Source organism: Quercus robur, chromosome 10, assembly GCF_932294415.1.
Source record: "Quercus robur chromosome 10, dhQueRobu3.1, whole genome shotgun sequence".
Lineage (NCBI taxonomy): Eukaryota > Viridiplantae > Streptophyta > Magnoliopsida > Fagales > Fagaceae > Quercus > Quercus robur.
The window spans coordinates 25,917,627-26,061,805 of NC_065543.1; the positions used below are offsets into that span (position 1 = coordinate 25,917,627).

The window sequence follows — 144,179 nt, forward strand, 5'->3', positions numbered from 1 at the left end:
GAAAGCCATATATATATATATATATATATATCTTATATGGTAGGCCTGAGCTGGTTTGTTTCCAGATGTTGGTTGTATGTGTTTGCATTGATTATCTCCCAGATTTTATCATAATTATCTGTATTCAAAACAAATAAAAATATGTCAAGATCATGACCATCATGTTTTAGAGGAGAAACTAAACAATTTCAGAAGAGGAGAAGAGTTATTGGCGGAGAGAGAGGGAAAGAGCTGCTACTGGGCACGCATGAGACCTATTGGGAATTTAGGGTTAGACAGAATTTGATTTGGGGAGGAGGAGATGCTAGCATGTGAAAGAGAGATTTTGTTGTTAATTGATTGGAAAGAGGGTGTTTTTTTCTTTAAACTATGTGTCACCTAAGTAAAAATCACATGCAAGTCATGTGCTATAAATTTCCATCAAACATAACAGTAAAACTAACGTTGGGTACAAAGTGTAACAAATGTCATAGTTTAGGGTACAAAACATACATTCGAATAGTTTAGGATGCAAAGTGTAATCTAAGGTATAGTTTAGCATGGTAAAGTGTAATTTCCCCTTGTTTTTTCTTCTTTAAAAGGAGTGTACAACTTGAACCAATCTTTGTCATAACAGAGATGCCTATTAAAACTAGAATCTGCCCACACCTTTCAACATATTGCACCATATTGATGTCCGTAATCACAGCCATTAAAGACTTTTCGGTTACGTTAGCCTGCAGAGCAAATTCACTTTCCAAAATTTGCAAAATCGAGCAATATGCCCACTCTTACCACAGACAAAACAAAATCTATTAAATTGATCTTGTGAAGGGGGTCCTTGGTTCTTATTGTAATTTTTATTCAGGTTTCTCCTTCCTTGAGGTCTATTATTATTTTTGAAAAATCTCTTTTTAGGCTTCAATTGACCATTTCTTGGAAAATAATTTTTGGGCATATTATTATTTGTAGAAATAAGGTTTTCCTTTGTGGTGGAATTACCATTGCTCTCTTGTGTCATGAGTGCATCTTATCCTCTAGCCTCCTCCTCCACACAAATGCATGTGATCAAAGTCTCCAAGGATGTCTCCTTTTGTTTATGCCGAAAAGTCTTTTGGAACTCCCTCCAAGATTGTGATAGTTTATCAACTATGCCAGCTACCACCAGATTATCTTCAATCTTTATGCTTTCGGATCTTAATTCTACCACAATCATCTAGAAGTCTTATGCTTAATCCACCACTAATTTTCCATCCACCATTTGATAATGGAAAAATCTACTAGCAGCATACTTCTTTGCACCAGCCTCCTCGATGTCGTACATGCTTTGTAAAGCTTTCCAAATTTTCTAGGCAGAATTATAAGTTGTATCATAATAATCATAGAAATGATTGGCAACACAATCCAAAAGATAAGAGCAACAATTGTATTCATCTTTTGTATACTTATCTATTTTTTCTTGATGGAGACAGAATTCTTCATCACTCATCTCATCAGTAGAAACCTTGAAAGGATTCTTGTCAATGAGGATGTAGGCAACTTTGAGAAGATTCAAACTGAAAAGGACTTTTCCTTTCCACCTCTTGAAGTGGGCTCCCTTAAAGCAAAATGGCTTGTTGAGATCTCCAACAGTCTCATTTGGTTTCTCTTTTGTAGACTCCATGTATTAATCTCCTTAAAATTGTTGGGAAAAACACAATAATAATGAAAATAACACAAAGGGAAACTGAATAATTCTTTTGAATATTATTTATTTGAGATTATAAAATATACAACACTATTTGGATTGAAGCTCTCTTTAAGGAAATTCAAGCCTTTGGTTGGCAAAACTATATAACTGATGCAGACTTTTTTGACTTGTCTCCCCTAGGATACAACATCCTAACAAATATCGTATGGATAAAACAACCTCTGCACAAAGTGTTCAAGCCCAAACCTCCACCAAAAAGAACACCCTTCCTTACCAAGAACCTCTCTATTTTTTTAGTGTATAAGAATGCTTGCAATTGCTGGATTTTTTGGTGTCTTAACGTTGTTATATTGCAGTGACTTGGATGGGTCCAAATGAGTCTATTTATAGGTTTAATGGGCCTCACGAAATTATTACCCAAATTAATCTGATTAATTAGGTCCATTATTCTGATGTAGTGGGTGTTACAAGATTAATTGCTAGACATAAATTTGATGGACTAGAGTTTCACAATTAATGGATAAGATAAGGAGTTTCTGGAGAATAAATAGGCCCAACAGCTAATCCATTAAATGGGTGAATGGCTCTTCATTTTCCATATTATAAAGGTCATTTACTCACCCATGAATATGGAAAATATTCTAAATGTATCTAGCTTAATATTTGCACAATACATATCAGCCCATTGATCACCACAATTAAAAAGAATAAAAGAGTCTCTCTCCTTTTCAATGCGAGATTCAAATATTTCACTAACTCGTTATCTTCAATATTAACTCCTACATCTTTATATTTATATTGTCATATAAATCCATTTTAATTAATTAATATTAAAATGCTCCAACACTTACTATAAAGGGTGAAAACATTTGAAACTTGGATGTCTCCGTTGAAAATGGCAAGAGATGCTGATTGAGTTACAAGGCCTTGACTAGAAATATTAGTGATAAAGTCAATAATAGGTCATATAGAGGTAAAGTTGCTTAAATCAAAATTTACCACCTTTATAAGTAGTGGGAAAAGTTTCAAAAAAATTTATTATCTTTCCATGTCATTTACAAGTAGAACTGAGTGCATGTAAAAAATAAATAGAAGAAGAAGAAATTATTACAATTTAACTCCATATGGTTTTATGGACACAATGGCAATGGGAGTCGCCACCTAGTTTCTACAACGGTCTAGAAACCATATCTATAGCATCCTCTCGAGGAAGGACCATTGATCTTACTACCAGCGATATGGGTTCGGAGTTATGGTATGGTCTTGGAAAGGTGTTAGGCATCCAAAATAGCCCAATCCTAAGGTTGGCTCCTCTCATTGTGTCTTATGTCTAAACCTTATTAAATGCGCACTCAATATTGTTATCTAACTCACACACACACTAACATGTATCTAAACACACAACATTGCATCAATCATCCCAAAAGATCTAATCATACATCTATCACGGCCATCAACCAAAGCCTAACATTCATCTAATCAAGCATCTCACCAAGTCATAGACCTAACATTCATCTAGCATGGCATCTCCTAACATACATCTAGTAGACATGTCAACCAACCTAGCATCCATTTAGCATGGCATGGCATAAACCCTAGCATGTTACTATCATCATATCCATTCAAGGCAGAAACATAGGCATGGCAAGCAAACATAGATCATCACATGTATTCCAAGCTTTTAGACATGAAATCAAACATCGAACAAACACATTACATCAGTAAAATGCATGTTCATACCAATGAATGGCTTACCTTGCAGCAACTTAGCACCTATGGCATTATGCATGAGCATTTGAATGCATGTTCATGACATCAAACAAGGAAAAAACAAGATAAACCCTAATTCTAACATGTGAAAAGGCAAACAAACAAACAAACATGTGAAACAGAGACTTAGAACCATAAATACAGGAAAAATGATCTAAAAATGAGGTATACATGTGAAAGTGTAAGGTTGAATTTATTCAACCATCTAATTGGCTTTATTCCGTGCCAAATTTGCTTGTAATTCAGCATTTAGTAACCCTGTATTTAGGTGGGTTTGTTGTAAGGGTAGTGAGTGAGTTAGAGTGAAGTTTGCTCAAGAGTGTGCAAGAAAAACAGAGACTCGCAGCTGGGACTCGCGGGTGGACTCGCGGCTGCAAGCCGCCAGAAGCTGCACACGTGCCAAGCATGCTGGAAGATGAACAGTCATGCTAGCTGGAGCACTACAGGACAAAACAGGACAACTGGCCATACGGTTAACTTGCGACTGGATCTCGCGACTTGGTCAAGCCGCGAGGTCAAGCCGCGAGCCACCCCTGTTTTGCCAAAACCTGACGTTTCACATTCCTCTCCCACTCCAGTATAAATACCCCTTTAACCCACGATTGAAAGAGAGCTTCTAGAGAGAATTTTGAGAGAGAAACCCTAAAGAAAAACCAGATTGCTTCACCCACAATCTATACCTTAGAGTCTCTTCAAATTCCCTTACTCTCTTCCTCTCCATTGTCAAATCCTTGAGAGGCATTATACCAAACCTGGTTCTCACCATTATCATCTCTGTGAAACAGTTGTTTGGAGTTCTGGGAAGCAGTTAGGAAGGATTCAATCTTCATTGGTTGATGCTACGGTCTAGTAGCGGAATCCGGGAAGCTAGAAAAGAAAAAGGTTCGGCGCAACCTCGTTGGAGCAAGAAGCTTGGAGGGCTTAGGTGCACTGGGTAGATTAGGCTTGGAGGGTCTATTGCTGTCCTTGTATCCCAACTGTATTTTCTAGTGGATTGATTACCGCTTGGAGGGCGGCGGAGAGGTTTTTCGCCGAGGACTTCGGTTTCCTCTTCGATAACACATCGCGTGTTGTCTTTGTGTTTGCATCTTCCTTCCTCTCTATCTTTGCCTTTATTTTATCTGCTGTGGTTTTATTTTGTTATGGCTTAGATAGTTGTTTAACCAATTTCATATTATAGCATGTGTTAAGTTTCCGCACACTAGTTGTTTGACATATTGCTTGAGTTGGTTAAGTTGTTTTTGGGGGTCTAAACGTTCAAAGGTGTTTTGTACACGTTTTTGAACTTTCAGAAAGAATAAGCAAAAACAGACAAAACAAAATTAGGATTTTATGGTCAGGTTCATGCGCACGCATGAACAACCTTGCGTGCACATAATCAAGCCTGCGTGTGCAGGCAAGATTATGCGCATGTGGGTTTCTGCCCAAAAACCCTAGAAACACAGCAAAGATTTAAACACTAAATCTAATATTCTAACATGCTTTTTAGACATAAAAATATGTAAACCTAGACTACATAAACATATTAAAACATATTATAACAAGAAACTAAAGCAAACAAAAAGATTAAAGTGCAAAAAGGAAAAGAAAAGAAAAAGAAAAGTTTAGACTACATACCTCAAACAAAAGCTCTTCAAGCTTGAATTTTGACCATTCCCCTCAGTCAAATCTATTCACGATTCAATAGAAGAGTGATTAGTAATCTTAAACTCAAAGATCAAAGCCAGAAAAGGCCCTAATCAAAATAAAATTGACTTGAAGATGTTTTGTGAAAAACTCCCTCTTTGATTCACTATTTCAAGTGAATCTTAGTGTTTTCCTGTGGGATTTTTGTGTGTTTTGAAAATATACCATATAAGGCTACTTATAGTGTGAAAATAAGGGTTTGGAATGACTCTTAGACGATGTGGGATTCATTCCAAACCTCACATTAATGCAAAAAATTTGCCTTGTTTAATTTCTAGAATTTGCTATGCGTGCGTAGGATCGTGCTTGCATGTGCATGCAGAAAGCAGCATGCACAGGCCGATTCTTGCGCGAGCATAGCGAGGATTTCCTTGGTCTCACTTTTCCCAAAATAGATTTATTTGCTCATTAAAAGTTATATTTTTTTATTTTAATATTTCTCAAGTCAATTTAACATTTGATTGGGCCCTATACCAACCTTGGATCTTAGAATTTAGCATCATTGAGGAATGGGGGCCCGAGTCATAAGGGGTACAAAATGCGGTGTCTACTAGTAGCCATGATAAAGAAGTCTTTTGCTTTTGTAAATAGAGTTTCTTCTTCTTAGATTTTAATGATGGTGTATTGTATTAGACTCCAATGGCAACACAATCCCACTCACAACTTGTTCATGAAAATTAAATTAAAAAAAGGAAGGGAAAAAACCCATAATTAGCAAAACAATGAAAAAAAACTGAGTTAATTTATCAATATAAATTTTAGTCTTATATTGTATAGCAGTTTTCCTCAACCTTATCAATAATAGAAAGATAGCTGCCTAATAGCTACCTCCTCCCTAATTAGAAATGATAGGGATAAAATCCCCAAATAGATGGATATAAATAATGAGAGCAAACATTAGTGACGAAGTCACGAAAAGAGATGGTCTTAGCATTCTAAAAACTAGCAGACGGGTTCACAACCTGGACGGATGAGAGACACGATGGTTGTATTCCTTGAAGCGGATGGACATGTGACATAGACAAAGAGGAGGTGCGACAGGTGGATCCTTCGAGGCAGATGGACCAAAGCTAGATGATATGCTAAAGCCACGTGTCACCTTCGTGGCATGAGTGGTCTCCAAGAATCCTAGAATGGAAATATCTTGCACTCCATGCCCAACTACAATCAAAGGAAGCCCTATAAGGAAAGGATCCCGTAAATTACTAGTATTAATAGGGATCTTCTCTACAAGGAAATACCCTCTCCACCAAGAAATTAAGATCAACTCTGCACTACTATAAAAACCCCAAAACCCTCACAAATTGAGGTACGCGTAATTCTCCCAACTTTGGCACTCTAGAGTTGTAGAAATTCTCTCTAACTTAACCTTCAGAGCGTATTTGGCCGGTATCACACTGGTACTCTCTGCAAGGTCTTCTTTGTTTCTGTTTTGTAGGATTTGTCTAGAGCACGTAAGGACTATGCAGCTCACTAACGATTTTTGGCATCATTAGTTGGCGTCGTTTGTGGGAAAGAAAACAATAGCAGCCATATTACCACTTACTAGACAAAGAGTTTTATGTTATTCACTTGCTCAATGGCAACCAACAACAATCACAGAGATGAACCACGCACTACTACCCTCGAAAGACAAGTACAAACTCTAGTCGTGGCTATGGAACACCTTACTAAGCAAAACCATGACTTGGAGGAACAGATGTGCCAAAGGGATGTTGGGCCCAACAGTCACGAAGAGGAGCAATAGGGTACCAGTGCCGAAAGAAGGGAACAAGAAGGACCAGAAGGCAGTAATGCCCCAAGCAAATAGGAGCGACAAGATACCAACCATCCATCTGTCGTAGATACGGCACCACTGCATATGGTTGCAGATGATGAAGGAAAGGATGGACTTCATGATGAACGCTCTTAGGGGATGGGTGTCAAACGACCTTGACGAATTGGTCCAGGAAACGAACTCGCCCTTTACTTCACCCGTCACTTCATTCCCCCTTCCACCAAAGTTCCATATGCCACAGATAGAAGCCTATAATGGGTCTAAGGATCCCTTGGATCACCTTGAGTCATTCAAAACCCTCATGCACTTACAAGGTGTTGCAAATGAGATCATGTGCCGAGCTTTCCCAACAACGCTGAAGGGTCCAGCAAGGGTATGGTTCAGCATGTTGATGCCTAACTCTATCAGTACCTTCAAGGAGCTAAGTGCGCAGTTTGCATCACACTTTATCGGGGGACACCGATATAAGAAGTCCACGGCATGCCTAATGAGTATCAAGCAACGAGAGGACGAGACACTGAGGTCTTACATAACATGTTTCAACAAAGAAGCACAGACGAAACTGATGACAAGATACTTGTCGTTGCGTTCACCAATAGATTACGGAAGGGGAAGTTTTTGTTCTCTTTATACAAAAACGACCCAAAGACCATGTCAAATGTGCTTTATCGAGTCACTAAGTACATAAACGCTGTTGATACTGTATTTTGTCCGCCCTCGATTTGCATGTTGGAACCCCGAAAATTTCAAAAATATCATTTTCTCTCTATGGGGCCATGAGAACATCTAGAACGACGTGGCGCAACCCGTTTGGGCATCGGAGTACCCAGAGTGCTTTTTTTCGCTAAAATAACCAAAATGCCCCTAGTCAACCCTAGGGTTAACCAAAGGTCAAACGTGGTCCGAACTCTCACGAAACAACATTTTTCACAGTTTTACATCAAACCTGAGCTTCTCGGAGATTTTTGACAACTTTGACCAAGTTTGAACCGAAGTCGCTCCTAAGTGGGCCCAAAAACCCTAATTTTGATCCGGTTGTCAAAACGAGTTGAAATCGACGCCATTGCATAGATTATCAAATCCTCATTCCAACGCGTAGATTACCCAGATCCATACTTTTTGAGGCCCTTTGAGGTTGGCAACCCTCCAAGGGCCGCCGCCTTGAAATTTGCGCCCAGGGCTATAAATAGCCCCATGCACCCCCAGACCAAGGAGAACACTTTTTTCTAAAATTTGCCTTCTACCCAGCCTCTCTACACATTTTTTCCTCTCTTCCAAACACCCAAAAAACTCCAAAAACACATCAAAGTCATTTGATTCTTCCCTCTTCACCAAGAACACAAGGTATTGCTTTTGTACCCAATCTTCCTTTTGTTGGTTCTACATTTAGGATTTAGGGTTTAAAGATGTGGATGTAGCTTTTTTGGTTATCATCCACACCCCTAACCTTTTTTTTTTTTTTTTGCATTTATCTTATTTGTTTTGCTTGAATAACATGATTTAGTGCTTTCTATAGCATGCTTCTTGCTTTATGTGTGTTCCTTACTTAGATCCATGTGTTTGTATGCTTTATGCCATGTTTTATGCTTAGATCTATGTTCTTACATGCTTATATGTTTAGATCTACATGCTTAGGGTTTTATGCCATGTTTCCTTTGTTTCATTTCTCTTTTTACTTTATGTTGAAGTTAGGGTTATGTGCTCACATGCTTGATATCATGTCTATGGTTATGCTTTGCTCAGATCTTTTGTTCGTATGCTTTTCGCCATGTTTTATGCTTAAATCCACATTCGTACATGCTTATATGCTTGAATCCTTGTTCTACCATGCCTATGAGCTAGCTTTCACATGTTCACACGCGTGTTGCCATGCCTATGCCTAGATCTATGTTTTCATATGTTTGTGTGCTTGGATCTATGCTCTACTTGCTTTATGCAATCTTCCATGTGCTTGTATGCCCCGTGTCATGCTTGAGTGTGCCTAGACCTAGGATATGTTTGTCATGCCCTGTGCTATTGTAGCCATTTTGTCGCTTTATCTTTCTTTCTTGTATTTTGTCATCGTCCATGCCCCTTGGCTCATATCAAAGAGTTTGGATCATCCTTATCTGCATGTCTATGCTTGCTTGTTTCTATGCGTTACGCTTGTGTTAGTCTCTCTTGTTCTAGGCTTTGCCATGTTTAACACCCACAGCTGGTTTGTAGTTGTGTGGTTAAATCCGACACCCACGAGGCCTTGTCTAGATGTAACCATTTGGGATGCATCGCCACGATGCCGATTGCTTCATGCATACCTTTCCCCTTTTTCGCTCTATGCAATGATGTGCTTACCATGCTTGTTTATGCCACCTGTTGGCTTTCTTTGCATCTTTACATGCTTGCTTACATGTCCATGCATGAGTCTTCCTTGCTAGTGTGTCTTCCATGCTTCAACACAATGAAGCTATGGACACTCGATCTAAACCAACATATGTCCCTTGCGGACATCCCCTTTTGTTTGCTTTCTTGCTTGTTTGCCCTTTTGCTCGTTTGCTTGCTTTCCTGCTATGCTTGCCATGCCTATCATGCTTTTTTGCTTTATGCCTCTTTCATATACTCTTTGCGTCTCTTTTCCCATCACTTGTCTGCTAGTTTCTTGTCTTTGCCTTTGCATGTACACACTCGGAGCTAGGGCACGATCTCCTAAGCAAAAGCAAAAAAGGCGAGGAAGTGAGCATGTAAATTTGGGCCAAGCGGCTAGCTTCAGTAAATGTAGGAGTTTAGTCTTTCCCTTTTGGTTATGTACCCTTTCAAACCCCTTCCTTCCTCCTCCCTTTCTCTCTTAGATGGTTTGTATTAGGTATATCTTGCCATGTAAAATTTGTCCTCATCTCTAGAGTATGGTGACCCCTGTTTATATTCCTGCACCTATATTTTAGGCCATGCTCTAGGAATGTGGGCATTTACTTTCCTGCTCTATGTGCTTACATTGTGCATGATGTATGTATATATATACCTGTTCATCCCTTCTGGTGTGATTTTCATAGTCCGTGCAAGCGATGCCTAATTTCCGCCACGAAAGTAAGGTTACTTGTCGCCAAATTTTCGTTATAGAAATCTAGCACTTTGCTCGAATGCCTTAGGAAAGCATAGATTAGGACCACATCCATTCAAAAGACAAACCTCAAAGCCCCCATGCATGCAAAGCCTCAAAAGCCAATGCTGAAGTCATGTTTTTACTACCAATTTCCGAAAATTAAGATTTTATCAAAACAAAGGACTATCCTTGGACAGGCGTTGTAGGGTGCCTAACACCTTCCCCACACATAACCAAACTTCTGCACCTAAGAATCAAGATTTTTTGCCATCCACATTAAATTAGGAAAAATTCCATTTTTCTTAGCCTAGGATTGGTAATAAAATCAACTAGAAACAAGTGACCAATCACACCTTAGAAAAACCCAATGACTGGTGGCAACTCCACTCACCTTTGGTAATCACCTATAATTTGGCCCAGGTTCTTGCCATAATGCCAAAGGTAGACCTACCTTCCTCCAGAGAGAGAGAGAGAGAGAGAGAGAGAGAGAGAGAGAGAGAGAGAGAGAGAGAGAGAGAGAGAGAGAGAGAGAGAGCACCTGAAACTCTACACAAAGCACACACGTGCACCATATCACACATCGAGAGGGGCCCTCTAACAAACCCCCGCGTGCGTGGGAGTTGTCGCCACGACGGGTGGTCAAACGAAAGCACGGTAGTGGCGGTCTTTCCACTTAGCCAATCGAGGCCAGGCGTCAACAAACGTAGAGGACGTGCTACTGGCCCAAGAGGAAAAACCTAAGAAGGAGAAAAGGCAAGAAGATACACAGCAGGATAGGGAATGGAAGACGACTAAAACCGGAGACTGAAGGGAGGATAGGCACTCAAAACCCCCCACTGGAAGGTTCGCAAGCTTCATCCCGCTGACTGCCCCGATTAATCAAGTCCTGATGTAGATCAAGAACGATACGACCTTGACGTGACCTAGCAAGTTGAAGGGAGATCCTAGTAAGAGATCTAGAGACAAGTATTGCCACTTTCATCGGGATCATGGTCATGTCACATCTGAATGCTATGACTTGAAGCAACAAATTGAGGCCCTTATCAGACAGGGTAAACTAAAATGATTCGTCAGCAAAGAAAGGATCGACCCACCACAAGAACAAGTGGTTTGAAAGGAGGGCGAGCACCCCAGGCCACCTTTAGGGGACATAAGGATGATTGTATGGGGCACCACAGCATCTGGTTCGTCCAGGAAGACGCGTAAGACTTACCTTAGGATAGTTCAAAACGTTTAGTTGATGGTTTTGTTCTAAAGATGGCACAGGTCGACAACTAAGTGGGTTCTCGGAGAAAGATGCTCGACGTCTACACCACCCCCAAGACGATGCACTAGTTGTTAGCATATTGGTAGGAGACTACAACACTCACCAGGTCCTAGTTGATAATGGAAGCTCTGCTGATATCCTCTATTACTCGACATTCCAACAGATGAAAATCGAGAGAGAACAGTTCGTGCCAACCAATGCACCACTCGTCAAGTTTGAAGGAACAAAAGTATACCTTCTTGGTGCAGTTATATTGCCCATGACGGTTGGTAATTACCCTTAACAAATTACTAAGGATGTTACATTCCTTATCCTCGATTGTTCATCTGCTTACAATGCCATACTAGGCTGGCCTACACTCAATTCATAGAAGGTCATGACTTCGACCTATCACCTGGTGATCAAGTTCCCTACTAAGTACGGAGTAGGAGAGGTACATAGAGACCAAGTGGCAGCACTTAAGTCCTACATAGCGATGTTAGAGATGGATGACCACTTACAGACCATAAGCATAGAAGAGTAACAGACAGTTGCAAAGCCCGTTGAGGGGTTGGAGGAGATACTTCTCGATAACTCCAGACCTGAGCGAACAACCAGGATCGATACCCTAGCCAATCCGCCAGTCTGTCAGGCATTCACGACGTTCCTAAGAGAGAACCAGGATGTCTTTGCTTGAAGCCATGAAGACATGCCTGGGATCGACCCCAACAGCTGCTTGCTCTCTCCTTCTTCGGCACTTCCCAGTCCACAACAGACCTGATCTTCTCTTAATCCATCTGAATCACACCCTTGCTGATCCAATGGCCAAGAAAGAGCATTTTCATCTGAGCATCGTCTCACGTACAGCTTCTTTTCCTACTACACTTGAAACACTATACTCAGGGTTCCAAACCTTTTCCTAACGGAAAGACCACTATTGAGGGAAATTCAAACTCACTCTTAGTATCGATTCTGAGAAGATTTTTGCCCCACTAGCAAAGGTTACTTTTATAGGGCAGTCATGGTTCACAGGTTGAACGTATCACTCTTGTTCTCCCCTATCCAATAGAAGAAGAAAGTATTTGCCTAGGAGCGAGACAAGGCTATAGTGGAAGAAGTTCGCAAATTACAGGAGGCAGAATGCATAAGAGAAGTATACTATCCCGACTGGCTGGCCAATGTAGTGATGGTCAAGAAAGCCAATGGAAAATGAAGGACGTGTGTAGACTTCACGGACTAAAATAAGGTGTGCCCTAAAGATAGCTATCCACTTTCGCGGATCAACATCCTGGTAGACTCAACAACAAGACATCAGTTGCTGAGCTTCATGGATGCTTTTTCGGGTTACAACCAAATCAATCAGGATGAGACTAATCAGGAGAAAACTTCGTTCGTCACCAGCCAAGGCCTTTTCTGCTACAAAGTGGTGTTGTTCGGTCTCAAGAACGCAGGCGTAACATATCAGAGGCTCATGAACAAAATATTTGCATATCAAATTGGGAGGAATGTCCAAGTCTACATGGACGACATGCTAATGAAAAGTTGAGGGGAAGACGGCCATTTGGATGACCTTAAGGAGACCTTCGATACCCTCCACTCATATAACATGAAGCTCAATCCAAGCAAATGTGCATTTGGGGTAATGGTTGGAAAATTCCTAGGGTTCATGGTGTCTCAGAGAGGCATTAAAGTCAACCCAGATAAGATCCGGGCCATAATGGAGATGGCACCACCTAGGAACATAAAAGAAGTGCAAAGTCTCAACGGCAAGGTAGCAGTGCTGAACAGGTTCGTGTTAAGGGCAACGGACAAATGCCTACCTTTCTTTTGCACATTGAAGAAGTCCTTCGAATGGACGGCCGAGTGTCCGACAAGTATTCGAGGACCTAAAAGCATACCTCTCTTCCCCACCATTGCTAAGCCCTTCCAAACTTAGGGAGGAGCTATTTCTTTACTTAGCCGTTTCCCCAGCTGCTGTCAATGCAGCCTTAATCAAAGAAGAAGACAGGGTGTAGAAACCCATTTAGTACACTAGCTGGGCACTCCAAGGCGCAAAGGAGAAGTACCCTCCAATGGAGAAGCTAGCCTTTGCCTTAGTGACTGCAACTCGCAAGCTCAAACCATATTTCCAAGCCTACACTATGGTCATTTTGACAAACAAACCTCTACGAAAAGTAATGAGTAATCTTCAAGCTGCTAGATAGATGGTGCTATGGGCAATTGAGTTGAGCAAATTCGATGTACAATATTACCCACGCACTGCCATGAAGGGACAGGTGGTCGCTGACTTCATTGCGGAATTCACCAATATGGAAGGCCAGGGGGTAGAAAAGCATCCTCAATGGATTATCCATACAGACGGATCATCCAACAGGTAGGCTGGTGGAGCAGGCATAGTGATACACTCTCCAAAAGGGGACAAGATCTAGTGTATGGTTCATCTCGACTTCCCTACAACTAACAATGAGGCAGAGTACGAAGTCTTAGTGAAGGGACTAGATCTCGCCAAAGCAGTAGGGGCCATAAGTATGATGGTGTATTGCGACTCATAGGTGATCACGAGCTAGGTAATCGGCGACTAAGAATGCAAGGGAGAAAGGATGAAGTACTTGGAGCAAGTAAGGAAGCAGGTAGGCAATGACCTTCAAGCCAAGTTTGTTTAAATCCTAAGGGAAGAGAACGAGCAAGCATACCGACTTGCCAAGACCGCATCAGCAAAACATGTGCCCGTCTCCAGTAAAGTACTTTCTTTTGTTCAGCTTTCACCCTTGATAGATGGCGTCAGTGCGCAGGAAATAAGCTCAAAAAGCAACTGGACCACACCGATAGTGTCATACTTAAAATACGGTATGCTACCCCAAGGTGAGGAGGCCGCAAAAAAACTAAAGGCCAGGCGACACGATTCGTCCAAATAAAAGATGTCTTGTACAAGAGAGGCTTCAACCGACCGTACCTAAGATGCCTAGGCCCTAAGGAAGCAGATTATGTTATGAGGGAAGTTTATGAAGGAATTTGTGGGAACCATTCAGGGTCACAATCGCTAGTGCACTAGTTGATCCGGGCAGGATACTATTGGCTTACCAAACAAAAGGATGCCTGCTTGTGACAAGTGTCAGAGGTTCAACAACATCATCGACAACCAACAGATGAGCTCACTCCAATGACGGCCCTGTGGCCTTTTGCTCAATGAGGGTTGGACATCATAGGCCCATTCCTAACAGCAATAAGGCAACTAAAGTTCCTAGTGGTCAACATAGATTACTTAAACAAATAGGTGGAAGCTGAAGCCATAGCCACCATCATGGAGAAAAACGTATGAAGCTTTGTCTGGGGAAACATCATCTGCAAGTACGTGATACCTAGAGTCTTGGTCTCGAACAATGGGAAGCAATTCGACAACGAGCCATTTAGGGATTTTTGCTCACAATTGGGGATCAAGAATCACTACTCCTCACCCACCCACCCTCAGGCTAATGGACAAGTTGAGGTCACAAATCGATCCTTACTCAAAATCATCAAGACTCGGCTTAAGGGGGCAAGGGATATATGACTAAACGAGCTACCAAGTGTATTGTAGGCGTACAAGACGACGGCCAGAACACCTACAGGAGAAACACCCTTTCGACTAGCATAGGGGAGCAAGGCTGTTATCCCCGCTGAGGTCGGACTCACCCTTTCGAAACCATGTGCCTACAGTTGGACCTAATGGACGAGGTCAAAGCAACAGCCGAACAAAGGTTAGCACGATACGAGGACCTCATGGCCAGGCACTATAATTCCAGAGTCAGACACAGGGACTTTCAAGTTGGAGATCTCGTCCTAAGGAAGGAAACAGGCACTACAAGAGATCCCTCCCACGAGAAGCTAGGACCTAAATGGGAAGGACCCTACAGAATCACTTCGTGGTAGAGGAAATGCACCTATCACCTGGAGACACTCAACAGACAAAAGTGTTAGGATATGTGCCCTTAAATCCAATTGTATGATGTTATGTATGACATTATGTTGTGATTAATAAAGTTGTTTTATTATTATTATTATTATTATTATCTAAAATAATGGTAACATGAATATTGGACATTATCATATGGCCCATGAGATGCATAAGTATGTGATTTATGTGATTTAGTCACAGAAGATATAAATCACAAGTTCTTTGTAAACGCAGAATTTTAGTTCGTAGTCAGTGATGAAATTGGACATTTCATCTACGAAAACTATAACATATCAACTAAAATGATTTGTCTTAATCATGAAAGTGGAGACTTCTAGTTGATATGTTGACATGTTTTAAGAATTAAGATATATTGAACTGGACTGCTGTGAGATTTATTATTCTCCTAATGACTGCCAAATAAATAATAAATCTCATGACTTCTATTTACATGAACTCTTAATCCTGAGAGAATAATGGACATGATCATGAAGTGTAGGTTACTTTGATATATTAGGAGTGAGATCTAAAGTCATTATCAAAACCTCTGTATGTTAGGCAGCCACATTTAGTGTTGATGGAACATATATTTTCAAGATGGAATTCATAATCTCTTAACGTAGATATAAAATATTCCCTTGAGATAAACTAATGGATTTGGTTATTCAGAATGTTAGGCCTAACTACTTTAGTAAGAAGTTACTAAAGTATATATTTATGAAATTGGATTTCATAAATATATGATGAACAACTTAAAGGATTATACCGGGTATTCAAGGATTAAGATGTAGTAATCTTCAAAGTGGTAGTCTACATTCATGACTTTGTATTACTACGAATATTTTATGAAGGGGTTACATGTATAATAAAGTCTTGGGATATAATTTATTAATAAGGCCTAAAGTACAATTATATTTATATAGTGGTATTAAATATAATTAATGGTAACTTTGGACTTGTCAAGAGTTGACAGAAAAGCCCAAGGCCCATTGGAGCTAGAGTCTTATTTGTTCCCTTTTGGTCACACTCCAAGCCACATACTAAAGCTCAATTGGAATGGCCCAAAAGGCTAGTCCAATTAGATAATTAATTTAATACAAGGAGAGAAACATATAGAATATAATAAGAGCTTTTCATAAGGAATGAAATGGTTTGTATATGAGTGTAAGCCACTCTCTTATTATCCCCTTGGAAACTGATTAAGAGACCACACTTCTTGGGCACAAGTAGAATTGGAGTGAAGATTAAAGGTGTTCCCAAGTACTTCTAATCTTTAGTTTTGCATTTCATCGCACCAAGGTACACTCTCTTGTTCTTATATTCTGAAATTTACATAGTACATGTTATCAATTGCTAATGAAGTTGATCCGTTAATTTTCCACTCCGTATGTCTTGTATGCAATACAAACATGTATTTTTCCACCAATTGGTATCAGAGCGGTCTTTATTTTCCAATTAGTATAACAAGTTTTGTGAGTTTTGGAATTAGAGATAGTAATTTCATAATGTTAGAAGATTCTACATTCAATTTTCTGCACGGTTGTTGAAATTACTGTTTTATAAAAACCGATATTGATGTTATAATGTTATTCGAGTTTGATATTAAGTATGTTAAATTGAACTTTAAGGCTATAGCATCAATGGTATTCAGTTTTGTTCTCAAACTCAATCTATTGTGTTCATATGATGGTACTTTGTTCATGAAAACCATTGAAAACTACTTAGTGAAAATTCTGGAAAATTCAGTTTCACGAGTTTCGACCGATCGAGAATTCCCTTTAATCAATCGAATGTTCCTTTTCAATCAATCGAATAGGAATCGAGAATTGATCGAGTCAACCCATGGGTTTGTGTTGAATTTATTAAAATTTCGACTGATCGAGAATTCCTTTTGATCGATCAAATTTGCCTTTTCAATCGATCAAACAGGAATCGAGAATCGATCGAGTCATCCATATTGTTTATTAAAATTTTCTTCATGATTTCAATCGATCGAGAGATACATTCGATTGATCAAAAGTTGTGAGTTTTGAATTTTCACTAAGTGTTTTCACATTTAAAAGTGCAAAGCTATGTGTAATGAGATTACGCATGTTTTCTAATTAAAAACCTTTTCTTTTAAAATATCTAGTGGGAGAGAGATACAAGGGTTAGATCTCACGGCCTCCATTGTCAGTTTATAGTAGTGTGATTAAGCACCTCGCCTTGGTGTATATGCCTTGCTCCCAATGGAGGGTATTTAATTCATGGTACTACAGATTAAACTTCTTAATGATGGATGATATGTGTTTTTACATTAAGAATGACCACGCTACCATGGAGTTACTTAATGACTCACATAGATTTTAGGCAATGGTGTACACTAGACTAAGTTAAATGCTAACCTCCCTATGGAGCTATGTCATTATTACTTAGAGGCTAAAGGAAATACGGCATATTATTAGTGTTTGATAAGAGTTATCATGATAGCACTAATAATGAGAATGGTTCTCAATCAGTCATTTTGTTTATAATTTACTTGCTACCAAGGAATTTTAAACATGGGATTGGGTTGTCATTGCATATTTTATATTATGGTTTTATTGGGATTTTATACTATATGTTTATATGCTAAATTGATAATGTCAAATTTTACTTATTAAATTCATGTTTATTATTTTCAGATTTAAATCATAGCATCTTTTAGCCCACTTGTTGCTATTCTTAATCAAAACAAACTGACTGGATCCAACTATGTTGACTGGAAAAGAAATTTGAACATTGTTCTTACTGTTGAAAAGCACAAGTATGCGCTTAGTCAACCTTGTCCTAAATTTCCATCATTAGATGCTCCTTTTGAGGAAAAATAATGATATGATCGTTGGCAAAAATCTAATAAGATGGCCAAGTGCTATATCCTAGCATCTATCTCAAATGTTCTACAGCATCAAATGCAGGATGTAGAACTAGCTTCGGACATAATGCTAAGTTTGAAGGAGATGTTTGGTGAGCAAGGCCGTTCTACAAGGCAAGAAACTATGAGGCAAATTTATATATACCAAAAGGGCTGAAGGTACTTCAGTGAGGAGGCATTGTCTTAGGATGATCTCTAATCTAAATACACTAGAAGTATTAGGTGTTGATATTGATGGAGAATCCCAAGTGGATATGATACTCCAATCACTACCAGAACCATTCAAGGAATTCAGACTTAATTACAATATGAACAAAAAGATTTATTCATTGTCTGAATTAATTAATGAATTGGTAGCAGTGGAAGGCATTCTTGGTACATCCAATGTTGATGCTAATATGGCTGAAGCTTCTACTTCTTAACCTAAGTTGAAAAGTAAGGGTAAAAAGAAGAAGAAGAAGGACTTCACCAAGCAAGATGATAAACAAATTGCCTTAGGAGTTACTAACAAGGGAAAGAAAAAGGAGTACGCCAAAGGAAAGTGTTTCCATTGTGGCGAGAAAGGTCATTGGAAGAGAAATTGTCCAATATTTAGAGTTGCCAAGAATAAGGGTATGAAAAGTTCATTCCTTCTTGAAATATATTTAGTACAAAATCCCATGGATTCCTAGTGTGTGGATTCAGGTTATACTAACCATATCTGCAATACTTTGCAGGGGTTCCAGGAGACCAAAAGCTGAATGAAGGGGAATTGTTTCTTACTTTGGCTGATGGGAGCAGGATTCTAGTTGTAGCTGTTGAAGTGTTTAATTTATGCTTTGATTTTAGAGTTTTAATATTGGAAGACTGTTTATATGCACCTAATGTTCGTAGAAATTTAATTTCTGCAACTTATTTAGGTAAACATGGATATTGTGCTATCTTGAAAGACAATGTTGTAATAAACAGGATTCTAGTTGTAGCTGTTGAAGTGTTTAATTTATGCTTTGATTTTAGAGTTTTAATATTGGAAGACTGTTTATATGCACCTAATGTTCGTAGAAATTTAATTTCTGCAACTTATTTAGGTAAACATGGATATTGTGTTATCTTGAAAGACAATGTTGTAATAAAGAAGGATAAAGTGTTTATCTGTTCTGGCAATATTGTTGATGGTGTTTATATTTTAACTCCTGATAAGCATGAATTATATAATTCTAAATTAGATAATGACTCTCATGTAAAATCTTAAAGAGAAAGTTTCCCTCTGCTAATGATGCATATCTTTGGCACTTGCGTTTGGGTCATATTAATCCAAACAGAATTCAAAGACTGATCAAAGATGGACTCTTAGAGCCATTGGACTTTAATGAATTTCCAGTTTATGAATCTTGTTTTGAGGGTAAAATGACCAAAAGACCTTTTATGCAAAAGGTAGAATAGCCCAAAAGTTGCTTGAATTAGTTCATACAGATGTATGTGGTCCTATGTCAACCCAAGCAAAAGGATGTAGTACCTCATCACTTTTACAGATGATTACTCAAGATATGGTTATGTGTACCTAATGAAATGGAAGTCCAAAGCTTTTGAAAAATTCAAAGAGTTTAGGGCTGAAGTTGAGAAACAATTGGGTAAACGCATAAAGGCCATTCGATCTGATCGAGGTGGTGAATACCTTCTTGGGGATTTCAAGGATTACTTAACTCAAAATGGGATTGTATCCCAATTGACTACACCAGGAACTCCCTAGCAAAATGGTGTAGCAAAAAGAAGGAATAGGACTCTTTTAGAAATGGTGAGGTCCATGATGAGTTACTTAACTTTACCAATTTCCTTTTGGGGGTGTGCCTTAAAAACAGTAATACATCTTTTAAATTTAGTTTCATCAAAATCTATTCCCAAAACACCAATGGAATTGTGGAGTGGACGTAAGCCTAGTATGAGATACCTTCACATTTGGAGTTATCCAGCACATGTGCTAAAAGGGAAGCCTGATAAATTGGAATCAAAATCAGAAGTATGTTTGCTTGTGGGTTATCCAAAAGAAACCAAGGGTTATTTATTCTATAGTCGTAATGATAACAAAGTTTTTGTTAGTACAAATGCTAAATTTTTGGAAAATGACTATATGAATAATTTTACTCCTAGAAGTAGAGTTGTTTTGGCTAAAATGAATGAACCTATAATTGAACAATCAATGGATGAAACTAGGAATGATGTGGTTGTATCGAATACACCACAAAATATTACTCATGAGATTACTAGTACACAGGAGCCTCGTCTTAGTGGGAGGATTTTTAGGCCACCTATAAGATTTATAGGTCTATGAGAAACTTATGAAACTATCTCAGAAGAGGCTGAAACTGATCCTTACACTTATGAAAAGGCAATGAATGATATAAATGCACATCATTGGCTCAAAGCTATGAAATCTGAATTGGATTCTATGTATTCCAATCAAGTATAGGATCTTGTAAAGGCGCCTAATGGCATTAAACTTGTTGATTGCAAATGGGTTTACAAGAGGAAGAGAGGGATAGATGGAAATGTTGAAACCTTTAAAGCAAGGCTAGTGGCGAAAGGGTATTCATAAAAGGAAGGAATTGATTATGAAGAAACCTTTTCACCAGTAGCAATGCTTAAATCTATCAAAATTCTCTTATACATTGCTGCTCATTATGATTATGAAATTTGGCAAATGGATGTCAAGACTGCATTTCTAAATGGCAATCTTGAAGAAGAAATCTATATGATGCAATCGGAAAGTTTCATAGCAAAGAACCAAGAGCATATGGTATGCAAGTTGAAAAGATCCATTTATGGACTTAAGCAAGCATCTAGGTCATGGAACATCAGATTTGATCAAGCAATCAAGTCATTTGGTTTTGAACAAAATATTGATGAACCATGTGTGTACAAAAGACATCAAGATAAAGTAGTAATGTTCCTAATGCTTTATAATGATGATATTCTACTCATTGGAAATGATGTAGGGGTAATGTCATCAATAAAGGTTTGGTTGTCAAGTCAATTTGATATGAAGGACTTGGGTGAAGCTAACTTTATTCTAGGGATCAAGCATTGGCGAGATCGCAAGAATAAGATGTTAGGCTTGTCACTAACTGGGTATATAGATAAGGTTCTAGAACGGTTTAGCATGCAAAACTCCAAGAAATGATTTCTTTCTTTCAAACATGGAGTTCCTTTGTTTGAAGACCAAAGGCCTAAGACTCTTGAGGAAGAAAATATGATGAGACAAATTCCATATGCTTCTACAGTGGGAAGTCTCATGTATGTCATGCTATGTACTAGACTAGATATCTGTTATTCAATTGGCATGGTCAGCCGATATCAATCAAATCCAGGACCAAAACATTGGCAAGTTGTAATGCATATTCTCAAGTATCTACGGAGAATGAGAAATTATATACTTGTTTACTGGTGTGAGGATTTGATACCTATTGGCTATACAAATTCAAATTTTCAATCAGATCTTGATTTCAAAAAGTCTACTTCAGGTTGTGTATTCACTTTGGGAGGTGGAGCCATAAGTTTGAGGAGTGTTAAGCAATCTTGTATTGCTGACTCCACCATGAAAGCTGAATATGTTGCTACTTGTGAAGCGGAAAAGGAAGCTATTTGGCTCAAGAAATTCCTTTCTAATCTTGGTATTGTGAGAATGGAGCAAGTTCCTATCACATTATTTTACGACAATAGTGGAGCATTTTCACAATCCAAAGATCCAAGGAATCACAAGAAAGGAAAGCACATTGAAAGAAAGCACCACATCATTCGAGACATTGTTGCTCGAGGAGATGTAGTAGTAGCAAAGATTGACAGTGCAAATAATCTAGCAGATCCCTTTACTAAAACCTTGTCCCAAAGGACTTTTGAATCACATTTGGAGGGAATGGGAGTTAGATTAGTGCACAATAGTCTTTAGGGCAAGTGAGAGATTGTTAGGATATGTGCCCTTAAATCCTATTGTATGATGCTATGTATGACATTATGTTGTGATTAATAAAGTTGTTTTATTATTATCTAAAATAATGGTAACATGAATATTTGGACATTATCATATAACCCATGAGATGCATAGTATGTGATTTAGTCACAGAAGATATAAATCACAAGTTCATTATAAACTCAGAATTTTAGCTCATAGTCGGTGATGAAATTGGGTATTTCATCTGCAAAACTATAACATATCAACTAAGATGATTTGTCTTAATCATGGAAGTGGAGACTTCTAGTTGAAATGTTGACATGTTTTAAGAGTTAAGACATATTGAATTAGACCACTGTGGGTTTTATTATTCTCCTAACAACTGTCAAATGAATAATAAATCTCACGACTTCTGTTTACATGAACTCTTAATTCTGAGAGAATAATAGACCTGATCATAAAGTGTAGGTTGTTTTGATATATCAAGAGTGAGATCTGAAGTCATGATCAAAATCTCGGTATGTTGGGTAGCCATATTTAGTATTATTGGAACATATATTTTCAATATGAAATTCATAATCTCTTAACAAAAATATAAAATATTCTCATGAGATAAGTTTAATGGGTTCGGTTATTCAGAATGTTAGGCCTAACTTAGTAAGGAGTTACTAAAGTATATATTTATGAAATTGGATTTCATAAATATATGATGAATAACTTAAAGGATTAAGCCAAGTACTCTAGGATTAAGATATAATAATCTTCAAAGTGGCAGTCTACATTCATGACTTTGTATTGCTTTGAATATTTTATGAAGGGATTGCATGTATAATATAGTCTTGGGATATAATTTATTAATAAGGCCTATAATGCAATTATATTTATATAGTGGTTTTAAATATAATTAATGGTAACTTTGGACTTGTTAAGAGTTGATAAAAAAGCCCAAGGCCCATTGGAGCTAGAATCTTATTTGTTCCCTTTTGTTCCCACTCCAAGCCACATACTAAATCCCAATTGGAATGACCCAAAAGGCTAGTCCAATTAGATAATTAGTTTAATACAGGAGTGACATACAGAATATAATAAGAGTTTTTCATAAGGAATGAAATGGTGTGTATGTGAGTGTAAGCCACTCTCTTATTCTCCCCTTGGAAACAGATTGAGAAACCACACTTCTTGGACACAAATGAAATTGGAAAGATTAAAGGTGTTCCCAAGTACTTCTAATCTTTAGTTTTGAATTTCACCGCACCAAGGTACACTCTCTTGTTCTTATATTCTGAAATTTACATAGTACATGTTATCAATTGTGAATGAAGTAGATTTGTTAATTTCCGTTGCGTATGTCTTGTATGCGATACAAACATGTATTTTTCCAACAAAAAGTTGGACCATCATGGAACACCGAGCACTTAAAGAAATACTACCAGTAAACGACGACATGCAGACCACTCCTCATTTCCAATTTATTTCATTCTAGTTGTTTTTATTATCTACAGTACTTTTTAGCCCAAATGATAGCTTTTTATTTTTTCAGAACAATTTTGCTTATGCACATGTTTATCATAATAAGAGGAGTTATTTAGATATATCATGCGCATATATACATCTCTACAAAACCACATCTATGACCAAGTCCTTAGGTCGACAGATGCACCCTAAGGACGCCTTAAAATTTATTAAAGTCCATTAGTGGACAGGTGCATCCAAGGGATGCCTTAAAATTTATTAAAGTCCATTAGTGGATGGATACATCCCAAGGGATGCCTTAAAATTTATACAAGTCCATTAGTGGACGAATGCATCCAAGGGATGCCTTAAAATTTATTAAAGTCCATTATTGGACGGAAACATCCCAAGGGATGCCTTAAAATTTATACAAGTCCATGAGTGGATGAGTGCATCCAAGGGATGCCTTGCAATTTATTAAAGTCCATTAGTAGATGGATACATCCCAAGGGATGCCTTAAAATTTATACAAATCCGTGAGTGGGTGCATCTAAGGGACGCCTTGCAATTTATTAGAGTCCATTAGTGGATGGATACATCCCAAGGGATGCCTTAAAATTTATACAAGTCTGGACGGGTGTATCCAAGGGATGCCTTGCAATTTATTAAAGTCCATTAGTGGATGGACACATCCAAAGGGATGCCTTAAATTTTATACAAGTCCATGAGTGGACGGGTGCATCCAAGGGATGCCTTGAAAATTAATTAAGTCCATAAGTACACCCCAAAGAATACATTGAAAATCTATATGGACGGACATATCTCACTTATAAAAAAGACGAATCATTCCTAGATAAATCTAAGCGAAAGATCTAAAACCTACCAAGCCAATGGGCATAAAATTGAAATCTTTTAGATGGAACAAAAGCAAATAAACTTAGAATTAAAAACCCAAAAAAGTTAAGGGTAATGTTAAAGTTATACAACCATTGTTTTTCAACATGATTTCAATAAATAAAAATTTACAAAGGCTAAGGTTGGTCCACTGGAGGTGCTTCATCCACAACCGTCCCTGGCTTTTCCTCATCAACAAGATGACTCTCGTCTTCAATGGACTTAGCATGCTCATCCTTAGGAGCCCCTTCTCCGTCATCTTGAATGATGGGTGTAGGGTCCTCCTCAAAGAGCTCGTCCATGCCCTCTTGGTAAACGGTCCTAGCCAGAGTCTGGGTGACATTATCAAGGGATACCTGAGACACGTTAAGGTCAAGGTAAAAAGCTTTCACCTAGCGGAGGCATTCATCAAACCCGTCAAAGTACCAATCACTAAGCTCCTTAAGGTAGCAATCGGAGTTTCGGAACTCCACCTTCCCATCAACTTTAGCACGACGAACTTGCTCCTTTAGGTCGGTAATCTCCCCCTCTTTATCTAGGAGTACCTTCCTCAACTCGTCCGCATGGTTCTCCGACTCCTCCAGAGCCTTCTTAGTCAAGGTTAGCTTTTGGACTTGGACTTCCTTCCAAGCGATAAGCTCATTCAGCTCTGCCTCTACAACCTTAACCTTCTCCCTCAGACGATCAATCGCTTTCTCCTTGGTGAGGCAACGGTCCATTAAACCCTTCATCATCAGCACCCCCTACAAAACGTTAAGAGACGTTCAGAACCAAAATATTCTAGATTAAGAGTAAAAGGGAAAAGTGACGGTCGTATACCTGAGCCAAGCCAAAGAGGCCCATCTCCCCCATAGCCTTAGTGGCATGATTACCTAAGTCCTCATAATCATCGTCCTTAATAATGGACGACAAGAGCCCCACCGTGCGATAAGAGTCCTCACAGAGGATAGGGTACGCTTCTCAGGAGTGGGACCTGGGGCCGTCATCAGGCCTTTGCCAACACTATGACAAGGAGGAGGCACTTGAACGGACCTTGACTTCTCCCCGACGGTGGCCGTGACCACCTCCTTGGGTTTCTTGGCCAGACAGTCACCCTTTTCTGTGGGCTTCCACTTTAAGAACGGCTTAATTGGTGTTGTCCCCTCGGTAAGGGTTACCTCCCCGTCCTGCTGCTTCTTGGTGCATTCAATGGCATTTTTGCAGATAAGGCCTTTCCTTTTGCCTTTGTCCATTTCTGCATCAAAGGGGGATGGAAAGAAAGAATTAGACAAAATTCAAAAAATAAAAGATTGAAGAATAAACCAAAGGAAAGCAACGGACTCACACTTGCGTGCAATTCGATCATAGTGACGAGCGATGTCTGTGGGCTCAAGTCCTTCACAATACCAGTGAATGGTAGCAAAGGTAACGAGCTTTTTCTAGGTCCTCTCTTGGAGTGGGATACAAAAGATTCTCTCCAAAAAATTCCATTCTTCAAGAGACACTTATGGACGGTCCTGAGCTGCAACCAAAATAAGCATTACGTTAGAAAACAGTAAATATGTTTAAAGTGACAAATAAGCTCCAACAAACACATACCAGATAGAGGCAGTATGCCCTAGGTTCTGTCAACGACGGGCATATCATGATGTTCGTCAGGGTGACATACCCAGTTCTCTCACTAGATGAAGAAATACCAGTTCTTCCAATTCCAGTTTGAGTCTAAAGTCTTGTACACCAGCCTTAGGGACAGTTTCCTTGGAAGGAAACTGTAGATACCCTTGGACTTGACTATTTCCAATGGGTGATAATAGTGGAAGAACTCCTCTACTGTTAGGCGACGACTCCCCTTGCTCAATATCCCATACAGCACCTCGGCACTGATGAAGATTCTCCAAGCATTCGGAGCAATCTGGGTGATGGCTAGACTTAGGTATTGAAGTAGGCGACGGTGGAGCGCGCTCAAGGGAAGCCTAAGCCCAGCCTTGAACATCTGCTTGTACATCCCAATGTCAGGAGAGTCACGGCAGTAACATTTCTCAAATTTACGTGGTAGATGGATGGAGATGTCAGCAGGGATTTGGTACCTATCTCGAAGGGTGTTGAAGTGTTTATTTTTTACGGACGAGCTAAAATTGTTAACCGTCCACATCAAGGGATGGACGAAGTTCCTAAGACCATCAGGACCGACGATGGATCGGAGTAGGGACTCGATCTCCTCATCGCCTGAGACTTTATCCGTGTAACTCCCTAACCCATACTTGTCCAAGTCCTCATCTTCCTCCTCAGAAGGTGAGTTGGCAGACAAATCCCTTTCAATGTATGTAGCACCGGGGTTGGTTTGACCTGACAGGTACACTTCATCGTAGCCCGCTCCTTTGCGGACACACGATTGTTCACTCAATGCTTCACTAGACATCTATTACACCTACAAGTGACGGACAAATTCCTAAGACTTTACAGGTCTATATACACGATCATCATAATAGTTTCAAATTTAAGAAAAAGTAGAAGTATATAGGAAGAAGATACTTACAGGTATACAGAATGAATAAGAGGACGGAAGCGTGGTGGACAAATGCACTAAGATCACGGATCACAAGAATCTCACAGGCAACGGACAAGCTCTGACAATGGAAATTAGGAGCAAAAGATGGAAATGGGAGAAGAAAGCAGCATATATATAGAGGTAGTTGCGCGAAAGACAAAGCGATGCTTTGATCCAAGTAACCCACCACTCAAATGATGTCATGTGTCCCATCAGCATTTATGACTCTTAATTACCCTGTCAATCAAGGTACAACTCCCTAGAACTAGGAGTAACCGTCACCCCTCGTGTCTGTCTAGAATATTGGGCAACAAACCTGTGGAGTGAAAGGGCAGTTGATAGGGATAAAACCCCTAAATAGACGGATATAAATAACGAGAGTAGACATTAGTGATGGAGTCACGAAAAGAGACGGTCTTGGCATTCTAAAAACTAGTGAACGAGTTCACAACCTGGACGGATGAGAAACACGACAATTGTATTCCTTGAAATAGACGAACGTGTGACATGGACAGAGAGGAGGTACGACAGGTGGATCCCTTGAGGCAAACGGACCAAAGCTAGATGATCTGCTAAAGCCACGTGTCACCTTCGTGGCACCCACATGTCACCTTCGTGACATGAGTGGTCTCCAAGAATCTTAGAATGGAAATATCTTGCACTCCATGCCCAACTATAGTCAAAGGAAGCCCTATAAGGAAAGGATTTCGTATATTACGAGTATTAATGGGGATCTTCTCTACAAGGAAATACCCTCTCCACCAAGAAATTAAGGTAAGCTCTACTCTACTATAAAAACCCCAAAACCCTCACAAATCAAGGTACACGTAATTCTCCTACCTCTAGCACTCTAGAGTTGTAGAAATTCTCTCTAACTTAACCTTTGGAGGGTATTTGGCCGATACCATACTGGTACTCTCTGCAAAGTCTTCTTTGTTTCTGTTTCGCAAGTTCTATCTAGAGCACGTGAGGAATGTTTAGTTCACTGATGATTTTTGGCATCATCAAGAAACAAAGAAGAATATCATTAATCATGTAAAGTAACATTGATAGAGGTCAAGCCCTTCTAGGGTGAAAATATGGCATGGATAATTTTAGGAGGAAGTATTTATCTGATTTCAAAAGGTGGTCAATAATATATTGAAAATAGTCTATGGTTTTTGTTTGTTAATCATCGTGATTGATACCTGTCAGGTGTCCGCTGGAAATTCTAATTTGACTCGTTATACATACAAATATCAACCAACAATCAAGATTCAAGACACATTAGCGAGTTTGATACCAAATGCTTGTGTATTAGATAGCAGTGGTCGCTACTTGGGCAGTTCAGGTGAGAGAGAGCCTACTAACAAAATCATGTGTTCTTTTTGTATCATACATATAACAAAAGTAACATATTCAATACTTCATAGCATATGTGAATTGTTAACTTATGCTATGAATCTTTGTTTTGCTATTTATGTATGATGTCAATGTATTATTGATGGAGGAAAAAATTTTACAATTAAATGATGCATTCCCTAACATAAATCCATCCAATAAATTGTTTATGTATGTATGTATGAGTAAACTATCAAAATTCATATTTACCACTACAATTCAACTACAACCTAAAAACATAAAAGTAAAAGAGAAAAAAAAGTTACCCAAATAGACCAATAGCAAGAGAGGGTACTTACACACATTTTATCAAATACTTGGTGCAGACGAACTGATAAGGATGAAAAAAGACAAAAACAAAAACTTAAATTTAGAGGAAAGATAGAGGAAAAGCAAGAGTACCTCAAAAAACAGAACCAAGACCATTGATAAACATGGAAGACCGAATGGTGGGAGCTATGGCTTGTAAGTAAGGTCCAATTTGCAAGGGGCTAAGTATAAGAGGATTCCCTTTTTTGAACTGGATTTTTATGTGGCTCAAAAATACCCTCGTTAATGAAGGATAACTTTATTTAGAAATAGGGTCATAAATGTCAAATAACAAATTACAGTTACTGCTTATCTCTAAAATTTATCATTTTTATTTGTTTGAAAAATAAAAAAATATATATTTCCAAATTATAATATATGCAAATTATCAACCTTTACCTAGAAAAATAGGAGAGCCTTCTGAGTAAGCGCAACGCGTGTGCTTAGAGGCTAGTATATATATAAAACTGTGGTTTAATATTAGATACTTACCATAGAAAAGTCATCCTTACAGCCTAACCTTGAAAAATAAAAAACTTGAGAGGTAATTGGGATTTAAAAACAAAATAAAATAAAGAGATTGGTTAGAGAACCCACAGGTTTAGAGAACCCATTAGTTTCAGGATTGTGATTTAATATTTGATACTTGGTGTTTCTAAAAATCTGATCTTGAAGAACTGTGAGATATCAACAGTATCTAATAAAAGAGCTGAATAGAAAACGAACTGAACAAACAAATTGAAGAGTATCAAACATACAACTATATAACTAATTAAATTATTCCATGGACCTTCCAATTCTCAAAATAAAATATAGAAAACAATTCAAAATCATACCTTGCTGCGATTATTCACAGAGCAAGACTTTATTTATAATATAAGATTTTTAATCTAAGCAAATTTAGATTCCTAAGAAAATTTGGAGTTGGAATACAAATCTTGATCGGCTAGTATGCGCATTGCCAATGTGAGCAAAAGAGGGAGGCTGCGTTAATACTTAATATTAAAGATATTAGCTATTCTAATTATTCCACTTTTGATGTTGATTTAAACTCTAAAGCTTGCACACAAAAAATCAGAGGACAAAGATATTAGCTATTCTAATTATTTCTGTTTTGCTGTTGATTTTTCAATATCACGTCGGAAAATAAACTGATTAAGAAAAGAATTAGAAAAACCCAAATGGAAAAAAGAAAAACAAAAGAGACATGCTGAGCTTTAGAGGCACGAGTTGAGGTAAAGCATAGATGATGTTATGGTTGAAACTTGAAAGTCAAAATAGCAAAAACTACACAATTGTGTCCTTTGAAGGGAAGGGAAGGGAGGGAAGAACACGCATGTTCTACCGTTCTAGGGTTTAAGCTTAGAAGATGTTTCAAACTTTCAACGAATGGTTAGGTTTTAAAAATAAGGGCATTAAAAATTTATAAAGAAAAGAAGAATGACGCGTTGGGTATTAATTCTTCAATGAGTCGCTTATAAAATCGAAAAAATTAAATCAAATTAATTCAAATTAAAAAATATAAATAAAAAATGCTGATATGAAAAATTGTAAAAAGGTCAACCAAAAATCAAAAGTTTTAGTATTATATATAATGTCGAAATTGATTATGATTTCAATAACAAAAGGTCTAAAACTGTATTTATAACACTACTCTAAACCACAAAGACTCAACGAGTAATCTGTAATTCAAAAAATACAAAATCTCTTAATTTAGATGGAAACCTCAATTTCATTTTGGGGTTAAGTAGAAAAATTAAGAATTTATGTCTAAATTGTGGTGATGAAGCACATCAAAGGTATAAATTGTAATTTCAACACCCCAAAAAAACAAAAATAAATAAACAAACAAAAAAAGTGAGGTGAAAGAATTTGGACAAAACGTGGAGCAAGTGGAGGTGATACGGACAGGTAGTGAAAATAGGAGGACACGTATCGGCATGGTGTTGGACGAGCCAAATCCAAAGGGTTTAAAGAAAAGGCAAAGCTGAAATTGCGAGAAGAGCTGAGTATCGGAGAGTTGGCATAAAAAGAACAAAACAAACAAACCCAGTGAGACAGAGACAGACAGTCACAGAGAGGTTGACTTCAAGAGAAAAAGAGAGAGAGAGCAGCAAATCTCATGAATGATATGGACATGGTTTTGCTTTCTATTCACTCTCTATCTATTTATTTTTTGCCAAGAAAATGAAAATCTGATTGATTGATTGATTTTATATATGTTTATGTTTAAAAGTAAGAAAGACTATATATAAATGTATAAACTAACTTGTTTTTTATTTGTAGGGTGCACAAAGAATTTCCCTCAAATACCAAACTCTAAATTAGGTATAGAGCTTTTCATTCCGTACAATGCAAAATGCATTTTCCCTAAAAAAGTGAATTTATCTGTTTTCCGAACTTGACGCCTATATTTGATGTGATGATAAATATGTTTTTGAGATTTTTATTTTTATTTTTATTCTAATAATTAAAATTAATAATGATTGTAGTAGTACTAGGCTAGAAGACGAAGAAGAAGCTGGATGGGTTGAATCTCTCTCGACTCAGATTCATTTCATTTCAATTCAATTCCCAAGGCCTCTCTTTTTCTCTTCTTCTTTCCTTTCTTTCATTCAAAACATAATAACTATTGATTGTCTTCTTTCCATTTTTCTTAGTCAAATTTTTTTTTTTTAAATTTTTATATGAGGAATCCATGACTGTTGCTTTCTTTTAGTTAATATCATATTGGCTTCTTTGTGTCAATTTTCTGTTTCTTGCATTGAATTTTAGTTATTTCTTCTTATGCTCAAATCCATAGCAAAAAATTGCTCATTATTCTATTGTTAATAATATGCATTCCCATTTAAAGTTTTTTTTTTTTTTTTTTTTTTTTCCCCTCAGCCATCATGAATTCTCTTATTTATTTATTGGAGGTTCGTTTAATGTTCACTTTGCATATAAGACCACACCATGCTGCTCTGCTCGTCAGATATTAATTTCTGTGTGATATGATTTATGAATACCGCAATAAGATGATGATGCTTGTATTGTATTGTATTCATTTTCCCTGGCTTGGGGAGATGGGATCTTCTATTGGTGTTATTTCAACTGATAGTGAGAGTGAGAGTGAGAGTACGCACATTTATTAGCTTGTGTAAGCTGCTGCATTGTTAAGGTTTGTGTCGCTCTTATTAGGCCTTGTGTCTTGCACCCACCCCTGTTGAATTTGATATTTATTATTGTAGTATATACTTTTGCCTAGACTTCGCCAATCAGCTTGTTGCAGCTTATTCTAGTTAAAATTAGGCGTTCTTCTTTATAATAATAAAAAACACTATAGTTTGTTATTTGTGAGTGATTTAAATTGTGCGGACATTAAAATTTTGAATACAATTCTTGAATAAAGTATCTCTATCTAATTCTGCTTTAAAATATTGGTTCATGTTCTTAACTTTGTGCTGTTGACATGGACAGGCACAATCAAAGATGCATTGTGGCCTTCATATAACCAAGACTGATACTAAGAAAGTTTCAGAGGAAGGAAAAGACTCCTTATCAAGAAAATTTCAACAAGAACTTGGTTTTAGCACTTCTTTAGAGGTCTTAAATATTTGTGACATTAACTGATTTGGGTCTATACTTTGTTCTTTAATTTTTTCTGAATAAAATCTCTGACTTGTTTCCCTGGATTTTAATCTTCTCTTCAGGATCGTGGAGTGTTTTCTATCGCGAGGTAAAATGATCATGGTCATTATGTCCGATTGTAACTTATGTATATATGTATGTATGTAATCATTCCTTCCGATAATTGTGGTATCAGTTCATTCTTTGCTTTCTTCCACTGGTAATTCTTTAATAAAATTTCACTTATCAGATATTGCTATTTAAATTTGATCCATCTCTTTATTTCTTTATCTCTCTTTGAGGACTTTATCCTTCTTGTTGTTATAGAGCAATTGGGTTTTGCTGTAGTATAAATTCTTCAAGAGTTCATGCACTTGTTTAGCTAATAAAGCGTGTATGATACCATATTGATCCTGCCTCGGGGAGCCTGCACCTTGTTAGGTTTTTACCTGTGCAAGTAATCCCTCCTTACAGAAATTTATGACTAAATGAACTGTTTATGACTTGGGTGTTCCTTTTTTTTTTTTTCAATATATCTTATTACTTATCAAAAAAATAATCTGATATATTCTCCTTTATTTTATTTTTTTTCCTCTTAATTAAATCTTGACTTTATTTCTCTTTTCCATTTATTATTCATTTATCACTTTCTTGTGGTTAGAGAGCTAATATTGTTGTATGAGTGGTACTATTGGATTATACTCTTCTAGAAGAATCTAGAATAGTCTAGTGGTGAGGTGTCCCCACCAGTTGTCATTCTCAGAATACTCTTTAATCATTTGTAACTAACTCTCCGATGTATATGGATTTTAGAAGATGATGACTTGAGTAGATCTTAGGATTCAAGTTTTTTATTTTTTTAATGGTAGGTAAGTTACACATGCCAGGGCATGTGGTGCCAGTTGAGCTAAAGCTCATTGGAAGGATTGAGATTTTTCAGCTTAAAGATATTTGATCCATGAGCCTATGTTGTGGACTTAGGCTTACTGTAAATTAATTCCAAACAGGAGAACTGTGGAAATAATCTTTCTAATTAAATACTGCAGTTCCTGATTGCTGCATCGCTGTGGGCATTTTTTAATACAGATTTTCACTTTGTTCTGCAGCTATATTGTAGCCAATGTGTGATCTTCTCTCTCTCCTCTTATTTTATCAGGTGTCCTATTCTTACATTTCTTACCCTTGAATCTGATGGACACTGGAGGATTTTTGCAGTACCGCTGCAAAGTCCAGATCATACTAATCACATGGGATCTGGAGTTCAGGTAAATATGGACAGTCTGCACATGGTTTCTCCGCCATCTAGTTCATACAGGGATCGACAAAATGTGTGGAAAGGACCTCCAGCTGATGGTACTTACTCTGTCGAGTCATATACAACCAGAAGCTTTCCTGGGTCGAATGTGCAACGACAATCTCGAAACAAGGCCTTGACAAATAAAGCAACTAAATTGAATGAGCTTTCCAACAATTCTTCTCATCAGAATTCGTTTATCTGCAGCAACTCCCCAGGCTTGAACCAAAATGGCTCAAAGGCTAATAGTTCATCTGATCTGCCTATTAACAGTTCTCAACTAGACAAGGCTGTAAAGAGAAATTCAAAAAAAAAGGCTAGAAAGAAGAAGAAACAGAGTATGAAGCTTTTGAGTGACTCTGGCTCTACTGAATTGGAAGTCCTCTCTGAGGAATATGCCCATGGAAGTCCAACTTCTGAAACCTGTGGTAATACTGATTTGGGTCATAGGGATGGACCATTATCATCAGACAATCTGTTTCAAACCAAAGATTCCATCTTTGATGGAGTGGAGCATACACATTGTGTACAGATTAGCTGTTATGATGATATGTATTCCAAAGGTTTGTCTGATATGCATGACTCCTTAGTGTTGGATTCAGTTTCCGTTGGTTCAAACAGTGATGATAACATTCACGCCGTTCATGATGTACAGCAATCTGAAAATGAAAGTTTCGGAATTAGTGTTTCTGAACCACCAGGTTTTAATTCCAGTAAGGAATGTCTCTCTCATCAAAGCTCATTAAATTGTGCTGTGGATACCAAAGATCACACCGAGAGAAAAAAATGTGGTAGTCAAGTTGGTAGCTGTAGTGATATGCAAGTGGTTTTACCTGGCAAGAGAGGCAGGCAAAACAAAACATCCCCCACCAGTTCAAGTGTCCACAGATTTGGAAGTGTAAGATATATGCATGGCCGTACGGGGAAAGAAAACAATCATTCTATATGGCAAAAGGTTCAGAGGAATGAGGCCAGTGGATGCAATGGGGAAATGAAGAAAGTTAGTCCAGTTTGCTCGCAATTTGATGTCACATTGAAAGAGGCTCCTTTGCTTAAAGGAATATCTAATGATGATGTGACTTTGTTATCAAAAAGTGTAGATAAGAAACATTTAAAAGGTAAAGTTTCTAGGAAGTTGAAAAGAAAAGGTATTCCAGCTACAAAACAAGACTATGGTTATTCCAGGAAGGGTTCTCAAATTGATAAGGCCGGCTCAAACTGTTGTGCAAAAATTATTATGCAACAGAATGAAATAAAAGATTTCTCATCTCGGCTGAATGATCAAACAGGATTGAGCTGTGTTTCAAGATCTTGTTCTCAGTGTAATTCTCATGGGGCTACATTCCAGAGCAACAGAGCTGAAAATATCACATCCGAATCTGTTTACGGCACACAAGTACATCCAGATGAGTTGGAGCCACCTGAATGTAACACTGTTTCTAGTACCAACAATTGTAATACAGGAAATCAGGAAAGCTCATTATCAAAATCATGTGACTCAGATCAGTCAAATCTGCTTGAGGTGAAGTTTCCCGTGTACCTTCCTCATCTTTTAGTTAATGAAGTTGGCCCAGTTCAGAAAGAAATTTCTCTTGCGGAATACAATAAGCCAAGCCACAGTATTGGATCTATTTCACAGAGATGGATACCAATTGGGATGAAGGATCCTGGCTTTACCAGCTCTGCTAGATCTGACTGCTCATCAATGGATTATTCTGATGTGCCAGCTGCTGAATTGAAAAACACTGTTGAACGTAAAACGGCTTCCAGTTCTCAAAATCTTGTTTCTTCATTAAATGGAGTAACGTGCAGGGGTAAGAACTCAGGAGATCTAAGTTCCCATGAAGATGAGGGTCATACTCAGAAATTGGGCAATCAAGATGCATGCACACTTAAAGAGCATAATAACAAGCATGTTGCAGGTAACTGCTTCACTGTTGAATCAAAAGATCAACGTGCATTTGAAACCAACTCATATAAGATTGCACAGGCAGTGAATAATGCCTGTAGGGCACAACTAGCATCTGAAGCTGTTCAAATGGCCACTGGTTGTCCAATTGCTGAAATTGAAAGACTTCTTCATTTTTCTTCTCCAGTTGTTTGTCAATCTTCCAGTTTGATAGGCTGCCAGACATGCTTGAGGGACCAGGTTGGGGGTGTGTCGCTCTGCAGACATGAGATACCTAATGTTCCTTTGAGATGCCTGTGGCAGTGGTATGAGAGACACGGGAGCTACGGATTAGAAATAAGGGCAGAGGATCATGAAAATATGAAGAGATTGGGTGTTGACTGTTTTGCTTTTTGTGCTTATTTTGTGCCTTATTTGTCGGCAGTTCAGCTGTTCAGAAACCATAAAAATCATCCTATTGATACTAGCAAAAAAAATCCTCGTTTTGATGTTCAGGAGGCATGTGAGACTAGTGAAACATTGGAAAAACCGTCAATTTTTTCAGTACTTTTTCCACGGCCTCGCACAAAAGACACAGGTGGTTTGCGGCTTGTAAATCAGGTGCATGATTCAGAACAATCTCCAGCTTCTGATGAAGATGATGACACTGTTCAATCAGTTGACATGACATGTTCCAGAGATCTTGAGCCACTTTTTGAATATTTTGAATCTGAACAGCCCCAGCAAAGACCGCCCTTATATGAGAAGTAAGTATTTTTTATTGTTGTGTGTGTTTTTTGTTTTCTGTATTTTTTTTTTTTCTAAGAATGACAATAAACTCTATTGCAAGTGGAACCTTCTCTTGAGTTTAAGTGTTTATGAGGTTGTGTTCAAGAACCACTAAATAATTCATTTACAAAATAACCAATGACAAATGTTGGATTTTTAATATCTATACATTTCGTATTTAATTATGATACACATTTGCACCTTAGGTAGACTTCACACATACATGAAGTTAAATTGTTCCATTCTTTTTATTTTTAGAAAGTAATTATGCACTATGTTTCTCATGCTAGTCAACATGACCCCATGCATACTTGATAATGAATCAATAATTTGTTTACTATTTTTCTCCAATAATTTATAAACTATGTTAAAAGGAACTTCCAATGTAGAACATGAATTTTTCCCTCCCCCCATCCTTCCCTCTCTGTCTGTTTCTATGTATTTGTATTCTGGTTTCTATGTTATAAGATCCTCACTTTATCTATCCTTTGAAAATTTTAGTCACCATGAAAATTTTTATCTGGTTTAATCCTTTGTCATATAGGGCAGTGGCAGGAGCATATTAAGTTTAGATCAAATCATCTGATAAATTTTAGTTGAAATTGTTTAGTCATCAAATTTAACCAATCAAATAAACTTATAATATGTTTTTTACTAACTTTACTTAGGGAAGGTTGTTTAAAGAATGGGTACATAAGAATTATCTCATTCAATTTATCCAAAGAGAGGAAGAAGGAAGCGAAAGAAATATGTCATTCAATCTGTTATTTGACATCTTTTTAGTAAAGTTTCTTTATTTGAGTTAGCCAATTAAGAATATTTGGTTCTTGTTTTCAGATTGATCTTTATTCTGTTTCTGTTATTTCAGGATTAGAGAGCTGGTTAGAGGTGATGGACCTTCACATTGCAAAGTGAATGGGGATTCGACTAAACTAGACTCCATAAATCTACAAGATCTGCACCCCAGTTCGTGGTTAGTGAATATATTCAGAGAATTTAAAGTAACTTGTTCCGACTCAATGAAACAGAACTTCAAATTTTAAATTTGTTTCAGAGAATTCATTCAGAGAAAAGTACAATAAATTACTGATTCTGATTTAAAATTTGAATATTAATTTTGCATGCACTCTGATCTTCAGGTACTCTGTCGCATGGTATCCAATTTATAGGATTCCGGATGGCAATTTTCATGCAGCATTTTTGACTTACCACTCACTCGGCCATTTAGTTCGTAGAAGTGCCAAATTTGATAAGCCAAGTGCGGATGCTTGTATAGTATCTCCAGTTGTGGGTCTTCAGAGTTACAGTGCTCAGGTACTCATAATGATGCTGCCAACTACAATAATTAACTTCATTACATTGTTTCTGTGAGTGATTTTAAAATATTTTAAGAAAGCCCTTATGTCAATAACAAGATCAATGCCTTTGGTTCCCTAATTAAATTCAACCATGTGGCTTATTAGCCAGTGCAATACAACTACGTGACTTATTGGCCAATCCGCTTCCTTGTGTATAGTTACAACTTTCATCGCTACATGGATGAATTTAATCAAGTAACCTAAGGTACATCACTTATGGGACTGTACCTAAGTTTTACCCTTATAAAAATGTCAAGTGAAATTCCATTTATTTGAATTCAATGCATTTTGTCTCCTTAAGTTGTTGCCTCTGTTGTCTCTGAAAGTGTGTTTACGGTATTCTAAGTTAATTACCCTAACACACATAACGTAATATATATATATGTGGGTGATTACAATGATATTTCCATTTTGTTCCTAACTCAAGCTTGGATGTATGTATATCATACAATCCCAGCTTGTTACATAATAAATCCAAACAACTCTTACACAAAACTTTGGTAAACATATTAGCTATCTGGGCTCCTATCAAAATATGGCAGTGCAATATGCAACACAAATATATAATGTACAAACATGTTATTCTATTATTGCTTTTAAATTAGTTTTAGATATGTTTTCAAACATTTTATTGTTACTTATTTTTAAAACCTAAAATAAACAAATTATGTCCAAAAATAGATAAAATATACCTAAAAAAATTTAATTGTCATATCCTTGATGCGTAGTATTTCAAGAAATGTTGTGTAGTTGTGTCATGTCATACCTTGTATCCATGCTTCATAGCCCAATGAACACACAACACCAATACTTTCTCAAATCCAAATGCCATCAAGAGATTTGTACATCTACCAACAATAAAAGATATCGAAGGAGCAAAGGGAACACAAACCGGCTCTCTGGTGTCACAAAACAGGAACTCAGCACTTACAGAAGACAGAGGGATTGATAAAGTAGTCATAGGTACAATCGGCACCTGAGAACGACTTAGCAACCGGTCGTATGAGGTTGACAGCACTAGGAGATGACGTTTACTGCGGTGAGGGCTGGGCTTTGAGATTCCAACAGGTTCTAGTGTCTCCTGACTCATGCAACTCAATTTACTCGGTTTCTGGAGTCAGGTGACTCTATAGTCTCCATTTGGGTGGTTGCGGTGTTTGGCAACTTTATTAGGGCAGTCATTGGTGAAGGGCTCTGGGGGTGTTGGTGGTGGTTCTTTAATGCTTTGACACCATATTATCTTTGAAAGTATGTTTAGGGTATTCAAAGTTTAATACAAACTCATAAGTTTTTACTTATCCAAAAAAAAAGTTATTGCCATTGCAAGTTTCTTTTTGCCATCAATATCTATTGCGTTCATGGTTCATGTAGATACGCATACTTGCTTTGCATTATTTAGTGTTGTATGTAAATCTGTTAATCTAAGCAGTGCACTTTTTGGCTTATGAACAGGGTGAATGCTGGTTCCGGCTTAGGCAGTCTGTGCTGAGCCAGACAGCAGAAACTGCTGGCTTAAACCCCTTTGGAATCCTGAAGGAGAGGTTGAGGACACTTGAGGAGACAGCATCTCTCATGGCAAGAGCTGTTGTTAACAAAGGAAATATGACCTCCATAAACAGGCATCCTGATTATGAGTTCTTCCTCTCTAGGCGACGATAGAGACTTTTTTCCAATTTTCATGAAGTAATTTCTTCTATTTATCAATAAGGTTGGCTACATTTAGATAGGATCTAGCCCCAAATAGGGTGTGAGAGAGGCTTGTTCTGTTTATATTCTTCATGTTTTTCTCCTTTAGTGGTGGAAATTGTTCCAGTTGTATATAACTCGTGGGTATCTTTTTAACTTTACTGCCCTTCCTCTAAAGGAAATGTAAATCTCAGGACTTATGTGTAGACAGGTAGACAGTATAATGCTGACTTTGATTTAGCAGCTTCTTCATGCTGTAAATGCGTTCTCAATTCAGAGTTTGGCTCTCCATTGATTAGCATTCAATCTGCGCATATGCCAGCCTGATTAAATGGTTTGATTACTTGTTTTCCTTCCTCCTCTAGCGCCACCCCCCCCCCCCCCCCCCCCCCTTCTTAAACTGCGCAGAGAAGTCTCACTCTTTGTTGCATTGCACTAGTTCTCATCTTCTCTGGTGCTAGTTGTCTAATGTTCAAATGTGGAAACAAGTTTGCACACAAAACCAGCTAGAAAAGGAATGAAAACTACTATGCTTATTGTTTTCATTTGGAGAATTTTTCATGATGCTTTACATACATGTACAAGACTGACCAAAAGAAAGAACTCAATACTAACATATATATTTGCAGCAGATGTGGATGTAGGCTATTTGTTCTTGAATTGCAGCTTAGCTAGAGTTGTCTAGTTTGCGTTTGTAGTCTCGCTATTCTATGATTCTCCATGAATTTTAATTTCTAAGCCCTTCGGATGGATATTTTGAAGAAAGTTTGGCGACACTTTACAAGTTCATGATACCGACTAGCCACAATTTGAGCAACAATGTGAGCGTTTTGTACGTTGCCAATTACAAGTTTACAACAGAAAACACAAGTTTTTAGAGCTTAAATGTGTGCAACCAAATGATTTCGACATTTAAAAAAGTAATGATAATGAAAAAGTAATAATAACAAAACATTTGAACTTAACAAAATTTGCATTAAATGTATACGTACTTATAGACACAAATATCTTCCCAACACAACTCCAAAAAAAAAAAATTCTAATGATATAAAACATTTAAAAACTCCAACAAAATTTGCTATCTCCTATATTCATTTTCTCATCTTCTTCGAAGACTTCCCATTTCTGAGCTTTAAGTATCTGTCCATAGCCTCCTCACCATCGTCTCCTCCTTGCTTCTCCTTCCTGCCTCCTAAATCTTTCATACGCTATCAAAAAAATAAAAAGAGTTAATTAATTAATTAATATTATTAAATAAGCTCACGAAAAAGACAAAGTTCTTTCAAAATATGGCAACTCTAAATACATTTTAGAGTACCGAAAAACTTTGGTAATGGCAGAAGAGGTGTCCATTTAAACCAACAACCGATGCACTCAACCAACCTAAATCACACCAAAGAGCTAGTTTGGCCCTATAGCTGAAAACTTCCTCAAAACTTGAAACTCCAAAGGAATTAGTTCAGAGAAAGTTTCCACAAATTGACAAAACTGAACCAACCCAAGTACCCGACATTTTTTTAATATATACTAAAATATTGTATATTTAAAAATAAGCACAATGGACTCTTATCATAAAAATTAAAATAGTAGTCAATAAAACTAATGCCAAGTACAATTTTTATTTATAGCCTAAATGCTAAAAATACAAATTAATTGTCTGGCATGATACACTTGGAGGCAAAACAATTTTTTTTTTCCTTGGTGAAAAAAGGGCACAAACTGAATATATTATACTGGCCCAAAGGCCCCAAACTGACAAGCCAAACTGATCCAAACCAGCCACCTACGAATTGGCTTGTTTGGTTATTTCAGTGTGGTCGACCTGGTTTGGTTTGGCTAAAAGAAGCCTTCAAAACAGATCAACCCAATCTGCGTAGAATGTAAAGATAGAAAAGAAGTTTATAATATATCACAAACATAAACACCATGGAGTGCTAAACAGTTTGAACAAAGAAGTTTGCAAATGGAAAGGCCTGAAGACCAAATTAATACTTGGGGTGGATGCCAAAATGATTAAATATTTGTACATTATTTGTTATTAAAGTATTCTTTGAAAAGAGAGTGTACACATCCTTTTATGTATCCCCTCCTTCGTTTTCTAATAAAATTATTTAATTACCAAAAAAAAAAACATCATTAGTAGGTCAGGAAATCAATTCCAAATAACTAAACCAGGAAGATAAATAAAGATTTGGGAATTGAAAGGGAAAATCAAGCTTCAAGAACATAATGTGATGGAAAACACATCCCAAAAATAATAAAACCTACAAAATCTCTGAAAACCGTTAAACAGTTATTAGAGATTTATTAGCAATGATCACGACAAAAGACTATCTCAAGAATCATTTACATGCAGAAAATTGTAATCATATAACAATCAGACCACATATAAACTACACTTATTTGAATTTTACAAAACTCAGTCACAGTGGAAAGAGCTAACCTGATGCAACTAAGATAATGGATTTGAGAGACAATCTTTGGAATTCTACCCAACAGAGTCATAATAAGGGAACCTTGAAGAAGGGATTTGATCCCTCCATGTGCTTACATCAAAACTGGGACCTTGAAACTGCAAGGTTTCAACTTTCAAGGAGGCAGTCTAGGTGTAGGTTTCGCTAAGCTGTAGAAGTGGTGGAAGGAAATGAACAAATAATAAGGCATTGTATCGTCTGAAATCCTAATCAGGAAACTTTGCTTGTACCTAATGGAGACTAGTTCATGTGTGGGGATTGCCCAAAGTCTTTCAAGGCGTCTTTTTAGTCTGTTTGAACGCACTAAATGAAATTTTAGAAAATTAGAGGTCATAGCTTGACTTCAAATAAGCGTTAGCTTCTAGTTTTGCTCAACTGCTCATATAGGCATGGTACTTTCTGAATTCCTAATCAGGAATGTTTGCATGTACCTAGCTGACAGGGTATTGCCAAAATCTTTCAATGCATCTTTAATCTGTTTGAACACGCTCTAAACATTTTTTTTTTCCTGTTGATAGGTAATACGGAAATATTATTAATAAGGAAAAGATGAAAAGATATATAGAGTTCACAATAATGAACAAAGAACAAACAGAAACAAAGAAGGACAAATAAACGTTAAAGAAAGCCACCCTTTTAGTAACCTTTACTTTACAAATGCCCTTCCAAGGGAAAATAGGAGTAACATCTCGAATCTCAGTGTCAAACTTCCCACTTCCATTGAAGCTCCAACAAAGAATGTCACAACCACCACCCCTAGGAATCCGAGATTGGATCAAGTGAAAAAAGGAGAAAGAAGATGCTAACTCCCAATCATTGAATTCCCTATAAAACCTTAAATTCCAAACTTTGTTATTTCCACCCACTGAAGGACTCAAAACATCAAAAATACAACCTTCCTTAATGGCTAAACACACAAATAACTAAGGATAAAGAGTCATAAGATAATTGTCCCCAATCCACTGATCATGCCAAAAAAGAATATGAGAGCCATCACCCACCACAAAAGACAAGTGCTTAGAAAAGTTCTCCCAACCTTCATTGATACTTCGCCATAAACCACACCCATGAGCCCCTCTACAAACTCTAGTACTCCACCCCCATTTCCCCTCCCCATATTTCATGGCAATGACCCTCTACCACAAATGGGTAGTTTCATGGCCATACCTCCAAAGCCATTTTCCTAGTAAAGCCTAATTAAAAGACACCAACTTCTGACTTCCCAAACCACCTAGCTCAAGCGGTAAACAAACATTTTCCCAAGCCACCAAGGGGTATTTGAAACACTCCTTTGAGGAACCCCACAAGAAACTCCTCTGAATGCGTTCTAACCTAATAGCCACGGGGCCTTAGGAATAGTAAAAAGAGAAAGATAATAAGTTGGGAGACTTAAAAGTGTACTTTTCAACAAAGTGAGCCTACCGCCCTTTGACAAATAAAGATGCTTTCAGCCCAAAAGCTTCTTCTCCATTCTCTCCAAAATAGGCTTCTAGATAGCGGCTGTCTTATACAAAGTACCAAATGGCATTCCCAAATAATTCATAGGCAAACTGCTCACCCTGCATTGAAGAATGTTAGCCAAAGTCTAAATGTTACCTCCCCAATAGGGACAATCTCACTTTTGCCCACATTCACCTTCAAACCAGTAAAGGCTTGAAAACAAGTCAAAGCCAACCTAATAGAGAGCAATTGCTCCCTAGAAGCATCACAAAAAAGAATGGTATCATCAGCAAAAAGAAGATGGGAAATACGAATGCCAGTAGTATTAACAGGTCCCACATGAAAACCCTGAAGAAGACCACCTTCCTTAGTTTTCTTCAAAATCCAACTTAAAACCTCCATGATCAAAATAAAGAGAAGACAACAAATCACCTTGTCTTAGACCTCGTGAGCTACCAAAGAAACCAGCATTGAGATCCATTAACCGAAACTGAGAAACGGACAGTAGTGACACATGCCTTTAACCATCCCTTCCATTGAACCCCAAAACCCATCCTCTCCAACAAATAGAACAAAGTGTCCCAATTCACATGATCATAGGTTTTTTCCATGTCTAACTTACAAACCACTCCCGGAGTACGATACTTCAGTCTACTATTAAGACATTCGTTAGCAATAAGCATTGAATCCAAAATTTGTCTACCACTAACAAAAGAATTTTGCGACTCAGAAATTAGTTTGTCCAACACCGTCCTTAATCTGTTAGCCAACACCTTAGATAACAACTTATACACAGCCCACTAAACTGATAGGCCGGAAATCTTTAGTATTCAAAGCATTATTTTTTTGGGTATTAAAGATAGGAAAGAAGCATACAAAGATAGTTCAAACTCTAAGCTCCTAAGAAAATGGTCAAAAAGAGGCCATAACATCATTTTCCACTACACTCCAGCATTTACCAAAAAAACCCATAGTGAAGCCGTCAAGACTACGGGTTTCATCAACCTCCATCTCTTGGAGTACCTTTGCCGCCACCTCCTTAGAAAAATCCATCTCAAGAGAAAGCCGCCCATCCTCCTCAATATTAGCAAACTCCAAACCATCAATAGTAGGACCATACACTGCTGTACATGCCCATACAAATTTTCTAAAATTTTACAAATTTGCTACAGTAGCATCTAAAAAAAATTCTTATTTTATTCTCTCTTTCCTCTGACTCAACACTCTCTCTTTCTTTTCTCTCATCTCTAGCATCTCTCTCTCTCATTCTCTCTCCCAAATCCTCTGATTTCTTTTCACCAAGGCTCCATGGCTGAAGCTAGCTTCTCCTCCACCACTCACCACCACATCTGTGGTCCCTCCCTCTGAATCCAAACCCAACTCTCCCCTCTCTTTCTCTCACCCAACTCATTGAGCCGCATCATGGCCTGAGAGCTTCGAGCTCCACAAACTATTGATGAGATTTTATTGCTGTGGTGGCTGAATTTTCCTGGCATTGGTCGTGGGTCCAGCGTGTGGGTGGTGGCTGGGTTGCTGGCCGGTGGGTATGGGTTTGATTTTGGGTCACTGCTCTTTCTTTCTTTCTACATATGGCTAAATGCACAGGTCTGTGGTGTTAAATCATCATTGTTTTAAGATAAAACCAGGTTTTTTGAAGTGGGTTTCCTTTATTTCCTCAACCCATTTAAGGAAAATTAAGGCTTTTGCATTAGTGCTTCAAATCTTTTTTTTGTTTACTGCTGATATGGTTCCAGTGTGTGTCTTTCTTGTTCCAATCGGAAAGAACAAATGGGTCTCTGCAAGGAACCTTCTTGCTTTTTGTTAATGAATGGGTCTGTGGATCTATAGATTTGAAAATACCTCATTTTTTAAAGCTTAAGTCTTGTTTTGGTGAAGTGGGTTTTTATTTATTTTTGTGAATATTAATTGGCATTGGAGAGGGAAAAGAAAGAAAAAATCCAAGGCTTTTTCCAAAGTTGCAGCAACGCATGTATTGCTTTGTTGAAAGAGAGAAATGATTCAGTTGTTGTTTATGGTTTTGTTTGCTGTGGTGGTGGGTAGTTGTTCTGGGTTTGGGTTGGTGGTGGGTGGTTGTGAGAGAGAGAGAGAAACGGAGAGACAGAAATTAAAGAGAGAACAGAGATGAAGAGAGAGAGATTTTTTATATTATTTTATTGAGTAATTTATATTATTTTAATGTGTTGCTTGTAAAAATAAAACTTAGGATGTTGGGTGTGTTGTAAAATGGTATGGTATAATAGATAAAGTAGCTTTTGAGATGATAAAATAGGATATTTTTTAGAAACCGGATGCTAATGCTCTTATATAAGGATTCACTCTCTTTGTCATAGGGTCTAAGCGAGTAGACCATAGTCATAACATTCTCAACACTAACAGACAGTATGACAATCAGCAACACGGACACAGACACAGACACAGACACAGACATAGCAATGTGTCAAATCTTGAAAACTAGGACATGACATGGTGGGGTTACCACAGCTAATTAATTAAATATACATATCAAAATCTTTAAGAACATATCTAAAATTTAAGGAATCCTTTTTCAATAATATATATATATATATATATTTTCTCCTAACATAATGTGTACATGCATGCATGAGTGACCTTGGCATGTCAATGGACACGCTGGGGGGTTTTGAATAGTCCATGCTTCTTAGCATAAACCAGACCACAAGGCATGGACTGGGGCACGTTTATCCCAACCCAATTATTGGCACAAGCACTCTTAATCTTCATAAGTTGTTGAAAATGAAAACAATTAAAAAATAAAATAAATAAAAAAATCATTACCACCCTAGCTATTCTTTGGGCCTCTGTGACGCGCTCCATGAATAGCAGGACTTCCTCTTTTTGACAAGGAAACTGTGATATCTTCTTGCCTGAAACACACCCAAAAAATATCTTTAGTTTTTGAGACACCCCCTTTACAATGCTTCACCACACAAATGGCATGTGTTGCCTACCAATATCATTCTCTATCTGTACAAACCATTCCCACTCATACTGATTCACTAAAGAGACTGCAACACCCGATCTTCCTGCACGAGCAGTTCTCCCCACTCGATGGTTATAAAGCTGTGGACCACTTCAATCAGCAAACCAGAGCATATAGAACAAGCAGGAAAATATCTACTAGCATAATTCTTTCAATAATAAAATCAAACACAATTACAAGAGAGGATATCTGCATACACTATTTCCACAAATATTTTATAAGTAACAAAATTTTATTGAATTCGAGGAGATACTTCATGTACATAGAATGTGTGCACAAAATACTACAAAAAAATTACATAGTCAAATTACATGCGAAAAAAGGGGAATAAAAAAAGTCTCATAGCAAATGAATGCTTGGATAGTAGATTGAAGAGTGGTATTCTAGGTGTGATTGTCAAGTTGGATATTGAAAAGGCTTATGATCATGTAAATTGGAGTGCTGTGTTTTACCTTATGGAGAGGATGGGTTTGGGGGATAAATGGGGGGGAGATGGATGAAGGCGTGCATCTCTACAGTACATTTCTCAGTGCTTATTAATGGGTCCCCAGCTGGTCTCTTTGGTAGCACTCGTGGTCTTTGTCAAGGGGATCTTTTATCTCATATTGTTCTTGTTGGTGATGGAGGTGCTAAGTAGGTTATTGAAGAAGACAGAGGAGGGAGACTTAGGGGTTTCCAAGCAAGTCCCAATGCGCGAGAAGGTTTGCATATTTCTTATTTTTCTTTTTGCTGATGATACTATTCTTTTTTGTTATGCATCCAGGGAACAATTATTATACATTCGGATGGTGTTGATTTTCTTTGAAGCTATTACAGGCTTGAAAGTAAATGTTAGTAAGAGTGAGAGTGTGCCAATTGGTGAGGTTGGGAATTTGGATGCTCTGGCTCGTAATTTAATGTTATAAGTTTGGTTGTTTGCCCATATCTTATTTGGGAATGCCTCTTGGGGCTCATTTCAAGGATGCTTCGATTTGGAACCCTATTATAGAAAGGATGGAGAAAAAGCTCTTAGGTTGGAAGCGGTTATATTTGTCAAAAGGGGGTAGACTTACTTTATTGAAGAGCACTTTGTTGAGCCTTCCAACTTATTATTTATCTTTGTTTACTATTCCACAACATGTAGCAAACAAATTAGAGAGGATTCAGAGGAATTTCCTTTGGGGGAGATTTGACGAAGTTTTTAAATATCCGCTTATTGCTTGGGATAAGGTTGTTTGGCCGGTGGAGGCAGGTGGCTTGGGGATTCGGAGGATTGGGCTTTTTAACCAAGCCCTGCTTGGGAAGTGGCTATGGTGCTTTGGGAAGGAAGTTACCCATTATGGCATCAGGTTATTGCCGCCAAATATGAGGAGGTTAGTGGAGGTTGGTGCACTAGAGTTGTTTGAGGAACACATGGTTGTGGGTTGTGGAAGAACATTAGTTTCTTTGGTCGTGTGGTGTATGCAACTAGAGAGGGTATTCGTACTCAGTATTGGTACAACCCTTGGAGCGGTCCTATTTCTTTGAAAGAGTTATATTCGGAATTGTTTGCTTGTGCTATGGTACAAGAAGCTCTGATTTCTGATCTGATTTTATATGCACCAAATGGGGGAGGTAGGAGTTGGAACTTACTTTTCTGTCGCGACTTCAATGACTGGGAGTTGGGGAGATTTTACTCTTTCTTTGAGCATGTTTCCGCTAGAATACCAAGGGGGGAGGGAGATGATATCTTGATTTGGTAATTGAATCGTAGTGATATTTTTTATGTGCACCCTTTTATAATTCTTTATTGAAAACCCTTCTGTTTCTTTCCCTTGGCAACGCATTTAGTGTTTCTTTCCCTTGGCAGAGCATTTGGTGTGTTAAGGTACCTAAAAGGGTGTCTTTCTTTTTATGGACAGTTGTTAAGGGTGGAATTCTTACAATAAATAACCTTGTTAAGAAGAACTTGCCTCTTATTAATTGGTGTTGCCTATGTTGGTGTAATGAGAAAACTGTGGATGCAACTAGAGAGGGTATTCGTACTCAGTATTGGTACGACCCTTGGAGCGGTCCTATTTCTTTGAAAGAGTTATATTCGGAATTGTTTGCTTGTGCTATGGTACAAGAAGCTCTGATTTCTGATCTGATTTTATATGCACCAAATGGGGGAGGTAGGAGTTGGAACTTACTTTTCTGTCGCGACTTCAATGACTGGGAGTTGGGGAGATTTTACTCTTTCTTTGAGCATGTTTCCGCTAGAATACCAAGGGGGGAGGGAGATGATATCTTGATTTGGTAATTGAATCGTAGTGATATTTTTTATGTGCACCCTTTTATAATTCTTTATTGAAAACCCTTCTGTTTCTTTCCCTTGGCAACGCATTTAGTGTTTCTTTCCCTTGGCAGAGCATTTGGTGTGTTAAGGTACCTAAAAGGGTGTCTTTCTTTTTATGGACAGTTGTTAAGGGTGGAATTCTTACAATAAATAACCTTGTTAAGAAGAACTTGCCTCTTATTAATTGGTGTTGCCTATGTTGGTGTAATGAGAAAACTGTGGATCACCTTATGCACCATTTTAAGTTTGCTCATGCTTGTGGAGTGAGGTCTTTCTTATGTTTGGGGTTTAGTGGGTGATGCCGAATACAGTTGTCTCTCTTCTTTTTGCTTGGAGGAATTGGTTGGGGCCTTATCTTCAAACGTTTGGAATATGATACCAACATGTCTTATGTGGATAGTATAGAAGGAATGCAATACCCAAACTTTTGAGGACATTGAGAGACCTATTGATCTATTGAAGACTTTGCTAGCTAGGACTTTGTTTGAGTGGTCTCGTATTTGGAGTCTTATGCATTGTATTTCCTTGTCTAATTTCCTTATTTCTGTTAGTACTTCTATTTGATTTGTTTGTATTCTTTTCAAATGCAGTGAGTTTACAATCGTAAACACATTGCACTTTTGCTATCAATAAAACTCTATTACCTATCAAAAAAAAACTACATAAGCTTTACTAAAAGTAAACCTTTTCCATTTCTCACAAACTCCAACAACCCCATCACCAAACATTTCCCCCATTTTCTTAGTACCACACAACCCCACAAGAACCAAGACAAAAATGAATCAAATCCCCTTCACCAAACATTTCCCCCATCAAAATCCAGCTCACCTGATTGCATTGCAGAGCTAACTGGTTTTAGCTTTTTTTAAAATAAATAAATAAATAAATTCCATGAGGCATCCAGTCAGCATAAGTATTTGATTCCCTCCATTTGCTACCTTAGATTTTCGTATCCACCACTTAACAACAATAACTTTTTTAACACAAGAACAAAAGGTTTAAGGACTAAAATGAAATATTTGAAAGGTTAGGACTATTTTGAAACATGGGGTAAATGTTGAGGACTAAAGTGGTAATTAAACCCAAAAAGAATATATAGAAAACAGCAAAAGGAATCTAGAGAGGAATTTAGAGGTGCTGATCTAAGAATTTCAATGAATTATACAGCATTTTGGTGACAAAGGTGGAGAAGCATATTTTAAAATTGCTAAAATTGGTAAATGAAACTAGAGACTTGAACTGTGCCAAGTGTATCAAATATAAGGATCAAAGAATTTTTAGTCAAGGAAGAAGAGTTTAAGGAAAGATGGAGTAGCTATTTAATGGAAGTCACACAGAATTGAGGAGAACTCAATAACTCTATTGAGATAGAAATCATAGCTATATATGAAGAGTTAGGGTGGCTGAGATGAAAAGAACAATGAAAATGTGAAAAGTGGATCACGATGGAAATCCTATTTTAGTTCGGAGGTGGAGGTGTGTTAGTAACCCAGTGGTTTTTTTTTTTTTTTTTTTTGATAGGTTAATAATGAAATATTATTGAGTGGTTCTTAACGGGGATGGATGGAAAGCGTAAAGGACTTGCATGGGTTTTGACTAAATTGGAGGCAGTCACCTTCCAAAGAATTATTAACAGAGAAAGACAGACAGAGAATAAGAGAAGGGAAATGCACTAAGCACAATTGGGTCATTCTTTACTCAATGCCTAATTGTGAATTACTACCATCTATTTATAGGAGGTAGCTCTAATCTCATTGGTTCACATGGCTCAAGATAATTGGCACGTACTCTAAGAATTAAGCCATGTGTAAAATGTTTTACATGTGCTTAATCCCTGACTCCTAACTAACTAACCAATCAAAAAGATGGAATTACAACACTTATTAGAAGATTACAAAAATTACACTTATTGAGTTGAGTTGAATAAAAGCTAAGAAACAATCAAAATGGAAAGCATGTATGTAAGTATGTTACACCATAAAACAGGTATACCCCTGCTCTTGGTCAGCACATAGGTAGCAAGCCTAACCTTGTAGCTTGTGGGAATATCATAATTGATAACCATATCAACAAGCTCAATGTCAAGTCCTCTACTTGCCACATCAGTGCAGATAAGAATATTGCACTCTCCTGCCTTGAACTGATTTAAGGCTCCAGATCTCTTCGACTGTTAAAAAAAGTCCCAAAATATTACGGCAACGTAGAAAGGGAGAATAAATTAAAGAAAGAAAAAAGATAAAAGGAAAGAGCTAACCAACATACTTAAATAGCTACAGATGGAAATCATTTTTACTTCAGTTAAATAATATATATTACCTGGGTCATTTTACCATTAATTGGAATGGCCCTGAGACCAAGATGTCGAAGCATCATAGCAAGAAAAAGAGTTGCATCACAGGTACGAGTGAAAACCATTGATGTACATCCAGACATCTCAGTCAAAATATATACAAGGTAACACTCCTGCAAAACAGTAAATATGAATATATGACAAAGACCAACATCGTACAACATAAGAAACTCTACAAAAGAAACTAAAATGCATGCAATTAGATGAATACACATTCAAAATGCATGCCATAAACACACTTTCTAAATTGTTAGTGCAATACACTTCACTCTTAAATGATTGTCACTTGCACTAAGAGTTGCACCAGAAACATTCTTCACATCTAATCACTTAGCCACTTCTTTACTCGCAAAGAAAAATGTGTATGTATATATAAGGTCATACCCAATGCACAAATACCCCACTTCTATACAAATTTAAGGAGAGGATATAAAAAGAAACAAACAAACACAACTTGTTACAATAGCCATTGCAATCATATTGTTTTTCGATCCACATAGGGTTTCACTATCTGCTAAAAGCCATTGACAAAATTAATTAGTAGCTAAACACAACTTGTTTATGTCAAGCCTCGAATTTCTGTATATCCAGAAACAACAAATTGCCCGAAATGAAGTTGTCCACAATATTCAAAGAATCAACTTGTCAAAAGTATTCATTAACAAAAACTATTTAAAGAACTTCTGATTGTACAAAAGAAAGCTATCTATATGATCTCTTTAGTTGGCTAAGACCTCAAAACTTCAGTCCTGCCTTGTAGGAGAGCATAAACTTCAGGTCTACCTCTCATAAAAAAGCATTTGGTGAAAAAAAAATGTCATTTTTCCTATGATCTGGTACATGGCTTCAGAGGCAACCTTCAGCACAAAAGACCAAACTAATTCTTGTACATTTTTCATGAACATTTCCACTGTCTTTCTTCAACATACTCAAGAACATAAGCATGCTCAGTTCAATGTAAACAAAATAATTCCCTGATAATGAATTCAAACATTTAACTCATTGGCACTAATCACCAGCCATAATACCTGGCATAAGTATTAGGACTTTAATAAAACATCTTCAAAAGAAGCTTAACACTGAGAAAAGGAGAAACCTTATGTATGTGTAGATATATTTTGGATAAGCGAAATAAGGAGAAACCTTGTATTTAGCTGGCAAAAGGCAAAACTGCTGCTTTAGCGTGTCAACAGTAGAATATTTTGATGCTGCTTCAATCTGAAATCATTCAAAACTGATAGCTATTAGAAGTCACGACAAAAACTATGAACAATTGATATAAGTGTAAGAAAGATTATCATTACCTTCACAGGATTTCTTAAACAAGCCCTTTGGAGCTTCTTAACCTGAAACATCATGAATAAATAGAACATTATGCGGAAGACTAAAGAAATTATACCTTTTTCATATAGGATTCACCTGTGCAGTGTGAATCTCCAGTATAACTTGTCTAGGAACCACAAAGACAATACTTGTAACAGTGTTGATGTAATACTAATGAGTGGCAGGTGTCAGAAGAACCTTTTAACAACCATATGGTGTCTATAGCATTAACAATTGTTAGAATATGTGTGCTGCCCACATAATAATTTTTATAACATGCGTGCTGTAAGGCACCAAATATCTTCTCTGCTGGTGTAAAGTGTGTTCTACAGGTCATCTAAAACCCTACCAAACTATCATGCCCTGATGAGCATGAAATGTCAAAATGTTTTTCCTCAAAATTTCACTTCATTTTCATGGAAACATTAGTTCCATAATGAGTTTCTCTAGAAATTTCAGAAAGGGATCTCATATTTAAGGAAGCAGAATATCCAGGATTCACTATAAATTTACAACACATATGTAGCTACCACCCACAGCAAGAAAAAATTTAAAAAGTACATCCTTGATGACAGATATATCTTTTAGGTACAGCAGGATATTTAAATACATACCTTACTGGTCATAGTGGCAGAAAATAGATACGTTCTCCGTTCACGAGGAATAACATTCAAAATTTCATTAATTGGTTTCTCGAAGTCCTCATTCAACAACCTGTCAGCCTCATCTAGAACCTGCTCAAAGTGTAACCCAATCATGCAGCTTATAACAAATGATTTCATAGACTAGGCAACATCATTTGAAGTCCTAGCTAACCAGGACCCTGTTTGATTGGTCTTGGGCTTGGGATTTTACACATTATACTTCCATTTTTTATTTTCAGCACTCTATTAGTTTCTCATTTTGATTTGATTGTAATTGTTTTAGATACTTCATGTTCATTATTGTGAACATAGGGTTGTTGTTTCTTTATCAATAAATTCTTATTACTTATAAAATGAATATATACTAAGCAACACCAAGGTTGCCCTAACAGTTTTTTTACCAGTTCTAGCTAGATCAAAGATATAGAGATCTATGAGTTTAGCATACTATATAAGCCACCATCACTACCACGGCAGTTGTCTGGCAGAGTAGCAAACTTTACCATGACTTGAGGCAGAGATGGACATTAAATAAGAAATAAGATGCAGTAAAGGAGATGCCATAGTAAGAAAATATAAAAGGATGAAATAAACAAAAGCAATGAATGGACCACTAGTAACTAGGGTATCCGTTTGGCATTGACTTATAAGCCAACTTTTTTTCTTTTAGCTTTTATGTACAACCATTTAGAACCTCACTTTTTCTCACTTTTTTAAAGTACAAGTATACTTTAGCATACTTTCAGCAAAAAACTAAATAAGTTGTTCTCAAACGGACACTAGATCTAAATAGATTTGATTTTGTGAATTGCAAAGTGGATAGGAATATTACAGTGTACTTTGCACCACAATGTCTAGTCTATGTATACCATTACCCAAAAACTCTAAAGTGCATATCTCACAATAGAGCAACAAGTGCTCCACCGTTTCCCCACTACAACGACACATACAACACTAGCCAACTAAATAAAGACCTCCTCATGGTAAGATTAACATAGGTAAGAGTCTTACCCCAGACAAAGGACAGCATATTTGGGAAATTAACCCCCAAATACTCTTCCAAGGGAATGAAGATACATTGGTACCATGAATAGCCTTATAGAATTCAAATCAAACTTGCCACTCCCATTAAAACATCAGCACAATCTATCACTGGCTGTAACTTGCCACCCCCTAGGAACCTCTGAAAAAATAAGGCCTAAAAAGGAATTCACTGACTCTAACTTTGAATCATGAAAATCTTTGTGAAAACACACGGATCAACCCCTATACCCCCTTATCCAATAGGCTAACCAAACAATCAAAGATTGGGGATTCTCTGACAGCTGAGCAAGCAAAAAAAATCAAGGAACAAATTCTTCAGAGACAGCTGTCCTTACCATTTTTTGTGCCAAAATCTTACATGTGTGCCATCACTCAAAGGATACATACAGGAAGAAATTATACCAACCTGCTCTTATACTCTGGCAAAGACTATACCCACACATCCCTTTACTTGGTTTAGTACTCCAGCCACCCCTTACTTCGAAGTTATCACTTGATACCACAAAAGCGTTAGTTCATGCCCAAAGCACCATAACTATTTCACCAATTAGGCTTGATTAAAACTTCCTATCTTCCTAATCCTTAATCCTCCTATCTCAATAGGTGAACAAACCTTATCCCATGCCACCACAAGTATTTGAACTACTCTTCTAAGGAACACCACAAAAAATTCCTTTTTATTCACTGTAACCTATTTGCCACAAACATGGGAATAGTAAAGAAGGAGAGATAATATGTAGATAAGCGTGAAAGCATAGTAAGCCTCCCACCCTTTGACAAGTATAATATTTTCCAACCAGATAATCTCCAATTCTTCCTCATAAAAAGTACCATCCACCGCTAGACCTCTCATGTGATTGGTACCTGTGTGAGTTGGCCAATATGTGGAAGAACCATGTGTTCTTGTCGCTCTCCTTCAACCATAAATCTCTTGACTTTTGACACCAAGAGATCTCAAGAGTGGCTAAACGTTCAATGTTAGCCTTACCCTCATCTCTATGGCAGCCTTCTTTCACATCCAGACCCAATAATTCAATTAACAAATGCTTTTTCTTGTAAGTAACATCCCCAAATTCCTGCTTGTTCCACTACTTCAAATCTTCTTTACTTGCTTTTAATTTAAGAGCTAATACAAAACTAGGAGATCCAGTGAAAAAAATACCCATTCCACCAATTCTAAACCTTCTCCACAAACCCCTCCACTATCACCCACATATCTTCAAACTTAATTGCACATTTCCCACTTGACATGCCTCCTACTACAACAGAAAGAGGACAATGATCTGACACCACTCAAGGTAGAAGTCGTCGTTTTACGTCCATGAAGTGTTCCTCTCAATCCACAAAAACCCATCAAAGCTCTTACACTATGTATATGAAACCCATTCAAGTAATAAATCCATCAAAATAATATTCTCAATAAAATTCGAGAAGTTGAACATGGCTGAGATAAAATTATTGCATCCAAGCCTCTAGATTGGATATCTAATTACACTAAATTCACCAGCAACACACCAAGCCATGTCCCATCTTTGCCTCTCTCCTTAACTCCTCCCATAAGCTATTTATGAGGTTATCATCATTCGAACCAAATAGCATGGGGCACTCCCACTTAAACCTATCCTCCACACCCTTCAACAAAGTAGACACTGAAAATAATTCTCACACGTGTCAATTTTCTCCAACACCCTTTTTTTTCCAATAGTAGTAACACCCCCCAACTGTGTCAACTGCATCCAGAACTGTCCAATCTACAAAAGGACTACCGCACCTCCATTCTTTCAACAGATTCTTCACAAAATCCCTTTTTTGGGGATTGTTCAATCCACTAACCAGCCAAGTTAATATAAGCAATTTCATAATGTAAACTTAAAATGCCCCGTAGCAATCACAACCTCTCTCCTTCCACTACTTCACCCATGAGGCCCGTCATAATTTGCTGAGGAAATCATACTTTTGATTCTGTGAAAGCTCTTTGATTTAAATTATAGACCGCCGAGAGCCACTAGAAGTGCCCATTGAGTACAACCTTCTTAAGTTGCCGTAACAAAGCCATATACTGTTGTTCAAACCGACCAACAAGGAACCCCACAAATTTACTAAATCAGGCTTGCCACCCATTTAGAGGGCTCCTCCAACCCTCAATGTCAAACCCAACATCTTCCTCGCCTCCTACGGAAACCAATTCCAAATTCTCCCCTAGGTCTATGTAACATAAAGGTACCCAGCTTGAGATGTTGCTATCCTCATCAATACACTGAGTTTCAGTGGCTTATGCTATCCTCCCAAGTAAGGCACTAGACATCAGAAGCCCAAGATAATCCCACCTAAGTCATATCACTACCCAGCCCCAATAAAGCAAGAAAAGGATTTTGACCCAATATATTATGTCAGAAAAACTATGCTGGGATATCCCCCGCCACCCCACTCATCGCCAAAGCTATGATACCTACTAACTCTAGTCCTCGCAACGTGTCACCCACAACATTGGAACCCAAAACCGCATCGGCTTCAATCACGGCCTCACCACATTGATCGCATCCTATATCATTGCAGGTACAAAAAGATTCCCCCACTTCCCACTGGTTCACAATGACACCACCATTCAATCACAATTAATATTGTCGCGGGATTTTTCTGAAGCCAAAGTCAACCCCAAGCCCTTCATGGGATCATGCTTTCAGGAAGGCTAATCACTCCCTTGGGACTTACTATCGAGTATGGGTATTGGGCATGCACTCATTTGGGCTTCAACCACCCATTAAGATGCGCAACAAACATAGGCCTTTTTAGCAACCCAACGTGTTCTAATTTGTTGTTTGCGCCAAACTATATCAAATTTCTCTTCTCATCCGGTGCTCTAATGATCCTTAGTGCTTTATGAAGTTGAGTTTCTATAAATTTAAAAATTATAGTGGGTCTACCAAAAGCCAAAGAAATAACGAAGTTTGACCTGAATGATGAATGATAATCCCTATAATAAAGAAAGATTCTTTTTATTATAATCAATGATCCTTGGTGCTTTATGATTATGCATTTAAATTATGAGAAATTCCACTGTGCATATTTTGCTTTTTTCATATTCAAGTCAAAGATTTCATATTCCACAATTTCAAATAAGGATATTGATTCATTAACCTCATGTCAAATTGATTCCATACTCTTAAAGCTCCCTACAATGTATCAAGACTACCTATAATAAGTAACATAACGCATAGACCCATATGTACCCAACATGTATGTATCTAAAAAAGAAAACTACATCATTGACAAGATATAAGTACCGTACCAAATACTTTAGTGTGCGAAGCGAAAAACCTTTCGTGTTGGAAAGATGATCAACAAGACGTCCAGGTGTTCCAACCTACAAAGGCATTTAAGAAAAAAAATCAAAATGAGAAGTGGATTGAACAACAGAACAGAAACAAAATAGCTGTAAAATTGATTTACCAAATTCATTGCACGATATACTGATTTAAAACTTAAAGAATTAAGTTCTTTCAAAGAATCCAAACAAATTCAATGGAGCTTCCTTGGCAAGCATGTCTTAGGGACATGAATATTTATAGCCTAGGAGTTAGTTATCACATCATCCATACCTAGCACACATCTATCACATGCTAGAATACAATTGTAACACATTAATGAATAATCACACACTAGTCTATTGAGGATCCATAACCACTCCCAAAAAATTGGGATTAAGGCTTCTTGTTCTTGTTGTAAATTTAATAAAGTGTGTGACTATTATTTATCAAAAAATAAAATAAAGGGTGTGACTATTATTTTTAACTTTTTCCTAAAATCTCTAGCATAAGCATGTGCCATGAACTAATTTTCCCTTCAATTTTCAAATATTCCAACAACCTTAGCACGTGGATTTAGCAACAATAACCATATGGCACATGTGAAATACAACTCTTAGGCTAGGCTGGCAGCCTACTTCATCGGTTGCAAAGTGTATTGTAAAATGTTGTCTTTGTGAAGGGTATAAAGGATTCTACTTCTCATTGTGGACAGTGAATGGTCAAAGGAAGTCCATCCAGAAGAATATGTGAACCATGCATTCAAATGTAAACTGATACAGGATGTTGTTGCGCTGTTGTGGAACCAAAACATTGTTGCTGTCCATAAGCCAATGACGCTTATATGGACTGTAAACATCTTCAATCATGAGGTCCATATTAGGTATAACAACTCCCTTAGAAACTACATTATTATTAGACTTATGCAATTTTTTTAATTGATTGTTTTCACCCCAATATATTTCCTGTATACTTGGAAACTTGGGTGAATCCTTTTTTCTGATATATATATATATATATATATATATATTACTTATCAAAAAAAAATCATAGGATTGCCATGGATGGTGGCAATAGAATTGAAAACATCAGTGCTTGAACAATCTTTCTTGGTTTCATTTCTTTGCTCTGATAACAAAATGATGCAAGAAGATTAATACTTGCTGTTTGTAGAGAGAGAGGAAGTAGAGAAAGAGAGGGAAATCAGATACCAAAATGATGCAAGAAGATTAATATTTGCATTTTCTAGAGAGAGAGAGAGAGGGAAGTACAGAAAGAAAGAGAAATCACACCTTAATCAAAACTCAAATCTAAAATTCTGAAATTCTACTATCTATCTCTTTACAATGCATGTACATGGATATTTATAGACTAGGAGTTGGTTATTGGTGATGATATCATATCATCATCCATAACTAACTCACCTGATATCATCATCCATAACCAACTCACCTTTATCAATTGCTTTATCAAATGTCATGTCACCATGCCACATCATCATCGTCTATTTTATGCATTATACTCATGCATCAATACCAAAGATTATTTTAATTTTATTATAATTGTTAGAATAATGGTTAAATGATTAAATTCACCATTTCCTAACAATGTAAGCTTTTGGGACAATCAGTAATTTATCATGGTATCATAATAGAAAATCCTGAGTTTGATCTCTATCTTCACTCTACCTCCCATTTAAAATATTAAAAATCCCACATGTTAGGCCCCACTTATTAAGGCAGAGTTTAGACCCACACATAAGGAGGAATGTTAGAATTATAGTTAAATGATTAAATTCATAATTTCCTAACATATTAAACTTTTGGGAAAATCAGTAGTTTATCAATAATCAATAAAAATTCAAAAATAAAAAGTACCAAATACTTGTTGGTTGAACAAACAAGTTCATATCATCAAGTAAAAGGGCCATGTAATGCATCTTAAATGCAAAACCAAAGGTAGAAATGACTTTATTTTTAGTTAATTTTTTTTTTTTTTAAAGCCTATAAATAGAACAACCCGCATATAGGAGGACATATATCCAATAACAAATTAATTACAGTAAAAAATAAATATATAATTGAGCAGCTCAAAATCCAAAACCTAATATGAGATAGAGTCACTAGAACTGAATATGTCAATATACCTCATCAATGCTTTGTAGACTCCACTCATTCAAGTAAAAAGTTATTAGGGATTATTAAGACAGCCCATCAACATCTACCACTAGTGATGCACAAATAAAAATAAAACCCCACAATACTAAGACACATAGCAATCCAATCCAAAGTCACAACCTTGGCTGCAAAAAGTTGAGAAAAGCATAACAATAACCAAATCAAGCTGTGGAAAAACAAGCTACACCATAGCTCTAAGACAATAGTCTACAATCAGCCTGAACATGTTCAAGTTTATGTATTATAATGCACATCAAAGTAGAGACCAAGTTGAAGCCTTAAGAAGGATATTGCTAAGACAAATGCCCCAATCATGGTGGCATTAGGGAGAATCAAATTGAAAGCCAAACACACAGCCTAATAAAATAATAATGTTCATGTCTTATGTTAATTTCTCCAATCTTCTTGGCTGTTAAATCACTATATGAGAGTAATTAATGGGATCATGGATGAAGTCATTCAACATGTATCAAGTTTATCATAATCATCAAATTTACTTCCAAATCAAAAGCATTTTTGAAGTCATACAAATCAAAAACATAATCTTCAAAATTACTTCAACATTATTCATGTAAATTAGGTTGGATTCCAGCAATACTCAATGCAAAAACTACAATAGTATAAAATTGAGAAATTGTTATCAAAAACAAAAAATAATTGTAAACTCCCATGTAATTTGACAATCCAACATAAACAAAATGGAAAAATGAAAAAAATAAAAAATCACATTCTCAGTTATCCACCTTTTATACCCTCATACAAGATTTAAAGAAACCAAAGATATCAAACTATTCAGCCAATAAAACAAACACTTACAATAATATGTGGCCGGTTTGCAAGGTTGTTAGTCTGTTGTACCCTGTCTATCCCTCCAACAAGCTACAAAGAATTTGGTAAAGATGCTTATTAAAGAGATTGATTGATGTTAACAAAAATGCAAATTAAACTTCTAAAAAAATTACAAACTTAACAAGAAAATCTATTTAACAACAGTATTATACAAATTGAACCTGATAATCATAGCATCAAAAACTTTAGAAACCAAATAGAGACACCTCTCTTGGATATCCCCCATAAATGTTGTTCACTTATTTATTTCTAACATGCATTTTTTGCTAAACATCATTTAACCAAAGAAGAAATGAACCACAAAATATAGTCTTGCACCTCCATGAAAACAAAATTTATTACATTCCAAACTCTAGTTATGATTCATCTAACAACAGGTTATGGCATATTTTACAGATTAAAAGCCCTAAAATTAGACTAGAGCAATCAATACCTTTCAGCATTAAAAATTAAAAAGAATGAACTTGCCTGTCAATATCTCACATATGATGAGGAAACCGTAATAAAAGAATCAGTGACAGTGAGTGCAGTAGCTTACAGAACATCATTTTCCAAATCTATCTGTTTGATGGATTTTTTTTTTAATTGGCAAGTTACACACACCCGGTAGATCTTGTCACCCTCCATCCCATTATTATGGAAGGATTCATTTGAGATAGGTTATTGGAATTCAATTGATGGAAGTTAAAGCATTCAACTTTTACAATTTTATGCTTTATCCTTTCAATTTATAAAACTAATAGCCCCAAAACCAGTGCTAACGTAGAAGTACAGCACTACAGCTACAATAATTAACCATTACAAGGGATAAGTTAAGACTAACTAGAATTGATAATTTCATACTTATTAGCATAAATATGCTGCACACAATGATTAACTGTAATAAAGGAAAAAGAATCTCAAGAACAAGTTTTTTCCAAATGGAAGGGTCTGATGCGCAATAGAATATGCATTTTAATGTTTGTTTATTCATTTTAACAATTTTCCTGTAATTTTTGAAATTTTAGATATAGGATTTTTTTTTTTCTTTGATTTTATTTGTAGGTGTTTTAATACTTTTCTAGTTAAAATGTGGTCCTTTAATTAGGATCTCTTTTTAGAATATTTCTACTTGTTAATAAAGTTTTATGAAACCTTTAAGTTGGTCTCCAAGTCTATACATGAATTTTTTAATTCAGTTTGCTAAATAAAATTTCAGAGGTTTCTTCTTTTCCTATTCTGGTGAATTCCAGTTATTCTCCTTCTGGATTCAAGGGTCATTTTCTTGAAGCAGACACGTTTTGTTCACTTTCCATCTGCATCATAAATTCTGTTGTAAAATTCATTGATTCTCTTTCTTTTCATTTTTGCAAGTCTCTTTCTTTGAAATTTTCTGGTATACTTATGTATGCTTCCTACATACTTCAGGTAGATCCTTTTCGGTAACAAAACCTATTACTTATAAAAAAAGATTGTGCCATCATGTAACGCAAATAGAAAATGAATAAGACAAATATAATCAGAAAGCTCATATAATGTGTAACATGTCTATTTAGAAACAATTTTGGCCAAAAGCTCACCACAGCACACTTTACACCAATGCAAGCTCCTAAAGCTTCAAAATGCTCAGCAATTTGAATTGCAAGCTCCCTGAAAAAAAAAATAGAATAAGAATACGCAAAAGAAAGAAATCAAATTATTATCAAGTAGCCTCCAAGCACGCGCTCACACACATGTTTAGAGGCTCTTCTATTTTTTGTGTAAAGGTTAATAGTGTTTATTCATCATAATTCAAAGTTGCTATATTTTCCAATCACAAAAATATCTAGGGGTGTGATGATATTTATACCAAAAAATTATTTCACTCACAAATGCATAAATCTCATCACACCCCTAGATATTTTTGTGATTGGAAAATATAGCAACTTTGAATTATGATAAATAAACGCTATTAACCTTTACACAAAAAAATAGAAGACCTCTAAGCACGCACGTGAACACGTGCTTAGAGGCTAGTTTTTTTTTTTTTTTTATTATGGAGACGTATATTTATTTATTTTTTTACATTGGTATTTTATGAAATATCAATGGATATAACACAATCATTAATTTTTTTTTTTTTTTTTTGATAAGTAATAAAGATTCATTGATATCAAAAAGAGAGAGACACCCAAGTACATAGGGAGTATACAAGGGTGAACATATCAAAAACGAACATTACAAAAATCAAGTAAATCCAAAATAAAAGAAAAAGGTTGGTTTCTCCACACAGAGAACCAATCCAATAAAGTTCTGAAAAATAGAAGCTTGAGATCAAACATGGAACACTCATTGTCTTCAAAACAACTACTATTTCTCTCCTTCCAAATACACCACATCAAACAATGAGGAACAACCATCCATGTATCTCCATTACAATGGCGACCAAATCGACCTTGCCAGCAAGCAAATAGCCCAACAACAGACATTGGCATAACCCAATAAACTCACTCCAAATAAACCAAAAACCATATCCCACAACTCCAAAGCAACCGGGCAATGAAGGAGTTGATGGTCAACACTATTACACTTGCACATATAACACCAATCCAAAATGCAAAACTTTCTTTTCCTTAAATTGTCAATTGTCAGACATTTCCCCAAGGCAACGGTCCATACAAAGAAAGCCACTCTAGAGGGAATCTTCTGCTTCCAAATGCTTTTCCAAGGGAAAAACTGCTCACTATGGCCAACTAGAAGATGGTAGTATGCACTAGCCGTGAACCCCTTACTCTTACAAGGTAGCTAACATCTCTTATCCTCCCTGATCCCCCTTACAGGAGTGCTATAAATGGTCTTGATGAAGCTCCTGAAAGCTTCCAATTCTGAATTATGCACATCCCTACAATAGAAAATGAATACATCCACCCTTACGCATGAAGTGATGACTTAAATTCTCTTTTATGGAGCTGTCTCTTGTATTGATCAATGTTTTGTAAAAATTTCATTTTCACATTCTTTGAGGGTTCTCTTACACGTTTACTATAAGACCCATTATATTAGTGCTAATGTGTCATATGTATATGAGACTAAGGAAATATGCTTTCTCAGTATTGTTTTTTACTATTGTGACTGTCCAGCAGTTGCTAGTATTTTTCCCGTGCACGTACAAAAATAGTAAAGAGAAGTAAACAAAATGTGCGAATTGCATAGCTGCTATTGTGATTGCATTTTTGTGTAGCCTTCTCTGTACGCTCTATGCACATTTTTAAAGGCTTTTTAGTTCCTATTTTTATTTATTTATTTATCTTTTCTTTTAAGGATTCCCTAATGGTTTCTATAGGCATATAACTTCAAACTAAAAGAAAGGAACTCAAAAAAATCTGACATACATGAATAACATGAAACTAATAGAAAACATTCCATGTTGTAGGCATATTTTATAAAAACTTTTTAAAGATTCAAGTGCAGATGAAGAATTTAAACAGAAATTTTGTGTTAATCTTGTGAGACACTTTGAAACAACATCATTCGGAAGTAAAATAAATAAATAAATAAATAAATAAATAAAAATAAAAATAAAAAAAAGGGAGAGAGAATGAAAGAAATTTCTAGACAGCCATTAACAGATCCCATTTGTCATATTTTTCTCAAAAAATTATATGTGAAATTGTTAAATTAAAAATAAAATAAAAAAAGAAGAAAGAAAGAAAAGTTTGACGTCAAAGAAGATAAATAAGTACAAACAAATAGAAATTGTCATGTAGTAATAGACAAACAAATAAATATTGTGAAGTCAGAATTTCACGAAATAGGTGTTAATTGGTTGTTGGTAAGATATCGATGAAGCATGATATGAAGAGCATGGCTGTGAAAGTAACATCTCATTATCACAAATACATGTTTGAGAGACATTTAATGTTATGTTATACTCTTGAGAATCTCTACCTTTGAAAAATTATCTTCAAGCTATCATGAAACTACCAAATGCGTCTTCGCCTAATTTATAGCCTTTTTAAAATAAAAAATAATAAAAATTAAAAAAAAAAAAAAAGAGAGGAAGAAGATGAAGGAGAAGGGGGAGGAGTATAACATGAAATTAAAAGCAAAACCCGGATAACTAAAAGAAGTTAATAACAGTTGTTCATAAGAAGAAGGTAAAGAGTAGTTTAAAATTTTAAATTTGAGGGTAAAGCAATTTGTTAGGAGTAAAACGTGGGGAAGTGGTATTCAAGCACTTTGTTAGGAGTAAAATGTGGGGAATGGAATTCAAACATGTTAGGGTTTTAAAAAAATTTTAAATATCTCTTAAATATATTTAGTTCAAATTACTTTTACAGACCCAATTATTTTTTGTTTAGAGTAGTGCTTAATAAATTTTAGTGGTATTTTAGTCATTGTAAGAAGAAGGTAACTAACTTTCTAAATTCTCTTAATATATAAAGATCTTAATATATAGAGATAACTTGTGATTGTGGGAGTGACTGTGGGAGAGTGGTAGTTTTATCTAAAATTTTAGCATATTTTACTTGAGTTTTTAAACATGAAGTTATCTAAAACTTGCACTGTTTTTAAACTTTGAATTTGAAAAAAAAAAAAAAAAAAAAAAAAAAAAAGTGCCTGGGGTAGTTTTTTTTGGATAAAACGTGGGAATTTTTTTTTTTTTTTTTTTCAAAATAGGAACGTGGTAGATAATTTTTTTATAGAACGTGGGCTTTTTTAATTAGGTTTTTTGTTTCTAATTTTTATCAATTTAAGATTTTAACCCATTTCTTATGATTTAGAGATAAAGATAAGTTTATTAAATTAAGGGTATTTTTAGAAGTAAAAAAGACAATAACTATCTTTTTGAATTTCTTAATATATAGAAACAACTTAACCTGCTCTTAATCTCTATTTAGTAGTGTTTTTTTTTTTTTTTTTTTTAGTAGTGTTTTTTTTTTTTTTTTTTATAACTGAACATGAGGTTTTTTTATTTTTTTTAGAATAAAATATTAGAAACGTGTGTTAGAATAAGTGGGTTAGGGGGAGTGTTCCTATTTTGTAGGCAATGTTTTTTCAAATTTATCTAAAATTTAGAATTTTTTAAATTAGTAATTTTACATGTCTAACCCTACTATTTAAGCTTTACAAATTAGTAAATTTGAGGATATTTTGGGCATCAAAATTGAGGAATCCTAACAGAGAAAGTCTCTTAAATAGTAGTATAGATTCAAACACCCTTCCTAGAACATAGAAAAAAAATTATTATAAAAATAAAAAACAAAAAACATCAATCAACCAAGGATCAAATATCAAACCTTGTTGGGGACAGCACACAAGCAAAGAATGCTTGTGGAGATTCTAAAAGTGATTGCAAAATGGGAAGAGCAAACGCTCCAGTTTTACCAGAACCCGTTTGTGCAAGTCCAATCAAGTCTTTTCCTAAAATAGAAAAACCAAAATAGAATCAAGTACATGAATACACTACAAGAATAAAAGGAGAACAATGTGATAATAAGAGAATACAAAAGAGACAATGAACCTTCAAGTGCGTGAGGAATTGCTTCGGCCTGTATCTTCGTTGGAATTTTCCATCCCAAATTATCACAAGCCTCAGCCAATTGTTCGCATATTCCCAAATCCTTAAAATTCTTGTCTTCTTCCATTCTCAATAAAAAAAATCAGTCTCTACATTTAAAAAAGCACAACCATAAGTGAGAGGCAGAGAAAAAGCCATTACAAAGGCCAAATATAAACACTTAATTAATAATTACCACAATACATAAGCCCTCAAATTGAAAACGTCTATTTCTTTTTAAGAGACAAAAAGAATAATTACTTTATTGTACAGTGATGATTGGCCTAAGAGGGTGGTTGGTGGTAGCTGTAAAATAACCCGGATGGGATTAGGGGTGGCAAAAGGGTTTGTATAATACAGGTCATGTATATACTTTCTCAAATTTTAACAATGAGAACCTACATTTTGTATTTTAGCAAACCAGTTTTCAAAACACTCCACATCCAACTCTCTATGGAATTTCAAAAGAGAATTCATGAAATCAAAATATGCAAACCGAATTTTCTTTGACAAACCAACAAAAAGAAAGAATAACGAAATACATTATTATAAACTTCATCTAGCAGCTATGCATAATAAGATTTCATATGTATTTGAGAACAGGTGATATTTAACTAAATATGAGCATTCATAGGGTGGATAGATATAAACTAAACTAATGGAGTATGTAAAAACTAAAAAATTGAAAAAGAAATAAGAAATAAGGATTCATGAATAATAGTAAACCAAATACGCACGTTTAGTTTACTTAGTTTCCTACAGTTACAGTTACTGGGTTTGTTTGAAACCAGCTCTGGTATGCCGCCGCTACATCAAGATGAAGGATGGAGTTTGGGAGAATAACAGAAGAATATGAGATTAGAGGCACAGGTACAAAGGAAGGTTAAACAAAATTAATTAAACTAGTCACTAACCCAATAGTTTTTTTTTTTTTTTTTTTTTTGATAAATAACGGAATTGTATTAAAATTTAAAAGAGAAAAACCAGGCAAACTGGGGGTGTACATGAAAAAAAGTACATCAAACACTTAAATTACAAAGATCAAGCATTTCTAAAAAATTAGAACAAGGAAAAAGATTAAAGGACAAACTCCATTCCAGCAAGGTATGAAAAAGGAGAGATTTAAGATCCAAAATAGACCATTCAGTTTACTTGAAGGTACTATGACTTGAAAATGATAACAAAATACTTAGGATACACGAATGCAATTCATATATAGTTAAATCCATTACTATAAAAGTGCTCTTACATTTGCTTTGATAATTACTAATAATTTTAGAAGACAAAAGAATTACAACACAGTATAAACATATAAGTGCTCTTAATATAGTGACCTCTTAAAATTAAGCCTATGACATCTACCTAACCAGTTGTGACTCCAAAAGTTCTTACATTTAGGCACTTTGAACAATCTTTTTTATATGAAATTAGTGAAAAAGGTTCAAATCATCATCATTATGTGCATGGATACAGTGGTAATGGTACGAAAGATGGACGAAAAACTTCTTCAAATTAGTTAATGAATATAGGCCCAGCAGAGTAAATCTAGAAGACATTATGCCCTCATATTGCAATAAGCAAACTAAGATTATGATAATTGGTGAATGGAAAATGAATGCGGTGGCACTCATGAAACTAATTTATAGGTTGAAAGTTTCAACTCTCATATCTTCAAATAAGAGGCCAAATTTAATTTGAAAATTGCGTAAAAAATTTTTGAGCAAACCTTATTCTGGGTTCTTGCATCTATTGGACTTGATTCTCAAAACTTTTATTTCCTACCCAACACTTTTTTTTTATAAGTGTATTTCCTACCCAACACTACGAGTTTGATTGCAGAAAAGAAAACTTGTACACCATTTAAGATAGAAAACTTGTACAAAGTAATCCACAATTGCAAACCAAAAAGATGGTTAAACCCAAAAAGCTTTGTCCTCTCATGTAATACCTAAGCAGCAAAACAGAGGTAACATACACTTTTGTCAAATGTTGATTGCAGATTTTCTAACCACCTAATTTTCTCGTTCGATTAATGTAACATCCATTATCAGCAGCTTGAGTTGACTACGAAAAGAGAGAAACAAAATCATATGAAACCTGAAACAAACATGTTCTCCAGAACCAAATAGGATTACAAAAACGTACCAAGCTTTAGAAGCCAATACTTGAGCCAGCAGAGGCTACGAACAGAGAGAGCAAGACTGAGAGAAGAGGTGAAGGATTTGGCCGAGATGCTCTACGTTTAAGCCAAAGAGAAAGAGACGAGGGGCAACGTGAAAAGAGAAGAGTAAACCTGGAGAAGCGGTGGAATGGTTAGCTTTTAAATAAATAAATAATAAAGGCTATATTTCAAAACTAACCTTAAGTTTCTTTTTTTCTTTTTTTTTTGATTTTTTTTCCTCTTTTTTTGATTTTACTAACCTTAAGTTTCAATGCCTTTTATTTTTGTCCTCTAAATTTTGTCATTTGTCGTTTAAGTCCCCTAAATTTCAAAACACCCAAACAGACTTCCATTATCTTGTACTCAACTCTTGCAGGTATCGTTTTGCCCTTAATTAAAAATTTAATTTTTATTTTATTATTTATTTCCTAAAAAACATTAATTTAAAAAAATCCAGAAATTAATGCTCATTTTGTTTTGACGTAAAATATTTGCAAAAGTAAAATATTTTACATGTAAAATATTTTACCGAAAATATTTTCATTTTACCATGTTATTTTCATTTTACAATGTTTGTTTTGCATTCTTGAAAATGCAAAAAAAATTATGTTTCAACAAAATGAAAAAAATTTAACAATCTCACAATCACCACCTAATCCGGCAAAAACCAACCCACCACCACACCACCAACCACCCAAACCACCACCATATCTATACAAACCCACCTACCACCACCCTAACACTCCACTGACTGACCGACAACTCAAATCCACAAATTGGAGAAGGAAAAAAACAGGCCAAAGCCGGCCAACCACCCACCATAACCCACAAACCTTGGCCCACAAACCATTTTAGCCACCAAAAAACTCAGCCATCACCGTGACCCACAAACCATCCCAGCCACCCACCGCAACTCAAAAACCCTGCCACCCACCACAACTCATAAACCAGGCAAAAAGCCCACAGTGGTTAAAGAAACCCAGATTTGAGAACTAATGGATGAGTTGACAACGATGGAGGTAGAATTGGTGTGATGGAGGATAAATGAATCGGTGGTGGAGTCAGAGTTGATGTATGGTCGGACTGAAAAAAGAACTGATGGATTTGAGTGGTCAAACCAAGAATCAGTAGGCAAAGGTGTAGAGCCGACGATGGCAGAAGCGAAGCTGACGATGAGAGAAATCGGAGATGGGTGGCGCCTCGAACCTGAGTGGTTTAGTGTCTCTGGTTTATGTGGGCAGAGGTGGAGCTGACGATGGCAAAGGTGGAGTTGACGATAAGAGTCGCCAGAGATTAGTGTTGCCGCGAACTTAAGAATGGTTTGGTGGCTCTAGTTTGTGGGAAGAGAGAGCTGAGAATGGGAAGGGAGAGAGTCATGGGAAATAGTGTGAGAGGTACTGAGGGAGAGATAGTGTAGAGACTTTGGATTGAAGGAGTGAAAGCATTCGAGTGAGAGCCAGAGAGCATATGTAAAATGTTTTACCAAAATTTTAAGTGTAAAATATTTTACATAAATTTGTCTGGTTGATTTGGTTGACTGAAAATATTTTGCTTTTGACTAAATATTTTACAGCAAAACAAACATAGTAAAATGAGAAAATATTTTCCTGAAAATATTTTACATCAAAACAAACAGAGCGTAAAAAGAAAAACTATTCGGTAAACATAAACCCACCCACACTCCCTGTAAAATCAAAATCCCCAAAACTATTCGGTAAACCCACCAACAAAAAGACATGATATAACAATGAAAGGAACAAATGATAATTTCAGGCATAATCTGTTATATTTTTGGTTCTGTTAAAGGCATAATCTGTAGCATAATTTCAGGTTCTGTCAAAAGCATAATTTGTTGCATTACATCAACCAAGAATTCAACATCAACTTATGTTATATTTTCGGTTCACAAAGGGTAATTGGTTTGCAAATACCCAAAACTAAGCTAATGCTCTGATTGTTTTGGCATTAATGTTTTCTGAAAAATTATTCATATTTCAAAGAGTATTTTTTGGAAAATTCTCATTTTCTGATGTTTGGTAACAACCTTGAAAATGGGCTTGACAATTTTTTCTGGTGTTTGGTATCCATAGTTTTTATAACATTTTTTATATAATTTAAAACGTATATAATACGTGTTTTGTGTAAACCCACCTAATGTAATCAATATAAATAAATAATAAAAAAACCAATAATGAATTTGGTTTTCAAACTAAAATTTTGACAACGGATACAATCAAAATTAGCTATCCAATTTTCATAATCTCAAATGCTCATCTTGCTCATGTTTACGAACAGTAATGTACATAATATATATATATATATATATATATATATATATAAACCATACTTCTCGTAATTCAAAATAACCATTATAACTTTAAGTTTCATTTTAAATAGTTCAAAATGCCACATAGACCAAATAGTTTTACTGGCAAACTAATCCAATACAAATAATTTGATAAAATATACCAAAAATTGTTATAAAACCGTTGACCGATCTGTGAGAAGGAAAAAAAATAAAAACCTTATTAAAGAATGGTGTTATAGAGGGAAGAAGAAATAGGGAGAAAAAAGAGAAGAGAGGCAAATAGAGAGAGAAATTTGTGGGAAGAGAAGAGGTTGGAAGGGGTGATAGTGAGGGTGTGGGAAGAAAGAAAAAATAAAGGGCGAAGAAAAAGTGAGAGTTTATTGTGAGAAAAGCTAAATGAGAGAAAAAAAAATATTTTTTTCATAGGTCAGAAGAAGATAATATTTGCAGGAGCTATGCACTGTGTGAGAGAGAGATTGTTTTCCAAAAAAAAAATTTGGAAAACAATCTATAGAAAAAAAGCCTTTTTTTTATAAGAGTTTTCTGTTGACTAAAGATAGTTTTCCATTGAATAATCTTTTTTTATACCGCCAAACACTGGAAAATGTGTAAAACTATCTTCATAGAAGGTTTTCCAACAAAACAAACAGAGCGTTTACACAAAAAAAAAAACTGAAAGTCCAAGGGTTTGTGAACTTACCCAACCGAAAATTAGATGGAACTGCCGAGTAGTGGCCGGAGCCTCCGAAAATACCACCTTGGAGCCGCCAATTATGAATTTTTTTTTTTTTTGGAGCAGCTGAGATAGCTCTCTCTCAGTATCTCTTTCTCTCTCTCTCGATCTTAATCTCCCTCTCCCTCTTCTTCTCTCAATTTTCGAGTTAGGCTGTGATTTTAGGGGTGGGTTCATCGAATAGTTTTGGGGATTTTGATTTCACGGGGAGTGTGATGTGGGTGGGTTTACGTTTATCAAATAGTTTTTCTTTTTAATTTTTGGAATTTTTTAATTAATTTTTTTAGGAAATAAAAATTAAATTTTCTTTTTTTTGAGAAAGAAATTAAATTTTTAATTGAGGACAAAATGATAATAACAGCAAGGGTGGAAGGTGTTTTGAAAAAACAGCTAGCAAACTTAGGGTCTGTTTGGATACAGCTTATTTTGCTGAAAACTGAAAACTGAAAACACTGTAACAAATAAATAAAAAACGGCAGCTGATTATTTTAGGTCCGAGTACTGTAACTCAGCTGAAAGTTGCGTTTTTTTTTTTTTTTTCTTCTATTCACTCCTCACCCACCCAAGCGCTTGTGTCTTCGAGAAGAGAGGTCCACGCCCACCAGACCTACATCGGTCCAACACCGGCAAAGAGCCGAGGACGACAACCCAGTCCGACGCCGGCAAAGATCAAGTTCCCTTGGTGCTGGTGGATGGGTTGATCGGCAGTGGGTTTGATGGGTTGATCGACAATGGGTAGATCTGTTTGATCAATTGCTTGGTTTAATCAGTTGCTGGGTTTGATCGGTTGCGTTTGCTGGGTTTGATCGATTAATCAGTTTGATAGGTTTGATGGGTTGATCGGCAGTGGGCAGATCCATTTGATCAGTTGCTCCGGTTGATGGCTTGATCTGTTTGATGGGTTTGATTTTTTTTCACATGGGTTTGATTCATATGGTTTTGGTTTCACTGTTTTAATCTTCTCAGTTGATGGGTTTGTTGGGTTTCAAGAAGATGAATCAAGTGATGTTCTTCCCAAAACATGAAGAACACAAAGGTAAAATAAGCTATGCATTTTTCATCGTAGTCTTTGCGTTTTTCTTCGCTACTGTTTGCGCGGGTCCCACTTATGACCAAACGCCAGACGCAAGACGCGCATAGTAAACGCCAATCCAAACGCACACTTAGAGAACTGAAATAAAAAGTAATGAAATTTAGAAGATGAGTTTTGAAATTTGGCCAATAATAAAATATTAATGATATCGAAATTTGTGGAGGCTCTAAATCTTTGGTGGCATAAGTTGGGAAATTTTTTTTTTTTTTTAACTACATATTTGGTCCATATCCTATATACTATATTGCAATTTGATTACTAACCTTTCAATTGTATCAATCAATTTAGTAAATATTGTTATCTTTTGGATGAAAATTGATGACATATCTAATGACCAAAATAAAAAATTAGCTTCTGTTGATGTGATAATACTTAAATTTTATTTTTGTTGTTTGTCATGTCAACAACTTTCATCTAAGATATAAAAGTATGTGCCATGGGTTTGCAATGTTTGATTCAGAAAGCTAAGGCGAGTGGAGAAATAAAAGGGGTAGCTATATGTCGTAACGAACCCAGAATTTCCCACTTATTTTTGCAGATAATAGTGTTCTGTTTTGTCGGGCCATTGAAGGGGAGTGCCAAAAGATTCTTGATATTTTAGCTATCTATGAGCATGGTTCGGGGCAAAAAATAAATAGGGAAAAAACGAATTTATTTTTTAGCTCAAATACCTCTCCCCAGATTCAGACTAGTATACAGTAGCTGTTAGGGGTTCCAGCTATCCGCCAGTATGAGAAATATCTAGGGTTGCCAGCATTAGTGGGTCGAGCTAAGAAACAATCCTTTATTTATATCAAAGAGAGAGTGTGGAGGAAGCTCCAAGGTTGGAAAGAGAAGTTACTTTCGCAAGCAGACAGAGAAGTGCTAATCAAGTCAGTAATCCAAGCCATTCCAACTTATACCATGAGCTGCTTTAAACTTCCTAAAGGGTTGATTAAGGAGTTGGAGATTCTTATATGGAAATTCTGGTGGGGATATAATGGAGACAATAGAAAGGTGCATTAGGTTAAATGGGACAAACTTTGCGAGGCCAAGGAGGTGGGAGGACTGGGGTTCAGAAAAAGGTAATCTAATAAGTAATTTTATATTTTCTTTTGATTTCTTATTCAATTCAATGTTTATGAGATGTCAAAATAATTAAGGGATTAACTTTAGACGTTCCTCTATATTAAATCTAATAAACTTGTTTGGGGCATATCATAAATCTATGGGTTTGTTCAAAATTAACCTCTTGCACTCTTGCTCTTTGGTTTTGCCTTCCCTTCCCTTCCCTTCCTGGTGCAACTGCTAAATAATGAGAATAAATGAAGGCACAAGTATGGAGATAATATAAAATAAAGAAAATTACATTTTATTTTAGTTAAGTTTTAGGGCTTGGCTTGCTTCTCGTTTCATTAGGTGTTATCTCAAAAACTGAGGATATCTCCTTCTCTTCTTCTATTTATTTTATTTTTGCTATAATATAATTTTGGTCACTAAACTTTGTTAAAATTTTGCTTTCGCCCTAAATTTTTTTTCAATAGTTTAGAGAAAAAATTAGGGATGATAAAAAAAAATTCAATAGTTTAGGGATAAAAAAAAATTTAAAAGTTTAAGGATAGAAGTGAAACATTTTCAATAGTTTAGAGACGGAAAATGACATTTTCAATAGTTTAGGATGAAAAAACAAACTTTTTTAAAGTTTAGGAATGAGAAACAAACCTTTGGTAACATTTAGGGACTAAAATAATATTTCGGCATTTTTTTTTAACAAATTTTGTATTTTATTATAATAGGAAGATGACATGTGTTCACTCACAAAACCATATATATATATATATATATATATATATATATCCCCTTTCCCTCTCCCTTATGTGTGTGTGTGTTTGTTTCTCCAAAAAAAAAAGAATGAGTAATTGTCCCACATTGCTTAAAAGAGTATTGTGTAGTATAAGTTGTCACACCCTCCCTTAAAAGTTACCATGGCTTTTGAGTGGAGTTGTGTTGTGCCTTTGTGTTATAACCTCTTTCCCTCTCCCTTGTGTGTGCGCGTGTGTTTGTTTCTCAAAAAAAAAAAAAAGGAGTAATTGTCCCACATTACTTAAAAGAGTGTGTTATATGTAGTATAACTTGCCCCACCCTCCCTTAAAAGTTACCATGGTTTTTGAGTGGAGTTGTGGTGTACATTTGTGTTAGAACTCATTTCCCCCTCCCTTGTGTGTGTGTGTGTGTTTGTTTCTCAATATATATATATATATATATAAACAAAGATTGATGTGACTTAAATAATGTTCCCAAGTGCAGGATTCTCGCGAAGTAATAGAAATTTTGATGGTTTGGTAAAGGAAATTTAGATTGAGAGAAAAAACAACAATATATTAAGGTGTTAAGGCTTGATAGGCCACAAACTGAATGACCCCTTATGATAGAAATTAATTAATTAATTAGCCAAATTATTAATTAATCAATTTATCATGCAAATGCATGGTAGCACAAACAAATCACCAACAAACTAAATATGCAGCGGAAAATAAATAATACGGTGATTTGTTTACGAATGGGGAAAACCTAACGGTAAAAATCCCACCAGGTGATTTTCAGGTCACCACTTCCGAAACTCCACTATTATCACAACAAGCGGTTACAAGTAAAGGAATCCAAGTACCTTACCAACCTACAGTTGAACTCTTACCCCAATACCCAATTGGACTTGTTCTGTAGTGATAGTTCCCCTTTCAGATGCACGACTCCCAGTACGTGACTAACCAATTGAGCGGATCCCAGAACGCGACTTCAATCACCAACTAAGACGTTGTTGGTTGCAAAGTTTTTCAGTTCATCCACACGATGAAGATCAAGAAGATACTTGGTCACAAAACCCTACGGTGCACATACACAGCAACTTCTTCAAGAGAAAGAGATGAACTAGGGCAAGAACTTCATCTCCGGTCACAATTTGCTTGAACAGAGTTTGCTCAAAACTTGTGAATACTTTGACGGCCCTTAAACTGATCCTTTTATATGTCTAGGGTTAGGAGAAAAGAAAGCCCAAAGACACATTCACGGATCCCAAGAAAATCATATTGAAATTCTGAAAATTTTAAACCTCGACAGATAGCAGGTGTCGAGCAGGTGTCGAGTAGCTGTCGAGCACACCAAATGTAGAACAGCTTCCTTAAGCTCGATAGATGCAACTGTCGAGTTTTAATGATTTTGCACTCTGAACTTGTTTTCTTGAACAGACTTGAAGGCTTCAATACTTGATCTTGAAACAAGGTTTCTTGAAGTATTTAAAGACATCCTAAATCTACCCAAATACAAGTAAAGTGTGTTTTGTCAAAAGATAAGTCAATTACATAAAATCATGACATATGTTCTTAACATGTGAAACACATATGTCCTAATAAGGTTTAAGAATCCACACGCAACACATCTATTGGTAGTCTTAACAATATTTATTCTATAACTCAACTAAAATTCATACAAAAGATGATCTTAGTCAGATGATTTAACAATAAGAACTCAAGAATTAACTTTCTAATATAGTTTCATGGAATTGATTGATTTTAGGCAAGACCAACTAGTGAATTGATCCGAAGGGAATGCTAAGTATTTAATGTGCCTAGAGTCTATGCTAAATCAAAGAATTATATAGAACTAAACTCTTTTCTAGATAATTAAATCAATAAAAAACACAAGAATATAAGAATTGAAACCATAAAACAATTGTTAAGAATATACTAATAAACGATTGGGTTTCACCCCTTATCTTAGCAAGGCTTCTAGCAAGCCATTACACCAAATGAGCTATAAAAATTGTAAAGAAATTTTGAGAAAACCTAAATTTCATTCTATAGAACCTCCCCTCTGAATTTTGCCCAAAAGAGCCTTTAAATAGGCTAAGTAATCTTATTACAAGTTGTATTTCCTGTTTGGAGAAAATCTCAGGTTTTTAGGCTTCACTTAACCGACGTTTTTGGCCTATTTAAAGTTCGAATTAAGACTTTCGAATTAAGACTTTTGGTAAACTACAAAGTTGTAGCCCTTTAAATTACCTTTCCATCCCAACTTAAATAATCTCAATTAGAAAAGTTATGCTCAAAATACTAATTGCTACACGGACTGAAATCCTAATCTAAATTGAACTTGGGTTGGTGCAAATTTTCTTTGATTCCTTACTCCAATTGGACTCAAATTTAATAGGGTTGACCTTTTTTAACTTCATTATGGCCATTGTAAAAATAAATTCCATTAACTTTCTTCTTTGCACAAATTCGCTCACTTAATTTCATTCTCCTACCAAAAAAAAAAAAAAAATTGACATGTTAAAATTTATTTGAGCACAAAATTAATTATTCAACATTATTTCAAAACCAAATATAAAATGCATGAATTAGCATAAAATATGTATGATAGTACTTTCTAATAATGATATAAATATGCAAAATTAAGGTATTATCAAAGACTAAAAATATATTTTGGTACTTTAATATAAAAACAACCTTATTACTCAATTAATTTACACAAAAAAGACCAGTTGATATTCTTGCAAATATATTTATTGTCAAAACAACTCCCTTTTGTTTATATTAAATTTCCTAATCCTCCCATGATGTAATACTCTACTTTATTTAGATAACTCTTATGTAATTTTTCCTTGGATAATCCTGAGTTCTTTTTTGAAGACTAACTCATTACACACAATTTGCATGTGCTCAGAGGCTTATTGTATATATATTTTTTAATGTTGACATTTCCCAATTCCCAAAGAATGAACACTGATATAACATTGGAGTAGTTATCTTGTGGGTGGGTGTGTCTATGTTCATTTTTTGGTGCTCTGGGCCATGCCCTTAGAACGTTGGCAATGTCTGCTTTACCTTTCCTGCTCTATGTGATAGCATTATACATGATGTATGTATATCTATATAGCATTACTCTTTTAAAAAAGAATCAAAAAATGGTTGGATTTAAGTTTTATAATAAGATATAATAAAATAAGTATATTAAATAGGAACATTGTGTTTTATTTCTTTTTTAGAAAATGATTTGACAGAATTTGTTTCTTTAGGTAGTTTTTTAATATTTTATATCTACTGTTCCAATGTTAGATGCCATCACATGAGTAGGTTTTATTTAATGTTTTATCTTAGTCTCTATTATTCCATCTTTTACCCATTTATGATTTTTAAAGCTAAGTATAGGCCTGTCCACGGGTCGGGTCGAATGGGGTCAATTTTGGACCCAACTTGGAACCGATCCACCGATGTCAGATGGAAGGTGGAGGGACTTGAGAAACCGATTATCGACATCAATTGGTCAAGTCGATTTCAAGTTCGAGTGAAGGTCGCTGGAACTTGCAAAAACCACCGAAATCTTTAAAAATTCATATAATTATGCAAAAATTCTCCGAAATTTGTTGGGATTTGGGCGGATCTAGCTAAATCTCACCAGATTAAGTCGAGATCTCTCTAGATCTCCCCAAAACATAGCTTGATCTTGCTAGATTTGACTGAATTTCTTATATAGCATTGGTCGGGTCAAGTGGCTCAAGTTTTGGAGAAGTAAACCTGCCACTCGACCCACCGGTGTCAGTTCTTGGAGGTGGATACTTGCGCCGCCAACCACCGGGAGCTTCAGTTTGGGCTGGAATTAGGTCACATTGGGCAGTTTGGTCGGGTTTTAGAGTGGTGGTCAAGTTTGGACACCCCTAGCTACGTATATAACAATTTGATTTTCATGACTCCCGTAACAAACGGCTATTGTACTTTTAGTTTAGGAAAAATGCATTTACTTCCGTACCAATGGAAACAAAACGTTGGACAAAAGTTTAATTCAATGTTATAGACGTAATATACATGTACAATACGCATATTTACTAACTAAATAATAGATCAAAAAATAAATAAAATATTAACTTTGTGAAGGACAATTTAGATCTAATTACTTGTCCCAAAAAAAAAAAAAAAATCTAGGCTCTGTTTATTTTGTTGTAAATGTTTTCTATATTTTATTATATTTGTTTTATTATAAAATTTGGTCAAACTTGAAAGTGTTTCTGCTGACTATAAAATCTTTTGTAAAAAATGTTGTAAAACATTTTACATTTAAAATTATAGTAAAACATTTTACAAAAACACATAGTAGCTTTCCCCTCCCATCAAGTGGCTAGGTGGCCAGTTCGGTAGCAATGATCCGGTTGCCAGAGCCTCCAATCCAATGCCAATAGTTTAGCCACTAGCAACTGAGCCACCGATTTTAGAAATTTGTGTTTAAAAAAAAAATTTAAATTTCACATCACACACCTAAAAATATTTACATATTTTTTTTTATAAGAGATTAAGTTATGTAAGGGTGTGGTGTTAAAACCTATGTTTTACCCTTCCAATCTCAACATGCCATATCATCTTATCACATATTTAAAAATAAACATAACTACACTAAATCAATTCTAATACCCATATATAAATCCAACTAAATTGAGAGTTTATTGAAATGTTATTAGGCATGGTAAGATGTATTGAATTAAAGTAAAACTAGTCGCAAACCTACACGATGCGTGGAAATATACAACTACTTTGTAACATGGTATAATGTATGATTTATTCTATAAACGTATTGGAGATATCATTTCTAAAATTATGGATGTTCCCCCTACACACACACTCTCTCTCTCTCTCTTCATGTTTATGTGTCACCTCTCCAATGGAGGAGGATCCTATTTATACAGGTAGTACCATCCCATCAATGAGGAGATTGAGTAGAGGAGATTGAAAGATACTTATCTCATCAAGGGTCTTTTTTACCTTTTAGGAAGGTGAGTGGACTGTTAGGTAAGGAGCAATGTTCAAGCCAATCATTTAATAATAAATGCAATCTTTGTTAAGAGGGATCATCAATTTATTTAATGCGAAAGTGACTATTGCTGGATCTAGGTGCTACTATCTCTAGTTCGTCGGTTGTACTTTCTGCAAGACTTTGGATATCCACTAGTTCTTCCACAGTTTGCTCATATCATTGGTCATAGGCTGAGGTCATGATATTCCTCGGCCATGTACCGATTTGGAATGGGGATTATTGTTGGGCTGGGCTCTGTGGCCCAATGAGAGCTTCGACCCCACATTCTTTATTCCATTCCCTGGGGCTTTCGGCCCATGGGTTTTTTTGCAAATAGTCCACCCTAAACAGAGATATTGCTCGAGTAAATGTTGATTGTTTCTTCAACTCCTTAGAGCATTAGCATCAGGAAATTCCAATTCTACTCTATTTTACCATTCCAAAAAGTCACTTTATCATTATACCATCCCATTTTACAATACCTCCAACATCCCAAACTTTTATTTTTCTATTCTACTCATTAAAATAATATATCTACACAATAAAATATATTTTTTCTTTTTTTCTACTCATTCATCTATCTACTGCCCCCCAAAAAAAACCCACTCCGTGACCCACGCCGACCAAAACGCAGAACCCAGGCCTCGCCGACCAATACGCAGAACCAAGACCTCGCCGACCAAGCAAGACCCAGACCTCGCTGACCAAGCACGACACAGCAACCCACGGTCAAACACAACAACCCACCCTCTCCGATTCAAACCTCTGTCAAACCCATCGGAGCCATCTCCAGCAACCCACCCTCTCCGATTCAAACCTTTGTCAAACCCGTCGGAGCCATCTCCAGCACACCCAGCCCGCCGATCCACGCCAATCCAAACCCACCATCAACCGATCCCAACCCACCACCATGCCCAGATCAAACCACGAACCCAACCCAGCTCCGGTGCAAGCCTTGAACGAGAAAGAGAGATGTGAGATGAGAGAAAGAGGGACTTTGCATGGAGTGGGAGACGGAGAGACAGAGTGGGAGTGAGAGGGAGAGAGGACTGAAGGAGAGAGAACCATGGAATAAAAAATTAATATTCAGTTTAGAATTGTGCTACAGTGCAATTCTAAAGATAGAATTGCACTGTAGCAGTATTGCAAAAAAATTTGCAATACTTGGGTTTGGCATTCTCTGATGCAGAGTGTTTTGAAGCTTAAAATGCTAAATTTCTCTTACATATGGCATTAGCATTCTCCAATGCTAATGCTCTTAGTAAGAACTGAATTCCAAATCCTTCCCCCATCTTTCACCATTGCACCAGGATAGCCATGGTCTTTCTTTCCCTTCACTGATACAGAAACTATGTTTTGGAACATGTACTGCACTATTGTAGCTTTCTTTCACTGCACCCTCCCTTCGCTTTGCCCTAAACTCTGCATTTGCTTTTAGATACTTGTACGTTTGTTTGCTCCATCACAGACTTGGCACTCTTGTGACCATGGACTCTTGAACTTTTAACATCACCAGTAGTATACTTATTTTTGTTTCTTGCTTGTACTCTTCTCTAGTAGCATTCTGATTATGCTATCATCACCATTCATTTTGTGTTTTCAGCAAGTTGTGGACAAGAACAATTCCTACAACCCTCCTATTGTAATGTGTGCATGGATGTGCTTATTTATTTTTCAAAATTTTTTACGTTTCAAGTGCCACACTGCAATTACAAAAAGGCATAGTTGCCAAGCAAACGATTTCCGGGGGAGAATCATTTTCTTGAAACAGCTTACAAATGTCTGCTGCCCTGACAATTGAATCCATGGAAAAAGAAAGGGCGCATACATAATTCTAGTGCATGGAGAAGTTGGGAGAGATAGTTCAGCATTCAAAATAGAACAGTTGTAATTCACGACCTGAGCATTTACCTATAAAGAGGAGTCAGACAGCAACTTTTCCTCCACACCAGACGCCAACTCATGAAGGAAATTTTTGTTTCTTTGTTATATTTCAGTAACAAAAATAAACTTTAACTCCCCCAAAACAAAGGGTTAAGGCTGTGGCAGTATGACCAGGTTTCAAAGATCACTTAGAAGCCTGTGAGCTCCTAGAGCACTATAATTTCACTGGGAATTAATATACATCATTTGGTTGAAAACTATATTGGTGTTTCCTGACAATGGCATTAGAATCTTAGGTGGTCCAATCTTCATCACTTCCCTCAGCATCCTAAACAAGATAATAATGAATGAAATTAGCAAGACCAGCAAACTATATAAATTCACACATTCTTCAAAAGACTAGTTGTAACACTGTTGCAGCGTCAATGGCTATCACAGTAACAGTTCAAGTTCAGTACCAAAAACCAGTTATCACAACCTGGCTTCAAACAACAATATATCAGCAACGACTGAAATTTGATATATAGTTTGTTTACCATTGACATTGAGACCAAATGTTTGCAAATGCAATAAGATATATATTTTTCATTTAAAAATCACCTGTGAAGAGCTTGAGAATTGTTCAATTTCATCATCTTTAATCTGCAAGGTTCATGAATTCAAAGGTTAGCAAAGAAGCAAATCACTTGATTGAACCCAAAAATAAATAAAAAAGGATCTAAGAAAACCCATATCTTAAGCTCTTATAATAGAAAAGTTTGACCCTCGAAAGCTCTCTATTGCACTCACCACAAATGCACATAACGCATAAAAGACACTGCTTCCAAGCAGCACTGGGTATCCACCATGGTTTTAAAAATCAGTATGGTCAAATAACTGGAATAGAGAGTGGTTCTCGGTTTTATGGTCGGACCGGAGTTGGACCGATAGTCGAACCGATGATGTCATAAATAATTAATTAATAATTATAAAATATAAATAAATAAATAATTTTATAACTAATCATTTTAAATTAAATAATAGTAAAACATTAAACCTTAACTTATATATATATATATGTGTGTGTGTGTATAGACAGCCAAGCTCAAGCCCACTACAAAAAGTATTTTAGTTATTCTTTTATTTTGCAAATAAGAAAAGTCACCGGTGAGTAGCAATATCATTAGCAATATCATTGCCCACTTGATATTTCTTTCCCACCACATATCCTACCTTTACACGTTGATACTCCACCCACCACATACTTTGAAATCTTACATCCACACCTTGGTTAATTAAAAGCTCTGTACTTCTAGTTTCTTCTTTCACTTTTTTCTAATTTTTAATCTCTTTGCCTTCAATACTCTCTCTCTCTCTCTCTCTCTCTCTCTCTCGTCAATATATGTGCATCAGTGCATGTGCAAGTCTGCAAGAGCAGCAAGCAAAGCTCTTAAACTGAAGCGGACATATTGTACCTGCATCTCTTTGGTTTGGGCTTCCTCAGTTCTTCCTCAACTGAATCAACTCATAAATAGTAAATCTGATGTTTTTGGTGTCAATGTGGGCATCTTAGGCTTCACAGCTCTAGACTAGACAACATCTTCAAAGTCAAAATCTCTCTTCTTCTTAAATCTGAAACAAAATCTCTATCTTTTTAATTTTTTGTCAAAAACACAGTGGCTGAAGTGTTAATGAACAAAGCAGCTTAAAACCAGTTTAACCGTACCGGTTTCCGGTTAAACTGCCAGTTTTCCGATTTTCCTTTTTTTTTTTTTTCTTCTTCTTAATTTCTGGTTTTTAACAATAACTGGACTGGATTAAGGTCCAGTTTCTGGCTGAATTGGTCGAACCGGCCGGTCTGATTTGGTTTTTAAAACCATGGTCTCCATTACTAAGTGCCCCACGTCAAGAATCCAAAAAGTACATTTTCGACTTGGGCATAATCAAGACAAGCCAGACAAAGCAAACATCAAGATCAAAGCTGGCAGGCAACCAAACCACACAAAAGGAGGATGATCAATTGACGCAAGGGCTATAAACAAACTAAGCCGAGTATTAAAATTTTAGAATTGTTCATTTAATCTTATTACATGAGCAGAGCTTAAGCTTATCAACAAACTAGATTACATGTTCAAACTTGATTCATTTTCTTATTGAGCAAGCTCGAGTATTCACGAGATACTTGATTAACTTATTATTTTTCCATATACGTAATCATCATGACTAAAAATTTTTACATCGTCACAAATTTAGACTAAAACTTAATAACTAATTTAATATTGAAATTATATTATTTGAGTTGATTAGATAGAATGATTTTGATTTATGAACTTATAAGATTAGATTTACCAACCTTGTATTCACAATAATTAAATATAATTTTTATTATGAAATGAACTATTTGATAAATCGCTAGTTCTCCCAAAAGTTTAAACTAATAGGAAATTGTGAATTTAATAATTAACTATAATTCTAACACTTTTCCTCACATGTGGATCCAGATTTCTCAATAAATGGGACCCAACACATGTGATTTTTAACATTTTATATGAGAGGTAGAGTGGGGAATCGAGTTCAAGATCTCTTGCTTTGTTACCATAATAAATTACCATTTCTCCCATAAGCTTAAACAATTAGGAAATTATGAATTTACTTATTTAACTATAATTCTAACACTATTTATATTATTAATAAATTACAAATAATATTTTAATATCTTATGAACTTATATATACACTTATACAATCAAATATCAAGTTTACATAAGTATTGTTGCCAGTGGTATTTACATGTTCGGGGTAAATTTGTAAAAATATATTAAATCTATTAGTATAAATACTAAGAGTTCGTTTGGGAACAGTTTATTTAGTTGAAACTAAAAACTTTTTGCTAAAAATACTAAAATTAAAAGGTAGTTGAAATTGTATAGTGGAACCCATTAATAGTACCAAAAAGTGTAATGAGACTCATAAATAATAGCAAAAATAAACTGAATAGTAAAAAAACTAGTTTTTTAAGCTAATACCAAACGCAACCTAAGTATGTGTTAGGTTAAATTAATTAACCCTAAACACAATTCTCGGGACTAACATGGTATGAGGGCACACAAACACCCATTGCCACTACCACTAACACTAGCGTCAACCGTCAATGCGGCGTTCCTCATTGCCAGCAGTATAGTAATAGCAATCCCTAACTCCAACAACCGCAGTCACTCCCAAAAGAAAAAGATCCCCTTCAAGACTTCAACGAGGCTTCTGTTGCCATTAAGAGAGTACCACCACTTGTTTGTACCCATCGTGACTCCAATGAGGTTCCTATAGCCATTCCGAGACCAACCAGTGCCGTCATGACCCAGTTAAGTTACTAAGTCAAAGACCAAACAGTGCTGTCACAACCCAGTTAAGTTACCAAGTCGACTGGCCCATATCTCAGTATTTTGCAACCCAAAGACCCAAATCTTTGTGTATAGGGCAGAAACTTAGCCCTTGCGAATTCTCTGCCAAAAGCTGGTGACCCACCATAGCCACCTGTTTTGTGTTAATTTGGTATTTTTGTGCATATCAAGCTTCAATATGTTCTTTGTTTCTGCGGTTATGCAATTGTAGGCTTGTAGCAGTGTGGTACAGGTTGCTGCATTTGCAATCCATTTCTTGGGTGGTTCATGTTTGCTATCTTGATGGCCAAATGGTATAATGCTTTGTGTTTGGAGTTTTGTGATTGGACAGTATTAGTGACTAGTTGGTGGATTGTGTGTGGGACAGTAATGCTGGTGGTTTATTCCATTGCTTGGTGCTATGAAGTCCAAAGACGGTAATCCAAACCTAAATTTTTGTTCTCCTAATATGCTTTCCATTAGAGTCCGCCTACGGACACGCTTAAACCCACACCCAATTTTACAACATACTCGGATGTGAACTTATGATTGGATTTCACTACTTACACATGGGACCACTATTGCTAAAACAAAAATTTAAGTGCCCCAATCAGAAGGTGACACTAAAGTGTATTGTGGGTTTGGGTGTGTACTTGAATGTGTCTCTAGACTTACCCTTTGAATCTCTGCCTCTTTTGTAATATGCAAGTAATATGTCCTTCCCTCCTCCCTAGAGATTTCAAACGATTTTGATTCGATTAACAAAAAAAAAAAAAAAAAAACAGATCCAACATTTCATTAGAAAAACTGAAAGTAGAATGCAAACTAAAAACTAAGAAAAACTGAAAAAGACTGAGAAAATCAATGGCTAATTCGAGGTAGCCAGGCCTCATTTATGACTAATTCAAGGTAGCCAGGCCTCATTTATGACTAATTCAAGGTAGCCAGGCCTCAAAAAGAGAATATTTTCATGGTCTCAATGTAACGACCCCGTCCCAACTGTGTAGATATTGTCCACTTTGGAGCCCATACTCCTCATGGTTTTGTTCTTTCCCAAGTTTCGCTGGGGAAAAGGCCTCTACACATTGAAGGGAGATCATTCCTTATAAACACATTCCCATGTGCTTCCCTAGGCGATGTGGGATTCCATAGAATGCAAGACCCCCCTTTTTGGGTCATTACAATCCACCCCCCTTATGGGCACATGCGTCCTCGCGTGTGGGGCCCACACTTCCAGCTAGGGCATGACTCTGATACCATCTGTAACGACCCAAGGAAAAGCGCTAGCCACATCTGCGCTATACCTCAAAAGGACTAGTCACAATTGAGACTCCTTGTAGTTGTTAATAAAGCCTAGTTCAACCCAGTAAATACCCGATGTGGGACTCATCACACACCCACACACATCACACAATCAATCAATCAAATTGGGGCATCACAATCGCCCCCACTTAAATCCCTAACGTCCTCGTTAGGGCCCACTTTGTGGGGTAGTGTCTCTGAGCCCACACGGGATTACCAACCTGGCTCTGATACCATTTGTAACGACCCCGTCTCAACTGTGTAGATATTGTCCACTTTGGGCCCCATACCATTCTGTAACGACCCCGTCCCAACTGTGTAGATATTGTCCACTTTGGAGCCCATACTCCTCATGGTTTTGTTCTTCCCCAAGTTTCGCTGGGGAAAAGGCCTCTACACATTGAAGGGAGATCATTCCTTATAAACACATTCCCATGTGCTTCCCTAGGCGATGTGGGCTTGTAATGACCCAAAAAGGGGGGTCTTGCATTCTATGGAATCCCACATCGCCTAGGGAAGCACATGGGAATGTGTTTATAAGGAATGATCTCCCTTCAATGTGTAGAGGCCTTTTCCCCAGCGCAACCTGGGAAAGAACAAAACCACAAGGGGTATGGGGCCCAAAGTGGACAATATCTACACAGTTGAGACGGGGTCGTTACACTCAAAGTTCACCTAATGGTCCAATAAAACAACAAACTGCAAATTATTAATGTATAAGCAGAAACAATAGCCCAAGGAAAAAATAATTTAATAGTATATGTAAAGAACTCAATCTTTACCTAGGAAGCACCTACACGGATACAGGAGCCAGTGCAGGTGTGGGTGCAATGCGGAAACACGACAGTTTTTGAAAAAGTAGGACGCGGGTGTAGCGGGGATATGTTTATTAATTAATTAATTAATTATATATGTGTGTGTGTCTATATATATATATAATTTCAAAGCTTACAAAATTTGTTTTATAACAAATATATTATTCGTTTTAAAGTAATTGTTAAAAATCATTTTAAACCCATATGTGTGTGTGTGTGTCTATTGTCTATCTAAGTAATGAAAAAAGAATTGTAAAAGAATATAATTACTTAGCTTGATAGGGTTTTAATTCATAAACGACCAATTTGAAAAGAAGCACATGTGGTTGGTGGAGAAGATAAATGCAAAATAAAGATAAACATACACACAGGACACACCCACGGACAAAACAGGTGAAAAGGGCAAGAGGAAAATCCTTAAGAGAAACAGATCTGGCCTAAGGAGGAAGAAGAAGAAGAAGAGGGAGGAGATCGCGTGAAAGGAAGAAGATGGAGGAGATCGCCTGAGAAGAAGAAGACAAGGGAGGAGATCGGTGTGAGAAGAAGAAGAAGAAGAAGAGGAGGAGGGAGGAGATCAATTGGCGTGAGAGCACTGAGAGGTTCAGGTTTTCATCTTTTTCTTCTTTTTTTCTCTGAGACCGTATCCCACCATGTCCCGAACGTATCTAGGCTATGTCCCGGCCGTATTGGATTTAAAAAAAAAAAACGTGTGGACGTGTGTGCAGCCGCATCCTGCATCGCATACGAGTCTGACACGGGTTCGAATACCATTTAGCTGCAACCTGTGCAACCCAGATCTTTACCAATCCATCTCCTTTGATGTTAAAACGATGAAGAAACAAAGAGATTGTATGCACGTCAATCACTCTCCCTAGCTTACCTACTGCCTTTGATCTTGTGAAATCACAAATTTGGGTTGTAAAGACATCCCTTTGAGTGAATCTTTTGGTAGACTTAAGCCCCGTTATCTGATTCTAGTACTATTGCATTACCCTCTAGTGATAAATATTCCTTTTTCACCTCTATGAGTGGTAGAGGTTGTTGTGGCATCTATGGAGATCAAGATAATGGAGGTTGTGAGAAAAGCGGAGGTCATGGTAAAGGACATGGTCCTCATAAATGTACATATTTTCATGGTGAGAATCATATGGTAGACATTTGTTGGGATCTTCATTGGAATCCTATTGCACATCAAATTAGTTTCCAGAAAGAGGAGAATGTTCACAACCCTTTTCAACCAAGGGAGTCAATTGTGCACCAAAGGCCATTTTGGTTTGGTCAAGGGAATGATTTGTTTTGGTACATGTCATTAGTAGTGTACCGTTTCAAGATTACCACTACATATGTGTGTGTTTATAAACATATAATTCAAAATCCAAATTTTATGAGCTCAAATATTAACCAAAGTACATTAACCCAATGTATTAGCTTAAATATCATGTTTTATAACATTTTCTTTATAATGAAATTTTTAATTGTTTTTTATTGTACTAGCCAAAACATCAATAGTAGCTAAAACACTTGAAAAATCTCTACTACAACCAATTCAACCCACAATTTTATTTGGTAATTTTTAGAGGAGTACTGGCACCGGTTTACTGGCCAGTACAATACTAATCGCCGGTACAACCAGTACCAATATGGTATTGACTACCTTGATTTCAACCAGCAAAGTGGTGTCCATTCCTAAGGAAGAGTATCGTCGCCTTGTGTCTCTACGATCTCAGTCTACTACATCCTCTTCTACTATTACTCACTCTCAAACACGTCCTCCCACCGTCACTCAAGATCCCTAGGTCATTAATTCCAAAGCAACTGATCATATGACTAGTAATCGAGGTTTGCTCTCTGATCTAAAGACACCTTCTAATCTTACCCCTACTCTTTCCTTGTCTTCAATGCTATATGATATGTTCCTTGGCTTCCACTTAGTCTAGTGTCTATTAGCAAACTTACCAAAGCTCTTAATTGTGTTGCAATATTCTTACCTCATATTGCACTTTTGAAGATCTCCAAAAGGGAGGGAAGATTGGTGGTAGACATGAGTCTAACAATCTTTACTATTGAGATTTTCATGATTCACCTCATTTAGTGTCCCTTCAATCATCAATCTCGCCTTTTCAGCATCATTGACATCTTGGCCATCCCACTCTTTAGAGCTTGAACTTGTTGGTCTCATCATGTCGTTAAATTAAGTCCATACAATGTGAAGCATGTCAATTAAGTAAGCACTATCAATGCCTTTTGTGTATAGACGTGAGAGTCAAGTCAGCAGTCCTTTTCACCTAGTTTATTCAGATATTTGGGATCCCATAAAAGTCCCTTCATATTTGGGTTTAGATATTTTTTCGTGTTTGTTGACGATTTCTCTCAAGTCACTTACCTTTACCTTATGAAGGAAAGGTTAGAATTGTATTAAATTTTTATATCATTTTATATGTAAATATAGACTCAATTTTGATGCTTTCATTTGTGTTTTTAGATTTAATAATGCTCATGAATATTTTCATATTGCTTTAACTCAATTCCTTGATGACCATTAGCCTTCTTGTGCCCATACCTGACAACAAAATGGTGCGGCGGAACATAAATTGAGACATTTGTTGGAAGTCAAAAGAGCGCTCTTATTTCATTAGTATTCTTAAAGCCTACAGAAGTGATGCTATTCTGACAGCCTGTTATCTTATCAAAACATCAAACTCTAAATTTCCAAAACAAAATCCTAGATCATGAATAACTCTGAATTCAACCAAGCTCTACTAAGTAAATGGCTGTGGAGGTCCGGTATGGAGACAAGTCATCTTTGGCAGTAGGTTATTGAGATCAAGTCTGGGAATATTTAGGGAGGGTGGTGTACAAAAGAAGTAACAGCTTCTTATGATGTTAGTCTTTGGAGAACCATAAGACAACGCTGGCCTGCTTTCTTTAAATCCATCATCCTCAAAGTTGGCAATGGTAATAGAATTAAATTTTGGCATCATTTGTGGTGTGGGGATTGTACTCTTTGGGAGGCATTTCCGGAACTCTACTACTTTAGTTGTAACAAGGATTCCTATCTTGCGGATGTCATGTCCTTTCCTAACCAGAGACTTCACTGGGATCTTCGATTCTATAGAGAGTCCCAAGATTGGGAGATGAAACAATTTGATATTTTTTGGAACCTTATTCATTCTATGACTTTTACTGGTGAGGGGCATGACAAACTTTGTTGGAAGTCAACAAAGAATAAGAGTTTTAAGGTTAGTGAATACTACTTATCCCTCTTTTCGACCCCTAACACTCTTTTTCCTTGAAAACCTGTGTGGCGCTCAAAGATCCCTCCTAGAGTTGCTTTCTTTTTCTTGGACTGTCGCCTTAGGCAAGATTTTGACTCTTGATAGATTATGGAATAAGGGTGTCCCTGTCATGGATTGGTGTCATATGTGTAAAAGACGTGGAGAATTGGTAAACCATCTTCTTCTTCATTGTCCCTTTGCTTTTGAGCTATGGTCTATGGTTTGGTTCCTTTTTGGTGTGATTTGGATTACGCCTCAGAGTGTGGCAAATTTATTCATCTTGGTAGGGCCCGTTTGGTAGACATCGCAACATAGACTTGTGGAGGGCCATCCCACATTGTGTATTATGGTGTCCTTGGCGGGAAAGGAACATTAGATGCTTTGAGGGAATGGAACGGTCAATTCTTGAGATTAAATCTCTCCTCCTCTACTCTTTGTTTGATTGGTGTTCTATTTTTTGTTCTTTTTCATGTTCTAATCTTTTTGTTATGCTTGATCATTGTAATTTATGATCTTGATGTACTCCTATCCATGTACACTCCCGGTGTACCTGGGTCTTTTTCATTAATGAATTTCGTTATATATCGCCCAAAAAAAAAAAAAAAAACCCAAAAAAGTGTAACAAACCCTTATTCAAAAAAGGGAAGAAAAAATAAACCATCAATTAAAATGCATTTGGATTCAGATGCACTTATATTCACTAAACCATTTGGGATAAGTGCATCTAAAAAGTATTGGATTGACACTATGTCTTGCACTTCTAGGGGAGATACATCTCAACCATGGGGGGAAGTTGTAGGAGGTGCTGAAGAAGGGGATGAGGGAAAGGAGGGGTTAGAGGAGTGAGAGAGACTTTTGTTATATATATATATTTTTTTTGGGTGGGGTGAAAAATGACATAACACAGTAAGATAGACAGTTCTGAACTTGGGACAAGTAATTAGGAAGCCAACGCCTTCACCACTAAACTACAACCCTCATTTGTATATGACTCAACTAAATATGTGAATGGAACCAACTTCCACCCTCCTAGTTTAACAAGATAGTAACAAGACAGAAATACGCAAAGCATAAATTTGAACCAAAACTAAAACAATAATACCTCAACTTCCTTTCTCTTTCCCGTGATACTTCCTCCTGCAAATTTAGAAACACCAATTCATTAGCTTGCCAAAGTTGACTTATATACACATCTGGTAATGACACAAATCATGCATAGGAAATTTCGAAATGAAGCATTGATAAACATATATAGAAATGTAATTTTCTGAAAGACCACAGAATCTGTAGGAGAGAGGCCTGATAATGTTTATTGTATAATCCTGGCTCTAACACCATCCACAACAATAACCAGAACTGCAAATAATGATCTGGTCATCCTGCTTTATTTTGAAAAAAATGACACCTTATATTCCTACATGCAAAAAACTAAGTACACCCAGAAATCCATGAAAACAGACGAGATCACAAATATAGGAAAGTGAAATAATGTCCACTTAGACTGAAAACTAAGCATTAATACAAAAAGATAACCATCCCCATCTTCATCACAACAGCAAAGAAGTCAATTGTACACACCATTAACCAACTTGAAGAGAGGCTAAGCAGCCAGCTCGGAAACAGTCTCAATTCCATCAAGACACAACCACTTAAAATTTCACAGATGATGCTAATAAAATCAAAGTTGCTTATGTTGGACCTGCTGAAACTTATCCATGCACATGACCAGTAGAAGTCAACCACAACTTTGTCAAGTCTAAAACTAAATTGTATATCCATGTCTGTGTGATGATTAATGAATGCATTCTCATAAAGTATACTCCTCATGTCCCATATTATTGGGCTTGGATCTAGTTAACTACACTCGAGGGCCTCTGAATCCCATTTTGCACCAAGGTCCATTGACTCAAATCCTAAAGGAAAGAAGCCCAAATCTGTTCACACCAAGAAATTGACCCAAACCTGTCGCAATCTCAGGGAAGAGCCACCCTAAGGTGGTAACAGCAAGCATCCAAAGGTCATCATGGGTGGGCACCTAAGGCAAAAGGATATTTCGGGAGCCTCATTGAAACAGCAAGGCAAGGAAGCTCTAGTTATATACGGTCATCGAAATTGTCATATATGGATAGTTGTTCTATTGTGAACCAAGATATTTTACTGAATATAAAAGATAGTCGATTTGAGATGACCAATCTCCTGAACTTGAGAGAGGAAATAGACATTTTTTGTTAATTTTTTGCTTAATTCTCATTAATACATTTAACGTACATAAATAGTGAAGATGAGATAACCTCATCAACAAATCCTAAAACAAAAGAACTAATTACCCTAAAACATAGAGATCAATTTGACTACAAATAAATATCAATACTAATCTATCTAGGAAGCCTTATTCTATCACTATACTAAATTCAAATAATTTATCTAGCACCCAGGTCATAACATGCTTCCCATTGTTTGATGTGGTGTCTTTGGAGGGAAAGAAAAAGTAAGTGCTTTGAAGATAATGAGAGAACTATGCCAGATCTCAAGTTATTCTTTTTTAGAACCTTAATGGACTGGTTGTCAGCATTGAGAAACCATTCTTTCTTTTCTATTCTTGATTTACTTGATTTATTGTACACCCCTATATACTCCATGTGTACTTGGGTGTCTCTTTCTTTGATATCAATAAATCTTTATTACTTATTAAAAAAAGAAAAGAAAAAAGAGGAAGCTCTAGAACAGCAATGTATGTTCCTATTGCATAAAATTAGAAAAAGGCTAAGCTGCCAGCTGGAAAACAGTCTTATAAGTTGGACCTCCTGGAGAGAGTCCTGTTCCTGGCTTCACGTCTTCTCCAACTGGTTTTGCTTTGCAGTTGCCAAGCAGAGCTCATTCAGGTTCTCAAAAGAAACTAAATGGGTAGAGGGGGCTTACAGTCCAGTATGTTGTGAACCTTTGTGCTGCCTTGATCCCAAGTGTGCTCAGAGAGGGGGGGCCATTCAGGGAGGGGGTATTGAGGATGATTCCAAATGGGTGGAGAAAACGTTGCATGGATTCAGTAAATTTGTGGGTTTTCCTATTAAAGGCCTTGAACAGCAATGTATGGCCCTATTGCATAAAATTGGAAATGGTAGGAAAAACCATGTACGGGAAGCTGGCTTGCATAAAGCGGCCAACACAGGTTCCAAGGGAAATTAGGAAGTTAAAAAATTTGGTCTCACTTGAGAGCTATGATTGGAAACAGACATGTAGTAGTTGAGGATTGGACATTGAAGTGGGGCTAGGCAACTAGAGTTTAACTTATGAAGCTGCAAATTTTATTGTAGAATGTTAGGGGTTTGAATAACCACCCCCCCCACACACCCCCCCCCCCCCAAAAAAAAAAAAAAAAAAAAAACAATTGTTCAGAACTTGTTAAGAGAATAGAGGTGTGATGTGGGTTGTTTACAGGAGACCAAATTAGATAAAATGGACTGACAAATAGTTAGCAGCTTGTGTTTTATAGAATGGGCAGCACTCAAATCTATTCGTCTGTGAAGCATGTACACGCCAAAATGGGCCACGAGTCGGTGTCAGACATGAGAACGGCACCCATATACTCTGTCCAATTGAATGAGCTCTGACCACATCCCCCGGCATGCCCAAAAAAAAATAAAAAATTTAAGCTTTGTAATAGATTTTAACTTGGAAACCCCTACTTGTACTAGTAAGCCAAGTCACCTTATCCTCTTCTCTTGGAGTAGCATGGACGGCGTATCCTATCTCTAGAAACTGGACCATGGACTCCCAACTCCCAATCATGCAAAGATCAAAGAAAACAACATTCCCCAAAAAAAAAAAAAAAAAAAAAAAAAAAAAAAAAAAACTCTAGCAATCACACTAGAATTGAATGCTGGAGTCATTCCCTGCCTTGAACTGAATAACACTCAAAAACTTGGTCCATGCATTACTGATATAATCCAAAGACTCACCCCATGCAATCATATAGCAACAACCACCATCACCCCATTACATTCCATATTTATAATCTAAAATCTCTTTGATGCAGGACAACCAAAACTTTGCAAAAATAAAATTGAAAGACTGAAAAATAAAGGGATAGGAACCTAAGAGTCAGCACCAAGGGAGGAAAACTACTAGCAGTCAACACCTAGTATCGGTTGGAGTTGGCACCTAACAAAGAAACTCAAAACAACTTTTTTCATTCGTCAAAATCATATCCAAAAGGATTACAATAGTTTGCTTATATAGGAAACTAAACCCTAAGCCATAGGCTTTTAATAAAAATACCCTAGATTCAAATTAACCTAATAAACTGCTAGGACCTACTAATAAAAATACAATTAATGTCCAAAAATATTAAAAAAAAATACTAAATTATAATAAAATCCTCCATGTGCATCCCACATAACTCTCTTCATAGGCTATCCTACTCCTCTAAATACCACTATAGCCACTTCCCCAATAATGCTTGGTCAAAGACCACCAAATTCTTAATCCCCAAACTACCTAATGAAATAGGATTACAAATCAGTCATTTTCACCATTTGAAGTTTCTGCTCCTCCCCCATACCTCCCCAAAGAAAACCTTGTTGAAGTTATCCACTATGTTTGCCATGCCATTTGGCAAAGGAAACAAAGATAGATAATAGGTAAGAAGGCTAGACAATGTTATCCACTATCTTGGATCAACAATCTCAGATTGTAATCAACTAGGATTGTAGTGACTGTAGTAACTTTGCGCATAATTAATCTTGAAAATTAGTAAAACGAAAGAAAGAAAAAAAAAATCCCTTTATGAGTATGAAGACCTCAACAAAGAAGACGAGCTAATGACTGTCATCACTTAGGTAGTTGCATCAGGTAATGCAATTAAGTAGGAAATATTGGCATTAAAAACTATATTTCAATCTTGCAAATTTCGTGGTTGGCTGTTTATTTTTTGCACCGCTCATCTAATGGCGAGACCCATTTCTTAGGGAAACAATGGATTATTATATTGTTGATGCAAGACAACCAGAACAAAACTAAACAACGGAAAAATAAATGGATATGACCTAAGAGTCAGCACCTAGGCCTTGCTTAAAGTCAGTACCAAGTGGGAAAACCACTAGGAGTCAGCACCTAGGGTAGACCTGGAGTCAGCACTAGACTAAAGAAAGACCAAACGGCAATTTTTTTCATTCATCAAAATATTAACTATCTCCTTAAGGAGTACAATAGGTTGCTTATAAAGGATTGCTAAACCCTAATTGCCTTATTACAAAAATAACCTTACTTCCAAATTAAAATACTAATAGCCTAATAAACTACTAGAACCTAAAACATAAAAATACAATTGACTTGCAAACATCAATAATATTAAGTGTGTGTTTGGCTCCAGCTTAAAAAGCTAGCTTATTTTACTATTCAGCTTATTTTTACTACTATTTATAGGTCCCACTGCACTTTTTGGTACTATTTATGGGTCCCACTGTACTATTTCAGTTAACTTTTTCATTTATTTACAATACTTTCAATAAAAAAATTTCAGTTTCAGCAAAATAAGCGGATTCCAAACAAACCCTAAATAATAATTTTCTTGCGTCTCTCGCATCATTCTCCTCTGGTTGGAAAAAACTCAACCTCGAGTTCTAAAGCATTGAAGGATTAAGATGCTGACAAGTAACACTTGCTTCCAATCTAGAATCACCTTAGGGAGCACAAAGAAAAGAAAAATCTTGAATTCCACCATGTCAAACTCTTTCGGAATAACAAAATCAATGTATAGAATCAACATAGTCTTATCTTGAACCATTGCAAGCACTCAATTATCCACTTTCTCCACTTTAGCAAACTGTTTGTCTTCATGCACCATGGAAGGTTGATCAAAAGCAGCTTCATTAGCTTCCAATATCACATTATGTGCACACTCTAACATAATACTCTCTTTAGAAACTATCTCTACACCTTGCCGCTCTTCAATAGATTCATTTCCTTGCACACATGTTAAAGCAACACTTGTCGAGGCACATACATCTTTGTCAACATTAGGCTTTGGTGTTACTTGAGGTTTCTCCACTACCAAGATATCATCATCAATGTTGTCTTCTATGGGAGCAACAATAATTTCATTGTGATCAATTATCCTTGGTTTCCCAATTGAATCGGTTTGAGTCTTCATTTGCTTCATCTAAGCAATCATGTCTTGAACACCTCTCATGAGCTTTTCAGATAATTCCTTGGTAGATTGTTCAAAAGTGCAATGAGAACATGAAATGGGATGAGGATTCATTGTATTTGCTTCAACTTGAAAAGTACCACACTGACATTGGGGTAGATACTTAACTTGAAAGTATGGTGACAAATACTCATTACAAAGCTTTTTTTTCATCTTCCCACACACTAATGGCAGGTTCATACTCTATATAGCGGAAATATTCAAGATCCTCGCAAAACATTTGTGCTCCACCTCTTAACTTTGACTTTGCCTACCTAACCTTTATGTTATCTGCAAAATTTGCTTGCTCAAAGAATTGCTCCATCCCATTCATCCAATTGACAAAATCCCATGGATTAGTTTTACAACCATCAAAATAAGGTGCTTCTGATATTACCGTAGCTCACTGGGCAAAAAGATTTTGCCTCCTTGACTTGCTAAGTATGGCCCATTAAAGAAGGGATTGTCATGGCATTAGCCAAATAAAGCTTCACTGTTTGAACACCAAAATAAAAACCTTTGTATCAACGTGGATTGGGCTGACTTTGTGGTTGTAATTTATTTTTTATTTTTTATTTTTAACTGGGTTGGGACAGTAAAGGCTGAGGCAAAAAGATGGGCTGTCTTTGGGTCGGGTCAGATGTGTTTAATAACGTTAATCAGATCAGGTAGGTCACGTAAATGGCTAAAGAAGAGGAATAGGGGAATTTAGACAGGCTAGTAGGTTACCTCATGAGATTGGATAGATGGAGGTTTAGCGGCGTGCGAGGTTGAGGCTTCCAACGGTGTGGTTGTGGTGGCTGGCTATTCTGGCAGCTGGTGGGTGGTGCTTCAACTGGGGGCAGATGGGGATTGTTGGTTATTGGGTCAAAGGGATTGGGTTGATGGGTAACCTTCTAGTGGCTTGAAATGTGTGGGTATTGACAAATGGTTTTCTAATGTTGGTTTGGCAGAGACGTGGCGAAGGGATTTTGAAGGTGGTGTGGTGGCTGGATTTCTGGTGGTGGAAAAATATATGGTGAATTTTTTTTTTTTTCCAGTTCTGGATTGACTGCGATGATGTTTCAATAGATCAATGTTTGCTCTGATACCAAAACTGACGTAGGACAACCAGAATAAAACTAAACAACGAAAAAATAAATGGATATGACCTAGGAAACCCTAATTGCTTTATTGCAAAAATAACCTTGCTTCCAAATTAAAATACTAATAGCCTAATAAACTACTAGAACTTAAAACATAAAAATACAATTGACATGCAAACATAAATAATATTAAATGATAATTTTCTTATGTCTCCCGCATCTGTTGTAGAGCTTCAGAAATTTTGAATCCTCATTTTCTAGAGTTACTAATTATTTCAGGGAATTTCTTACCACGCCATTTACTAGGTATAGGGTGTTGTTGCTATTTTTGTACTCCTAAAATATTGTTCCATTAGCAGTGCACAGCCACTTCTAAATCTTGATTCCCTCACCAAATATATGAAATATCTATAAATAGAACAATTAACAAGCAGCAGCAGTAGAATCTTAGGGCATCTTAGAGATGTTGGGCTATGTGGAGCCTAGTGTTTGATCAAGATTATGACTTGACCTGATATAAAAGTGCTACGATTTTTTAATGAAATTTTTTTTCAGAGGCTTAGTCGGAAAAAATTTTGGCCCATGTTTAGCCCATTGTGAATCCTATGTGTAGGAGTGAAATACCGTTGTTTTGAGATTAGGGTTTGGTGTGTCATTTTGAGAGAAAAAACTATACTACCGCATCTTATATTGTTTACTGAAAATTGTGAAATCACTACAACTCCATTGATGTAGGCAAATTGCCGAACCACATAAATATTGTCTTGTGTGATTTTTTTTTTCTTTGACACATAATTTTCTCTATTTTTGCACCTCATAGATCTGAAAATTTCATGTATATTCCCTACAATTGGTATTAGAGCCTAGGGTTAGGGTTTGAGTGGGAGCAATAGCAAAGGAAACAGGAAAAGCATTTGGAATAGAAAAATTCAATGGCACAGACTTTGGATTCTAGAAGATGCAGATCGAGGACTACCTCTATGGGAAGAAGTTACACCTGCCGTTTTTTGGGGGAAAAACCTACAACTATGAAAGATGAAGAATGGACTCTTCTGGATAGACAGGGAGTTATTTGATTAATTCTGTCAAGATCCATTGCACACAATTTTGTGAAGGAAAATACCACAGCAGATCTGATAAAGGCTTTGTCTGGTATGTATGAGAAGCCATTAGCAAACAACAAGGTGCATCTAATGAAGAAACTATTCAATTTGAAGATGGTAAAGAATGCATCAGTATCACAACATCTAAATGAATTCAACATCATCACAAATCAATTATCTTCTATCAAAATTGATTTTAATAATGAGATTCGTGCACTGATGGTTTTGGTCTCTTTACCAAACAATTGGAAGGCTATGAGAATGACAATAAGCAATTCTACTTTAAAAAAAAAAAAAAAAAAAAAAAAAAAAGGTACAATGACTTACAAGATTTAGTTCTAGTTGAGGAGATTCGCATAAGAGATGCAGGTGAAATCTCAAAATCTGGTTCTACCCTAAACCTTGAGACAAGGGGCACGGGAAACAACAGAAATTCAAATTGAGGCAGATCATAACTTATAAAATTAGGAGAGGCCCGGCTACCTCAAATTAGCCAAATATTTAGTTCTTTTCTTCTTTTTGATCTATCTATTATGGGTGGTTCTTGCAATTTTTTTATTGAATCCAAATTTTTTCAATTGGTGGTAGAGGAAGGGGGATGGTATTTCTCTTTTAAGGATTTTTGAGCAGGGAAAATACTTCATAAAGTCAGTTTTTATGGGGAAGAATGCAGCGCAATGACTGATGAAGAATATAGAACAAATTGTTGTTGGGATTAGTCCTAAGCAATTTTTTTACTTTCAAGTAGGGTGATATAGCTTATACTCTCCAACGGAGCTCCAACTCGTTTCACCAGTTCTTATTATTGACTGAATTCAAAGTTGGCAAGTTTAGAATGGGTGGAGGGTTTTTGGGTTAGAATTAAGGAAGATGTTGGAACTTGAACACTACGTGGATGGTGGCTCTGGTCAATCGAAATTTGTTGCTCACCCTCATAAGGATAACTCAAAGATTCAAACATCTAAAACTTTTGCTGAGATAGTGTGTGGCTATCAAGTGCAGATCAGAGGAAAAAATCATCCACATTTGTTAAGCGTCCACGATAAGGGGAAATCTCAATTAGGAGAGGATAGGGTGGTGAAGCAGAACCCAAAAGTTGAGTAGATGGTGTTGAGTGAAATTCCGCAGGCAAACCATGTCCGACAACTCTTGGAGGAGGAGAGGTGGGTTCTCGGTGCTTTAATGTGGACTTTAATATGAGAGAGATAAATCCAAGAGGAAATAAAAAGAGATTGCAGCTAAGATTCAGTTCAAATTCAAATGAATTTGTTTATGGAAAAAAATGTGATTTAAGGAATTCTTGCTAGACAGGGAAGGGCTTGACTGTGGTGGTGAATGGGGAAGGAAAGAGGCATGTTACATGGGACTGCAATAAAGGAGGATTAAAAGCTTTACGTGGGTCACATGAGGTGAGAAGCCCGTGGTGGGCTTAGGCTCTATTCATGACACATGAGGTCCAGAGAAGCCAATGTTGGGCTTAGACCCAAATTGTGACACATGCGTGGGCTCTCCAAATATCCCAAAGTTAATAGGCCCAATCAGATTTGAAGTGGGTGAAAGCTCTTCTTTGGCTGACCCGAGACCACCAACCCACAAAGCCCACGATTCGGTGATGGTGGCAAGCTCCAAAACATAGCAAATGCTACTCAGAATGAGATGTTGGGTCGACCTGCGAAGCCTACGACAGAGGTCAATAGCATAGTTTCCAATGAGTTTCATGCCGAGGAGTCACCAATGACACCGGGTAAGGCCAATACAATGATAAACCATTCTTCGATGATGGTGACGAGCTCTGATTGTGCTCATGAGAACTCTGTTCCTCAGATCAATGAGATGGATCGACCCGAGAAGGCTTTGATGGAGGTCGTGTGTCCTTTTTCCGATGGATTTCGCTCCAATAAGCCTCCGATGGCACTGGGTAATGCAGAAATTGAGAGTGACAAGGCATCAATTGGTCTTTTTTTGTCCAATTTTCTTCTGAGTCTATCGAGAGCTGGGATTGTGGACTTGGGTGCCCAAGATGGAGATGAAGGTGGTCGGGTTGGTTGTGCAAGTGTTGCTTAGGGGATAGACACTTCCCATCAGGTTAACCAATTAGTGGTGTCAGCAGACCGAAGTTATCATGAGGCGAGAGTATCAATGAAGGGAGAAGTGGTTATTATAGACTTGGGTTTGGGTGATATGGATAGTTTCTCCCCTTTGATGACCATCACTCCTCAACGGTTGGTTGTGTCAGCTGAGTTGAAAAGTGATACCGAGGTTTTGGGGCTTGAAAATATACTAGATATTTCTAATTGGATGAAATATAGAATTCCTGGTTTTAGTAAATTGGTGGGGCTTCCTGTGGGTCAACTTGAGAAGATGTGTATTATGCTTTTACAAAGGCTTGAGAGGATGATTGAGGCTGCCAATTTGTTGCACAAGAAAGATGCAGCTCATCGAAAAGCTGTCTCCAAGGATAAAGGGAAAGGGAGCTGAGGGATTTGATTTCTTCGGTTAATTATGATGGTAGGTAGTTTTCTTTGACTGCTATACAGAGATTGTAGTAGGGAGTTAACGGTTTTTATGAAATTAAAGATGCTTTCATGGAATGTTCGAGGATTGAATGATTTGCAAAAACGTTTGGTAGTTAAAAATTTACTACGAGAATGGAATTGTGATGGTCTGCCTTCAAAAAACTAAGTTTGCGGACATGGATAGATGAATAGTTTGTAGCCTATGGAGTTGTCCTTATGTAGACTGGGTGGCTTTGGATGCAGATCAGACAGCTGGTGGGGTTTTGATGGTATGGGATAGAAGGGTTTAAGAAAAGTTGGAAGTTATGGTGGGTTACTTTTCCATGTCGGTTCAGTGGCAGGATGTGAGGGATGGTTTTATTTGGGCATGTTTTGGAGTTTATGGCCCAAATGATAATAATTTGATGGGCAGATGTGGGATGAGCTGATTGGAATTCAACAATATTTGGGATGTTCCATGGTGTTACATAGGGGATTTCAATATTGTTCGCTTCCCGAGTGAACAGTTGGGTGGATCGCGTCTAACTCTGGCTATGGAGAATTTTTCTGAGTTTATTGAGGAGCTTAATTTGATAGACTTACCGTTGGAGGGAGGGAGTTATACTTGGTCTAGTGATTCAGATCAGCCTTTGATGTCTAGGATAGACAAAGCTCTGGTATCTCATGACTGGGAGGACCACTACCTGGATGTGATCCAGCTGGTTTTACCTCACCCTGTTTCAGACCACTTTCCTATTCTAGTGGAGGCAAGGGGGATAATGAAGGGGAAGAGTCCTTTTAGGTTTGAGAATATGTGGTTAAAGACGGATAGATTCACAGATAGGGTTCATTCTTGGTGGAATCGATATTCTTTCTTAGGTACTCCTAGTTATGTGCTTGCCAAGAAGCTGAAGGCTTTGAAAGAAGACATTATTCAATGGAACCGTAGTGAGTTTGGAAATTTAGGTCATCAAAAGAAAGAATTATTGGAGGCCTCGAAATTATTAGATGCTAAGGAAGAAAAGTTTGGCCTTTCTGAAGTGAAGATAAGTGAGAGGGTTGTAGTGAGATCTCAAATAGAGAACCTTCTTTCTTTGGAAGAAATCTCATGGAGACAGAAATCGAGGATGCTTTGCATTAAGGAAGGAGACAATACTAAATTCTTCCACAAGGTAGCTAATTCTCGGAGAAGGTATAATCATCTCAGTATGTTGGAGGTGTATGGGGTTATTTATGAAGAGCAGACCAAGTAGTACAGTTTTATAAAAAATTGTATAAGGAGACAGAGGAGTGGAAGCCTTTTGTGGAAGGTTTGGAGTTTGATCAGATTAAGGGGTTGGAGAGGGAATGGCTTGAATGGAGGTTTGAAAAGGAGGAGATTCTTCGAGTTGTCAAAGAGCTAGAAGGAGATAAAACTCCAGGTCCTGATGGTTTCTCTATGGCCTTCTAACACCATTGTTGAAGAGTTTTGGAAAGTGATATTTTAGCTATGTTTGAAGAGTTTTATCAACATAGTAAGTTTGAAAAATCTCTTAATGCAACTTTCATAGCTTTAATCCCTAAGAAGAATGGTGCCTCCAATATCCGACACTTCAGACCTATTAGCTTAGTAGGGAGTGTGTATAAGATCTTGGCTAAGGTTTTGGCAAATCGCTTGAAAGAGGTTTTGGATCAATTAATATCCAAGTCTCAGAATAGTTTTGTAGGTGGTAGACAAATACTTGATCGAGTTCTTATTGCTAATGAGTGTGATGATAGTCGGGTGAAGAGTAAGATTTCGAGGGTTATTTGTAAGCTGAATATTGAGAAAGCTTAGGATCATGTGAATCGGGAGACTCTTTTAGATTTGCTAAAGAGAATGGGATTTGGGGTGAAGTGGTGTAGGTGGATCCGTACTTGTATATTTACAGTTCAGTTCTTTGTCTTGGTTAATGGGTCTCTAGCTAACTTTTTTTGGAAGCTCGAGGGGACTGAGACAAGGGGACCCGTTATCTTTTATGTTGTTTTTGGTTATAATGGAGGTTTTCAGTAGGATGATGAAAAGAGTTGATGGTACTGGTATGCTTCATGGTTTTAGGGCTGATGGTAGGCAAGGTAGAGGGGAATGTGTATCGCATCTTTTGTTTGTGGATGATACAATTCTGTTTTGTGATGCAGATGTGGAGCAGATTTTACATGTTCGAATGCTACTACTTTGTTTCCAAGCTGTGACAGGATTAAAGGTTAATGTTTTGAAGAGTGAGATGGTTCCCATTGGGGAGGTTCATAATGTCCATGCTGTGGTAGAGATTTTGGGTTGTAGGATAGGGCCTTTGCCTATGACCTATCTTGGAATGTAATTGGGGGCTTCCCACAAGTCCCCTACTATTTGGAATCCTATCTTGGAGAAAATAGAGCGTAAGTTGGCTAGGTGGAAGAAGTTGTATTTGTCTAAAGGTGGACGATTGACGTTGCTTAAGAGTACGTTATCTAGCCTTCCCACTTACTTTTTATCTTTTTTTACTATCCCTATACATGCGGCCAATAAAATTGAGAAGTTGCAAAGGGATTTCCTATGGGGGGATTCCAAGACACATTTGGTGGGGAGGGATAAGGCGCATGCACCTACGGAAAATGGTGGGTTAGGAGTAAGGAAATTAACTACTTTTAATAAAGTTTTACTAGGCAAATGGTTATGGCGGTTTGGGGTTGAGGAGACAAGGCTTTGGAGAAGGGCTGTAGCTTTGAAGTTTGGGGAAGAGTGGGGGGGATGGACTTCCAAGCTAGGTAGAGGTGTACATGGGCGTGGTTTGTGGAGAAATATCCGAATGGGTTGAGAGGTTTTTAGCAAAAATATTCAGTTTGAGGTAGGGCTGGGGGATAGAGTGAAGTTTTGGACAGATCGATGGTATGGAGATTCACCATTCCAACTAACCTTTTCGGTTGTGTTTGGGATTGCTTCAAATAAAGCTGCCTCTGTGGCCTCTTGCCTTGAACAGTTGGAGATAGAGTAATGGGGAGATGGTGGATCATTTGCTACTTTATTGTGGAAAGGCTTATTGGTTGTGGAGTTTAGTTTTTAGATCTTTTGGTATTTCATGAGTCTTGCCAAGATCGGTTGCAGATACTCTTTTTGATTGGTGAAATTGGTTTGGAAAGCATTCATCTAGCATTTGGAATTTGGTTTCGTTGTGCTTAATGTGGTGTATTTGGAGGGAGCAAAATTGGCAGACGTTTGAGGACATGGAAAGCTCCGACAACCAGCTGCTTGCTTCTTTCAGTGGCTCCCTTTTTGACTGGTCTAGGGCTTGGGGAATAACCTTTAGTGATTCTCTCCCTATGTTTCTTAATTCTCTCTTTGTAATTAGTATTTTCTTTGTTTTTTCTTTCCTCTTTCTGTAATATTTGATCTGCCTTATGCCTTCATGCATGAGGTAGTTTTTTGAATATACATCTTTATTACTTATCAAAAAAACAAAATCTAGAAATTCCAACCGAAACAGAAGTAAATCTAGATCTGGCCAACAAGTACAATGTAGGAACTGTGGCAAGGCTAGCCACATTAGGAGGCATTGCAAAAATCTTGGGAAGAAGAATGAGGATGATTCTGCTAATGCAATAACAGAAGAGGTACAGGATGCACTACTTCTTACAGTAGATAGTCCACTTGATGATTGGGTTTTGGACTCAGGAGCTTCATTTCATACCACTCCACACCAAAAAATCATACAAAATTATGTTGGAGGTAATTTTGGTAAGGTGTATTTGGCTGATGAAGAAGCCTTGGATGTTGTGGGTATGGGAAACATCCAGATTCTACTGCCTAATAGGTCTGTCAGGTTACTATAGAAGGTTCAATATATTCCTAACCTGAAGAGGAATCTGAATTCTGTAAGACAACTTGATGATGAAGGACATGCAATATTATCTGTTGGTGGTACCTGGAAGGTTACAAAAGGAGCCAATACGTATTGGCTCCTAGAAAGAAAATTGGTACTTTGTATATGACCTCAAGTCCAAGAGACACAATTGCAGTTGCTAAAGCAGGTACTAATGCAGGCCTATAGCACCGCAAGCTTGGTCACATGAGTGAGAAAGGGATAAAATACTATTGTCAACAGGGAAACTACTAGAACTAAAGTCTATTAATTTTGACATGTATGAAAGTTGCATTTTAGAGAAGTAGAAACAGATTTGAAAGTAAAATGTTTAAAGTCAGACAATAGAGCAGAGTACATAGATGGAGAATTCAAAGAGTATTGTGCTATACATGGAATTAGGATGGAGAAGACCAATCCTAGGACACCACAACAGAATGGTATGGCTGAGCGCATGAAGTATGAATAGAGCTCTCAATGAGCGTGCCAAGAGTATGAGGTTGAATGTTGTATTACCAAAAACTTTCTAGGTTGATGCTGTTAATACTGCAGTTTACCTGATAAACCGAGGACCATAAATTCCCATGGAGTTTAGAATTCCTAAAGAGGTTTGGAGCAGTAAAAAGGTAAAGTTTTCCCATTTAAAAGTTTTTGATTGTCTCTTATGTTCATATTGGTTCTGATGCATGTAGTAAACTTGATGCAAAGTCTAAAATATGTTTTTTTATTGGCTATGGTGATAAGAACTTTGGCTACCGGTTTGGGATGAATAGAATCGAAAAATCATCCGAAGTAAAAATGTGATATTTAATCAACAGGTTATGTATAAGAACAAATTAACTATAGGGTCAGATGTTACAGCAATAAATGAAAAGAAATTTAAGTTTGTCAACTTAGATGAACTGGCTGAGAATACTATCCAAAAAAGGGGTGAAGAAATCAATAAGAATGTAATTCTCAGATAGATTAGAATACACCTATAGTTGAAGTCCGTAGATATTCTAGAATCACTAGGCCTCCACATCGTTATTCACCTACTCTAAATTATATCATGTTGACTGATAGTGGTGAGCCAGAGTGTTATGATAAATCCTTGCAAGATGAAAATTCAAGCATGAGAGAGTTAGCCATGAAGAATGAGATGGATTCCTTGTTGGGAAATCAAACATGGAAACTGACTGAAGTGACAGTAGGAAAGAAGTCTTTGCACAATAAGTGGTTATACAAATAAAGAATGAGTATGATGGAAGCAAGCGCTACAAGGCCAGATTAATTGCCAAAGGTTTTCAACAAAAGAAAGGTATTGACTACTCAAAAATATTTTCTTGAATTGTGAAGATGTCAACAATTAGACTGGTACTAGGAATGGTGGCTGCAGAGAATCTACATCTTGAGCAGTTAGATGTGAACTGAAGACAGCATTCCTTCACGATGATTTGGAGGAAGACATTTACATGTGTCAGCCACAAGGGTTCACTGTTCAGGGACAAGAGGGTCTAGTTTGCAAACCAAAAAAGAGTTCATATGGATCAAAACAAGCTCCAAGACAATGGTAAAAGAAATTTGACATTTTTATGTGTAGAACTGGGTTCAAGAGATGTAAAGCTAATCATTATTGCTATGTTAAGTTCTTTGACAATTCTTATATCATTTTACTTCAATATGTGGATGCTTAAGAGAATAATAATCTGAAAAAGCACTGAAGCAGTTGTCAAAACAGTTTGCAATGAAAGATTTAGGAGTTGCAAAACAAATCCTTGGTAAGAGAATCACTAGAGACAAGGCTAATGATACGCTGAAGCTTTCATAGACAGAGTATGTGAATAAGGTTTTTTAGCAAGTTTAACACAAATAAAGCTAAACTAGTGATCACACCCTTGAGTAGTCATTTTAGACTAAGTAAAGAATAGTTACTAAAGACAAAGGAGGAAAGGGACCATATGAGTGAGGTACCCTATGCCTCGGCTATTGGTAGCCTAATGTATGTTATGGTGTGTACAAGACCAGACATTGTACATGCAGTGGGAGTGGTGACTAGATACATGAGTAGGCTAGGAAAGCAGCATTGGGAGGCAGTCAAGTGGATTCTGAGGTATCTATGAGGTTCATTAGATACATGTCTTTGCTTCACATGTGCAAGTTTGAAACTACAAGGTTTGTAGATGCTAATTTAATAGGTGATATTGACAACAGAAAGAGTACTATTGGGTTTGTATTTACTTTGGGTGGTACAACTATATCTTGGGCTTCAAATCTACAAAAGATTGTTGTTATGTCTACTACAAAAGCTAAGTATGTTGCAGCGACTGAAGCTGCAAATGAGATGATTTAGCTACATAGCTTCTTGGATGAATTGGGTAAGACGTAGATGATGGGCATTCTATAGATGGGCATTCTACACCGTGATAGTTAGAGTGCAATTTTTCTTGCCAAAAATTTGGCTTTTCATTCGAAGTCGAAGCATATACAGATGAGATATCACTTTATCCGTTATCTTGTTGAAAATGAATTGCTGATACTTGAGAAAATTTGTGGATCTAAGAATCCAGTAAATATTTTGACTTAGGGTGTCACCATTGAGAAGCTGAAGCTGCACACAGCTTCAGTTGGTCTTCTAGCTCGAGGACAAGAGGATGAGTTGCAGTGATGAGGGATTGTGTTTGGAGGTATGCAACTAATGTTGGTGATTGAACTAGTCTCCAAGTTGGAGATTTGTTGGCCTATGTGGAGCTAGTTGTGTTTGATTCGAATTATAACCCAACCCGATATAAAAGTGCTACAGTTTTTTAATGAGATTTTTTCTTGGGAAGCACAAATACAACAAAATTGCCAACGTACTAGTTGGACACGTATCCGTCACGGACACAAACGTGTCAAGTACACACTCAGGAAGAAAAAAACATTTTTTAATTCAATTCTTCTATTTTGATGCTGAATGTTGTTTATTTGAGCTCTTTTTTATGGGTGTCTAGTTTATTTGAACTCTTATGTTCGTACTTTAAAAAATATTTTATTGTCTTTAAATGAATTTTATATATATTTCCAAGCATTTCATTGTTGTTACATAGTTTTTAAATCCTAAATAAACATAACTTATTCCAAATATAAAATATATATACCAAAAAATAAATATTAATTAATTAATTGTCTTTTCCTCGATGTATTGTATCCTAGTTTTTCAAGAAATGTTGTGTCACCATACTACATATCATGTCGTACTACATATCGTATTCGTATCCATGCTACATAAATTTTATTTTAGGCTTAGTCGGAAAAAATTTTGGCCCATGTTTAGTCGATTGTGAATCATGCGTGCAAGAGTGAAATACCGTTGTTTTAAAATTAAGGTTGGGTGAGTTGTTTTGAGAGAAAAAACTATATTGCAGCATCTTGTATTTTTCTCTAAAAATAGTGAAATCATTGCAACTCCGTGAACGTAAGCAAATTGCCAAACCACGTAAATATTGTCTTGTGTGATTGTTTTTCTTTGACGCATATATTTTCTCAATTTTTGCATCTCACAGATCCAAAAATTTCATGTATATTCCCTACAAGAGAGAGAAACTTACCAATATCTTTTTCCTTGATAACTTTTGCCTTTTTCCTAGGTCCTTCATCCTGCAAGAACAAGATTTTTATGCCATGTCAGCTTGCACACTATCATAAATCCCACAACAGTCCCACATAAAGTAGTCATTACAAGGAAGAGAGATTGCTGTACTTGAAATTCAAGAGAGAGGGGACGGGGGGAATTAAAGGCAAAACCTCTACCTCATTATTCTTCCTTTTTGAATTAGGATGCTGCAACTTCTGGCCGGAAACTGGAGACATCAATAGTTCTTGTTCTGAATTTTCTAATCCCAATAGTCCCATTATAAAAAAGAAATAGAGAAAATTAAAAACCTTTTGGAGATGGAGATTTCCTTGGATTTCTTGGTGCTTTCTGAAAATGGAAAAGTTTTATAAGAAAACTGTAATTCTGAATACCAGTTAGCTATAATTTACTTGGCAGTATAGTTTGAATCATATTTCTCCAATAAGACATTATGTATAAATCTGAGAAAGTAATAATAACATGCAGGATTGTAGTCAAAGTTGACATGCATTTAGCACTATTCCCTCCCTCCCTTCCTTACTAGATTAATAAGCTACACATGCATCTAGTAGGCCTTGACCAAGATGCATTCTTCTTTGCTTTAAAGTGGTGCCTAGATTGAAGATTAATTTGGCCGCCAAATTAATGTCTTACTAGAATTCTAGGATGCAAGGTGTGTCACCTTCCAATGAAACATATAGGGTTACCTCTAGGAGCTCACTTCAAATCAAAACCTATTTGGGACGACCTATTTAGGATGGCATCTTAGAAAGAATGTAAAACTCAAGGCCTTGCAGGGTAACACAGGTAATTCTTTTCCCTGGTTGTATTTGAGGTACAAAGGTGCCACGAAAAAAGTTTGCGTTCTTTGCTTCGACAGCAGCATTAAGGAAAATTCTAACGGTGTACAATATTCAAAAATGAAGTCTCCTGATTATTTATTGGTATTGCATGTGTAAGAGGAGTGGGGAATCAATTGAGCACTTGTTGCTTCATTGTCCAGTGGCTACTGATATTTGGTCTTCTATATTTGTTTTGTGTAGGATATCTTGGGAGATGCTTAGGATTGTGATTGAGACGCTAAAGTGTTTGCAAGAAAGATTTCACCAACAGAGTCTCAAAGATTTGGAGGGCTGACCCTCTTTGCATCATATGGACAATATGGCAAGAGAGATTTTAAAGGCAAGAATAAAATAATATAGAGAATTGGAAGTAGAAAAGAGAAAAGAATACAAGGGGTACGTGGTTTGTCCTAATGGCCTACGTCCACAGGGGAAAGCCCTTAGCGGATACATATTTTCTACATAAAGCTCATTGTTACACTGAACCCTAAGCAGGGTATATATAAGAGCTAGGGTCAGCCCTACACGGGCTTACAATATATTGGGCCTCTTGGGCCATTACATGAACATCAACCCAATATCTTTGACACTCCTCCTCAAGCTAGAGCATATAGTTATATAGGTCCAGCTTGAACATATACTCTCTAATGGAGCATATAGTCATGGGTACTGGCATAGCATTCAATGCATGCACATGATAGTCAAATTGATAGCGGACCCTTCAGAAATGCAAAGGTGCAGTGAGGAATTGGAAAAACCAGCATCTCAACAAAGTTTTTTTATTCTACCAGAATGAAAAGAATAAATAGGAAAAGGAAAAAAGCATGCACTCTCAATTACCAAATTAAAGTCGTAAGATCTTACCTCCTCTACTTTCTTAAACAGTGTGGATATAGTAGCCTGAACAAGTGAACCATGATTACTGCCAGACCCTTCCTTAGATGTAGTTGCTGTAGTGGCATTACGAGGCAGTCTCTTCGACTTAGACACTGACATAGCATTATTCTGTTCAGGAAATTGACCCCTTTCTACAGCACCCTTATTGTCAATGTCAAGGTTTACAGAGCAGAGATTTTCAGTCTGTACTTGCAAATTAAGGGAATCAACATATTGCCCGTGAAAGGAAAGTTTGGCTCAGCTTATATCCTAAAATGGAATGTAAAGCTTTTTAAAGTATCAACCTTTTTGACGTAGAGGTGTACTTTAACAGAATAAATAAAATAAGTTCATGAAAATGCTAAGAAGAATAAAGTTCTAAGGTTCCAGACTTCCAGTTTCGCTAGCATGCAGAGATGTTTAAAAAAGAAGTGCCTTTACAAACATTTACTAATGAAGATGATATAGTCAGGATATTTCCACTAGTATATTTTGTGATTGAAGAATCAACTTCCTCAACTTTTTTTCCTTCCCCTTCTGATACATCAGCATCACTCTTGACAGATTCATCCCCAGAAGAAGCATCTGCAAAACTGAACAATAAAAAAGCTATAGATAAATGGGAAATTATAATTTTTAAAGGAAATGATTAACTTAACTAGATAGAACATCAAAGCTTAATCAATGAAAAATTTCAAACAATTGGCTCAAAAGCATCAGAAGAAGGATCTCATAATTCAGTTTTGGTAGTTTCCATATGGTCAACAAGCCTTATCATGGAGCTGTAATGAGCCTAGCCGAGCCAAGCTGAGCTGAACTAAAGGAGTTCAAACTTGGTTCATATTTACTTTGCTACTGAGCTCAAACCAAACTTGAGCTGAAGACCAAGCTCAATATTTATGTTCTAGCACGGTTTGTTAATTTCCCAAACAAGCTTTGTTAAATTATTAAGTAAATTAACACCATTTTTTTAAGAAACTTATGTTTCTAGCTTTCTGGTGCACATTAGCCACCAAAATTTATACTTAAATTTTATTAACTAATTCATTTACACTTTAATACAACAACAAAGGCTGCGTTTGGTTGAATGTAAAATATTTTCCGAGTGTAAAATATTTTCAGGTGAAAATATTTTCGGGAAAGGAAAATATTTTCAAGTGTTTGGTTGCATTCCAAAAAATGCTTTGGAAAATATTTTCTAGTGTTTGGTTGTGTTCTTGATAATGCTCTAAAAAACCCATTTTTATCATATTTCTCACATTTTCTTAGGATCCAAACAAATATTATTACAGAGAATCAAGATATATAAACAATCAAAGAAACAAAAATCAAAACAAAAAAATCAAAATCCCAAGATCAATCATGAGAGAGGAACTTAAGTGACAGAGAGAGAAATTGAAACAAACGGTGCTATGTGACGATGAGGAATGGGTCGGAGGAGTGGGTCGTTCACTGGGTCAGCTCAGGGGTGGGTTGCTCAGGGGTGGCTCACGAGTGGGTCGGCTCAAGGGTTGGTTGCTCATGGCGGTCTGATTGGCTCAGGGGTGGGTCGTTCACTAGGGCGGTGACGATGAAGAATGGGTCGGTGGAGTGGGATGGGTCTTCTTTCGCCGGAGTGGGATGAACAGAGCACTCACCGTCGCTTGGAGGGGACGAGGACGGCGATCTGACCGGCGCGATCGTGGGTTTGATGGCGCGATCTCTCTCTCTCTCTCTGTTTGCGCGTCTGTGAGTCCTTCTTTCTCTCTCTCTTTCTCTCTTTGCGCATCTCCGGAAATGGTTTGAAGTGAAAATAACAACGGAAAATATTTTATGCCCCGTTGCCCTTATTTTACAATCAACACTGAAAACATTTTTAGTTTGACCCAATTTTTAGTAACAACCAAACACCCACTTTTATGGAAAAGCATTTCCAGAAGTGGTTTGAAGCCAAAATAAACGCACCCAAAGCTTCAAATTTGAGCTAAAGCTTAGTTCATTTAGTTAAATACGACCTAGCACAAATTACCACTTTGTCCGAGACAGGATTCTAAGTGGAGATGTCACTACACCATTTGTGAAATCCGAAGACCAACTTGCCAATATCTTTACCAAGGCATTACATAGTGTTTAGGGTCTATATGTTTCAAGTTGGTCTTATGTGACACATATGCTCCTGCTTGAGGGGGGGTGTTAAAATAAATAGAATGATGATATTATGGGTTGTATAGGTGGTATTCTACTAGAAGGGTTTAGAAGATTCCAGTGACAATGTGTCCCTACCATCTGTCTCCTTTAAGAATATTCCTTGTCCTATTGTAACCACATTCCTGTATAAGAAATGAATAATAAGAGGGCTGGGAACTAAGAATTTCTAGCACCTCCTTCATGTGCAATATACGTCATCTATTAATATTATATACAACAATAGTCTAATATCTAAGACTACCCCTACCCCTTCTAATCGTTTTACTATTCGAGCGAGTGAAGGGACAACATAATCAACATTCAACATCTTTTGGCAATAAAAGAATTATATTGCAGCTACTCACATATTTGTGAGGATTAAAAATGAATATCAATTATATTAAACAAAAAGAAGATATATAAGGCAATATAAGATGGCAAGGCTAGTACTTGAATGATTTCCCAGCGGTTCTCTGTGAATGTCGAACTGGTGTTGCTTTGATCAAATCCTTTAAATTTTTCTCAGAGTCAGATAAATCAACTTCAAGCTCTTCAGATATAGGAGACTGTGGTTCTACATATGTCATTCCGGCAGGCTTATTAATCAAAGATGTGGAACCTGCTCCACCTTTGAAGTCACATTCAACGAGTTGTCCCTGAAAAAATGGAGATTTGAGATGTGGATCATCAAAGAAAATATAAATTCACATCACACAAAAATTCAAAGAGAACCAAACCTCATTAAAATCATTAGGAAAATCGAGGCAAGCTTCTTCGGGGTTCTCATCTTCTGTCCCAATCCACCATGCTTCAGAAAATACAATCTGTGGTGTAGTATCAAAGTAATTGGTGAGACAAAAAGGGAAAAGGGTGGTTTGAGTGTGAATCAGATAAATTACCCATTATCTAAAAAGCTTAATTAAGCGAGTGAGAGAGTGTTTAGAAAGAAAAGGCTAACCATATTATCGAAGTAGTCGTCACAGGTGACACTCTTGCCACCTCTAGGGAATTGTAACGTCAGATATCTGTTGTTGGGATATAAAATAGTCCCAAACAATTTCAATCGGCCCTGAAAGTAACAATTGGCTGGCTGATTGTAAAAAATAAAATTGGGAATTGGGAATTGGGAATGAATATCAAAATAAAAACCTTGGGGAAATGGAGGTAGAGAATGGGGTTTTTGGTGGCCAAATCCTTGAGCTCACCGATCTTGCCTCCTTGAGCAGGAAGAGGGGCGAGTAGTCCAGGGAAGGAGAAGAGGAATCTGTTCTTCCGCTGAGACTTCTTGAGAATGTCCTTGCCATGGTGTTTGATTACGACATTCGAAGGCGTCAACGCCGCTTCCGCTTTCGCTCGACTATCTGACACTATGATGTCCTTCGCCAATGCCACTCTCTTCAGCCTCTTCCGCTCTGAAAAACCATTTTCACCTTCTTCCTTCGCCATTCGATTCGATGATTTCTTTCTTTTTGCAACGGAATCTTAACCTGATGATTAACTCAATCTCCAAATCTAGAGTCAGTTAACAATTGACCAAATGTGGAAATATTCTATGATGAGGATTTTTTTTTTTTTTGCGCATTTAGCTTCATTTTTATAATATTTTAGTTAGTTTTCTAGTTAACAAAACTATTCAGCAACGGAAACTTAACCTGATGATTAATTCGATCTCCAAATCTAGAGTCGGTTAACAATTGACCAAGTGTGGAAATATTCTATGATGAGGAATTTTTTTTTTGCATTTTAGCTTCATTTTTATAATATTTTAGTTAGTTGTCTAGTTAACAAAACTATTCAACAAAACACGCATTTTCATACACTTTTTTATTCACATGTATTTCAAAAAAAATACAAACAACATTACCAAACGGCCTTCTAGTATCTCGAATTTCTAAAACTCGAGTTCCAAGATAAAAATCGAGTTTTTAAAACTTGAGTTGCAAGTAGTGGCAGCTGATGTGGAAAAAAATCCACGTGAAACTCGAGTTTTTAAGACTCGAATTCCACTGTTTATTTTCCCAATGTCTGTGTTGTTTCTTCTTCCCCTATTCTTCTTTCCTTCAGCCCGTGATTCTTCTTCTTCGGATCTGCATTCTCCAAAGAGGTTTTCAGATCTGGTACTTCTACTTCTTCTTCCCTTTCATTTCTTCATTCCTGGTTCTTCATCTTCATCGTCATCTTTGTTCCACTTCTTCTCTAGAACTCGAGTCTTTAAGACTCGAGTTCCATGTGGCAAAAACATCTCCATGTCAACAATCAGAACTTGAGTTTTTGAGGCTCATTTTTTCCTCCGAACTTGAGCCTCATAGGCTCGAGATGTTATTCTCCTCATTTCTTTTCAAATCTTGCTAACTAATTACATAGTGTGACAAACTCATACTATTCTGCAAATTGCCTCCCTATGATGAGCGATTGAAATATTTACATCAAGTGAACCAAATGCATGTTGCGTCACTTTTAACAAGCTTAGGATCTGTATGGGATCCACTTATTTTGTTGAAATTGAAAACTTTTTATTAAAAATACTGTAAAAGTTAGCTAAAATAGTATAGTGAAACTCATAGATAGTACCAAAAAGTATAGTGGGCCCATAAATAGTAGAAAAAATAAATTGAATAGTAAAATAAGTTAGTAAAATTAATCATGCTAAATGGACAGTTAGGGTCTGTTTGGGATTCATGAATAATATCAAAAAATGTAGTGAGACTAATGAATAATACCAAAAATTAGCTGAATAATAAAATAGTGTTTGGCAAAAATTTAAAAACTAGTTTATTTTTGCTACTATTCATAGGTCTCACTGCACTTTTTGATACTATTCATGAAATAGTACCTTTAAGTTTTCAGTTTTAACAAAATAAGTAGATCCCAAACAGACCCTTAGTGTGCGTTTGGTTTCAAATTAAAAAGCCAGTTTATTTTACTATTCATCTTATTTTTACTACTATTCATGGCCCTACTGCACTTTTTGGTACTATTCATGGATCCAACTGTACTATTTCAATGAACTTTTACCTTTATTTACAGTATTTTTAGCAAAAAGTTTTTAATTTCAGCAAAATAAGCGAATCTCAAACAGATCCTAAGTAGATGAAAGAGAGAAATATTGACGAATCTTATGATATATCTATATTCCTATTTAATGGGTTTTCCCTATTTGGATTACTCAATTTTGATACCTAAAATACCCTCATCATGCTCGCTTATAAGTTTTCAACTAACGGGGATAAATATGTAAATTAAAACTCCTATACTTTAAGACCCACAAACTCACGTACACTTTGCCAGTTTCTCTCATTCTTCTTTAGATTGAAGACATTCAATATAACTCTACATTCTCTTCTTTCTTCTTCTTCTACTTTCAAATTTGGTTTCTAAATAATTTTAGCAGATTTTGTCAAAGACTCCAATAGCTTTTCAAGTTTTATCTTTTGCAAGTTCCTTTTTCTTTTATTTTCTTTTGTTTATCATTGACTTTTTTTGAGTTCTTACCTGCCATGACTGCCACGTATTCATAGTTTGAGAAGTACTTACTTTTAGGTTAATGTGAATAGGGATTCAAGGGTGTTTGACAATTGCTTATTACTCGTGGCTATTTAAAATTTTCAAAAATGAGAGTTTAAGCTTAAACTGGCAACTTGAGAAAGGATATTGGTAAGGGCTATTTCTTTTTGTTTTGACATGCAATCAAACACAAACACTTTTTTTGGTTTTTTTTATTTATTCAAAATATATGCTATTTTTTTTCTTTTTCTTTTTATGAGGGGATTACGCTACTTGGTTTGGTGTTTTTTTTTTTTTTTTTTTTTTACAAGAATTTATGTTACATTTTATTTTTGAGGGGATTATGCTACTTAATTGTTTTCTTTTGTTTACGTTACATTTTATTTACATTACATTTTCTTTTGTTTCATAAAATTTATGTTACATTTCATTTTGTTTCATAAAATTAAAAATGTAATCGATTTCTCTTTTTTTGGTTTTTTTTTAATCTCTTTTTTTTTAAAAAAAAAAAATTTCACTTTCCTTACTCACGTTTTCTTCTCTAAAAATTTTTTTCTCACTTTTCTTTTTTTTCAAAAATCTTCTTTATTTTGGGGAGGAAAAAAAGACTCCTACTATAAAACCACTACTATAACTTCTCCATCCATATCCTTAAATTTAACCCTAACTATTTTATCTCTCTCAAGTTGACGTATGCACAAATTTATTATATTGCATTGAGGAGGCATGGGAATTGAATATTAGATAAGTTCGAGTGAGAGATTCTATAAGAATTATTGTATGATTTAAACCTCACATGACGTGGTTGTTATCTAAGAAATTGTTGTAAAAAAATTTCTTTTGTAACAAAAACTATATTTATCGTTTGTATAATTCTATGCGAAATTCAATTTACATTTTTTTTTAATTATTAATTTACTACTCCATCAAAAATGTTACATACCTTTTCTCGGTTTTCAAGATAGTTGCTAAAATTTTAATTTAAGCTCTTTTTATCTTTTTGTTAGGGATGTGTAGTACATGGCTAAAATTTAGGATTAAAACACTTTTATGGATGTGTAGCAAGTGGCTAAATTATAGGATTGAAAAACTGCATTTTAGGATTAAATAAAAATGATAACCGCCAAAAAAGAACAACAACAACAACAACACCAAAATGAAAAAAATGTGGATGCACCATCCTAACTAAAAAATAAATAAAAAACAACATCAACAATAACAACAACATAAAACATTTGAGTCTTTTACCATAAAAGAAAAAAAAATGTAGGTAGTCGCTAAAATTTTAATTTAAGCTATTTTTATCTTTTTGTTATGGAAGTGTAGTAAATGGCTAAATTTTAAGATTAGAACGCTACATTCTAGGATTAAACAAAACTTGATAATTGTCATAAATAAAATTAAGAAAAAAAAAAAAAAACAAAAACAACAACAACACCGCCAAAAAATAAAATGTCAACCTTTCACCGTAAATAAAAAAAAAAAGAGCCTCATCACACGCGCTTCGCGTGTGCGACAAGGCTTTTATTTTTTTGTTTAGTATTATAATTTTTCACTCATTCTAATTTGAGATTTACACTTTTTCCCACAAAAATTGGGCATTTAAAACTACTAATATAGCTAGAGGTGTCATAAGGTTAGTTACAAAAAATGAACATCAAAATAACATTGAAACAATATGTTCATGTGTGGATTTGTTCATTTTTTGTAGCTAACCTTATGACACCTCTAGCTATATTAGTAGTTTTAAATGCACAATTTTTGTGGGAAAAAGTATAAATATCAAATTAGAATGAGTGAAAAGTTATAATACTAAAAAAAAAAAAAAAAAAAGCCTTATCGCACGCGCAAGGCTAGTGTGTGTGTATATATATATTCACGCACTGCTTATAAACTATTCTATTTTTTTAGGAAAAAATTTAATAATTTGCATTCATTATAATTTAGGATTACTATATTTTTCAATCATAAAAAAAAAAAAAAAAAAAAAACCTGAGGGTGTGATAAACAGTTATTTCACCTGCAAATGTATAATACTCATCACAACACTATAATTTTTTGTGATTAGAAAATCTAGTAATCTCAAATTATAATGAATACAAATTATTAACTTTTTCAATCAACTTTTTATTGATTGGAAGATTATGCTATAATTCAGTATTAACCTTTAAGGGGAGGAAAAAAAAAAGATCATCTTAATAAATCTTATAAATTTACATATATTGAAAATGCATAATGAAATTGTAACTATAAAACAACTTTCAAAATACATGTGAAAATATTTACAAAACTTATTATGAAGAAGTTGATAGATCAATGTAGAAAATTGAAATATTTACATCAGGTAAAATTGTAAAATAATTTACTACATTTGAAACATGGAATAAGTCAACTTATTAAAATTATGTCGACTATGGTGGAGAAGTTGGTGGAGCAATGTTTTTTGTTTCACATTCTAATTACTTTCTAGCCGCATTTGTCATGAACCTATGATACTGTTGATGCCCACTTTTGACAAAAGGCCTAATGGCAGAAGAAGCCCAACAATATGAAGAAGATGGGAAGAGAAAATAGTAAAGCAAAGACTAGTAGGCCGGAATGGTAGGAATAATGGTTAACAGGCCCACAAAAAATAATAAGTGGCAAAGAAGAAGCAAATGGGCCGAGGAAACCCAAAGAATGAAGTAGTAAACCCATGGGAATAATAAAAGGTAAAGAAGAAGTAAATGGGTTAGGGAAGCCCAAGAAATGAATTAGTAAATTCATAGGGTTGGCATAAAGGCCAATAAGCCAAAAAGGTAATGAGGTAAGGACGTTGTAATTGGGTCGGGGAAGTCCAAAGGATTTAGCAAAAACCTATAGGAGTAAAAGAGGTAAAAAAGAAGAAAATGGGTCGAGGAAGCCCGATAAATGAAATGGGCCGAGGAAGCCCAATGAATGGAATGGGCTGGCACACTAGGAATGTGGCCTAATAAAGCCCAAAAGAGGTAAGGATGTGGAAAAGTGGGCTAGCCCAGCAGGAATGTTGGCCAGTGAAGCCCAAAAGAAGAAAGAATGTAGAAAATGGATTGGCAGGAGCCTCAGCTCATAAGCCCAGGTGTCCCGCCCCAAACCCAAAAGGGTCCAAAGCATGAAAAATACATCCCAAGGGTACTTGTAGATTTTTCCTTTTTGGCAAATCAAATTATAGGAGATCTTTATTTTCCTTTCTTTTCCAAAGGTTAAGAATATACAACCATACTAAAATCTCCACATTAAAAGTCAGAGCTCTATAACACATTTACAAACAATAACTAAAAATCATATGCCTTCACATAATACATGAATATATTACAAAACTCTGATTAAATTACACAAAGTCACAATCTTATCAAGAATAGGGACCTTAACATCGAGTCTAGGCCTACCACGCCAAGGGCTAACAAACCTCAAGCAATTCACCTCCACTAGAATTAATTAAGGTCTCGTTGAACATAGCAAGATCGAGTCACCAACAATTTACAGTAAAAATTTCCAAATTTAACATAGCACTCTAATCATCACCAAAGAAGTAAGCTCCATACCCAAGGTATAACTAATAAATCTGAAAAACTGTTAGAGGGTGGGATGCACTATTGCCTAGTAAGTAGCATAATTAATGGGGGTGGGGGAAATAGAAGTTTTATCTTTAATAATAATAATAATAATATGATATGATAAGAATGATTGAATATTGAAACACAAAGTTTCTCAAAGTAGATACCTTGAAACTATATACTATAATCTGTGAGCACTAACAATATAATTTCTAAAGTCATAAAATCAAACATATGGCAATTTATCACAAATATACCATACTACCACATAGATCGATCAAGGGATCCACCTATTCACAACTGGCATGATATTGTCCTCTCTGGTATGCAAACTCTTGGCCCTATGGACAACAGCCTCACCCATACCCTCAAGGCTTTGCTCTCCCCCCATGGGCAGTAGAGAAAGCACGTCAAATAGGACCTCTCTTGCATGTAGTCTCTTGGCCTCATGGGCAGTAGCCTCATCCACACACAATCAAGGAATCTCTTCCCCCCATGGGTAGCACGGAAGAACGTGTCATCCAAAGTGAAAGAACACTGACCTATATCTGATCCCATTGTCACAAAGACTATGAAAATCAAATCGGGTGATCACCGGGAAATCACACATAGCATAGTGTTAAAACCACATAAAACTCACAGGTTACATATACTTTGAAACACATAGTTTATATCTAGGTAATTTTAGAAAAATCTTAAATAATCTAACTTCCACGAAGTTTGTAAGGTTTTCAACTTCATTCTTGTCAAGAGATTTTCTATTAATTTCCCACATAACAAGGCAAGATAAGTATCTTTAAATTTTATAATATACCATAAAATCCATGATTTCCTTATCAAGGATTAAATAAAAAATGCTCATTTTTTCATATCAACAATTCATGCATTTCCTCAAATGCAATACCAAATATGATGCAATACCAAATACGATGCATTTTCATATATATAATCATACATATATTAAGGTTACGACACAATAGTTTTTAGGAAAATATATTTTCTATAGGTAGTTTCCAAAAGCGTGTCTAACCCAAAAACAACATTTATGCAACATGGTTATTTTTCAAAAATCCCATTAAAAAGCTACTTACCTTGCAACCCGCAAAAAGCCTAATTCTCCAAGCTCCAAAGGAGATTAGCTAGAGCCTCAATAATATCAAGTAAACCTAACACAATAAGCATAAAGCTTAAAATCATATCTAGTTACAATTTAGGAATTACCAAATAAGCACTTAATTAAGCAAGCCTAGTATTTAACCTCATCAATAATCATATATTCCACTTCCAAAGTTTCTCAACAAATTGATTCAAGGCATAAACTCCAATTTATAAAGTTAACCCATTTAATATCATCTCCAATATTATGACTAGCTTCCATAAAATTTACACTACATTAACAAGAGACCTATGAAAGCAAAATCAAAATATCCTCCAAGCCAAGAAATTTAGAACTTCAACTAACTCCAAATAAACCCAATAGCAATGGAAAAATTGGATTTACCAACCATCACATGTTATAACTCAAAACCCCCAAATTTTCCTTCATACGTGAACCTTTGGTAGTAATCATTAGCGTAAACCGTAAACCATAAATCCACTCATCAAATAATTCCACCTATACAAAACTCATACATATAAACACATAAATATTACTTCCAATGCTCATAAATCACACGGCTATCATTATTAAAACTTAGATAAAAATAACCTCAAGCAAAAGCATATAAACCCACCGAAAAGATTAGAAACTTTTACCTCAAATAAAAGATGAAGATGCTTAGAGGTTCCTAAGGCTTTTCTGGTGATATTGTCGGAAAAATGATAGTAGGGATGGTGGTATGGAGGTACCGGTGGGAGGGGATGAGCAAGTGATAGAGAGGAGTGTATGAGAGAAAAGAAAAGAAAGAAAAGAAAATAAAAAGAGAGGGATGGCCGGCCAAGAGGATAAGAGCCAATGAGTGAGATGTGTAGTGGGGGTTAGTGTGTTAGGTGGGGCACGTGTGTTCCCAAAAAATCTGACCATTTACTAGGACGTTACACCAGGGGTAACAATGAAATAAAAGAGAAGTGATATCATAGCAGGAGAAGTGTAGTGGCATGGTAGGATCATCAGCCAAGCCCACATACATAGGAAAGAAAGGGACATGGGCTAGGTAGGAGGGAGAGGGCCTACACCTAAGCAATGCCCGATCCAAAGAATGTAGAGAATGCAAGCCCAAAGACGCATGTATCTTTCACGCCGCAAGAGTTAAACAACTACCAGAACGTATAGTAGAATCAGACAAATATGGAGGCAATGGCAAATGCGTAAAGGGCAGAAAAGTGAAGGATAGATGGAAGTGGAACATGCACATAGGGCCAAGGCACCACGTACCTGTACCCAACCAATACAGGGGTGGTGGGCCACGGGTCAGGGGTATGATAGGATGTGGTCTAGTGGTGGGGAGAAGGGGGAAGCCTATTTTAGGGTTCTCACTCAAACTTCTTTAGGAAGAAATGTCTTGCTAGGATGACATCTCACCCAAAAGAAGTAAACATGAGCTGAAACCACTAGATGCATGCCATAGAGGTAGGTGAGGAGAGGTTTAACCCTTATCCTGATAAGAGTATTGAAAACAAAGAGATGTAGGAGACAAAACAAAATCACTTTTGTCTAGGAATGAGGCATGGTACAACCAACACAGTGTAATGGTAGTGACTGGGTAGTCGGCAAGCTAGTGGGTAGTCTTGGAAGGACGCCCATAACGAGCCAAAAGCGGTTAAAGGGTAAAAATGATAATTCTTGTCATAGCAAACAATATAAAATGCCATAGTCGTGAACATTAGAGGGGGGAACAACAGCAAGAAATAGAGGTAGAAAGAAAAAAAAAGCAGAGTAAACAAAAAAAAAAAAAAAAGGGAAAGATGTAGAAATCCCAAAGAAAAATATGAGTGATAGGAATAGAGGCATACATCAGTAGGCTACCCATTTCTCTATCTCTCAATAGACCCACTCTCTGATAAGTTAAGAATTCAAGTTTAAGCCATCTAGGTCCTTTTTTCAAAGTGTGTAATCTCTACAGTAGGAGCCTCCTCTGAGGTTACCCATATTAGAGATCGGCTCCCTTTTGGACTTGTGTCTACTGAATAGCTAAGCCCTTTTCTTTGGCAGATGAATCTTGTTTTTTTTGGTTGACAAATGACTAATGTGTTACCTTATCACTGAACTATTTGCTAAAATTTGGTTATTTGTGATTGTATTACTCTGCCATAACCTCGTTATTCTTCCTTGTTGTGTTATTTATGTGTTTTTATTATTTGTAGAGATGTTTTAGTCATCTTGTCGTATCGTGTTTCCTACTGTAACATCTGTAACAGTCTTTCCTGCCGTGAGTATGCTGTACATTCAAGGCTTTTGCCAAGACACGTCTAAATAGGGATGGCCCAACTTGCGCACAAGCTAGCCTAAGGTGTGTTTCAGTTAGGCCAGTCCCAACTCTCCTACCTCAGAATCATGGTCCATGATACAGCAAGAGAAATTAAGCCCAAAACACAAAAGGCCCATCACATTTAAATAGGCGACTCCACTAGGGAGTTGGGAAAAAGACAGGGAAAGTAGATAGATCCTTCGCAAGTTATGCCCCCAAGATCAAAGACGACGCGAAACATGAGTACTGTGCCATCGCAGGAAAAATCAAGGCTAGCCACGCCACATCAACCTATCCAGGTGGAAGGTGCTAATGGAGTAGGGGCTGGGTCGCAGTAGCAAAGGATTCCTGCTGACAATACTAACTTCTTTATTGAAGTGCTACAGTCTGTGCATCATTCCCAACAACAACTGATGGAAGAGATTTGCTAGCTGAAGGCAGATAAGATCAAGAAGAAAGGAAGCCAGCATGACCCTGAGTATGTGGCAGATAAGGAAGAAACCCTTGTGGGTGGTGGCCCGTAGAATGCAGAATAACGTTTCATTACAATGGCTGAAGTCACAGCACTTTTAGAGCAGGAAAGGGCCAAGGTGCCCAAGGAAAGATTCTACACACAAAGACCTCCCTATCCGCTGAGGATACTCAGCAAGCCATATCCTGAGAGATACGAACCGTGAACTTTCGCATAGTATGATGGCAGAAAGGGGAGTGCTGTTAAGCACGTAAGTAAGCTTATTGACACCTTTGATCCCTACGCGGCGAACGAGGACTTGTGTCTTTGAGAGTTTATAAAGTCCATGTGTGACCAAGCATATACCTGGTACACTAGCTTGAAACTAGGTTCGATTGCGACGTGGGATGATATGGTAGACGTGCTCTACACCAAGTATTTCCATGGAGAGGAAATGATAACGCTTACAACTTTGCAAGGAACTAAGTAGAAATGTGGTGTGAAGACCTGATGGAGTACATCAAGAGGTTCAAGGACATAGCTCTCGATTGCTATGACCACTGTGAATAGAAGACGTTGGTAGAAATGTGCATGGGTAACATGAACATGGAGTACTGAGCTGTCTTGGAGAACTTGAAAATCTTGCAATTTGTGCAGCTATTGCAAAAGGCCAAAAAGACAGCTCAATTAGTCAGGCCTAATTCTAACAAGCCCAAGGAATGGAGATCCACACTGTAGGCCATGGTAGTGTCCACTAGTGAGAAAAAGAGGAAATTGGGTGGAAGGGAGTACGAGAACCCTCTGCCGATACCATGTACACCAAAGGAGCTAGACGTGCTCCTAGACAAATGGATCACATATGGGGTTTTCAAACCCAATCAAGTTTCCAGAGAATCCACTGAGGAAGAACAGAGGGACCCGCATTTCTATCATTTGCATAATTATGTGTAGCATCCTACCGCAGACTGCTGGGCACTTTACAGACTAGTGCATCGCAGAATTAGGGGGGGAACTCTTGAGTTGTCCTAATTGGAAGTGCAAAGAAACCCACTCCCGAATCACAAGGGAAAGGAAGTAGCAGCAGTTGTTATTTGTGCAAATTCTGGAGAAGATGAAGAAGAAAGGCCAGCCCTGCCTGTCGTAGCCATTACCATCTTGCAAGAGAGTTCTTAGTTTAAAAACTTGTTTAATCAACTGGAACTCATAGCCAACAAACGAAGAATTGCCACAGAGGCTCTGGTAAGTATTGCCTCATGAATAGGAGTAGAATGTCTCGCAGTGGAAACCAGAGCTGACAAAGCTTTCCTACAAGATACCAATGAGATTACTTTCAACGATGAGGACATGGAGGTGGGGTATTCAGATCATAGGAGGCCCCTTTACTTGGCAACCTCCATAAACCAAATCCCCATTAAGAGAGGCTTGGTTGATACGGGCGTTTCAGTGAATTTCATCCCACTTAATACACTATAAGCAACAGGAATTTCAGAACGCAAGATTCAGGGATGCTCGATGGAAGTAACAAGGTTCGGAGGAAGAGGTGAGTATACCGCAAGCCATATTCAGCTATGGTTGAAGGTGGGACTAATAGCCTCTTTAGCTCGTTTTCATGTGGTAAAAATAGAAGTTTCCTATCACATATTATTAGGAAGACCATGGTTGCACAAGCACCGTCTAGTTCCATCTATCTATCACTAGTGTGTGAAGGGGAGATTGAATGGCAGGATGATACGGATAGCAGCGAAGTCATCACCATTTGAGCAAGCAGAAGCCCACTTATTAGAAACCATGTTCTATGATGAATGAGCGCCGTCTAGTGAAAGTTTAGTGTCTAAATTGCAAGGCACATTTATCCCCAAATGGGAGGACTTCCAGGATGACTTAGAGCTCGACTTGAGAGAGCTACTAATGTGGAAGAAGAAAAGGAAAGAAGTGCCCACTTTGAAATTAAGTGGTATGCCACGATGTGTCAGGGTACAAACACCTGATGGCCAGATAGTTTACAAATTATGAGGGTACGCTGGATCGACCCTTCTGCAATACGCGAAGGGGTCCCAGACGAGGGTCACAGCCTAAGAGTTTAGTGTGCTGTGTGGCCTAGGAAAGTTTAGAGGAAGAAAGCGACACAGAAAGTGAAAGAGAGGTTGTAGCAGAAAAAAAGACGCGCAAGTGACAGCAGAAGAAAAGCTAAAAGAGATTGACTTGGGCACGAACCCACAAAAGTCAAGACCAATTTCTATAAGTTCAAAGTTGTCAAAGGAAGAAAAGGCAGAATTGATCCTGCTGTTGAAAGAGTTTAGAAATGTCTTTGCATGGGACTATAGCGAGATTTCTGGGCTAGACTTGGCGTGGGTGCCATTGAAGGAGATGAAGAGAGTCTAGAGAGAAAATGAGAGAATGAGGAAGTTTTAAGAGAATATGAGAATCAAATGATGTGAGGAAAAGAGAGGAGAGGAAAGTTTTTGTAGATAAAGAAGGGGAAGTTAAAGAGTTATGAATAATGTGAAGAGATGAGGGGCATGAAGAGAATGAAGAAGAAAAAGAAATGATTGGCAACCATTGGGAAAAATGAAGAGGCGGGAACACTTGATGGCTAAACTTCGTGTAGTTTAGTCATGAAAAGTTAAAAAAAAAAAAAAAAAAAACTCAAGAATGCCCCAATTAGGCACAAAGTCAACAAGGACCCCATAGTGAGCAATAGAGGAAGCAGAAGACTATTCCCCCAATGGAGCACGTACATCCGAAGACCATTTCCAGCAGATCACATAAACTCAAGAACACTATCCCTGGTAAGGAAGTAAAAGATTCTTCGCTAGTGGATCAAGTATATCTATAACATCATCCCCATGGAGGAGGCAGAAGATTCTTCCTCGATGGACCCAAGCATATTTAAACAATCGCCAGTGAGGAAGTAGAAGATTCTGCCTCAAAGTCCTCAACATACCATGAAGGAAGTAGAAAATTCTTCCTCAGTGGATCACACATCTACAAAAGTTACACTACTCCTCAGCAAGTCCATTTCTACTACTCCTCAGCGAGTTTCTCATCCCTAAGAAAGTCATGAAAGAGGCATAAGATTCCTCCCCATAAATACCTACTCCTCAATGAGTTTTCACCACCCTTAGTGGATCCAAAATCAAGACTACTCGTGCACATATCGTCCAGGAATTGAACAAGCACACACGGTAGAAAAGGTAGAGATAGAGATAGAGAAAGAGACCAATGTCAACTGAAGGCAAGAGCCTCACCAGAAAAGGTAGAGAAGGAAGTGAAGAAGACGAGAAGTGAGTCACCCGGAGAAGAGGCAAGAGCCTCGGATGGACACCACAGAGATTGTATCCTTTTGTTGTTTATTGGGTTAGCTAGAAGAGCACCCTTGTTTATTTTTCTTTTTCTTTTTAAGTGACTTTAGGATAGTGAGTCACTCGCCATTTGCTTGCAAGTGGCAAAACAAGTTCTGGGATAATGAACCTGTCGTTGCTCATTTCCCGAGCAACAAAGGTGGGACTTCGAACATACGAATCCCATGTAGCTCTCCAGAGTTGCACCCCGCCCCATGTATGCATAATGTGTGTCATGTGCATAGGTTGGGCCCAAGTCATACGTCAAAACAAAATATTTTGTCTCATATTCTTTTGATTTTGTTAGTGAAGGTCACAAATCAAAAGAGGGGCATCTATAGATATCGCATTTTTTACCCCTTATAACTCAGGCCTTCGTTCCCTAATAATGCCCAAACTTTAAGGCTCAAGGCCAGTTTAGAGCCCAATCAGATATCAAATTAACTTGAGGAGTGTTAAAATCGAAAAATAACATTTGAAATGAGCAAAAATCTATTTTTGGAAATTAAATGACCAAAGTGGACCTCGGCCCACGTACATGGGCAGCAGCCTACATATGTGGGCCAAAGCATGCGTATGCAGGAGCACTCCTGCGTACGCAGCTAGGGTTTTAGAGACATAAAAAAGGCAAGTTTTCTATAATAATGGCTGAGAGTTGGAATAAATCCCATATTTTCTAGGAGCCGTTCCAAACCCCATTTTTTCCAGTATGTAAAGCCTTACATGGTATATTTTCAAACACAGAGAAATCCCATGGGAGAAATACAAGATTCATAAGAAAATAGTGAATCAAAAGGGAGTTTTTCACGAAATACCCTCAAGTCAATTTTGTTTGATTGAGGCATTTTCTGACCCCAATCCTTTTAGTTTAATGTTGCTAATCACACTTTTATTGAATTGTGATAGATTTGACAGAGGGGAACAGTCAAAATCAGCTTATAAAGCTTCTTATTTGAGGTATTGAGTCTAACTCTTTCTTTTCATTCCTTTTTCTTTTCTTTCTTTCTTTTCAGTTTTAATCTTGTTGGTTTGCTTTATTTATGCTTATATATGTTTGTTTAGGTTAGTTTTATAGTTTTCTTTATATCCTGAGCATGTTTGGTTGTTAAAATTAGGGTTTTTATTTGTGCTTTGTTTTTCTGCTTTGCTGTTTCTGGGTTAGGGTTTCAAGCAGAGTTGTGCACGCATGCCTCATGCATGCGTACGTGGGCCTTCTCCTGCATACGCAGCCTTCAATATGTGTATGCAGGCTGCTGCCCAGAAACCCTAGTTTAGTCTTCTGCTTCTGTCTCATTTTATTTTCTTATTTCACATGTTCATGTTTAAATTTCTTTTTATGTATATGTGTAACTGATGCCTTTGTTTCACATGTTTTATTGTTATTTACCTTTGATATGCTAGATTAGGGTTTCATCTCTTGTTTCCTAGTTTGATACCATGAATATGCATTCACATGCCCATGCATGATGCCATAGGTGCTGAGTTGCTGTTGGGTGAGTAAAGGTAAGTCATACATTCACATTCACATGCATATGTGTTATTCTGTTTTGTTTGATGAACATGTACATGTGTTGTTGTGTTGTGTTGTTGTGTTTAATTGATAAATGATGTACTTGTTGCCATGATTTAGTTGCTGCCTTATATATGACATGATAGGGTTTTCAGATGTTAGATGAATGCTAGAGTTGTATATGTGTGATTTGGTTTCTTATGCTTTATGGATGGATATGTATGTGTTTTGGGATGATGATGCCATGTTGTATGGTTAGATGTATGATAGTGTGTGTGTAAGTTTAGGACATAAGTGTTGAACATGATTTTATCAAGTTTAAGACGTAAGACTCAATGATGGGAGGCCAATCTTAGGGTTGGGCGGTCATAGTTGCCTAACACCTTCCCAAGAACGTACCTAAACTCCGAACTCATATCTCTGGTAGTAATATCAATTGTCCTTCCTTGAAAGGATGCTATATTCATAGTTCCTAGGCCATTGTAAAACTAGGTGGCAATTCCTCTGTTCTGTCCACATCCTCCTCCTTGACTCTCTTGTTTTGTTCTTTTTTCTCCATTCTCCATTCTCCCTTACTAAACTTTTAGAATTCTCAGAACCCTCTTCTAAACCCCTGGAACTCCCTTTTCTATTATGCTTTGGTGTTCCTTTTATAATTGACATGGTCTGGTTCCTCTAGACAAGGAAGTCCTTAGTCTGTTGGGTAAAACCATATCCTCTGATAGGAATTTGAAGAAGTTCATTGGGTAGGGAGTTAGCTTAGTTTGACAATTATAACTCAAAAAAGTATTTGGCTTTAACTACAAATGGAAGATGTCTTTCTAGAAAGTCAAAGGAGTAAGTGAGATATTCAATGCAATGGGTGACAACTTTGATTGATAAGCACAACTGAGAGGAAGTTGTGGGAAGATTCCATGCACACGAAGGAACTAAGTTTTCCATTGGTTCATAAATTCCAAACAAATACATCAACTAAGGGAAAACTACAAGTTCCTATTTTCACCAAAAATGACTCCCTTACTGACTAAACCACTTTTCCCTTACTACCAATTCGAGATCCCATGGGCTTATACCATGGGTCACAAAGATGATACCTGGTTTGCTGAATATTTAATGACTTTTGCTGGGAATTAGAACATGCACCTTGGTTTTCCCATGTGTCAGCCAATGTCCTCTTCTCAAGGGGTTTAAAAGGATACATCAAGGTCTTGGAGCCTTGATGTTGACTTTTCTTGGTTTGGCCTTTTTTTCTAAAAATAGCATAGATTCCTCCTTCCAATGGGTGAGCTTGGAAAGCTACTAACCATCCTCCCTTGTGCTGCATGTCCTTTACCCTAACCAAGATCTTTCGGTTCCTTCATTAGGTACTAAACTCGAGGACATCACTTGTCCCTTTCACTTCTTTCTGCCTTTTGATTTTGACAGGACATCTAACGAATCATTCCTTCTTTTCCTTCTTTCAAGGATACATGTGAGTGACTTATTCCCAAACTATCTTTTAGGTTGCCTACGTCATTCGTAGGATCTTCTGAGCTGTCTACGTCCTTCTCAAGATCTTTATGCTTTATCTTAAAGGATCCACTTTCTTGAGGAAAGAGGACCTACTCATGGCCTAAGTCTAGGTCCTCTTCTTTTTTACTTTTTTTTTTTTTTCCCTTTTTTTCCTTCTTTTTAGGCCTCTAGGCCTTCATGGTCCTTCTTAACTTCACGAGTTGGACCTTCTTTTGTTAAGGCCCATGGTCTTTCCTTGCTTTTCATGGAATGTACTTCCTTGTCACATTTTGGTCCTCAACATAGTGTTTCCCACTCCTAGTGATGTTTGCCACATTGTCTTCTAGGACTCTCTTCTTCAATTCAGACATTCCTTTGGGGAGTATTCCCTATACAACCACCGCACTTTTCAAAACCTCATCCTCTTCAACCTATATTCCTTGGACTTCCATCGTGTTAACCTCCATGGTTTCTATCAACTTCCAACAATCCCAATCAACCTCTTCTACTTGCACCCAATTCTGATACAGAGGAGGAGTTCGATGATAATCAAGCAAGGGGTTCTTCCTAATGTTAGGCTTGGTGATAATGTTTGGATTTGGGAGAGTTCCGTTGTCTATTAGGTCTTATATCTCATACTTGAGGCGGAAACAATTATCGGTTTTATGGCCAGATTTCTGATAGACGTGACAGTATTCATTGAGGTTCTAAGTAAGAGGCAAAGGATTAGGCATAGGTGTGGGGTCTAAGGGTTTGATGAATCCTTTGGAGGTTAAGTTATCATATTCTTGGGCAAGGGTCATTCCTAGGTCAGAGAATTCTTGGCGAGCTTTCTTTGTGAAGCTTGGGTAAGCTAAAGGTTGTTAAGGTATGATGACACTTACATTCACAGGATTGGATACTTTAGAAGTGGCTGCTCCTCCTCCATATGTCTTTTTGATTGGAGGCTTGCTCTCACAACCACACAACTCCTTAAAAGAACTAATAGGTTATGACAAGTGCCTACTATTATATGTCGGAAGAAAATTCTTGATAATCATGTTGATTTGGTCCTTCTCATTTGGCTTATTAACCATTTTGGATGCTTTTCCTTTCCACCTTATCATGTATTCAGAGAATGTCTCCCTAACTCCTTGCTTAGTGGTCCCCAAGTCCCTCAAAGTTACATCAATCATAGTATTGAAAATGAATTGATCCACAAACAATTCCACTAGCTCATTCCACACTTTGGTCTTGCTCGGATCCAAGCTATAGTACCATCTCAATGCACCTCCCGTGAGTGATAGAGGGAATGCATGTAAAGTTTGCTTCTCATTTAACCCTTTCATTTCGGCAATGCTTATAAATCTCCTAACATGTTGCTTAGGATCCCCAATCCTATCAAACTTTTCCACTTCAGAAATCTTAAACTTGGGAGGCAAAGCGATAAGGGTTTTGGAACTCAATTCACCCATGTTGTAGAGGCAATCATCCATCCCTTGAACCATGCGAAAGGCTAGTTGCATCTTCTCCATCTTTTCTTTCATAGCTATGGTATCTGCAGTAAGCTTCTCAAATTGCTTGTTTCTCTCCAAATCGGCCTTATCCTTTTCATCCCATTCTTCTCTTTCATCCTCGTCATATATCTCCACATGCATAGGCTTCTTTAGCTTGCTTTCCTCAAGTTTAGAGAGACAACTCCTTATTTTCCTAAGGGCATCAACTTGCTCTTCTATAGTCTTGTATATTTTTTATGCAAGTGCCTCATCGATTGGAACGACCATTTCTTCTCGAGATATTTCCTCTTGAAATGTCTATTCATGATGTGTGACCTCAACCTTAATCAAACACCTTCCATTCTTTTCTCGGACCCAAATTGGAGTGGGGACGTGCTTGTTTGATCTTGGTGGTGCAATGGTGCTTGAAAAGAAGTCCCATTTTATTAAGCCCATGTCCCAATTAAAATATTCTTTTATTAATCTAAGATGTTCTTAGAAAGTCTTTGAGCCCATTTTAATGAAGACCCAATTACAAAATCGCTCCCTTTCCTCTCATGAACTTTGCCCCTTGTTTCATTGGGCTTTAGTCCATTTACAATAAAGTTATCATCTACTCTCGTGGGCTTTCATTAGAACATGCATAGAGATCTTCAACCATTTGTCTTAAATATGGGCTTACAATGTATCCATCACCTTTGGGCTCTTTTTTTTTTCATTCATTATCATCATTTTTTTTTTGAAGCAGCACTCTAGCTAGAACATATTATGGCCTTCCTCTCAAAGTATATGAATTTCTCATTATTTTGGGCCTTGGCATACAATAAGGAGGCCCAAGATTAGGGAATTTTATATCTGCTTTATAAGATGTTGGATGCTAAGTCCATAGCATATTTGTTACTGTTCGAACCATAATCAAAAGCCAAGCCTGGGACCTCTGCCTGTTCCCTTAAACTAGTCTGGCCCATCTCGACAGTAAACTAAACACTGTTGAGAACATTGAGTCAGTCACCCATCTAGCCGTGGATGAAAGATAGTGCCTTGGGGGAATCTGCCTGTCGAGCATATCGCGGCATTTGGTGCAAGTTCCAAGGATGTCATCTCAAAAGCATGTAGTGGGTCCCATCAGGTCAAGAATATGGAGTTGGAAGAGGCCCACCTGCATGGGAAAGACCACCCTTCATCATGATGAACTCACTAAAAGAAGGTTAAAAAAGGGGGGGGGGGGAGAAGAGGGAATGTGAGGGGGGGTTGGAAAAATTGGAAAAGAGAGAGAGAGAGAGAGAGAGGCACGAAAGTAGTGAGGAAAGATTCATTAGGGATTGAGAAGTTTTTTTCGGGTACTTGAAAAAGGGCTCGGTAACACTACTAACTTTTTGGCTGGGCCAAAGTCGAGAGAGTTTGGGGCCCAAACGACCATTTGATTCCATTAGAAACCTGTAAAACCATCTCTTGGACCTCCCACTGTGGGATAAGCTCAACCTAGAATATAAGTAAATTAGGGGTCCAAGCCCAAAGTCATCATACAAATGGGCTTAGCCACCACAGTTACCTTAGGCCCAAGGTTCTCCTTTTCAAGAGGCCTTTTGATTTGGGCTTATGATAGCAACTAGGCTATGGTCTTATGAACCTTTCAAGTTAAGATATACCTTTGGACTCTGGGACAAGTCTCTTATATGTGAGAACTTCCTTTCTTTTATCCCACTATCTTAGGGTATTAAATAACTTTTGGATCATCCTTAAAATTTTTTACATCTTCTATTTGTCTTTTAGAATTAGGTGAACACAAGATATATTAAACAAATAAGAGATATAAAGGATACCCTCTTATTGATAGGATCTAGGATCTTTCTAAGTGTGGGTAGGCTGCCTAAAGCTAAAGGGATAGATCATTAGGTCACTCACAACTAGATGGGCCATGATTCCAACCTTGGGCCTAAATGGACCATAGTGGATTGGTGGAAAACTATTAATGTACTCAAGCCTATTATAGGCAATGACATAGACTGTGAATTGATGGGATGAACTCTGGAAGATTTTGGCCCGAATGGAGCCTCCACCTTTCTACTCATCATCAATCGGGGTGAAAGGAACAAAAAGAACCAAGTGAAGTGTGTGCAAACAAATATTGAATAAGCTTTTGTTAAGATTAAGAAGTAAGATACATTGGAATCAAACTCTCTATCCCCAATGGAGTTGCCACTGTGGGCATAAGCGCCCGCGTGCACAAATATGGCGTGGTGTCATCCTCACATTGGGTGAGTATGCCTTGGCCAAAAGTGGACTATGGCGAAGAAATATGGAGTCGCCACCTAGATTAGGTCTTGGAACCATAAATATACAAATAGCATTAACTGTCTTCCACCATTTGCGCTAAATAGAAACCTAGTTGCAACCTTAAACCCACCAAAAAAACCAAAGAACTCTTTCGTGGTTGTAACCCAAAAAAGAGAGAAAAATTAGTCATTAGAGATAGACAAACACGGAGCTCGAGAAATCAAAAGAAAAGCAAAAATAGGTAAAAGAACCACTCAATTTCAAGTATAAAAGGAGTAGATATCACCTGCCCAAGGGAGGAGGTAACACAAGGGGAAGAGAGAAAAAGAGAAAACAAAAAGAAAGAAAAAGAATGAGAGAATATAATGAGAAATAAATAAGAAAAAAATTAGTGGAGAAAATGTTGAGAATTTGTGCACAATAGTGTACTTAAACTCTTCTGTAGAAAACACCCAGAGAGAAAGAGATTACCGCAGAATAGTAGTATTGACATGCACCGCTAGAAAACTTCATCTCTCCCACGAGACACATCTCTCTTGATTTTCTCAATATTCATCTTAATATGGCCAATCTAACTCACATTCTAGACCTAACAATTTTGTGTCAACGTTAAGTAATAAGATTGTGTGAGTTGGAGTTGAAATCTTTTTAGCCCGATTTGTTTTGCAGAGTGTTTTTATACTGAAAGTTCAAAAACGTGTACAAAAACACTTTTGAACGTTTAGACCCCCAAAAACCAACTTAACCAACACAAGCAATATGTCAAACAACTAGTGTGCGGAAACTTAACATATGCTATAATATGAAATTGGTTAAACAACTATCTAAGCCATAGCAAAATAAAACCACAGCAGATAATGTAAAGGCAGAGATAGAGAGGAAGGAAGATGCAAACACAAAGATAACACCCGATGTGTTATCGAAGAGGAAACCGAAGACCTCGGCGAAAAACCTCTCCGCCGCCCTCCAAGCGGTAATCAATCCACTAGAAAATACAGTTGGGATACAAGGACAGCAATAGACCCTCCAAGCCTAATCTACCCAGTGCACCTAAGCCCTCCAAGCTTCTTGCTCCAACGAGGTTGCGCTGAACCTTTTTCTTTTCTAGCTTCCCGGATTCCGCTACTACACCGTAGCATCAATCAATGAAGATTGGCTCCTTCCTAACTGCTTCCCAGAACTCCAAACGACTGTCTCACAGAGATGATAATGGTGAGAACCAGGTTTGGTATAATGCCTCTCAAGGTTTTGACAATGGAGAGGAAGAGAGTGAGGGATTTTGATGAGACTCTAAGGTAGGGATTGTGTGTGAAAAACTTGTTTTTCTTTAGGGTTTCTCTCTCAAAATTCTCTCTGGAAGCTCTCTTTCAATCGTGGGTTAAAAGGGTATTTATACTAGAGTGGAGAGGAATGTGAAACGTCAGGATTTTACAAAACAGGGGTGGCTCGCGGCTTGACCTCGCGGCTTGACTAAGTCGCGAGATCCAGTCGCGAGTTAACCGTATGGCCAGTTGTCCTGTTTTGTCCTGTAGTGCTCCAGCTAGCATGACTGTTCATCTTCCAGCATGCTTGGCACGTGTGCAGCTTCTGGCGGCTTGCAGCCGCGAGTCCACCCGCGAGTCCCAGCCGCGACACTCTGTTTTCTTGCACACTCTTGAGCAGTCTTCACTCTATCTCACTCACTACCCTTACAACAAACCCACCTAAATACAGGGTTACTAAATGCTGAATTACAAGCAAATTTGGCACGGAATAAAACTAATTAGATAGTTGAATAAATTCAACCTTACAATCTCCCCCTTTGACTATTCCGTGACAAAACCCTAAAACAGACTCTAGACTTAACATGTGAGTTGGGAACAGTTGAACAAAACTCACTCACACCTAACTCTAGAAGCTGTGAAGCACTTGAATCATATGAACATAATACTCCTGAAACACAACAATACACCATGATCATTGTAAGCAGAAAATTATAAATGCATATGAAACAGGTAATATGAGATCAAGCAAAGATGGAGTTAATAAACAAACCATGGCTTGATCAACCAAGTGAATACCATAAGGTAGTGATCACAGTGCTCATTCACACTTGGAATGAACACAAGGACATGTAAGTTAACAAGCACAAGGCAAGACACTTGTATGTTCAACACTCAACCAATGCATAGCACACAAGGCATATGCATCTAGGAACAATCCTACAAGGGCACAAGAGTGACAGTACATAAACCAAAATGCATAACATTTAGATTAAAGTACTGATTTCAACATAGTATAAAGGCTGCACTTAAGCAAGGTACATACCGTAAAGCCTACAAAACTATGCATAAAACATAAACCCTAAAAGCTTACAAAAGCACATGGGTACAGATCACATTATATTGAATAAAAACTTAAACAATATAAATTAAAAGTGCTTAAAGTTTCTCCCCTTCAAAATGATGAGAAGCTGTGATGCACTTGGAACATATATACTTGTAACCTGAAACACTTGCACAAAACACATTAGACCCTTAAGATAAAGCAAGTAATAAAAGGACAAGTATAATGTAACAAGCAAAGTACGATCAAGTAAACATGATGTAAAACATATGAGCAACTTGATCAAACACCAAAACAGTCATATAGAAATGACTACAATGATCACATAGCAAAGCAATTGATCATCCGAACATGCATTCAATGAAGCACAGTAGCATAAGGAAGTATGCATGTCCAAAACAAAAACATGATGCGAAGAGAACCACAAAACATAACTCAAAGCACCATAAAGCCTGCGCTTGTTCAAAACAAAGTTTTCTTATTATCTCAATGTCCTCTCCCCCTTGGTATATGCATCTCCCCTATGGAATATCTCTCCCCCTATAAATGTGCATGAGAAATAGAATTTCTCCCCCTAAGGATGTGCACAAGAGTCATATAGAAATGACAAAATACTCCGAAATATTCTCTAGAGTATACTCTCCCCCTTTTTGTCAGGAATAGACAAAGGGTCAAGAAGAAACGAGGGCAAGAGATGAAGGTACGAACAATGCTAATGATGTATGAGGGGTGCAAGATGAATGAGAAAATGAAGCTCAAACCTAAGACAAAGTAGCATGCTACAAAGCATAAGGTAAGCACGACATGCTAGGATGAAACAGCAAGGTCAAGACCAATGCATGACAAGGGTAGCAAAGGTGTGTGCAAGAGGTGGCTAAGTGCAATGCATGATCAATGCATGAAAAATGCACATGTGGGGCAAAGTGTGTTAAAATACACAACCAATGAACCAAACATGTTCCTAATGAGGAAACATGAGAAACCCCAAATTTTGGTACTCATCGGAGTCCAAACAAGCGAGAAAATGTCTAAGAGGCATTTTATCAAACACCTAGCATGCACACTATAAACAAAAATGTGAAACAATGCATGAACATCATGAAAACCACCCTTAATACATGTTCTTACTGCCATAAGGGGCCAACATCCAATGCATATCAACAAAAGAAACCAATCCCATGAAGAAAATTGACAAAAAATAAGTTTTCTCAACCCCTATGATGAAAATCCCAACCAAGAGCACAAAACTCTCCAAAACATAATCTAAGGATCAAAATCAATGAAAAGAGTTTATAATTACCTTAGAGATGTTAATGGATTGAAAAACCATTCAAATTGGTTGGGTTTTGATGTAAAAATATTGAAAGAGGGGTTTTAGAAAGGATGGGAGAGGTTTAAAACAAGTTTCCCACGAAAAAGCTCTTTAAAAAGCTGATTCTGGGCGAGTCGCGAGCCAAGTCGCGAGTGAGCCGCGAAACCTCTCTGTCTGAACTTGCGGCTTAGACTCGCGGCTTGCAAGCCGCCAAACCGACCAGCCAAAACTGGCAGCTTGCTGGCAGCTCACGCAAGTAGCCAAAATGAGTGGCCAAAAAATCTGACACTTGTTTTTCAAACCAGAACATGTTTAAACATTGAAAAACAAAGTAAGCACTAAACATAAACTCAAAGAGTGATAAAAATCACTTCCAAAAACATATAAAATGATCAAAAATCTTTTTGGATTGAACCATATATGATTGAGCACACACACATCACATTTAGACAAGTACAATCTAACAAATGAATAAGACATTCATTGAACATAAGGCAAGTGTGTTATGTGTGTGTATCAAATGTGGAATAGTCCTTAGTCTAGAATGAAGCTTCAATGATCATTTCAATCAAGTCATACACAACTAGTACTAAGTCAAGTGGTATATCTTAATTATAGAAGTGAACATATATGACCTCCCACAAGAAAATGATTACATAAGATTGAAGCTTTTCATTTGGCTTCTTACAATTCATATCATTTGATCATTTTGAATCAATACAACTCATTTTGAGCAATACATCTCATTTTTGAGATTAATACCTGAAATTTTTGATATTTCAATTTGATGAACAAGCCTTTGGCTTTTTGGGCATCATACATTTTCATATAAGTCGCTTTCCCTTTTTCCTAGTCGAATACTAGTATGTGCAACGGCTTTTGCAGCTCATTATCTCTTTTCATTTTGAGATTTACATTTATTGAGCTCTTTAAGCAATAAAGATAAAAGAGTGGGAAGAGATATAAGCACAAGTCTACGCATGTATCAAAACCAACATGACTATTGACAAATCATTCATGACAAGCTTGAAGATCGATTTACAACAATCACACAAAGATGTCAAGATTTTTCCCACAAAGATATAAGTGCAAAAATAACAAGCTAAGCTTGAAAATGCACAAAGCCATTTGTACAAAGGTACAAGGCCAAACTCACATGTGATATGTGCTCAAACATATACGATCAAACTTTTTGAATTTTTCACTTTTTATGTGGTTTTGGATTTTTACTCACACAAAATAGAAACATAAAAGTAAGATAAAAAACGAAACAATGCATACAAATAAATGCAAGATGCACAAAATGCATGAAGATATGACATTTAATGCATGAAGGGTCCTACAAAGATCGAAAGAATTAGATCAAGGACCAAAAGGGCAAAAGCTCAACCATAGGAACCCTTCCTCATCCAAACGGAACGATTGTTTGGAATGAGTGTCTCAAGAGAAGCGAGACGAGAGTTGGAAGAATGAGAACCGAAGATGCACATAGTCAAGGAGTTAAGAGCATTAAACATTTTCTTTAACAACATGCTATTTTCACTCAAATCCAGTTTACTCTTTTTAGCACAACTTCCAAAAAGCTCAAGTTTCTCTTTTCTTTTGATTCTCTTAAGAGCTTGAAACTTAGAGCAATGAGGTCTTAGATGACCAAAGGCACCACAATGGTGACAAATAATGTGTTTAGGTCCACTAGGCTTTTTGGGAATGGATCTAGCAACATGGTTTTGTTCCCTCTTCAACTTATGACATTGAGGTCTTATATGACCAATCACACCACAATGGTGGCAAGTTGGAACAAACTTAGATCCATCCAAAGCCTTAGGTTGAGACCTAAACGAAGGCTTTGACTTAACAGCCTTTCTCTTCACCTTTTTATTTCTTTTATGTGGAGGAATGTACACCGATTTGTCCTTTAAGGTAGAACACACACTAGGCACAAAATCGGGTACCACAACATGATTGCAACAAACATTATCATCCTTTTTAACAATAGGTTCAGCAATCAAACACTTGGCATGCATCTTAAGAGATTCATTTTCACATTTAAGATCATCAACAAGTTTGTTAGACAAAACCAGTTTAGCATCCAAGTCCATATTCAAACATTCAAACTCTTTCAGCTTTTCAAGAGAAATTTCAGCAAGTTTTTTATATTTCTCAACCAATTTGTTGGATTCATTGAGCTTAGCAATCAAATCATCCTTTTCACAAAATAACTTACTCAAATTCTTTTGAAACTTCTTAGCATTTTTCTTGAAGAGTTTGTCAACAACACCCATAGATTCAAATAACATGTCATCACACTTATGAGGATTAACACTCATAGAGGCATTTTCACAAACACGTGGCATGTTACATTCATCACCAACCAAATCATGTAAAGAGTCATACAAAGCACAATCCATGGCAAATAAACACAAGGGGTCAAGGATCACACTTAGGTATTTAAACCACAACAAGTGTACCCGCTCTGATACCAATTGAAAGTTCAAAAACGTGTACAAAAACACTTTTGAACGTTTAGACCCCCAAAAACCAACTTAACCAACACAAGCAATATGTCAAACAACTAGTGTGCGGAAACTTAACATATGCTATAATATGAAACTGGTTAAACAACTATCTAAGCCATAGCAAAATAAAACCACAGCAGATAATGTAAAGGCAGAGATAGCGAGGAAGGAAGATGCAAACACAAAGATAAAACCCGATGTGTTATCGAAGAGGAAACCGAAGACCTCGGCGAAAAACCTCTCCGCCGCCCTCCAAGCGGTAATCAATCCACTAGAAAATACAGTTGGGATACAAGGACAGCAATAGACCCTCCAAGCCTAATCTACCCAGTGCACCTAAGCCCTCCAAGCTTCTTGCTCCAATGAGGTTGCGCCGAACCTTTTTCTTTTCTAGCTTCCCGGATTCCGCTACTACACCGTAGCATCAATCAATGAAGATTGGCTCCTTCCTAACTGCTTCCCAGAACTCCAAACGACTGTCTCACAGAGATGATAATGGTGAGAACCAGGTTTGGTATAATGCCTCTCAAGGTTTTGACAATGGAGAGGAAGAGAGTGAGGGATTTTGATGAGACTCTAAGGTAGGGATTGTGTGTGAAACAATCTTGTTTTTCTTTAGGGTTTCTCTCTCAAAATTCTCTCTGGAAGCTCTCTTTCAATCGTGGGTTAAAAGGGTATTTATACTAGAGTGGAGAGGAATGTGAAACGTCAGGATTTTACAAAACAGGGGTGGCTCGCGGCTTGACTAAGTCGCGAGATCCAGTCGCGAGTTAACCGTATGGCCAGTTGTCCTGTTTTGTCTTGTAGTGCTTCAGCTAGCATGACTGTTCATCTTCCAGCATGCTTGGCACGTGTGCAGCTTCTGGCGGCTTGCAGCCGCTAGTCCACCCGCGAGTCCCAGCCGCGACACTCTGTTTTCTTGCACACTCTTGAGCAGTCTTCACTCTATCTCACTCACTACCCTTACAACAAACCCACCTAAATACAGGGTTACTAAATGCTGAATTACAAGCAATTTTGGCACGGAATAAAGCCAATTAGATGGTTGAATAAATTCAACCTTACATATACATATATGTGTGAATACATATTAGTAAATATACAAATATATGTGTAAATATATAAATACATTTGAGAATATGTGTGCTAACATGTTGTAAACTACATTTGATTGATGAATACTTTCTTTGGGGTTTAGTATTTTTTTATGCAAACTTATAATCATAAAGCAGAGTAATGATTAATCTGCAAAAAGTGGAGAACAACCCATTCTATGGAGAAAGTCTCATTACATAACAGAATAAATGTTCCTTCTGCAAAAAGAGGAGAACAACCCTTTATAGGGCAATAGAAGAGGAGAATAAGTCCATTTCGTAGTAGCACTCCTTAGATCAGACTTAAAGTTGGTGCACAAACTATTAGCCATAGGATGGGAACCCAAAGCCCGTTTTGCGAAAGCATTAGACCCAATTTCCTTCGTAGAAAAATGCCCAGACTAGATGGTGTCCAATAGTATCAAGACACATATCTAAGGTGCTAAAACGTGAAAAAACGACCTTCAACAAGAGGATATTTGACAAATTGGCAAATTGACAATAATTCAAGATTTTGAAGAGGGTGGTATGAAAAAGAGAGAAGAAGAGAGGGAAGGGAGAAGGGTTGTGTTAGAGAAGAGTAAGAAAAATATTTGACAATTTTTTTTTTTTTTGGTGGTAAAATGTTTTACAAAAGACTGAATATTTTGTTACTTGTATTCCTTTGGGTTCAAGCAAAGGTTTACATTCTGTCGTGTGTTTACTCTCTCAGAACGACACAGTTTAAAAGCATTGGAGATTCTGATAATGGATCCATCGGGGCGAGTCAACCCGACCCGACGGAGCTATGTTATTTTTATTAAGACAAACACTTTTCTTTACATTAGTGGTACTTTACCAGTCATTAATTATTAATATATTGAAAATGAAATTAAAAGTAGAGAAAATTAAAAATAAATAAGAGAAAGAGAAATATAAAATAGTACTAGTTTTGTCTCTTAGACAAACAGTAGTTCCCCGTTCCCTCAGGCTCAGGAGCTCAGGCTCAGGCGGCCAGCAAATTTGTGTATGGTGGTGAATTGTGAAATGGGTGTGTCGCAAGATTTATGGAATCGTTGTTGGAATCAAGATGTGGTGGGTTTGGACAGAGCATCATCAGTACCAGCATCAGCATCAGCATCATTAGCATCAGCAATAGTAATGCTAAGAATCAGAAGCTCCAATTCCTCCAAATTCAAGGTGTCTTCTTCTTCTTGTTTTAGGGTATCGCATTTGAGGTACTGTGACATTCTCACTCGCCGCCGCTCCAGACTCAACGCCATTGACACCCACATTATTAATAATAATCATGTTCATGTTACCGTTGATATCCCCGTCACCTGTTACCAGGTCAGATTTTGTTTTTCTTTTTATGTAACTTTCTTATGGAATTAATATATAATAATATAAAATTGCATTGCAAATTGCAGCTTATTGGTGTTAATGATCGAGCTGAGAAAGATGAGATAGTTAAGTCCGTTATGGATTTGAAAAGTGCAGAGATTGAAGAAGGTTACACCATGGATGTTGTTACATCTCGCCAGGTACACACACATACTTGACAAATTTTGTTATAACTAATATTCATATTCATATGCCTTGCTTGACTTTTTTTTTCTTTTAAAAGTATATTTTTATTTTGGGTTTGCAGGATCTTGTAATGGATGTGAGGGATAAGCTTCTTTTTGAACCGGAATATGCTGGTAATATTAGGGAAAACATCCCACCTAAAACTCCCCTTAGAATTCCTTGGCCTTGGTTGCCTGCTGCTCTTTGCCTCCTTCAAGAGGTACACTACATCTTTTTACTTATTACCATTTTGTTTCGGCACTGCAGAAAAATCTTGGTCAATGGAAAAATAGCCCAAAGAAATGAAAACTTTTGTACTCTGCTAATTTACACAGAGATAGTAGATAATCACTGTACGTTAGGATTTTGTTTTAGGTTCCATGTGCACAAGAATTATATCCTTTTTGTAGGGTCATGGTTCATTTGTTGTAGCCTTGTAGGGTTAGTGGTGAAACGTATATCCTGTCCTGCTTGTGAATCTTTGTTCTTTCTATATTCTACCATATCACTACCCTCTTACTACTTCGGTAAACCCGCAGAATGTTTTCTTCCATTTGTAATGTCAAGTACTTGTTAGAATAAAACAAAATAAGGCTTTTGGTTTGGAATATAGATATGATATTATGTGGATTTCTCCTATTTAGGTTGGAGAGGTGAAGCTTGTATTGGATATTGGTCGGGCAGCTCTTCAACGTCCAGATGCTAAGCCATATGTTCATGATTTGCTTCTGTCTATGGCACTGGCTGAGGTAAGACATATCAGCAAGGAGGTCAGGAAGTTGAACCCTCTTTTTGTAGCAGCCTTGTTATGCCTCCTTTTCTTATCATAGGTGCTTTCTTGAAGTGTGCTATTGCAAAGATTGGTTTCGAGAAGAACAAGGTGTCCCATGGATTTGAAGCACTTGCTCGTGCTCAGTGTCTTCTAAGGAGTAAAATATCTCTTGGAAAAATGACATTGTTATCTCAGGTAATGCTCATTTCAAGAAAGCATTTGCTTGGTTCAGTCTGCAATATGCATCTTTCAATTGCTTTTGGGGTTGGTCTAGTGGTTTCCAAGGTCTCATGAGATTTATGAGGTCTTGGGTACAAAACTCCTAGCAAGCATATTGAGGCCACCCCAAGGAATTCCTCCCTTTAATTATCAAGTATGTGTGGGATGGGGGGGCCTGCACATGTTAGGGGAATGTTCAAGTGTTCGAATAGTTTTGGACACCCATGTTAGCAAAAAATAAATATTTGACGAATCAATAGTTGAAAATAAAACAATCTGATTTTTCTCAATCTTTTCAGCCATGCATTAGAAAAAAATTCCAAATAATTAGTGAAAGTGTGATTAATCAGATCATGAAATATAAATATAAATATATATATATATATATAAAATATATATATATATATATATATATATATAGAGAGAGAGAGAGAGAGAGGGCCTTGAAACATTGAATAGGGGATAGGTGCTGCTACTTGGCAGCTTTTTAATTTATGCCGTACTTGTTGCTTGCCATAGTTAAACTTGACTTCCTACTGTTTGTGGTAAATTTGTGTGCCTTGGTTTCTAGATAGAAGAATCTTTGGAGGAGCTTGCACCTGCTTGCACATTGGAAATATTAGGCATGCCTCATTCACCTGAAAATGCTGAACGGAGACGAGGAGCAATTGCAGCCTTGCGTGAACTGCTCAGACAGGGCCTTGAGGTTGAAACTTCATGCCAAGTCGAAGACTGGCCATGCTTCTTGAGCCAAGCACTTAATAGGCTAATGGCAACAGAGATAGTTGATCTTCTTCCATGGGATAGTTTAGCCATTACAAGAAAGAATAAGAAATCACTTGAATCACAGAATCAAAGGGTTGTAATTGATTTCAATTGTTTCTACATGGTTTTAATAGCTCATGTAGCACTCGGATTTTCAAGCAAGCAGACAGATTTGGTAAGTCCTTTCTGCGTGGCTTGTTTACTAAATATTCCTATCCCCACTCCCCTCCTTGCTATACTATAATTTCTTAGAAAAAAAGTTATTGAAAATTTAGTATATTTTGTATGTTTCTTTTATCATCAACATTACTATTCAGGTTTGATTTCTTTAGGAGATAGATGGAGAGGAAGGGTTGTGCTCCATTTACTAATCTCACTTTTCATGTAACTTTTGTGAAGATAAACAAGGCAAAAACTATGTGTGAATGTTTGGTAGCATCAGAAGGAATTGATCTGAAACTTGAAGATGCTGTTTGCTTGTTTCTTCTTGGACAGGTACACTATTCATTTTGGTCCATACTATTTTTAGCACTGACTCAAATAAAATACTGTGGGAATTTTTTCTTGGTTTCATCTGATATAATTTTCATTCCATTTTCCATTTTTGCCCTGTATGTTTATTAAAATACTTTGATTTATACATTGCTCTCTAGGGTAATGAGGCTGATGTTGCTAACAAGCTCCAACATCTTGAATTGAATTCAAATTCCACTACACGAAATTCAGTCTCGGGGAAGGAAATAAAACATGTTTCTGGTGTGAAACCATCATTGGTTTGTCCTCTCTCTCTCTCTCTCTCTCTCTCTCATGCTTCTGTCTTTGGAATTATGAATTTTGTTGCCCTTAAGAACATGCTACTGAAACTGCTTGGGGGGTTGGGGGAGGGGGGGGGGGGGGGGGTCCTTTCATTATGGGGAGCTCAAGTGATGCATGCTGACATATTGTGGTTAACTTCTATACTGATTTATCAATATCTATTTGCAATTTATTTGCATTAGTAGCATATGATTCTTCTTGGCAATGTAATGTTCTCCATTAGTTTCCT

General features: G+C 36.9%; 4 protein-coding genes across 7 annotated transcripts in view; 2 read left to right on the plus strand and 2 right to left on the minus strand.

Moving 5' to 3' along the window:
- The first annotated feature begins 30,515 nt into the window (after positions 1 to 30,515).
- On the plus strand, positions 30,516 to 39,453 carry LOC126701865 (uncharacterized). Of its 3 annotated transcripts, XM_050400288.1 has the most exons (8): positions 30,516 to 30,678; positions 30,825 to 30,866; positions 31,998 to 32,123; positions 32,231 to 32,256; positions 33,304 to 36,096; positions 36,987 to 37,091; positions 37,258 to 37,432; positions 38,929 to 39,453. In XM_050400288.1, the coding sequence occupies exons 3-8, from the start codon at positions 32,010 to 32,012 to the stop codon at positions 39,133 to 39,135; spliced, it is 3,420 nt and encodes a 1,139-aa protein (XP_050256245.1). In that variant the 5' UTR covers positions 30,516 to 30,678; positions 30,825 to 30,866; positions 31,998 to 32,009; the 3' UTR covers positions 39,136 to 39,453. The 3 variants fall into 3 exon arrangements, with proteins under 3 accessions (XP_050256245.1, XP_050256244.1, XP_050256246.1); XM_050400287.1 differs by lacking the exons at positions 30,516 to 30,678; positions 30,825 to 30,866 and adding an exon at positions 31,028 to 31,121 and having other exon boundaries at positions 32,002 to 32,123; XM_050400289.1 differs by lacking the exons at positions 30,516 to 30,678; positions 30,825 to 30,866; positions 31,998 to 32,123; positions 32,231 to 32,256 and adding an exon at positions 32,279 to 32,307.
- A 663-nt stretch (positions 39,454 to 40,116) lies between these two features.
- LOC126701866 (DEAD-box ATP-dependent RNA helicase 10-like) lies at positions 40,117 to 67,917 on the minus strand. The gene is made up of 14 exons (XM_050400290.1): positions 67,750 to 67,917; positions 65,569 to 65,714; positions 65,345 to 65,468; positions 61,646 to 61,715; positions 60,054 to 60,116; positions 57,045 to 57,119; positions 52,682 to 52,801; positions 52,049 to 52,090; positions 51,888 to 51,962; positions 50,711 to 50,857; positions 50,424 to 50,561; positions 46,067 to 46,178; positions 45,894 to 45,982; positions 40,117 to 40,370 (listed from the first exon to the last, which is right to left on the minus strand). Exons 2-14 carry the CDS (start codon positions 65,690 to 65,692, stop codon positions 40,254 to 40,256), a joined length of 1,296 nt encoding a protein of 431 aa, XP_050256247.1. The 5' UTR covers positions 65,693 to 65,714; positions 67,750 to 67,917; the 3' UTR covers positions 40,117 to 40,253.
- A 12,664-nt stretch (positions 67,918 to 80,581) lies between these two features.
- LOC126701420 (DNA-binding protein RHL1) lies at positions 80,582 to 113,125 on the minus strand. Of its 2 annotated transcripts, XM_050399509.1 has the most exons (13): positions 112,702 to 113,125; positions 112,511 to 112,621; positions 112,290 to 112,376; positions 112,003 to 112,208; positions 109,863 to 109,979; positions 109,375 to 109,591; positions 107,977 to 108,016; positions 107,845 to 107,894; positions 107,643 to 107,691; positions 90,452 to 90,486; positions 84,633 to 84,687; positions 81,203 to 81,244; positions 80,582 to 80,930 (listed from the first exon to the last, which is right to left on the minus strand). In XM_050399509.1, the coding sequence occupies exons 1-12, from the start codon at positions 112,996 to 112,998 to the stop codon at positions 81,240 to 81,242; spliced, it is 1,269 nt and encodes a 422-aa protein (XP_050255466.1). In that variant the 5' UTR covers positions 112,999 to 113,125; the 3' UTR covers positions 80,582 to 80,930; positions 81,203 to 81,239. The 2 variants fall into 2 exon arrangements, with proteins under 2 accessions (XP_050255466.1, XP_050255465.1); XM_050399508.1 differs by lacking the exon at positions 84,633 to 84,687 and having other exon boundaries at positions 112,702 to 113,124.
- Positions 113,126 to 140,719: 27,594 nt separating this feature from the next.
- LOC126701713 (plastid division protein CDP1, chloroplastic) overlaps positions 140,720 to 144,179 on the plus strand; it is a 6,815-nt gene continuing 3,355 nt past the window's right edge. The window contains exons 1-8 of the mRNA XM_050400041.1: positions 140,720 to 141,159; positions 141,240 to 141,353; positions 141,461 to 141,598; positions 142,023 to 142,127; positions 142,223 to 142,345; positions 142,941 to 143,309; positions 143,534 to 143,629; positions 143,788 to 143,907. Of these exons, the coding sequence (XP_050255998.1) occupies positions 140,839 to 141,159; positions 141,240 to 141,353; positions 141,461 to 141,598; positions 142,023 to 142,127; positions 142,223 to 142,345; positions 142,941 to 143,309; positions 143,534 to 143,629; positions 143,788 to 143,907 (1,386 nt within the window). The 5' untranslated portion in view covers positions 140,720 to 140,838. The remainder of the gene's footprint in view (positions 141,160 to 141,239; positions 141,354 to 141,460; positions 141,599 to 142,022; positions 142,128 to 142,222; positions 142,346 to 142,940; positions 143,310 to 143,533; positions 143,630 to 143,787; positions 143,908 to 144,179) is intronic.

What these genes read in the sequence shown, in the direction of transcription:
- LOC126701865 (XM_050400288.1), top strand. Translation starts at nt 32,010, where the DNA reads ATGCATTGTGGCCTTCATATAACCAAGACTGATACTAAGAAAGTTTCA. An exon ending in GGAGTGTTTTCTATCGCGAG is followed by an intron (nt 32,257 to 33,303) that starts GTAAAATGATCA and finishes TTATTTTATCAG; the next exon opens with GTGTCCTATTCTTACATTTC. An exon ending in GATCTGCACCCCAGTTCGTG is followed by an intron (nt 37,092 to 37,257) that starts GTTAGTGAATAT and finishes TCTGATCTTCAG; the next exon opens with GTACTCTGTCGCATGGTATC.
- LOC126701866 (XM_050400290.1), bottom strand. Translation starts at nt 65,692, where the DNA reads ATGGAAGAAGACAAGAATTTTAAGGATTTGGGAATATGCGAACAATTG. An exon ending in TTCGCACACTAAAGTATTTG is followed by an intron (nt 52,802 to 57,044) that starts GTACGGTACTTA and finishes CACTTTGAGCAG; the next exon opens with GTTCTAGATGAGGCTGACAG. An exon ending in CTGCCACTATGACCAGTAAG is followed by an intron (nt 52,091 to 52,681) that starts GTATGTATTTAA and finishes ATGATGTTTCAG; the next exon opens with GTTAAGAAGCTCCAAAGGGC.
- LOC126701420 (XM_050399508.1), bottom strand. Translation starts at nt 112,998, where the DNA reads ATGGCGAAGGAAGAAGGTGAAAATGGTTTTTCAGAGCGGAAGAGGCTG. An exon ending in ACGACTACTTCGATAATATG is followed by an intron (nt 112,377 to 112,510) that starts GTTAGCCTTTTC and finishes ACTACACCACAG; the next exon opens with ATTGTATTTTCTGAAGCATG. An exon ending in AATTCTCAAGCTCTTCACAG is followed by an intron (nt 80,931 to 81,202) that starts GTGATTTTTAAA and finishes TATCTTGTTTAG; the next exon opens with GATGCTGAGGGAAGTGATGA.